Genomic DNA, 106,999 nt, shown 5'->3' with positions numbered 1-106,999 from the left:
GGTGGCAGATGGAAGAAATTTTTTTCTTTTTTTCTTTTTAATGCTGACACTGGAAACTGGCACATCTCAGCCTCTAACTTTGAATACTACAGTACCAGATACACTGGGGTTTTTTATCCTTCAGACACGTTATTTCTGAAGCTCTGCCATTTTAAAAAGGTTTTCCAGATTTTATGAGCAGACTAAAAGAAAGGCTCCCTATGAAAAATCTCAGCTTCAAGTGTCAGACACTACACCAACACTTGAAAACTAGCATCAGGAGCTGTCTGTAATCCATAGGAAACTCTCCAACAAGTTCCTAGAAAACAGAAGGGGAGTGGAAAAATGTGATGTTGCTGACAGTGATCTCCTCCTGCTCTTTAGTAAGTGGAGACACAGAGTGTCAGAAGCAACACTATAAACCCTTAGCTGGCAGCAAGCACCCTTCTCTGAAGAAAATAGGGACTTTAAGGACTCCAGGACTACTTCTGCTCGTGCTTTACTAGTGCTTTGCAAGGGTAGAGAAAAAGCAGGCATTGCACCAGAGAGGAACAGCTGAAAGAACAACTCCAGGGGAAGTAGGGCAGTCAACAGGACAAAAACTGAGCAAAGACAACAGAAAAACAGGTGGAACTCAAAATCCAAAAGATGTACAGGAGTTTCAAATTTAATAGCAAACCAATAATTGAAGGAAAAAGTAAGCAACTGCTGTCAGGACACAGGAGATCGGAATTTAATTTTTTTACAAAGAATAGCATTAAAAACAGCCTCACAACAAACAGTATTTAATATAACCAAAAGCACAGAAGTTGTATAAACCAATTTATGAGAAGCAGCTTGCTCCTTTTGTTTAAAATAATCAATGTTAATCACATCCTAAGGTAGAGTCAAAAGTTCTTTTCACAGAGCCAGCAAAAAATAATGCTGATTAGATTTTAAAGGAACATTTGAGACAAACCCTTGCTCTTTTTTCATTAATATTCATGTCAGTGGCAAATCCCCATCAGGAAGATGTTCTCACTTCCATCAAAATCAAGAGGGTAAACAAATTTCCTTCTGAAAGAGTGGCTGCCAAGGTCATTTGAGAGGATATTGGCTTAGAAGATCCAGCTTCACTAATGATCCACACTGTTTGGGGCACCACAATATAAACAAGATATAAAGGTATTAGAGAGCATCCAAAGGAGGCTACAAAGATGAGGAAGGGCCTTGAGGGGAAGCTGAGTGAGGAGGGGCTGAGGCCCTTGGTCTGTTCAGCCTGGAGGAGACTGAGGGGAGACCTCAGTGCAGTCACAGCTTCCTTGTGAGGGGAACAGGAGGGGCAGGCACTGATCTCTGCTCTGTGGGGACACTGACAGGACCCGAGGGAACGGCCTGGAGCTGTGTCAGGGGAGGTTTAGGCTGGATATGAGGAAAAGGTTCTTCCCCCAGAGGGTGGCTGGGCACTGAACAGGCTCCCCAGGCAGTGCTCACAGCACCAGCCTGGCAGAGAACAAGAAGCATTTGAACAATGCTGTCAGGTGTCGTTCTTTGGGCTGCCCAATGCAGAGCAGGAGTTGAACTTTGATGATCCCAGTGGGTCCTTTCCAGTTCAGGATATTCTATGATTATCTATCTATCTATCTAATCTATCTATCTAATCTATCTATCTAATCTATCCACACACGTAGCCATAGTGCCAAAGACAATGCTCAGGAACTGCAAAAGCCCCAAACTAGAAAGTAAATAAATAAAAGAAAATCAAAATAATATTCAGTTTCCTCTGCCTTTGGAACCCTAACTGCTGGTTTAAGGCAAAAGGAGACCAAGCAACACCAATATAATAACTTAAACAAACTTAATGACCTCAACACACTGAGGCCATGTTTCCAGAATTACACCTTGCTTCTTCAGGAGAGGGAAAAGGGCTATGGAAAATCCACTGGCCCCTACCAGAAACAGGAGAGCTGACTGAAGCACCTAAAAAGGAACCCTAAAAGAAACCTGTTTGGAAAGAAGAGGAACATGGACACAGCCAACTTGGTTTTATATAAAAAGGTTTTAAATACAAAAAATACAAAAGATATGGCCAGCACCATGGTCCTCAGCAAGAAGGATGATGATGCCCTGTTTCCTTCAGCTCCTAAAACTGCAGTGGCAGGTGCAGCCCCAGCCTCCTGACACCAGGACAGAGCGTGCTGGGAAGCTGCAGGGCTCAGCAGGGAAATGTGAAGTTTGTGTTTGGTGCAGCTATGATACCTAAGGATGGCCATGCTCAGGGTCCCTTTCATTAAGGGCAGGCTGATACATAGGGATTGATGAACAACATCTGGCAGGAATGGCCAGCTGCAGCAAGCAAAGCTGGCAGACAGCTTCAAATTACCAAGGTCAGGTTCTTAACATAATTAGCGTATTATCCTTTAATAGTCAGCTCTGTGAATTTTAGTTTCCACAAAATCAGTTTAGTAGTGAAAAAATTCTCAAGTTTCATAAGCATCTTTAAGATGACAACTAAAGACTGTCAGAGAAAAAACCCCAAGAACAAAACAAGAGAAACTTGGAGCAGAACAGATATTTTTAAACAACAGATGTACAGACTTGGTGGTATTCTTGTTAAACCAGTTTCTTCTGAGTGTCAAAATATTACAGTAGTCAAAGACACTGAAAACATACACCAAGGATCAGGTGTTTGCCTCAGAATGGCAGGGTTGAGATGCCATTGTATAGAAATACAATGTTTCCTATTTCCTCTCACAGAAGCATCAAAGTCTGAGAAACTGATTTGTGATGTTTCAGGGCTTGCCATTAAAAGCAGACTGGCAATCTGCAAATCTGCCATGTGGACCAGAGATGAATGTAAAAAGGGAGCATGTGAAACACACTGGGGGAAAAATAATCCACAAAAAAGGTACAAAGCTAGAAATAGTTCTCACGAAAAAATGAAACCACTACCTAAATTGTACTGAGAGTTAATACACTGTAAATAATGTGGAATTTTACCCAAACGTGTGAGATGTATCACTGCCCATAATGCTCACAGCAGCTCCAGCCCTGACAGGGGCTTGGCCTCGGGGTGCCCCTGTCCCTGTACCCAGAGCTGATCCCTGTCCCAGCTCTGCTCATGCCTCTGGGCTGCTGGAGATCCCTGTCCCACTACCAGCCCTCACAGAACCAGGACAAACCTCACCCTGAAGTCTTCTGTGAAGAAAAGAGAAATTTGAATCCTCCCCTCTTTTTTTTTTTTTAATAATTGAAAAATATCACTTTTGCAGTTTCCTATGTATCTCAACCAGGTACAACATTTCATAGAAAAATAACCTCTTCAGCTGAGGAACACAGGTTTTGTAAAAAGCCATGATGATTTGGACCACCCAAACATGAAATCAAGTGCTCATATTCCTGGATTTGATGCTCTCACCTTCCTTTTGTAAATCTGAACCCATGTTGTTAAAAATGCTCCAAGATTTGACATGGATTTCCATTGCAGACAGACCAAATAACCAAAGGATACACAGAGTTGTCTATGTAAAAATGCGCTTCTGAGTTGATTCCTTTCCATGATTTAAAGTTTCACCTCTTACAAAATTTTACTATAACACACAAAAAAATGAGAAACATCCCGTACAGTCAATTTCACAGTGTGGTGTGTCTTGTGTGCAAAAGACAATCAGCATCATTCCCTGGCTGCTACTATCACAAGCCTGTACTGCCTCACTGCATGGAGGAAAAGGGGATGTTGTGTTTGGCAGGGAGTCCTGTGCAGTCACAGCCTCTCATTTGTAAGGATTTAACAGCAACCTGACACAAATTCAACATCTGACACTAAGAAAACAGCCAAAGGGCAACCTCCAGCAACACCTGACAGCAACCCAGCTCAGTCTGGGAACAGGAAACATTTTCTGGGAAAAAGCAGATATAGCACAGCTTGTTACAACCATCCCTCGGCAGCCCTGTGCCTTGGCAAGGAGCTGTCAGCAGGAGCAGTCCATCAGGCAGCTGCTGCTGGGAGCTTGCTCCAGCTGTCAGTTTTTCAGGAGCCTGTTGCAGGGCTGGAATCCTCTCATTGCAGGTGGCTGACAAGTAAAAGCCCAGAAGCTGCAGTGCTGTCTGAACTTGTGAGTTGCTGTGCACCATGGTGCCTGCCAAGCTTCCCCCTCCACACACAGAAAGTGCCTCACTGCAGTGGCAGGAATTCCTCACAGCTCTCTGCACATTGGAAATGAGAGGTGACTAGGAATTGAGCAGCATGGTGTTAAAAGTAATGTTTGTAACACAAAACATGAGTTGCTGCATCAGCTCTGAAAAGGGATTGGGAGGAGGCTGAGGAGTTTATTGAATGGAACAGGTGCCCAGGGCTTGCAGGTTGAACTTCATTTAAATTACTCATCTTTGCAGCAATCAGGTCCTACTTTTCTCTTCCCTTTGTGCACTTCTGTAGCCATTTGTCAGCCCCACTTACCATGGTGTCTTCATACAAGAAAGGCCAAGAGGATTTTGGAGAGCATGGCTTCCTGTGAACTGGAACCCTGAACACCACCTACACCACAAAATCCACCATTAATACTTCATTTTATTCTCATGTGTCACATACTACAAGTTTGATCCTCTTCTGTGGCCTGTCCTGCCTTCTCATGGTCTTTGTGCAGTAAGAGAAGCTTTGTTAATGGCAGAAGAATAAACAGAGACCAGGATTGTACTTTAGACACAAAATTCATGCACTGCAAATCAATGTAAGCCCATACTCCTTGTGATGGGTTTACAAATAGGAAAATGTTTTCTACCTCAGATGGAGGACTTACTTTCAATTCCTTTGGACTGACCTGTTTTGCCAAACCAATTTACTCTTCCAATAGGAAAATGAGCTATAAATCAACATTATCTTTTTGCAGAGTTAAAAGTTGCTTTTTATTACACACAAAATAAAAAAATTATGGCTTTTAATGCATATTATTGCTAAAATGTCCAAGTGATTTTAAAAGTATGACACATATTAATGACTTGCCTACAATATGGCAGACAAAAATATTGCAAAAGAATGGGCTTGGATAAGAATGAAACAAAAGTACTTAAAGGGCTGCAGTGCATGTCTCATGCTGCTCCTGGTATCCAAGAGGTCTGAAATGCCTTGGAGACACCTAAAGGTACAGTTTAATATTCTTGGTTTTGACATGCAGTTAGAGAGAGGTACAGAATCCCTAATCAGAAACACTTCTCCTAAAAACAGAGCCAAAACACAATTCAGGTGTTCCAATTTCCAAAAAGATGTCAGACAGTCAAACACTGCAAGCTTCCAGAGCGCTGGTGAAACAGAGGTATCAGTGATATACCAGGAGCACTGCTGGCATTCCTACAAATGCTGCCTTCCCTTATTAAAGAAACACTCAGGATTTGATGTATTTGACTGGAAATTTCCCTAAACTCTACGTCAAAGTAAGTTTCCAGTTATGGCTATCTCCTGTTCCTCCCAGATATGTATTTCCTACCTCATTATAATAAATGTCAAGTACCAACAAGAAACTCAAAATATTGTTCCAGACACTCACCAAAATGGATGCACACCCAGAAGCTTTAACTGAAGCAATAAGGAGAGCAATGGAAAGACAAGCCAGAAGAGCACACAGAAATGCCCAGAGCCACAACCAGGTCCAGGTCACCCTTTTTCAACTCCAAAGAGACACAAAAGCCACCTGTAGCATTTCCATAACTAAATACCCACACATGGTGTTACTTGATATGGTGCAATGGCAATAACTGCAGCTGAATGAATGTTTTCAGTCAAAGCTCTCTGCACAAACCATATTACTAAGGGGGTGCAGACACAGGCCAACCAACTGCTTTAATGTGACTAAAAAGAAATCAGTGCTGCAAAGCTGAAGCAAACTACCAGTCAGATGCCTTCACAAGAAACAAGTCACCTGTTCAGGTGACTTCAGCAAGTCATCCGTTTTTTTTTCTTATTACAGTAATAGGAAAGGTACCTGCTTTCAGCACAGGGCACTCACATCCACTCCTTTCCCAGCAAGTATGGGAAATACCTTTATATTTTTTGTTGGGATGGTTTTCTTATTTACACATTTCACTATGACATATAACTCAGGTGCAATGTTTCTGGTATCTGTCCCTGGGCAGTTTAGAACAGGGAATGCAAGCCAACATGGTTTTAATCTTCAGGAATAGCTGTACAGAGACATGTTAATTTTGGGCCCTTTCACTAACAAATCACACAGTATAACTAGAAAGCCACAATGGATGGACTCAAGACAGGCAGACTCAAACTGAGTAATTATATTTGAGTTGACAACTCCAAAGAAAACTCCAACAGGCACAGGCTCACAGTTTAACTGAGGCAGGAGCTGGAAGCAGCATCTTCCCCCATCTGGCCAGTCAGCATCAGGAAGTCTGACAAAAAACCTCTGAGGGACACCAGGATGGAACACAGACCCTGGCAGGTTAAAACTCTCTTGACACAGCCTAAAAGGAGAGGAGACAGACTTTGCTGAGTGAATCATGTTGCCAGCCCATGCTGGTTAAGTGTAGGCTTTGGGTAAACCAGGCAGCACAACATGGCATGGCTGCCAAAGGCTGACTGCAGCACTGCTTCCAAACTGCAGTGCTATTCTTGTGAATGTGTGTGCAACACATCTAAATCCAGTACCCTAAGTAACAATGGCATTTCCTCAAAAGAACAAGAAGAGGGCAAGACGTAGGGAAGAAAAAAATCAGATGTCTTCATTCATGCTGCTCAAATTATAAGGAGATGTGTCTATTCAGAGTTGTGACAAATTTTAAATTTTACACAATGGGAAAGAAAGAGTTTCCTTCCATATCAACAGCACAGTAGTTTCAGAATCTTCAAAACAAGATTTATTTATAAAACTTCTAAATCATCCAGTCTTCACATGTGCAGTACTCTCACACATGCATTTTTTAATCTACTGCAAGATGTGAAGCAAGTGATAGTACTAACATAAATTTTAATGTTATATATCTTACTGCAAAGCTGCAGAAGTTTCTTCTGTGTCTCCCCGAAGGACACAGCAGCACATCACAAATCAAAGACTATACAAATCAAAGATGTATCCACCCATAAAGAGACACTTACTCACCAGTTTCAAACAAAGGAATGCAATCAAGAATCTTTATGACACACATCCTGTATGTTTGTTGTGGGTCTTCTTTTCTCTCCTCAAAAACAGCTCATAATAACCTTCTAGTGTCCCAGAAGAACAACCCAAAATTTGAAGCATTCTTTATTTTTCAGGTCTATGTATCAGGCAGAAAAACTTGAGTCTTTTCGAGCAGCCCACCTGAACCCCAGACATGTCATCTGTCCTTAGCTGAAGACGTATTTTCACTGAGCAAGCAAAAAAGCATCAAGTTATACAAACTATCTGCTCCAATGGCAAAAACCTTTGCCAAAAATGTCCAGCCAGCCCCAGCTTGAGCTGCACAGGCTGCCAGAAGCTCAGCATTCTGCCACGGCTGGAGGTGTTTCCCTCTCCCAGCCTGTAATTTGCCCTGCATGCTGCCAGGAGGGGTCGGCAGCTCTTCCCAAATACTGAGCCAATGCTCAACAGCCAAAAAGAGGGCAGTGAGGATGTGCAGAAGGCTGGAAGAGACAGCACCATCCAGAGCAGCAAGGTGGGACCCACCCTCAGTGCTTATTTCACATCAAATAGCACAAGAGGGCACAGGAGAACATCCAAGAACAGTTCATGCGAATCTTGTCCTGGTTTGGCTCACTAGCAGGCTCCCCTTCCCCAGAGGCTTGTGATCCCATGGAAACCACCCTGTTAACTCACAGCCAGGGGTGCTCACCCAGGGGAAGGCAGGACATGTACTGATGGCTATCTCAAATGCAAGATTTTACACTGTAGATGTTTGGCAAGCCTTTGTCATGCCAGACTTACTGCCGCAGTGGACCAAGACAAGGGGTACAGCAGCTTACAGACATGAAAAAAATTGTCATTGATGGTTCTATGGCACCTCCAGTGTTTGCCCAGACTTGGCTACCCAGGACATTAAATGCACTTAATTTGTCTGTGCTTTCTGGCAAGGTGTATTTCACTCTGAGAGAAAGAACAGTTCAACAACTCATTGAAATATCCTTTATTTCACTCTCTGTTTATGTGATCTCACCCTGGAAATTTCAGTTGCACTGAAGCCCCCAGGCGCTGCTGAAGAGTGAGCAGGCTGAGCAGAGAGGAGGCAATGACCTGATTATTTAAGGACCACTCAGGAAAAAATGTACTGCTTTGGTAATGCTTATTAATCTGCAAGGAGTTTTCAGTAGGGAACTACTACAGCTCATGAAAACGCTCCATTTCACTCAGGAATATATGAAAGCAATGTCAGGAGATGAGTTAACATTATTGATTGATATTAACATGACATATCTGTCATGCCTGAGGTCACCTGAGAATGCTGCTGGAAGTCTTATTCATATGCAACTGTCCAGGTAACTGGAGCTTGTTTAGACAGAGCCAGCCCATCCAAAGCACAGCTGTGGATGAAGCTGTGCCTTAGAACACCTGCTTGTATTCAGAACATCACAGAATCATAGAATGGCTTGGATTGGAAGGGATCTTAAAGCTGATCAAGCCCCCTGCTGTGGACCAGGACACCTTTCCTTAGAGTATTCATTCCCATGCTGGGTTTGGCCAGCACACAACACCTCCAGGTCTGTGCCCACCACGGTCACGAGCGGCGCCTGCAGCGCCACGCTGGATCCTGTGCATACAAATTGTCACCCAGAACCGCCAAGGCAGGCAGCAAACTGTGTTTAGAAGAAAAATACAACAAAAGAATTCTCAGCTGACACAACAGGCCCCACCCTTGGCACTGCAGAGCACCAGCTGCTCAGGGCCCTGGAGATTGCTTCTGGACCATTCTGCAGCTTGGTCTGATGGAGCAGGAATCGAATCATTGTGATGCCAGGTTTTTTTTAAGCCTGCCGTTTGACTTTAAGCAGTCTTAAATACTCTCTTCCTTCAGTTTTTGTCCTCCTATCCTTTGTCTATTTATAGCATAAAAACTACTGGGTGAGAACTGCCCCTCTCTGAAGGGCTGAGGCACTCAGCAGTCTCACTCACAGATGAACTCTTGACCTAGCACACAGCTTTGAGAGCCACCATTTCCACAACCTGACTTCCATCTACTCACATTTAATCCAGAATATACATAGGTTATAAGCATATGGTGCTTATGTATATATTGTTTTCTTTGAATTAAATCTCATACAGCTTTTGAAAATAGTTCCATAATATTACATGGCTCTCAAGTGATTTTAGTGACATCTCCCTCAAGGTTCATGGCCCTTCACACCAGTATCCTGTTCCAATGCACAGATCCCATTCATTCTATCATAGATAAGCTTTTCTTTTCACCTTCCAAAAGTGTAAGACACAACTACATCATACAGTGCCACTTGATTTCACCTTCACACCCCCCAAATACTGAACAAGTGATCCCCATATATATGTACAGGTGGATAGCTGTACCCTCCCCAACACTACAGAAAGTCACTGAAGAGCTCCAAGGGCACATTTCCCTCTTCAGCCCCTAGGGAATAGGTTTTACTCTTGTTTTAACCAACAAAAGCTGCATCTCTAAACTGTTCTTGAAGAGAAAACAGACTTTCCTCTGAGTAGTGCCACCAGAGAGATTTCATCAGTGCCTTCTTAGCTTTGAACGTATCAATATGATAATCCACAGCATCCTTTCAAAACTTGAAAATATGAAAATAAAGTTCCAGTTAAAACAGCTGCTGCTTCAAAGGTTTTTAAGTATTTTAAGAATTTTAATTATTTGGAAATTTCTCAGTTTTCTTTCTTATGCCACGTAGATAATTAGTTCAATTACAATTTCCCAGGTGGAATACCAGCTTGATTTCTACTTGCCTGCCATCAAAAAATTGATAGCAGAATTCTTAGGGCATGAAAACTACACCTATTTAGTGTGGTGTTTAACATAGTCTTTGGAATTGTGGAACACAACTTTCCTACACCAGAAACTTCAGTGTTATCAAATTATGAGTTCAAGAGCTGATTAGACTATTTCTGATCTTTAAAGAACAATCTACTATTGAATTACAAACATTTTGCATGAATCCAAAACAGGCTGCTTGGCTTTGCCTACAAAGTGTCAACATCTTGATAATGGTTCAATAAGCTTGTGCCTGTATAATCAAGAGGGCCACACACACACGTGCTGTAGAGATTTTATTTTTTTTAAGTCCATTTTAGTTTACTTAATGGCATTCTGTACCTAATGTGCATGGTTATACACCAACACAGTACCATTAGAGAAAAACCCATTAACAGTTTCACTAGATTTCATACTGGGAATAAAGATCTGAAAGAATACCACATTTCTCTACTAAAAATAAACAGAAGAAAAGTAACATGAAACATTCACTTAATATTAGGGTTTACAATTACAGTTGCTGACAATTTAAGCTCTTTGGAGCCTTTGACACTAAGCATAAGGAGGAAATTGGACTTTCAAATGAGTGAAAGATGAAACAAGCAGGCTTTTGTGCAGCCAACTTGAAGATTACATGCAAAACTTAAGACTTTTGAGATTAGAGAGGTTACATTTGTCCTTTTAGGAAAACAGAGGATAGGATATTAGCATCCTCTGTAAACTACTTGAAGACTGACATTCACATGAACCGCAAACTAAAGCATTCACTCATCTTCTTAAGAAAATAAAGAGAATTTGGCAGTACAATAATCCTCAGAGAAATGCCAGGACAGGAACTTCTGTGGTCTTTGTTGATTTAGCAACTGATGTGTCCAATACTTTAGTGTTTGGTAAAGAAAGAGCATAAACGTGTGTTCCAACATCTTCCCCCTTGGAAAAAAGCCACTATTAACCTGCCAATGAAAATAAGGAAAGCTAAACCTCAACTCACAAATACCACCCCTATGCCACTTTACACCCCTCCATGGACAGAACTACATATTAGGCAGGGATAGCTCCAGGAAACAAAATATGGATATCACCAACATGCAGCTGTATTAAGACACCTTTCTCCCGTGTTCACTGCTGCCCTTCCCCTTCATGCCAGTAACACACATCAGTTTGAATCCATACCCACTGACATGAAAGGCTCTGTTCTGACCACAAATTCTCACTGACTACACCTGTTAAACCACAACCAGGGCACGGCAGTTTACACTGGCTTTGTTTGCCATGCTACCAAATCAGAAGTGTCTAATCTGACAAAATGCATCTGCTTTAGAACAGGCAGAAACCACATACCCCTTTCCTTTTGCATGGAAATGGAACCTAAATTTGAGCTCATTTCAAATTTTGCTACAGGAAATACAAACACTTAGAAGTGAAATAGCATCAGCGTGCATTTTTTAATTTTCAAGGTGCCTAAGAAACCAGGCAGACTCACCCATTCATTTTTCACATTAAAAAGAGAGATTACCTTGCTGCATGCAGTCTCACCCGGGCACCAAAAACTGCTGAGGCAGGGCTGGCCCATCGGACTTACACTTTTCACTTAGGGACAACACAGAGCCTCTCTTGTTCAGCAGCTTTGAGCGGGTGTCACCTCCTCTCTCCGAGTGCCAAGGCGGCGGCACGGAGGTGCAGATGTGAGAGGGAGCTGCCACCAGCCCGCCCCGGCAGCGCTCAAACCCGGCACGGCGGGAAGCTTTCCTGGCACCCACTCCAGTAACAACCCGGTTCTCCACACCCAGGACGCGGCTCCATCCACGCTGACCGGACACAGAGCGAGACACAAAGCGCTGCGGGTCGGCAGCGAGTGAGCAAGACGGGCCCCGGCCCCTCAGGCTGCCGCGGACACCCCGGCGCTCCCGCCGCCCCCGGCCCGGCCCCGCTCCCGGCCCGGCCCCACCGCCCCTTCCTCACCCTCGTACTCCAGGCTGGCCCGGGGGCCCAGGGCGAGCAGCGCGGCGAGGCACAGCCAGCAGCTCCCCATGCTCCTCACGGCGGCTCTGCCCGGCGCGGGGCTCCAGCAGCAGCCAGCAGCAGGAGGAGGAGGAGGAGAAGGAATGGAACAGGGCCATTCACCGAGCGGCTCCCGGGCGCCGAGGAAGACTCCTCCCGCTGCCCGGCCCCGCCTCCCGGGCCGGGATTGGGATCCGCCGGGACTCCGGTGTGCCGTGTGTTGTCCCCCCCGAGGGGCTCCTGCTGCCCGGTGGCCCGGGGGTGCCCTGGCTCGGACAGGGGTCACAGAATCACAGGATAAGAATGGTTTGTGCTGGAAGGGACCGTAAAGATCACTTCGTTCCAGTCCCGCCGCCTCGGGGCTCACTGCGGCCGGTTCACGGCCTGCCCGTGCGGGGGTTCTCAGCTGGATGCACCATCCAGGCTGGGGGCTGAGCAGAGCAGAGGGGCACAATCCCCTCCCTGCCCCTGCTGCCCACGCTGCTGTTCAGGCAGCCCGGGAGTGGGGTCCCTGCTCGGTGCCATGAGCCAGGACAGCGTGTCTGTCCCGATGTCCTCCCGTCTGTCCTTCCAAGGCAGGAAGCAAGGCAAATAGGCTCCCAGTGAACAAGGGCAGGATGGAGAGGATGAACCCCTCCTGCACCCTCCGGTAACATTTCTGGCATAGTAGGACCTCCCTGGGGAGTTTTCATGCTGCCGGCCCCCATCCGATCCCATCCCATCCCGGTGGCAGTGCCCTAACCACGCATGCCTGGGATTTTGCAGGCAACAGTGCAAGGAAATAGAGTGTATTTCTCAAGATGAACTGCTCTGGTTGCTCAGCAGTTTGCAGATGGCCAGCTTTAAATGTTAAAAAAAAAATCCCCAAGTCATGAGAGTAAGAAAAGAAAGTTTGGTGTCATCACATTTCTCATTAGGTTTTTGAGCTGCCAGGGTGATGCGGAGTTACATTTTCAGGCTTTGTTCCATAACCACAAAGACTAGAGGCTTTTCTTACTGCCTTTCACATGAAAGCAAATTCCCCAGACACTCCAAGCCCACGGAGGTGGAGGCTTCAGGCAGAGAATCATATGCTCCAACGCTTTTGATTTGACATCTGTCAACCCTGCAGCTTGACTAAAGGTAGATATGGGGTTTCTTTCTTTTTGCACTCCTACCATGAGCATTTAATGTGTAATCTAAACTGGCAAAGATGTGGGAAAAGCCCATAAAGGTGTGTGAAAGCAGCTTCAGCCAGAGTTTGCGTGCTGGGGTGGTACAGAGGAGTGAGCCCAGGGAGTTCTGAGGGTCCCTTCCACATTCTGTGCTGTTTCCTGGACAAATAGTGAAATACCATCTAGTCAGGAAAGGAATACTTCTTTAAAAATAAGAACAGAATTGCAGAGGAAGGAGAGTCACCTCAAAGGGAAATGTTAGTCTGGAAACAAAAGAAGGTGACAATTCTGCCACACTTTGAGGCTGGTTATACCACAATGACCTAAGAAAAATGTCGTCTTGCTGGTAATTAAAATAAAAATCTGTGTGAGTGCTGTGTTTGGCAGCTTTCTCCAAGCATTTTTTTTTCATCTGACTTTTCCTTTGGATCAGGAGTGCCCCTGGATACCTCCCCACTTGGGTCCCCCAATTTGCTGTGTGAGACTGAGGTGTGCACAGGAATGCACCTCCTGCACCCCAGGGCCAAGCTAGAGCTCCTCTGGGGTGAAATTCCTGGTGGGGTTGGGTGGGCACTGGGGCCTCAGCACAAACTGTTCTCCAAGTTCTCTGCCCAGTCCTGGTGGAGTCTGAGTGTGCTTGGGCTCAATAATCCGTTTTGAACTTGTTTGCCAAAAAAATGAAAGATGTTAACAAAACCAATATCAGTGTCATCAGAGTAACTGCAATTTAACAGCCTAAGGAATTCTTAGATTACCACATGTGAAGAGTTAAAATACTAACATTACTCTGTTTAAAGAACAACATCAGGAAAAGAGGTGCTTTGATCAGTTTATCTGTGCTGCAAGGCTTTGCTGAGAGTTCAATGTTCTGATATAATTGAATAATAAAGGTACCTGAAGCAGATCTTAATGGGTCAGGTATCTCTTGCTTTCCCTTTGTGTATTGTCCTTGTGGCTGCCCATTTCCAAAACACTGGCCTTCATTTAGGTATTTCTGTGAGCACAAGGTCTGTACTGGTATTAGAGCATTGTTCAAGTGTGAAGTGTGAATGCAGCTGCAGCTTCTCCACCAGCTGTCCCAGCACCACCCTGCCCAGAGGTCACAGCCTCTCTCCTGGGCAGCCTTGTTGAGCCTTTTCAGGGTGCAGAAATGTGGTGATTGTGGTGGCAAACCCTCCTTGCTGGGCTGTCTCCTCAGCGTGAGAGAGAGAGGTCTCAGTAGTAGATGCCATCAGTGACTGCAGCCGTGGAGTCTGAATTAGTACAGGCAAGAATCCTGTTTGATTCCCTGGAGTCAGTGGGACCTCACACTGCTCTCCTGTTGTTCCTGGTTGTGCATGTGCAATTCCATCTGCTCAAACAACACGACCACTGGTGTTTGCAGAATTGTTTCTTTGTCTTGCCTGTCCTGTGAACAGGGCTCTTGCAGTGGGCACTGTGAGCGGGCGTGCCTGCAATGCTGCTTTTCCTCTGACATCCAGCTCCTGGAGGGTCCCAAGTGCCCTGAGAAAGGCAAGAGATTTAAGAGCTAACACAGTCTGCAACTTACAGCTCAAAATTAGACACAAGTTAGACAAAATTAGACATAAGTAGCAGTGGGAATTTATCATTCATGGCCTGTTCGAAATGAGCCTTGGAAAAACACCAGTGTCAAGATGTGCCTTCGTCCAGACTCCAGTTTGCTCTGAGCAATGTAACACTCATTCTTCATGATTGATAAAATGAAAACAATGTGAAATCACCCAAAAGACTGGGGCTTGAAAGGCAAATTCAAGGCAACTTTAAAAAAAGTGTTGAATTCCTAATAACAAATTAGATTTTTGTAGTTTTCTTAAGGGACCTTTTAATAGGAGGAAGTGTATGGAATTATGAATGAATTAAACAAATGTCACATATATTGAATTTGAAGGCACAGTCCATTTTTTTCTCCCAGTTCAGCTTTTAATTTTTATAGAAAAAAATTCTAACTATTTAAGCTTGTGGTGAGTTGGAGTTCCTGGCACTCCTGGTATTACACAAGAATTAACCAGTCTGCTTTTCATGGAAAATTCTGGTTTTCACTGTTCAGAGGTGAAAGAAAATTTTCAAGACTGAAATCAAGCAACACTAGAGGACTGAAATGTGTGAAAATGTCTTGGTTGAATAGAAAAATAAATCCCAAAGCAAAGTTACATGCTCTTGGAGGCTTAAAGAATTATTCTTGTTATGTCAAAGAGTTAATATAATTACACAATTTTTCTTTTCTGCTTTTTTTAAATAGCATTTCAGAAGTATAATTTTATTACTCTGCACCAAAATAGCTGTAACAGCTGTAGTTACAGTGATAATAAAAATACAACTTTTGACATGGAGGAGAAATTAATTAAAATAAAATTTTAATAATATTTAACAATCTAATATTTTTTCTCCAAATAGTAAAAGAATGATAAGGAAATAAAAACAATACCCAAACAACCCACATGTGTGTAATGAAGCTTTTGTTGAGTAAGCTCTAATTCATCATAAGAGGATGACAAATAGGGCCCCAATCCAAACCACACAGTTTTAGTCCAGTGAATTGCCTGCCTGAATGCAAATGCTCTGATACTTAGAATTACTCTTGTAAATATCTGCAGAAATAGACAGTCTTAAAAAAAAATTATAATCATAATAATGCTTTTCTTCTGTACAATTCCTAGAATTCTTGGAGCTTATCATTACTTTGTCATCATTTTTAGTGGCAGTGACACTTACAAATACTAAACATTTTGATTTGTAACTCAACATTTACTGTTACCAGACCCTCCTTCTAGCTGGTGGTCACTGCCAGCTCTTGTGGCCAAATTTTTCCCTCTGGATGTCAGCCTGCTGCACATGGGCTGTGCTCAGACACTCATCCCTTTGGGATCCCACTCAGAGCCATTCTGTGGGGTGCACTCCAGTGTTGGAAATGTGGGAATTGGAAAAACAGAAACTTCCACAGACACTGAAGAGTTTGATCTGCAGACTTAGAAGGAGCTTGGATTGATGTAAAAATTCAACGCACAGACATTAAGTAGGAAAACATTAAACTTATGTTTCTATAGTTGTGAGAATATACCTTAAGTAAGTAAGTAAGGAAGTGTATTGGGTAAGATGGTGAAGGGTCTATAGCATAGTAATGTCACTGTATAAAATAAGTTTAGAATTTAAAAGTTATAATAGAAGCGTATGTGCATACATGTGATGATAACCTATTGGGTCAAAATATCCACAGTGCAGTAGAAGTGAGTAAAGGTGATAGGTTAGAAAAGCAAAATCAACCTTGTAGTGACTGTCCATTGGATTAGAAAGTTCAATATTGTCTTGTAACAAAGAACTTGTGACTGCTCTTGAGCTATGGCTGGTTACTTGCTCCTTTAAAATCTCAGAGACTGAGGTTTATCTGAGCAATAAATGGTTCTTAGCCTGAAAATTGTCCCATCCTTTCATTACTAGCAATGATAATGACACAGAAACTCCGACAGAATCTGGGAGAGGGAGGCTGAAAAGGAAGCAAAGATTGGGGTTGACCTGTGGAGACAGCAGGCAGGAAGAACAGACCTTCCATAGGTGCTGCTGTTGTGAAGGCATGAAGAGGAAAAAAGGCAAAATTATTCAGAGGAAGGCATGGGCAGAAAGAGGCAGGTGGGTGAGTGTCATGTAGGGTGCTCTCTGAGGAATGATGGACAAAATTCCTCACACACTGTGCTGCTGCTGTCAGCTCATGACAGGAACCCCAGTGCTAGCCAAGAAAGACCACTGCTAGCCCAAGATCATCCCTCCATGCAGAGCTGGCTCTTCACTCAGTGCAGTTTTCAGAAGGCCTCTCCCCTGCTCATGGGCATGCCTGTACAGGGCTCTTGGCTACCTTTGCATTTTAAGTGACATATTCACATTTGTTAATAGGAAGCTGCTTTTCCTGAAGTGACAGACAGGAAAGAAACACTAGAGGCCAGCCTAGGAGAGGACAGCATTGGCTAAAAATGTCAGGAAGATGTACACCAATGGAAATTCTTGTTCTGGGAGCTTAAATAACAGAGATGATGATCACATAGTTTCTTGTGTGAAATAATAAACTTAAAATTAATATATCCTAATAACTTTCTTTCCTAGGTACACTTAAACCTCAATTGCACACTCCTTGTCAAAAATATAAAAGAAGATACTGCCCTGACTGTAAAAATAGCATATTTTAGGGAAGTGAAATTTTCTTCAGGGCAGCAGTCTCTGTGTGTCCCATCCCTGAGCACTTTCCTGCTCCCTACGTCGGTGATCTGAAGAAATCTCCTTGGCTCTTCCCAGTTAAAGGTGGCCTCCTAAAAATGGCACAAAGCAGATGTCAAGAGTAACTTTTCCACTGCCAAAACCCTTGCTGTGGAAAATTTTAATATGAAGGTCTGGGTCAGGCACACAGAAAGCATGTAGATGGAGTACACATGTAGCAAATCTTGGAGAACACCAGTTCCCTTTTTCCATTCCATCTGGAAGGATTGGTATGTATATTTAGTCAGCCAGAAAAACAGAAAATTTTGAGGGGAATACAATATTTCATTCCCAGTTAGACACTGATGCATCAATATGTGGTAAATCAGCATGGTAAATGCTAAATCATGGTCTCATGTATAATAAATGTACTGAAGAACAAAATCTCTGTATTTTTTATTTTCTTGATGCTGTTAACATGTCTTAAAATTCTAACTTAATATCTCTTCAGCTTTTGATGAGGGTGATTGGAAACAGCTGTGTCTAAACTGTTCCGACATTAAATGAGAATGGTCTCAAGAATAAAAACTTCTTTGTGTACAAATCAAAGAACTACAATTTATCCAGATTTAGATTTTGCAAGGCTTTTGCTGAGTCATTACAATCTGGTCCTGAAAAAAAAAAAAGTGGTAATTACATAGCATGAATAAAATGTAATTCCAGAACAGTCTTGAAGGGCAGATAGGTGTGAACCTTAGAGCTCATCACTATGAGATACTGAGCACTGATGGTGGTCTCATTACACTTAATCAAAACATTATTTAGGCCCTTAAAGGAATTTAGACATAACACAGTGTGCAAATGTTGTAAACTCCCCTAAGTAGTGAGTTGTATATTATAGTTTCTAAAAGCACTGTGAGGGAATTAAGAAATATTATATTTATGGTTATGTTTATATTTATATTTCTAGTTTAAAGAGCTAAAGTAGCTTGAGTACATGAGTATGTTTTAAGAACCCATACTTAGTCTCTCTACAGTCATGCAAGATTAGCTTCTGTATTCTTGATTATCAGGACTTAGAGTGGTTTACCATCATGTTAGGGATTCAGTTCACTTCAACTAACCTAATGTCAAAACATGACATATAACATTCTCCAAGGACAAAGACTGGATGTATTTTGCATATTGTACAAGCAAGATGTGGAATAAAAAGGAAGAAGTTGCACAAAATTATATATGATTATTAACTTTGGGCATATAAAATAGTGTCTAAATAAGCTTTCTTTCATGTTCTCTCCTTTTTTAATTTCAATTACCACAAACTTGCATAGGAACAGCAGCTGCATAAATGAATCCTATGCTTCTGGAAATCAGTAAATGCGCATATGTAAATATATGGATTAAATGGAAGTTTCAGGAGGTCAGGCACACATTTGATCATCCATGTGCACACACACACATGCACACATATATCTATCTGTCTCTGTCTATAAATATACACATATATGTCTCAGTGCACATGCATGTGTATCTGTGTATGCAAGGTGCTCTAATTCCACTTCAATTTAAATAAAACATGTATACCTAGACTTACATTTATCAGAAGTTGACCACTGTCCATCTATGTATACTTAGAAATAAATGAGTAATTGTATTTTTTAATCTTTATATTTTTACAAAGACACACAGTTGAAAACGTTCAAAATGCACTATATAAATACATTGAGGTAGCAGAGTACTTTAATGCCAAAAGCAATGTGCCAGAAAACATAAAGTTTTCTGAGAATTTGGAAACAAAATATGATACAGAATGAGTATCTTTAACTTCTTTCAGGGGCCATGAGAAGGAGAATTTCTGGCTCCAGGGGCTGGTTACACCTTCGAAGAGCACAAACTCCACCTAGTGATAGGTTTAGGGGTGAAATTTGAGAAACCCAACAATTCTAAAGCTCAATCTCAGTTGTATGGCAGGACTATAAAAATGAGAAATAAAGACTTAAGTTGACACACTTGATCTCTGGAAAAGTAAGAAGAAAACAGAGAAAGATGTATTAGAAATGTTTATAGAATTTTTTGCTACTCATCTGTTTATGAAAACATTTCAGTAATAAAAAATCTTCACGTTTTTATCATAAATATTTGAACTTGTCAAAAAGCCCTATAAGTTAATACACATGCACATGTAATTTGTTTAATCTTTTTTATTAAAAATGAAGACATGTAGAAAAGACATTGGAATGGGTTAATATGTTCCTGTTTCTTGTTGAGCAAAGTATGTAGACAAGATAAATGTACCAATCCCTGAAACTGCTCAGACATACAGCAGCTTAGAGTCCATTGCATAAACTTCTGTAGTGTTAGATTTGAGGGTAATTCCCATTTTAAAGTAATATTTCTCACTAAATTATTTCACCTTTAAAAAAGAAATTGTTTTACAGTAACAATTTCTGCGACTGATCTCCCCTTAAAAAAATAATTAAAGTTTATTTAAATTAATGAGGGCACCATTTACTTTATTTCTCCTTTTCCACTTTACTCTTCTCAACAGTATCCAAGTAGAACAGAAACCACATGTGCATTCAGAAAAATAAGAAAATATGTAAATATAATGGAGGAAAACCCCCTCATGTAAGGTTCACTACAGAACCCAGGAGTAGCCCAAAGTAAAATAAAAGACCCCAAAAGGATCCTAATTAACTCTGGCAAAGGATGAGCCAAGCATCCAGGTTTTAGTATGATGATTGTGGAAACACAGAGGAAGCCCTGTGAAAGAATCTGGGCCCTTGCCATACTTAAAAGGACAAAGCATGCAGGTGAGCCAACTCCTAGGATTAAATCAATTCTGGACACTTCTGACCTATTGTATAAAATTTAAGCAACTCTGAAACTAGGGAAATTGAAGGAGGAACTGGAAAGCAACCAGCCCAGCTGTTCCACCTTTCACCAGTTCACTGTGTGGTCAGGGATCACTGGGGGTCACTGACCACCAGTGACCAGCAAAGGGACCTCCAGGACAGAACGTGTGTAAATGGGAGGGAAAATATATTCTTGATTTCAGGGAAATTATTTGTCATGTGTATGTTTCTTCTGGGAAAATCAATGATTATGTATGAAAAATACAGTATCTGAACAGGAGCCTTTTCTGTACTCAGCCTGCACAATATTTTAGAGGAAATATCCCCTTGAGCATCAGGCTGAATAAAGAACTCCTGCTTCTTAATGCTACAGTGGTGTTAAGCAGTTTTTATTTGCACTGACTTTTGGCTCCTCCTGTTTCCTTCTGAAGAAAAGCCAGTCTGCCTGAGAAAAAAATGAATATTTACCCCATAATGATCAGCCTGTCATACTGATGCCACAGTACCTCTGGTTGCATTATTTTCCTGTGAGAAAAGCTTCACATTAAGGTGTGGATATTTAGAGGATACAGGATTAGAATCCAAGTGAAACAAGAGTGAGGGTTTCCAGTTTTCCCTGGGCCTGATCCCGTAGAAGAGAGGCCCATCAGCTTATGCCAATTTCAGCAGGAGCAAAGGTTTTCAGCACTTCTCAGAAATAAAAGCTTTCTCCCTGTCCCAGTTTGGCAGGATACTTCCATCCTTGCACTGTTTCCACTGGGATTGCTGCCATGAGTGAAATTAGGCACATACTCAAGTAACTTCTTCCACAATGGCCTACAAGTTAACTTGAAAGTTTTACAATTTTTTCTATGTCAAAACAGAAACACATATATTTCTGAGTACCTTAAATATTTTTAACTAGGTTGTTAAACCAAGTAATATATCAAATATTATAATTTTGCAAGAGTGTCATGCTGAGTGGTACTCTGTAGACTGAAACAGAAGAAAATTATTTAGCAAAAACCATAAAATGCCTGTATTCAACTCTTCACATTAAAAACCCCCATATTTTGCTTTAGAACATCAACAGGTAAGGCCACAGAACTCCAGCAAGGTGCTGATAAGTATATAATTTTGACCTATTAAAATTACCAATAAATACCAAGAAAATCATCTGCCTATTTAAAATTACAGCAATCCAATCAATTAAAAAAAGCAGCTATCAACATCTCGAGTCATACCTGTTTTAAAGTAAAAATTGCACTGTATGCTTTAAGACTGTCACATTCTCATAACAGTTTTACAGCAATATACATGTATTAACTTTCATCCTTCTGTCCTGGTTAGTCACAGTTTCACTGGAATTCTCCAGTGTATGATTCTGATTTTCATCCTTATTGCTTTCACCAGTTAAATCTTCCTTTTCCTTTTCTTCACTCTGCAGTGGCTTTTCAGAGCTGTCTTCCTTTCTGCTACATACATTCTTCTGGCTTGTCAGTGGCTTTCGCTTAAACAGGGAAAACTGGAGTGAAAAAAACAGGTAAAGGATATGTCTGAAACAGTTAGCAGTGAAATTCAAGATTAAAAAAAAAAAAACACAAATCCCTTTGTATATACCAAAGTTAAATGAGGTTGGCAGATTCTCCTTGGTAAAATATATTTTTTTTTCAAAGCAAAATCACTAAAAAATGTTGAGAAACATTTGCAATATTTAAAATGTGTTAAAATAGCACACGGCAATCAGAAAAGTTCAAGTGATTGCAATTTGTCAAATTACACATTGTACAGTTTGTACAAAATGCTGTGAGTGGTGCATTTATTTGGGTTTCTTCCAAAGAAGAGCCTGAGGCAAGGTCCAAACATGAAGTCCCAGGAAGTGCTCACTGTGCCTGCTGATAAATGTGTGTACTGCCATAAATGACAGTGCTTGTGCTCAGTGAGACCACACTGGTGTCAAAGTTAAAGTAAAATGAAAGTTAAGTACTGCTTAGGGCCTTTGGTCAACAGGAAACTCAGCAGCCTCTGCAGGAGCCTCTGAATCCTAAAACCTGTAAGAAATTCTACTCCTCAACATGCTCATGCACCTATATAGAGAGATATATTTGATGATAAAATCAGTGTATGTTGCAAATAGATGCAGGGTAATGAGCTCAGCTGCTGCTTTCAGAGACAAATAGGAGGGGAAATCTTTTCAGATAATGTCCCATAGGAATCAAGTCATAAGTTTTCACCTCACCAGTTCATGATGTGATGAACAATCTCTCTCTCAGGGACATGCCTCTATTAAGAGGTCATAATGGGCTTTAACTAATTTCTATTATTTGGACATTTTAAAATTATTTTCTCAAAAAATAAAATCAAGTCTTAAACAGAAGGAACAGGTTGCTCAGCAGTTTAATTATCTTTGCACATCATATGAGTTGAGGTATTTGCTTTGGTAACTGCCCACTGGCTTCTTGGTCACTGGCAAAGCTAGAAAGAATCATCAGGCCACAAACCTTTTTTCTCCCCACTCCAGTTTTTTGGTCATCAGTGTTCTCTGAAGAACTGTTCACAGCATGATTGTCAGTGCTTTCCTTCTCTACAATAATATAAATGTTTATATTAAATTTCTTCTGATTCATGGAAATCAAAAAAAATCACAGAAAAGCAGAAACAATTACTCTTCAGATTATTTTTGAAGTAGAGCTAAATAAAACTGAAAAAACAATCAGAATATTCAGTAAAACTTGATGCCCAGCCTGAAAAGACGATTTTTATTTTTTAATCTCTCTATATATTGTCCTGACATTACTCTCCAGATGCTCAATTTTTAAGAATAGAACACTTACAGCAGTGACAATATAGAAAATATTTTTACTTGACACTCACAGTTTCCTCTTGCTGACAGGAGACAATGTCTTGCACACTTATTTGCCAGTATATTCTAATTTGGCAAAGCTGATTTTAGGGCAGGAGTTACAGTTCAGCATGAATTTTATTCCATAGAAACAATTCTGGGAAAAGGAAAACTTTCCATCTCAGTTGATGCGTCTGTGCTTAAATTTTCCTATATTCCCTGTATGAATCATATACATTTCAAACTTAATACCAAAACTTCCAGATCACTGAATAATGGAAAAATATTTAGCATCCCTTCTGTACAAGCTATTTCCATTATAATATTGAAAATAAATGGCATAGCTTCTTAATTATAAGGGCTGTGGTCTGTTTTATACACTTTTTATTTTCTTTCAAGAGAACTATTCTAGATTATTCCAAATTTCTAAAATAAAAAAAGTCCTATACATACAGGGCACCCAATTACATGTTCCCCAGCTTTTATAAAGGAATATTCAGTTCCCATAAACTGCCATGAAAACTGCAAGGAGCTTCTAGATTTACATATTCAGCATCCTGAATAGTGTTCAGCAATTATCACATCTCACCTAAAATAATCTCTCTGTGAATAGAATGAGGAAATGTCAGCTGAAAAAGATGGGGAAGAATTCTGAGCATCTTCTTGATTGAATTGAGGTACAGGGCACCTAAAGAAGTTGCCTGAGAGACAATAAAATTACCATGACTTTGGCACTGCACAGGATTCAGTCCTGCTAAGAGAAAGTCCTCGTGGACTTCCTGCACATGACTGGGAAAAGTATTCATTTCTTTCAAATCATTAACAGTTAATAATGGGGGTTTGCCCCTCAAATTTCATTACCTCTCAAGAACTGCTTTGCCAACTATGAACAAGGACAGTGTTGTCCAGTATTTTTATAATATCGTTTAGAAAACTTTTATCTGTCTTTAGAATGTACAATTCTTGGGAATTGTATTCTTACCCTGCTGAACGATGGTCTCTTTCTGAGTAGTCTTCTCTGTCTATAGACCAAAAAAAAAAAAACCAAACAACTCTTTCAAAACTGTTAAAAAGAAAAAAAAGTTTAACTATTAACACCTATATGTGTTTCTTCCTCTACCAAAACCACCCCAAACAACAACTTTGCATTTACAGGATAGGTACACATGTATCAAACTCAAGTTAGTTACAGAACCAAATTCTTTCAGAGACCTGTAACTTAATAGGAGTAAATAACTTTACCTCTCCAGTTTCCACAGTGCTACTAGAACTGTTTGTCTCTCCCTCAGGTGATTTACGATCCTTTTCTTTTTCATTTTTTTCCTCTTTTTCCTCTTTTTTCTCTGTGCTTTCTTTTGTTTCATCTCCTTCTTTTTCTTCTTTTCCTTCTGCTTCTTCTACTCCCTCTACTTCCTCTACTTCTTCCACTTCTTCTACTTCTTCTATTTCTTCTTCTTCCTCATCATCATCTATTTCTTCATCTCCATAGAAGTTTTGTTCCTTGGACAAAATTGCCAAAACATAATTTTGAAACTCAAGGTGTAGAATGATCATGATCCTCATCCCACACCAGTTCATCACACATCAGAATTTGACTAACAAGAAAACTCAAAAGGGAATGTTCTAAGGAGATAGAATAAGAACAGGCACAGGAGATCTCAATCAAAGTTTGCTAATTTTAATCTGTTTTTAAAAAACTGACCTCCAGGGAACATTAGGAGTGCAGCTAACTTATGTTTTGCCAATATGTGCCTCCTTAAAGAAAAAGCAATGAAAATAAATTATTTTTGGAAATAAAGTATTTCTTTTAAATGTTTTAAATGAACATAATTGACACAAGCAGTAATAATTCCAACATTGGAAAAAAATTCAAATCTTTTTCTCAAGAAAATTAATGAAGAAATGCCAGATACAAAGCTTTGATTCATGTGATTCAGTACAGACATTGTAATTTGAATTTAAATTATTTTCAGCCTAAGATAAACTTCAATATAATAAAAATAAAATGGCCAAGGGCGTTATAAAATAAATATTTAAAAGCACAAATGCTATTTCTGTAAAATGTGTGGAAAAATGAATCAATTATATCCTTCTTACTCCCTTCAATCAGACTGTCATTATTATGCCAGTATGTACTTATAACAGCATAAAATGCAATATTTAAATAAGCATTCCTTGCAGAAATATAAGGGCCTAAACCAAGGGCTTCCAAGGTAATCTCAAGTGAAGGCACAGCAGTGCCCAGAGGAGAACATTTGTGTTCCACTGCAGCCAAGGTCACTGTGGAAAGTGGTGGGAAGTATCTGCACACCCTTTTGGAAGTGTGGTAAGGAGTCTTACATTGAACTCCTTCCTATACCTGGCTCCAAATGTTGTCTCCCATCTGTTGTTAATGTTTTCCCTATTCTCTCTTACTTCTTTGGATTTTTGCCTGTTGTCTCCCCAGCTGCTCTCATGGTCATTAGAAGGTAACTTGCTGGTGAGGAGGAGACTACCAGTGAAGTTTGAACACAGAGACCTTTGGTGGAACTCCTTTGCTAAGCCCAACTCACATATCCCAGGAATCTGAGACATCCTTGCAGGGGACTTATGGAGACCTGCATCATTCTGGAGCCCAGATCACAGCCTACAGCACTTAAATCACACTAGATTAATTTATTTGAGCCATGCTCTTCATCCAAAATACAAAAAATGGAGGAGAGAGACACTCCTTTTACTCCAAGGAAGCCACCTGTTTAACTGAACAGCTTCCCAGAGTGACCCCATTTCCATTTACTGCAGCTTTTCACGGTGTCTCTGGCTGTCACCTCATCTGGTACTCCTAAAATAGCAAATTTGGCATCATAACTCTGATAGCACAGTTCTGTTACTGTTGTTTCTGCTTGCCCATTTACAGGCATGGTTTAGAGATTTTACCAATGGCAGGGAAGGATCTGAGATTGTTATACTACAGATATGCTTTTACCTTAAAGGATGCATCATCTGGCCATTCAAACTTATACCTGAAGAATTTAATAATCTAATAACCTAGGCTACTAATTAAAGTACATATATATGTATACTTATATGCATATATATACCTATAATCTCTTCATTATTCTCTTTCATCGTGCTTCAGGGGGTTTATTTTCTTATTTCACTCTAAATTCCTTTTCATAAAAAGGTAATGCTGAAAGAATACCTTCAATACCTCTAAAGTTGAGACAGAGAGAAGCTGTCTGTGCCAAGGGCATGCATACAAAGTCAAAAGTAATAGAGAGCATACAAGTGAAATATTTCAAACTGGTTTCATTTAAGCTTGAGGTTCCAGTTTCTTCAAGGACAAAACTGTGGTTGTTACTATGAAACAGCCTTAAACATTTTGTACCTATAGTATAATAAATCAGTACAGCAGAACAGCAATCTAGAAAATACAGCCTTGCAGATTTAACACAATACACATATTTTTGAAGAGTTGTCTTTGCTGATTTATTTTCATGCATTTATTCTGGTTTTCCTGTAAATCCAGACCTTCATAACTACACATTCTTAAATATAAATTTGCTGTTTCCAAGCTTATGGGGACAAATGACTTTACTTGCACTGGTTTTGGCAAAAATATTGCTTTAGTGGGTATAACTCAGGGTGTATAACCGTCTTCTGCAAAAATGGCTGCTGCTGGCTTTTCTTTGGGCAGGTTAATACAGAATAAAGACATTTCTTTTCAAATTGCTCTACAAAAATATGCTCCTATGTCCACAGGAGAGAGGGGAAAAAACTTCTCTCTGTTCTATACTGTTGTCTCACCTGATGCCATGCTCTGGCTAAAAGTCTCACTGAAGACTGAGACACATCTCATGGCAGATCTTGCTCAAACAACAGCTGCCAACTAGGCTTCTCTGTATTTCTGTAATTGTTTCATTGTAGACCCCTCCTGCTTAGTTTATGGAAACAGCTCTGCCAGATGGGCTGCTCATAATTAGCATTTCAGAAGGGAAGGCTTATGGTATCTTTCCACATCTCCTCAAGAAGTCAAAATAATGTTTGCCATGATCATTTTATATTTCTAGAGAAGAAAATCTCAAAATGTCCCACTGATGGGACAAATTTAGTTGCAGATCTTTTTAAAATCTGGTGAAAACTCAGTGATGAAGAGAAAGCTGTAATTACTATGTGTAACATTTGAAGTGGAGAGTTCTAGGAAGCTCTGCTTTACAGAGATGTTTTTGTTTCCAGTTGCCTTGGAAACTGTTAAAAATCCACACAGAAGGTTATTAAAGAGAGTTGAGAATGAGGTAGGTAGCTACATGTCTGTTGCTGTGTGGTGCTCTGCCAAGCAGCCATAAACCAGCAATGGCTTAGCAGAGTTTTTAATCATTTAAGGAAGAGATTTCTCTATTACCTGCCCAGCTCATTAGCTTGAGATGCTCAAAAGCATTCCCATGTCCCTTTTACATGTCTACAGGATAAATGAATGGCATAAATACCAAACAGGATTTTCCCTATGAAGCAGAAGACTCTGAGTAAGTGGGTGTTAGTCCAAGGAGGTTGGGCAATGGTCATAATGCTTCATATGGGCCTGAACTTTCTGGAGCACTGATAAAGGCAATACAAAACACATTCTAAAGACTATCTTCTTGCTTTGATGCAGGATTGAAGAGGAATAGATAGAGGAATCATGCCCTATGGTAGCTGTCATTCTGCTCTCCAAAAAACCTAGTGCACATCCACGTCACTCCTGAACTGTCCATGCTGGGAAAATGCACTGGGTTAACCTTTTACTAAAACAGCATTGAAAGTAACACCAACCCTGATCTTATGTAGAGATGAGTGAAAAAAACCCAAAACCAAAAAGCTCAGTTTACCATTTGTAGGTTAGAAGTACATGGTTGGGTAGCCATGTAACATTTTCTTGATACTGATCAGGGTGTCAAGGCATCTGATGTGAAGTGACTGGAAATACTGCCTGACAGAACTGCTGGAAAAGCTAAGCTTCATTCTGTATTGTTTCTTACTAAACAGTTCCAGAGACAGCTTAAAACCTTAAAGTCCACACAGTGTTAGCCACTTGTCATGAGGTATTTGAACTGGCTGTCATTTTGTAGCTATTAATATAGAGGAGTTATTAGCTCAGCCACTCTAAGCCTTAGAGAAATATCCCTTACTTTAATGATTAAAGAAAGCTGTCAAGTTTAAAAAGACTGACAAAATTCAAAGACATGAGTACTCCAATGAGAGATTTAGCAGCTTATCCTTCCACTTACAAGCAATAAGGAGCCAAACTAAGCTTTCCTTCTATATTGTCACAGAGACAAACAGAAAGGCTCAGCTAAACACACTTAGAAGAGTTTCCTGCAAAAAACTGAGCCTGAGTCTGCCACCATAACTTGTCTAAAGCTAACACCTAGGTTTCTACTAGGTTATATTGGTTTCCTAATTACACAATTTTATGTTAAGAGCACTTAACATGGATTACCTGATGCTTCTAACACTCCCTTAATGCTGCTGCTGTTGTGTGAGTGTCCTGGAAAATGAAGGCAATGCTGCACTTGTAATTCCAGGCACTCTGTGCAGTGAAACCACTGGAAACCAGTTTTATGTCAGATGGGAGTTTCCACTGTTAAATGTCAAAAACTGAACTATAAAATTAGTTATGCCTTAAATATGATGGAAGAAAACATATTGAAGTAGCAGTTGCCCTGTAGTGATACACTGATTACCCTGGACATGTGGTGGCTAATTGCCACAACAGTGCCCTCCAACAGGATGGCATCACCCTGGGATAAAACAGTGAATACACAGCTGAAAATGATGTTGGTAGAAACTGACTGAAAGATTCATTTTCCATTAAGTTTTTTTCAGTCCACACTTTGCTACCCAACATATTTTATTTACTAAAAGCTGAACACAACAACCTACAGGTCTCCACAGACCTGTGCACTTCTGTCACAGGTTGGCAGTGCACATACTTTGCATTAAGAGGATTAATCAGATTACATTCACTAACCAAGGTGTCATCCTGAGACAGCACACTGGCATTGATTACACAGAGTAGCCAGTAATTTTTGAGGGCATTCTCTTAAGGATTATTTCAGTTGGCTTTGGTGTTGTTATTCTGTGGTTTGCCGGCTTGCTGCTGTAGGTGCTGCTGTAGGAGAAAGATGTATCTCTGCATTCTTCTGTGAATAAAAATAACTACTTACCAATGCATAAAATTCTAATTTAAAACTACATTCTGAAGAAGTATTTGTACTTTCAGTTTTTCACTAGATATTTAAATAGAGTCATCTAAAGTTTTATCTCCCAGCAACTCAAAAGATATTTTTTATTTATTCTCCAAGATAAATCAACATCTGAAATAGCTCAGATGTACTACAACTTTCACATACAGAACTGTCACCTTCTCATAAAAGTTTTCTTTCTCTGGATAACAAACAGAAAATAGAAATTTCCAAGCAAAAAGGGGGAAAAAAACTTCTCTAGAACTAGAAAGAATTTTTAAGGTGTTTTGTGAAAACCATAAAAGAAGTCAGAGACTGTTTACATCAAGTATAATCTCTTATGAAGTGTTTTACACAGTAACATAAATACCCTGTAATATTCACTCGGAAATACCACACCAAAATAACTCCTGGGTACTTGAGCAAATCAGGAGAAATATAATGAGCAACTCCAGAATATGTTGGTGTTATCTGAAAAACTCACTGTGTCTCTGGAAGATATTATGCTGTATAAAATGAATTCTTAATGCTAACAGACACAGAGAAAAAAAAATTACTTGGGAATATTGGCCCATACTTGGATGCAGATTGTGCATATTTTCCAAATCCTTATAGAAAAAATTGTAGTGTCTGGAGTTTGTCATGCAGCTCTCACATATTTGCAAGTGAATGAGGACAGTCACTCTTTCTGCTTTTATTGTGCACATAGCTCAGATACTCCATGTCTTTCCCAAATCCTGTACTTTTCATTAAAATCCTGCTGTAATAATTCTGCTTTTTATTCAGTGCTTTGATAAAAATACTGGTAAAGGCAAATTTTTGCCAAAGAAGGTTTGCAGGAAGATTTTTGACATTCTCTGACTTGGTACATTCCTCAAAGAACTGGTCCATGAGTCACTGCTAAAACCTCCACAGACTGCAAGACTGGGTCTCAGGGAAGAGCCCCCACTTCAAAATTATCTGATGTAAATTGGTAATTTTTACACAACCATCACTAATCTTTAAGCCCATTCTCATTTCATAGATTTTTCAAGGCACACCCAGCTCAGCAATGCAAGTGCCATCAGTTTCCCCATGGAATTGTTCTCCACACCCTGCCAGCACTTGTGGAAGCTCTCCCTCAGCCACTGCAAGGCTGGCTGTACAGCACAGCTTGATTTCATTCTGTACCCTTGATACAGGACAGTTCAGGTTTGCTTTGTCCTTTTTCTCCACACTGATGATAATGAAGTGACTTGTAAAAGAGGTTAAATTTTGCAGCAGTTCTGCTGCTGTGTTTCTAATTATGAAAGTAGTTTTGTGCCTTGGATAGAGGCTGGATTGAATGAAAGCGAAGTATTTTATACTTCCTGTAAGACAGCCAGGCTCTGCCAGGCTGGCTCACAAGCTCCTTTTAGGTTGGTATTTATTGCTCACTTTCCAGTCAAACAGCACAGGCTCTTGAACTAACAATAGTACACAGGGGGGATTGAACATTACTCTTCAATATTATTGTGATCTACAGCCTTACAAAAGAGATAAAGGCTTTGTTTAATATAAAATTCTTCTTAGAGCCACCTTTGTTTCTCTCTCACACACTCTCCATATGACAGCACAAATATGTCAAATTTCACACAAACCACAAATGAGACTCTGTGTGAAAGGTGTGCCAGTCAAATTATAAGGCTCTAAATCCACTGAACCTGGGACACTCCAGCAGACAGCCCTGCAACCCATCACAGATGTAAAGAGTCATTTCTGATTTTTCAATGCTGGAGAAGTAAGAAAACCAGAATGGTAAATATTTTTAAACCAGACATTTCAGGGCCCTGGTAAAAATTATTTTCATAACTAAGCATGGGGGTTTGAGATAGCAGTATTAATATTTGTTTAAATTATTATAGCACAGGTTGACAGGCAAAAAAGCAATGAGCACTATCATAAATACTTAAAAAAGAGAGCGATTAAGTGTACTTGCTTCTTCTTTTGGCAATAGAAAAATAAAACTTCTGTTGCTGTCTGCAATGCAATTTTCTGATGCCAAAGCTGTGTCTCCAAAATCCTTTCAATATCCTTTCAATCCTCTTCTGTCTCCATTAAAACATAAATAAGTGTATAAGAATGTTACAGCTCAGTGAGTGACTTTGGATCCCAAACATGCCCAGAACTTTACTGAGCACAATACCATGGGTTTGCTGTTTCTGCAAGCAAAGAATTTGCTCATTTGTTCATAGAATGCCACAGTACTAAACACTGTCACTTCCACAATTAGATGAAAAATTACCCTTTCACATTTACTTTGCCCTTTTTTGGCCTTTTTACAGATCCTTAATGTTATATGACAGATAGGATCTAAAAGGTAGTGTCATCTTGGGAGAAAATAAGCTAAAATTTATATTAAAAGATAGCAAATGGTAAGGAAAAACTAGGAGGGAAAAAATCCTAAGAGCACTGAAAATAAAAACTAGATGTCCTTTCAGCAAAATTCTGAAAGGCCCTGTTCTAAAGAATCTCCATGTGGTCATCCAGATAAGAAGCTGGAACAAAAATTAATGAGTGAAACCTAGACAATTTTTGTAACTTGGAGAAGGACATTTTTGTTATTCAGCATCAATTATGCACAGAGATCTACTATCTGAACAAATGCTTTGATATGTTCAGCTATAATGGAAAAACTTATCTGCTGAAATTTTGCAGGCACAAGAGAAGAGCTGTGCTACAGAATATTCCAAGGTCACCCAGAGCATCCTCCCCTCTAAGCAGAGCTGTGAGACAGCAGGAGACCTGCACCCCACCCTCTGAAAATGCCAGAGGTGTTTGTATTGCACACCCACTGTAAAAAGCAGCATCTGTAATTCTGGGAATCTCTGTGAGACTGTGCAGGGGATTAAAACCTCTGAGATGAGCTGCAGGGGATGCCTAGAAATTTGCATGTGCTTATTAACACTGAAGATGTCCAGTGTTGCTGCTCTTGAATTAAACATGTAGGTGATTGATTGATGGTTAACTTTAATTAATAAATCAATAAACCACTTATTCTTGACTTAAAGCACAGAACTGAACACTTTTTCCACATGATGGTCATTAGGGAATAAATAATGAAGAGGGAATAAGTGCTCTTTTTTCTAGTACAGGAATACAAAGACATCAAATGATGCAAATTAAAAAGAGGAGTTACTTCTCCAAACAATGTATAAAGAAATCTAAGAATTATTTTCCAAAACATGCTAAACAGGCTAAAAATTGATTGAAAGAAATTCGTGTGAAGAAAATGGATGTTAAAAGTAATACATGTATCTGCTAAACTACAAATTATTGAAAATGCTGAATATATTCATTATACTGAATGATTACAGGGGTGAAGTAACACTACATGTTTGTGCTACCCAATATTCAAATTGATTTTTTTTCCCAGGTACTCACCAGCAGCCACTGGTAGAAAAGAGATGGATAGTTCTTTGGTCTGGGCAATTGTCTGTTGTTTTCTCTCTCTAATGGAGGATTTCTTTTCTCTATTAAAAACTAATCAGAACTATTTCTGCCATGTTACTTCAGTACTGCATATAAATCTCTTTGTATGCCATAATAAATACCAAGGATATAATGAATTTTCAGGAAACCACAAGTAGCAAACTTCATAAACCAGAATGAGTCAAACTAAATGAAATTCCACTCATTATGCTAATGGAGTTTCAAAGTCCCTTGAAAGCCCAGAAATGCTGGCAGAGAGCCCAATTTATGTAATGAGCCTGTGGAAAACCCTTAGAAGTGCTGGAGTAAAGCTCTGCTCTTCCCCCACCACAGGAATGATCCACAAAACTACATAAAAACAGTTCTCAAATCAGTGAATTTTAATCTAGACAAAACAAAGAAGAGGAGATGACCATAAGCTGCCTTCCTTCACTTTCTTGGAAAGCTTTCTGCTATCAGCATATGCTAAGAGAGAAAAAACAAATAGTCCTCATTTTCCTAAGAATTTACATTAAATGCTGCAACCAAACAGTAAATGAAGGGCCATTCCTATGTGGAATTGGAAATCACTTGCTTTAAAATGCTCTCTTTTTTTTTCTCTCTTTCTCTCTAGGAAATATTTTTTACTAGAAAAAACAGTGTTGTTTTGTTTTTCACAGCCCAGTTTTCCTCCAATGATGAATTCTAGAACCATAAAGAAGTAGATGCCATATCCAAGAAACCCAGTTTTAGGCCTATAAAAATACTTTTCAATACTACTAAACTTACTAAGTTTAATCACAGTAACATCCGAATCTTTCTAAGAAAGATAAAATAACACATCACAGCTCCACTTAGTTTCAAGGGGAAGAGTTTTCAGAGGAGTTCAGTGATAGCACACTGGCAAAATATCCAATGACTCCATTGTTAGAGAGAGCTTGGGAAGGGCACTAAACTGATTAAATATTCTCTAACAGAATATGAGGATACTTACCCTGCTCCAAAGACACACGCTGATGTCAAGACAATGTGCTCCAGAGAATTCCAAAGTTTGAAACAAATTTCACAGGGACAAAATACAGCCACTGGGGTAACATTTTGCTGTAGTTAGGCACAGCACACCTGAAGTGATCTTACCTTCAAATGCAGCATGTGGAAGGGGTGAGTGAGGCAGGAAGGTTGGACCTAGACTAGGATTTACTGGCAAACTACTGATCTACTACAGGCTTTGTAGAAAATAAATTCTGGAGACATCATGTCAAAGATTGTTTAATGCCAGCATCTTACAAAACAATAATAAAATGTTTCAGGATATCAACGTAAGTATTGATTCCATCCATGTTTTTATTGAATGACATTTACTCATTTTGATTCCCTTCTTCTTCTCTCCTCATTTACAAGTAGGGCTTAAACAACTGTTTTTCTAGAAAATGTCAATATTGAGATCTGTTTGCAAAAATTTCCCAGACCCCCCACTGGCGTAACATTCAAGTAACAATTCTGCATGATGAGTCCCTATCTCTTCATTTGCCAGTTCAGTCTCTAATGGTTGAAAGAGTGATGCATTATCTTACAAAAATAATTTGCAAGATTTGTTTGTGTATTTTAAGGAAATTCTAAAATATTAACTTTGTCTTTAAAAAAATCAGACTTTCTTACCACTTTTGTTACTATTCCATCTGGCTTGTTGGTTTGCCTCTTTTTGGAGATTACAGATAGGGTTTTTAAAAACCATAAATATTCTCCAATGAGGAGAAGTTTTGGCTCCGATCCTGGAAACATATCTGTTTCACACAGCAACAACATATATTCCCCCTCCTGGAATACCTCAGAGTTAGAGGACTTATGTAATGTAGTCTTTTGTAGGCAGATATAGAATCTTTTGTGTATTGCACAGTATAAACACATAAAAAATGTTTTAGGAGTGTTTATTTCAAATTCTTAGTTCTATCCAATCACCAAGTGTGATACTCAAAAAATTATCCCTGAACTCTAAAGTAATCTAGGCCAGATTCTGAGATCTGTGTGTGTCTTTTTGCACAGAATTATGTGCTGACAGCAAATAAGAAGTCAGCCTTAAGGCTTTTGGAAAGTCCCAGGCCATCACTTACCCAGGCCTGCATTTCCATTTACCTTCCATCCACTGACCCACATAAATTTGGCAACTTGTCCTTTCTTTAATTTAGGTCCTTGAACATTTTACCAATGTATGAACAGAATAAAAGTGGGGGGAATAAATTATGGAGTGATGTGGAAGAGGTTTTACAGAGAGCCAGAGAGAAGTTTGATAAGAGGATCCATGTTTACCCCGAAAGAATTTCCTACCAAGGTTGTTGACATAGAAACCAAGAAAGAAAGAAGGATAAATAAGAGAAACCTGCAACTGCCTATTCCAATAAGCACTTTGTTTGTCTTTCATGACCAATGAGTAAAGTGTAAACTTAGGAGTTTTGTAAGAATGTATAAAAAGCATGCATGCTATAATAAAAACAGCTTTGAAGCCTTCTGAAAATGGAGTGTGTTGCTTTGTATTGTCACTCAATTACAACAGAGTGATACCAAAATTTTAAAATATGTACCTTTGCTAATTTACAGAAACTCCCTTCAAGTAAGGCACATTATCAGTAAACTGCCCTGCTACTAAAATTGGTGTGTTGCTGATTCAAAGGCAAAGATTACACTGTTACAATTTATAACTGATTTGTCAGCATATTACACTTTGATTAAGAGGCGAACGCAATTTACCTCCTCAGCAATTAATGTTTCATATATCATACATGATAAACATGATTGTGAAAATGATTGTATCAATAAAGTATGATTTCTCTCATAAAAGTATCCTGAATCCAAACATTTTCTTCAGTCTTTTTCAAGACATTGGCACTTAAATTATATGCATAACAGTTTGCTTTGATTTCATGAAAAGATTCCTTCAAGTAATAAAAATTGATCTGTTTCCTGAATAGGCTTAAAATTCATCTACAGTAGTCTATGCTACTTTAGTGTTAAATAATGAGGTAGCACATTGTTCCAAAATTGTTCTGGATTATGTAAACCATTTGCTACATGACGTTTGGATTTCACGTTTTGTTTAGAGCTGTTTGGTAAAGCAGCACTTTCTGTCTTTTGTGGCTTCCTGGGTTTGCTTTTCTTTTCTGGAAGTTTACTACTATAATTTTTCCTTTTATCTTTTGCTTTTTCCTCTTCTTCTTCCTCCTCATCCTCATCTTCTCCCTCATCCTCTTCTTCCTCCTCTCCTAAATCCCCTTCCTCCTCATCTCCTTCTTCCCCCTCTTCCTCTTCATCTTCTCCCTCCTCTCCCCCTTCCCCTTCTTCTTCCTCCTCACCCTCTTCCCCTTTTTCTTCTTCTCCCTCTTCTTCTTCTTCCTCCTCACCCTCTTCCCCCTCTTCCTCTTCTTCTTCTTCCTCTTCACCCTCTTCCTCTTCTTCCTCTTCCTCTTCCTCCTCACCCTCTTCCTCTTTTTCCTCTTCCTCCTCACCCTCTTCCTCTTTTTCCTCTTCCTCTTCCTCCTCACCCTCTTCCTCTTTTTCCTCTTCCTCCTCTTCCCCTTCTCCTTCTCCTTCTTCCTGTCCTGCCTCTTCCCCCTCCTCTACCTCTTCTTCTTCCTCTCTTGTTTCCTCATCTCCCCCTTCTTCCACTCCTTTTTCTTCCTCCTCATCTTCCTCTTCTTCATCATCCACTCCCTCTTTTCCCTCATCTTCCCCAACACTCTCTTCTTCCTCTCCTACTCCCTCATCTTCTTCCACTCCTTCTCCCTCTTTATCTTCCCCTTTCTCTTCATTTTTCCCCTCCTCCTCTTCCTTTTCATCTTCTTCCCCCTTGTCCGCTTCTGCTTCTGCCTCTGCTCCTTCCTCTTTCTCATCTCCTCTTTCCTCTTCCACTTCATCCTCCCCATCTTTTTCTTCTTCCATTCCATCCTCACCCACTTCCTTAGGTTTTGTATTTGCATCTTCCTCAGCCTGCTCTTCTTCAGATACCTCTTCTTCCCTCCCTGCCAATGATTCTCCCAACTCCTCCTCTTCACCCTCTTTGTCTTTTCCATTTTCCCTTTCTTTTTCTTCTTCATCTTCCTTTTCATCTTCTCCTTCCTCTTCTGCCTCTACCTCTTTTTCTTCCCCTTCCTCTGTATCTTCCTCTCCTTCCTCACTCTCATCTCTTCCCTCACTTTTAACCTGCTCTTTGTCTTTTTCAGTGCCTTCCTCTTTCTCATACTTCTCCTCCATATCCTCCCTTTCTCCCTCGCTCACCATTTCTTCTTCCTCCACCAACCTGCCTTGCTCATCTCTTTGCTCTTTGCCATCTTGCTGGCTGAGCTCCTCATTCTCCTCTGCACCCTCATTCCCACTTTCTCTTTCAGCCTGTGATTCTTCTTGCTCATTTTCTTCCTCATTATCTTTTCCCTCTTCATCTTTTTCCACTGAAACTTCATCTCCGTCTTTGTTAACCTCACTCTCTTCTTCCTCCCCTAGTTTACCTTCACTGTCAATTGTTTCATCCAGTTTTTCTTTCTCACTTTCATCCTTTTCACTGCTTTCATTCTCCTGCTCCTGATTGGATTCCTCCTCATTCTTAATTTCTACTATCCTGTCTTCATCAGGTTTATCATCAGAGCTTGTTTCTTCCTCATTCAGGCTTTTTAAATCAGTCTGTTCTACACGTTCTTTCTCATTGTTTGTAGCTTGCATCTCCTCAATCTCACTGCCTTTTTCTGAGTCCAGATGTGTCACTCTCCTCCTTGCCCTGTGGACAACTCTGTGTTCATAGAAGGCCTCTTCCTTAAGTATATATTTTTGGAGGTCATTAGTACTTTCCTCAGTTGATGATGATGAAGTTACAGATACTTGTTTCAAAAACTGATGCTTTTTCTTAAGCTCCTTCTGTTCTGCACTACTTTCTTCTCCTGTGACATTTATGCTTTCACACTTGTCAGATTTTTCAACACCATCCTTTAGTTTGTTTTGACTATCTGCTGGTTTTTGACTCCCTTGCTTTTTAACAGGGCTGTATTCTTGTACAATTAATGAATCAGCCTGGGGCTGATCCCTGGGAGCAGAAGGAAGTACCTCTATTTTAAGGGACTGCTTAGATTTAATAGCTTTTGGCTTTTTATTGGAAGAATTTATTTTTTCAGTCAGAATTTGATTTTCAGTGGGAAGATTATATCTTGCATCCTCTCTGAAAAATTCAGGATTTTCCACACACTCTTTTTCCCTTTTCACTAATATGCTTTTATCCTCAGTAATTTCTTGAGCACCACTTTTCAAAGTACTATCACTTTGTGCATGCTCAGATATACCTTTCTTTATACTTTTTCTGGCCACAGGTTTCCCTACAAAGGCACTACTCTTTTCTAAATCTTGTCCAGTTGACTCTGAAAGTGAAGACTGCTTTTGTAAAGAGCCAGACTCTAATTTTGAGCCCTCCTTTGTGAAATCAGAATCCTTGTTCTTCAGCCCACCCTTACCATCTCTTTTCAGTTTCACATTTTTATTGTTCTTCTATTCCACATGAGAAGCAGAAAATTAAAAAGAAAGAAAAAAAGCATTAAAGACAAATGGCAGCAAAAGAAAAAGTTTACAAAAGCATCTGAACAAGAAAAGAAACAATTTGTGAGAGGGGATTAAAAGACAGCATAAAAGGCAGAGTATCTCACATGAAATGAATTTACAAGTGCACATATTAGAAGAATGCAACATCCTGGTAATGATCAGTGTAGTGCTACACCTTTCCCACTACCCAAGGAAATGCAGCAGGAACTGTGCAGCCAGTGCCACATGCCATAAACCAGAGCAGGGGCAATGCATGAGGCTATGCAAGCAGAAGGAAATTCATAGTTCTCTTACACCTTCCTCCTTTGGAAACCTTCTAATGCACTCACTGTTATGCCCTTTCTAAGAAGTTTTAAAATATGTTGTATTCTGCTTTAAATTTTACACTTATTTAACAAATTATGAATTTAAAAATCTAAAATAAAATTGTAATGAAATATAACAAAGTGCTGAAAAGATGGGATCACTTTAGGAATGAAATAGAAAGCACTATAAAGTACTTTAATTTCATAATTAAGACCAGCATTATTGCTCCTTTAAATATACTTCATGAATATCTGTAAATAAAATCTTTATTTACACTGTGTCCCAAAATATTTTCTTAGCAACAAACCAGTAGAAATTTATGTTATCACATGAAGTTACAAGGTGTATATAATAGCCTCTTGCTTCTTAAATTGGTGAAATATTACACACTCATCTCAAACTGCACTGGATATGTGGAGTTCTAGGTGCCTGCCAAATTCTCTCTGCCTTCATGCAGCTTCTTAGAATTTTAGGTCATGGATATTCAGAAAATTAGCAAGAGGAGGTCTATAAAATCTGCCTGACTTTTTAAAAAATTCAAAGCAAAATAATGAAGTACTAGGACAATACAAGAATTGCAGATTTTTAAACATCAGTATCAATATAAAATATGTAATTAGTTACAGTACCTTCTGTTTTTGGAGCGGTGATAATTTTAAGGACCAGTCACCAGGATTCAGCTTCATTGCATGTGTCTGCAAAAAATAGGATCTCTATTAAAAAAATAAATATATTTAATACAGAAAGCAGCATCAAAGCCCAGTTTCACTAAACAGAGCTAGTTTATGAATATTTTAATATTATGCACAGTCAGGGTGAGACAAACCTGTATGATCATTCAACTCAGCTATTTCACTTCCACTCCATCATTTACTGCTTATAAAGAGTGTGGTGAACAAATGTTAACACCTAAACTGCCTGTAGAGACTGAACACTACAGACATGTTTGAGATCCACCTTCCAGCCCATATAACCTCACCTTCCCTGTGAGGTTACAAATAGAACCTTACTTCATTATCATCACAAACTTAAACTCCACATCCAGTTTGGCACCACAGCCTTGAAAGAACATCTTCAAAGAAACGTTGCACAGCAGAATTTTTCCTTGGAACCTAATGCTTTTATCTCTTCCACATAAAGCAAGAAATCAAAAGGCAACAAAAAATACTACTGAGTGGGAATATATAATGAAATTTTGCTCATCACTTGCCATATATTCCAAATCACAGTATAATAATATTGTTTGCTGTTGATTATTAACTGCTCATGGTTTAACTATATTCTTTTTCAACACAGTGAGCATGAAGAGTTCTGGTTTCAGACTCTCAATAATTTGTATCATCAATATAACATTAAAGGTTTTTCCTCCTCTTGTCACATGTGTCAATAAGATGTATGTTGCCACAGTCTAGGAAAATTGAAAAAAACTATGCTGTAGCAGATTGTTTTCATTCAGATCCAAGAAGAGGAACCATTTATCTTGTATTTTGGCAAGTTTTCCTGATAGGCTTTTTTACAAATTTATGTTTAAAATTTTTTACATGTTTTAAAATTGATTCAGGACAGGTATAAAACTGAAAAAGAGAAGGAAGTCTAGCACATAAAGTGTGCAACATGCAAATAATGCTTCAGTAAATTAATGGAGGCCATGCTGTGCATTGGATCTGATCACATTTTTTTCTTGTAAATCAAAATGAAGTTTTATAATGTTAAATAAATGGCATGGACAAACAAACTGTTAAATTACTAAGTACTTTTAAATGCAAACAAACAATAATTCCTGTAGATGTTCAATCCCTCCAGCATAACTGTGGCTGCATTAAGGCCAGGACATGTTCCTTCTGCTGAGAGAACAAAATGTTTTGGAAAGTTGTACAAGTGATAAGGTGAACATGTTTTTTAAATAAAAGAAATATGTAGGAACAAGCTGGGGGATCACCAAATAATAAAAATGTCTGGATTTTGACCTTCTCTTTAATATGATCCACCTGTATTAAAAAACCTTTTCTCAAACAGGAAAAGATGCTCTTCTGCTTCATTTCCTGCATTTCTCTGTTGGAAATCATCAAGAAAAGCAAGGTCAGAGATAGAGATCACCATGTGGCCTCCAGCATCCTTTTCCTTTCCTTTCTGATTTCCAGAGCTAAAGCATGGGGAGGCACTGCATTACTTGGACTGCTTCATATCACAACACTACCTTGATAATTAAAACATATTTTAGCATTGGGTGATGATGATACAAAATGCATGCTCGTCTAACAGTATATCAGTATGATGTGTGTCACATATGATCTTCTGGTAGTCAGGAATTCTGCATTAGAACCTGGAACACAATTCAGTTTCTTTGTCTTCCCCTGCAAAAAATTACTGAATTATAGATCCATTACTGGAATGTATTACCATATTTAGGATGTCAGTTGTATCCCCAAGGTTTCTGTCGATATTTTCATTATCTGAATCTTGTTCTGAAGAGTCTTCACTAGGTTTATCTTTTTGATGATTATTTTCTACAAGGTAAAACAGGGGTAAATAAACAAATGTCACAGGAACAAGCACTGTATAGCAAACAGAACACCCCAATCTTATAAAATAGAGATTATTCCTATTTTAGTAACATAGAACTGAATTCCTCAGATTCTTCACTCCCCCAGCCCAAGACACAGCAAAACCACTTCCATCTCCTTTCATCATTAACAACAGAGGGAGCTCAGCAATCTGGTGAGTTGCACAGTGGTACAGTGCACTGTAGATCTCTGACCATTTCTGCAGGCTTTAAAAGCCTAAATATTACCTGGGAGAGAGATTCTTTTGGATAATCTTTTTAATAATAGTGTAGCAATTAGACCAAAGTAGCTGCAGTTGTGTTATATCCATTGCACCTTATCTGTGTTATAGATGGAGAGACAGTGAGTTTCATGCAGCATTATAAAAATGTCCCTACATCATTAAGCTCATCAGGTCTATGACCATTTTGTACAGCACAAAACCTGAGGTTTTAGGTCTAAGAAAACTCTAAAGGAAATTCAAATTTCACTGGATTGCTTTCCTGGAACCAGAAATGCTACTGGACATGCTGGCAGATTTAAAAATAACCACCTTCACTCTATGAATGAATTACTTTCAAACTAGATTTGGCTGTCCAGTAAATCTGAACTAACAGTTACACAGAAGCTTTGCATCCTGCACTCTTCAGCATTGTTCTTTCTAGGAAATCACACAGACCCAGGATGCCAGACAAGTCCAGAACTGCTCTAGAGAATCTGTGCCAAAATCCAGTGCTCTATTATGGTTATCCAGACTTTTCCATCAGCTGGAATATTACAAATCCTTATTATCTTAGATAACAAAGAGTGAAGAGTACTTCTGCATTTCCAAGTGAAGAAGAAAGGTCCTGTAAGAATTAGTAGACCTCTTTTCTTATGTTTTCTTATCCAAGTTCCTTGTAGGCTTACCTGTGTCTTTAACATTGTTCCTAACTTCTTTTTTTCTGTAATTCCTTTTTTTGTGTGTGTGTGAAAACAAAATAAGTAGTTAATGTTCTTACAGTATTTTTGTGAATCTTATTTCTGAAGGCTTAAGGAACCACAGGTACAATCAACAAATTGTTTTTCTTTCACTCAAGCCTCCTCTTAATCTTTAAACTTGTTTTGCAAACATGAACAGTGTGAGGCAATTTTTGTCTGCATTTCTCTGCTTTCATGCCTGTATGCTGCCAGACTGTCCTGAGGTAAGACTGAATCTAAACCTTCTTTCAGGTTCAAACTGCAACATTTGTTTATGAATTTTGAGTCAAGCCATTCTTATCAGAAAACAGCAGCAAGATGTGGGGACACTTCACCTTTCTCATGGTCTCCATCCCTCCCAGATTCAGCTTTAGGACGACTTGCAGAAAACCAGAATGGGCTGGTGTTGCTTGCCACAGGCAATGAAGATTTCAAGAAGCTTTTCCCCATTGCAGGCAGAGTTTGTGCCATTCGAGCAAACTGCTCTGGTGACCTTTCCTTTAGGAGATTGAAAAACAATAAATTGAGAAAAAAGCTAGAAGAACAAAATGTAAGCAATCTCTCAGACTAATCAGTGGTATTTGCTGTTAGCTTGGGATACAGTGTTGCAGCTTAATAAGCAGAAACAAATATCTTTTAAAATTTTAATTATTTATAGTCCTAAAAAGTGGACAGGTACATAAGGAGATTTTTAAGATCATCTCTATGGAATGATTTCAAGTAATCCTAAAATATAAACAAAGGAGAAAAAGAAGTTTTTCTTTCTATCTAAAATGAAAATCTAATCTCTCAAATAACATCAAGGTATTTAATCCACAACATCAATGCATTTTTATGGAATTAATTCAGGTTTTGGTACAGTTACTTCTCAGACAGGTAAGTGAAATGATCCAATTCATTGTGATATTTAAGAAAATCACATGAAATGTGTAGTGGAGATAAAAGAGCAGAAAGTAATACTTTAAGTAGCTACATCTAATATTCTCCTTTGATATTTTATAAACTATGAAATTGTTTAATATATTCAAGGGTTCAGAGGGAACAGCAAAAGAGTCAGGTTCTTGATATTTTTAAAAAAAATATTTCTAAGATAATTTAAAAAAATGCAAAGGAACAGGTTCTACATTTTAGACCCAAAAAAATTACAAACCCAACTTGAATCTCTTTCACAGAAATAATCAAGCAAAATCTGACCAATACCTACTTTTTTTCCTCCCACATCAATTTCTGGGACTAGGGTAAATCGTTTTTTTTCATGTTATACATTAAAATTAGACCCTTAGTTTAAGAAGGTAGATTCAATTGCTTGGCATATGCTGTGATTTAGCTTTTAAAGTGGTTTTGATTCCTGAAAGAAGTATTGCAACTCTGAATACCTCTGAGCTTACCCTTTCTCGACGCCGCATTCGTGCTGCTGACAACTGCAAAGTGTTTGCCAGCACAAAGTCCCCTCTGCTTTGAGAGGCAGCAGCAGTCAAACGAGGCTCATACAAATCTTCCAAGGGTATTTCAGATCCTTTAGGCCTTGGAGCAGCAAAAACCAGCATGTGACAGCCCCCACAAGAAACCTACAGCTCAAAAAAAGGTCTGATTAGTTCATTTGCAAGTATCAAGGATGCACTTTTCTTACAGTCATGTCTAGGGACTTAGATGATAAGAAAGAAATGTAGTAGAAGTAGGACATAGCAAATGGCTTCAAATTTAGTTCCCAATTACACCAAGATAAAAGTACTTAATTACATTTATTAATGACTAGTGATCTAGGTTCACTTCTTAGTTAAACACAATGTATTTGTACTGAACAGAAGACAGGACAATCAAATTTTTATATAAAATATAGCAAAGATGTTTCCACTGATTTTCAAGAGACATTAGCTGTTTATGTTGATAAAAGTCACTTGAAAGCAATATTGATAGTTTCAAACCTACATGTTTTATTTTTTTACAAAATCAGCAAAATGCAAAATAAATTCATCATCCTCCAGTAGACACAATATTATTATATAAAGGTGAGAGTTTTCACTTTTTAGAAAGTTTAAAACACTCACTGCTTCCAATAAAACTTCCTTCACCTCTAATTCCAGTAAACAAATAGAAGTGATCAATAAACTTCTGTTGCAAATTTTGTTCAATCTTGAGTCATGTTAACATTTTTGATGCTGACAATTCTCTGACATTTCCTCCACACCTCAAGAAGCAGATGAAAACAACTTCCCTTACACAATTCTCAAAAAAACTACTATTCTTGCTTTCCTGTCCAGTTTGGATTAAAAAAAAAAAACAAACTCAAATTTTCTTGAGGTTTAAAAATATCCCACTGCACAAAAAATTGTCAAAATTTAAAAGATTACTCTCTGGTGTTTACAGAAAATATATAAATTTCCCCATACTTTCAACTATCCAGGAGTAATAAATAATTCAGTTTATGAGCTACCACAGCTCTGAAGACCAAAACACCATAGCACAAGGGTACTGAATAAAACCCTGAAGAGGAATCTGCATGTCAAGCCCAAGCCAAAGACATTCCAAACTAAATGAACACTGTGCTTAGCATAGATAGTTTCCTCTTTCCTTCAGTCTGTGTTGGCCATTAATTAAATGTTACAGAAAGAAATAATTCTATAATGATATTTCAGCTCTCATTAATAATGGGTTTCATAAAAAGATAAATATTATGATTTCTGAGAGAAATTAACAAATGTTTTACCAAAAGGACTGTGAACTTCAAGAAATTGTAACACAGAGTGGGATCAAACAGATTTGTAAAACTCTCTTCTCCAAAGCCTAACTTGCCATGTCGTCCATCTCCAAAAGTAAACATCAGGCCATTCTCTGCATATGGGAATAAAAAGGATGTTAAAACAAAGATTCAATAGAAAACCATGACAGAACCATCATAAAGTAACAGGCTATGAAAATAAGAAATATTTCCGTTCCAAAAGCAAAATCTGAACAATTATTTTTAGAACTTCAACAGAAGAATATTATTAAAAAAATATGAATGTTTTCAGACAAAGTGCTGCCGGAGATGTTGGTCTACACAATTTGTAAAAAAACCCACCCCAACAAAATAACAAAATTTAAACTATACAGAAAAACAATGGCTTCTAAACAAGAATATTTGTTAGCAAGGCATAATTAGGAGGTTATAATTGCACAAGAGATCCAGAGTTATGCATGGCATGGCTGTGAGTCAGAAATTCCTGTTGAATTCACCTTTCTCACTGGCTCATTTCACCCTTAGAACCAGTAATGGATATGTCTGCTCCTGCTCATTGTATAAGGAAAGCTTTTACAGCACAATAGAGAGTTCTAGAAGTGGTTCCAGAATTTTGCACTCCCATACCTGCTATCACAGCAGTGTGGTTTTCCCCACATGCAATGTTACAAATTTTATGCCTCTTCAAGCGTTTCACAGGCTTTGGTACTGAACTTTCAAACACAAAAGTTCCATGTCCCAGCTGCCCATACTGTCCAAGCCCAAAAGTGTAAACATCTGTCTCTGAAAATAAACAGACAAAGTTAACAACAAATATGCTGATACATATATTATTTATACATATATTTATTCTATTATGTATTGTATATATAAACAATTAAATACATAATACACAATACATAATATAATATATAATAGATAATAGATAATAGATATATAATAGTTATATATTATTATATATATATCTATTATATTATCTATTATCACACTGCTTATAAAAATATATTTATTATATTACTTATATTTTTATTTATCAATATAATAGCCTACATTCTATTCTCCAAATGGAAGGTCACTGACATAAACATCATAAAAAATTAATTAATTAATCAATTAATAAATGTGCCAACTAATCAATAAATTTATCAATTATTAATATACAACAAAATTAAAGAACAGGAATTGAAACACTGAAATACACACAGAGAAGAATTTTTAATGGTTCAATGTGTGATATATTTTCCAACATAAATGCAAAATAATCCACTGATCACATGTAAACAAAGCAAAGTTAAAAAAAACGTATGGGAATTTACAGACTGCAATCAATTCAAGACTATAATGTTTGTACATTTATATGCATTTTCACAATAGCCTCATCTTAATTACTCATTAGCTCCATGAACACTGTATGGCCCTAAATATAATAGACAAGACCTCATAATTTGTATGTAAGAAGAGACTGGAACAGTAACAGAATTGGTTTCAGTATTCTGCTCAGCTACCAAATCAGGCCTGCAATAAATACAGAGAACACTATAATTGTGTTATCTTGTGACAGAATAATCATCTTTCCACATTTATATTTTGTCTGTTTAATGGACTGTGTGTGCCAGGAAAAAGAATGAGAGCTTCTCCAAAGCAATAAAGATTCCTGGTGTGTCCATCCCTGGCACTCCATCACTACAGGGGAAGATTGTGAAGCTTGGAAATCTTGATGAGGTCATGCTTGAACTGAGAAGTTCTTTGGGAAAAAAAGAGAAGTTTTCCTAGAATTTCATTTCCTGCCTCTTTTTCTTTTGCATGTAGGCAACAAAGGAAAAGTGAGAGAATTCCTACTCAAAGCACTTGAAAAATTATTATGAAAAAACGAAAAAGATTATGAATTGACAAAAAATATTCTATGTTAAATTAAAAGAACTTTCCAACTTCAAAGGAACTGTGATGAAATAGTACCTCTACATATGGAAATGTTCTTTCTAGGAAAGTCTTTTCATTTCTGTTCCTTATAAATTGTTCCATAATAAGATGTCATGAATTCACACCATAAACAAAAAAGCACAATGGTCTCAAATTTTTTATAAATTGTAGACAAAAAGTATTGAGCAAACCTGGCTTATTTTACTAAATGTAATGGTAAAGCTCCCTCTGCTGGAAATTTTAGTGCAAGACAGTAAAACCTTCTTGGGAGCTTCATAAAGTAAAAGAAGTAGCAAGAATTTTCCTATAATATTTAGACTTCCTGCATAAAAATCAAGAAACTACATCTGAAAGCTCCTGAAAGACAGGAGCTTTCTCTAAGCAAACAAAAGTCTCATCTTTATTTTAGTAAACTGTTTTCTCAGGATGACTGATTCAAAAAATTCTGTTTAGAAGTGCTTAATTTCTTTAAACAATTTTTGTAAACTGGCAGATTTTTTAACTATATGGCTTTATGTGATTAACATAATTACTTTGAATGAACTACAAGTTTTTTCTTTAATCCTAGCATCAAACATGCAAAGTCTTCTGCATTTTTGTTGAGAGTGAGATGTTTTCAAATGTCAACTTTAAAAGTGCAGGGAATTTTTTCTTTCTTGTGTTTCTACTGAAAATGAGGGAAAAGGCCAATCCCAAGCCAGGTTAGAGTGCCTTTATATGATGAAGAATTTCTTCTGCTGCCTTTATAGACCAGTGGCACCTAAATGTGCTCATTCTAAATTTGCTTCTTAGTGAATTATCAGGGTAGAGGAAGAAAAAAACCTTGCACCTTTCTTAAATGATTCACCACTCTGGTGCAGAAGTGAGGTCACACCTCACTAATAACCCCCTTCAGTAGAAATGAGTTATTTCCTCCCATCTTGTCTTTATAAATGCATGGAAAGAGGAGAGTATGGAAAAGCAACCTCACACACTTGATAAAATGGCAGGGGTGAATTTCATCATTCTGAGCACAGCAGCAGCCCAGGAGAGGGCCCTTGAAGGATAAAGAGAAATGGTTGCAGAGGATGCACAGAAGACAATGGCTTTGCTGTTCCAAGTGACCTGCAGCACCTGAGTGCTGGAAGAGCTGCTTCTTTACTTCCTAGTCCTCTTTTTGGAAGAAAGGGGATATTTCCCTGTAGCTGTGCTATCTTCCATCTTTGCAGGCATCTTTTGTAATCTCTGTGATCATTTGCACTATCAATAAAACACTCCTAGGCAAAAAGCTTTATAGCTTCCATATTATTTTTTACAACATGCCATTTGCTGACAGAACTGTATGGGCTCAAAGAATGTTTTTCAGAATCATGCATTCCCTGCTATGCATCTAAGGCTACAGATGAAGCTAAAAATCCACAGAACTAAAAGGGAAGCAGACAGGTAAGCTTATATCATAGTAACATAGAATGGTTTGGGTTAGAAGAGACCTTAAAGATCATCTGGCTCCAACATCATGCAATGGGCAGGGATACTTTCCATTAGACCAGGTTGCTGTCATCCAGCCTGGCCTTGAACACAGGGATGGGACATCCACAACTTCTCTGGGCAACCTGTGCCAGGGCCTCAACACTCTCACAGTAAAGAATTTATTCCTAATAACCAACCTAAACCTGCTCTGTGTCAATTTGAAGCCATTCCCCCTTGTCCTATCAGTCCAGGCTCTTGTAAATAATCCCTCTCTATTATTTATTGTAGGCTCTCTTCAAGTACTGGAAGGCTGGAAGCCATTAGATCAGCCCAGAACCTTCTCTTTTCCAGGTAAAATAACCTCAATTCTCTCAGCCTTTCCTCATAGGGGAGATGCTGCATCCCTCTAATCATCCTGATGGCCTGTCCAAATTCATTCCCCTTGAACATCACCATTATTATTATTATTATTATTATTATTACTACTACTACTATGACTATTATTCCAATGAACTATTCACTCTCACAATAGCTTTATTTTTAAACAGTTTATGCTGAAAAATGTTACTGTAAAAAATAACTGTCAACACAATGTTCATTAATTCAGAATTAGTAGCTGGATTTGGGGATTTCAGTATAAATAGTATACAGACTTAAGAACGGTTTGAAAAATCTAATAACCCTATATGGTCTGAATTGTGAGTTCTGACAGGAAAAGGTAGAATTTTTATATCCTTTTTGTCCTCTTTCAAAAGGGTGCCTTGGCTTTCTTTTCTTTTTAAAAGACCTTGAAACAGAAGATGAAAAATCCAACATTTTACATACTAATGCACTAATGTTCTTATGTCAAACATTCTATTCTCAAAGGTCTGCTTCACTTTTTCCTTTGAAGAGCTATCTTTGCTTTCCTTCCTTTCAGAGAATGAAAGGAAGTAATATATCCTCCTATAGAAAAAATTATTCCCAGAGGATCTGTCCTCATCTGAAAAAAAACTGCAAGAGATTAAGGCCACTCCAAATAATCCGTTTCCTCTTTTCCAATTTCTAGATTCAGATTCATTATTTTTCTACCTTTTAAAACACCTTATTGAAAAAAGCACACAAATTAGGATTGCTGCTCACCCATATTTAATTTGAAAGTGATGACACCAACAGCTTTCATTTGCAGCAGGAAGTACCTGCAGGCATTGGGGGAACTTGGTGCAATTCTCAGTCTCTGAGTGAATGAATCTGAGATGAGGACAGGATTCTCTCAGACTGGCTGACTGACTGCCATGAAATTAAAAGCTTTGTGCTATCAAGATTTTGCATGATAGAATTTTTAAATGCAATTCTGCTTATTGTCTACAACAATTGCAAATATTAAAGGCAGAGGTAACAATAGAGCTTGTAAAGATGATGGTTTCCAATACCACACTTAACATTTCTGAAACCAATATTTTAAAAATTGGGCTTTTTCCTAAATTATTGCTGTCAACAATTTAATTCTTGTTCTCTGAGAAAAATAATTGAGTTTGTCATTTTAGAATTTCATAGGAAAAAACCCAAAGAATTATTTTAATATATACTTTCTACCTTTTACTCTGATACTTGTAGAGATTGCAAGTAGTACCTCGATTTAATAGCCCAGATAACAGTGGTTCTCACCACACAAAACTGCCAATAGTATAGACAACAGTCATGAAAAAGAAATCATATTAATTGCTTTGGAATAGACTAATTACACATGAGAGTCAGGAGGAAACTTGCCTTATACTCTGTAAGATAACTGAATTATGCTTTCTTCTAATTTGATAAACTCTAAGTAGAGATGATGTCGAGAAATGAGCCAAGATGAGCAACAGTTTCTCCATGTGACATTTTCTCTTGTGCTTTTGCTATGTCAAATGAGATAGATGAAGCAAGGGAATATTCAATAGTCACACATTCAATTCTCATTTTCTGAGACTGAAATGTCATATCCTTAAAAGCTGGAAAGACCCTGAAAGGATGAGAACCACAACAGTACATATTCTGTTACTAAAGGCAAGCAGCATCCATTTTCATGGAGGATGACACTTGAAATTCAGAGTTTCTTCAAAATTGTATTACTTTCTTAATTTATGAAAATGAGCTTAAAAGAGGTGTAAATGTTTCTGCCCCTCTTTAAAGATATCTCATCAGAATTCTCAGTTTCTGGTCACACCGTAAGATGTAATTTAGGACCAATTTCAAGTGAAGTTTCTGGTGAAAAGCCATTAATGTACGTATGTCACAGTCCCTTAAATTTTTTAGTAATGGTATCTATCTCTCTTCACAACTCTTTTCTCAAATTTTGCTTTGAGTCAGAAAATGTTCTCTGTGTTAACACTTCTGACTAAGTATCTCTCATTTGATACAAAAATGCCAATATTCTCTACTGTTTCACTCAAAGTGTCTTAGTCAGAAGTTCACATTTGTCACTTTTTTAATAACAGCTGAATCACATTAAAAAACATCTATTTGATTTTTCACTCTTATCACAACTAATAATCTTCAGGAAATGTATTTTGTTGGAGGATATAGTTTTCCTCTTTTTTATGACTCAACTAGGTCCTCTGGCACTCAACACTTTGATCATAAACTGCCAGCTCAGCCAGCACTGAATTTCTTACTTACTTCTACTAAAGAATTTATTTCCATAAGCAAGCAAATCTTACATATATGTATACTTATTACAGTATTTTCTTCACTGCATTTTTCTATGGCATTTTTATCTTCCTCTTTGTTCTAGATTGTACAGATTTCACTATAATGATGATGGCATCCAGGTCTGTATCTTTCTTCTAAATCTCTATAAAGGTTGTTGGTTATAATGATTATTTTTATCATATGAAACACCATTAAATCAAAATATCTACTGGTTGAATTCAGATTTATGGTTAAAAAAATAATCAATGACGATAATCAAATTCTTTCTACAAAACTTCACTTTATAACTCATAAAATAATGCTATGATTTATGCATTTGTTGGTCCCAAATGACCATTTATGGCCATTTTTATTTATGGCCATTTTTTCACTAATAATGGTAATCTGATTTCACATAAATAAATTTATTTTGTGACATAGAATACTGTCAGGGTAAGACTGTATCTTGGTGGAAGAAGGGAGACAAAGGCAGTGAAATGTAGACAAATGTTTACATTACTTCCTGGATTAGCTACTGCTATTTCCTCTTTGCAGTTTTCCCAAAGGAATTTTAACCTAGCCAGAATCTTGCAGCTTGACTCACCACACATAATCTTTCCCAGCATTTCACTTCCACCTTTACTCTTTCCAATGCCTTGCAGCATAACACCACTCAAAGTCTCCCTCAGTTAGATTTTCAGCTTATATTTTAGAAAGTTTGGCTACATAACTTGGAATGCACACCACAAGATTGTCAAGAGACAACCACAGAGAATACAGATTAGAATAGAGATTTAAGGACTGATATCTATACGTCCAGTATATATATATCTTGGTTATATATCTATATATATCTTGGTTTTACAGCTTTTTTATTTTGGCAGAAGAAAAATCGCAAGCTATTCAGTTTTACACATATTATATCCATTACAAGCTAAAGCTGATATTTTTTGAACTATCTTCAGGCAAAGTCAAACTTACCTTTCCTGCTTCTACACCACTCTAGGTCAGGATAGGATTTGTGGAAAGAAATGGCTGGCACTGCTTTGCATGTATGCCTTGGAAAAGCTCAGTCACCACTGGCAGACAACCATTTAACAGTTCAGTAACACACAGCATTTTCCAAGTACTATATATGTGGCCCTGTGAATTAATATGTAACATTTGTATTTGCTGATTTTCATAACCTGCACAATATGTCAAATGTCTGTACTGGTTTCATATTTATGCTAAAGATTCTGCTCAAAGGCACAAGCAAATTCTGTATCACAATAAGAGATATTTAATCCATTCAGGCATGCAGTAGATAGTGAAGCTACTCAAAAAGTGACTTCCTACATACCTTCCTAAATATTCAAGAGCATTTAAATTTACTACAGAATGGAAGCTTTCCTTTAGAATTTCCCTCTCACTGCAATAACAATTTCAAGCTCCTTAGAGGAAAAAAACATCAATCATCTGTGTTGCACCAGGTGGTGCTGCCTTATTACAATTCCAGTAAGAAAGGCACTCAGTCTATGTAAAGTTCTCTTAAAATGTTATTTATTGGAGGTAAGACTATAAAGAAAAAGAAGACAGGATCAATAACCTTCTGTCCCTTCAGAGGCTGAGAGTCCTGGGCTGTGCAGAATTGAAAAGGACCCCAGCACACTCTGCAGATCCCATCCATGGAAGGTTACCTCAGTTTGAGCTCTTACAGGATTTTCTTATACCCAAAACCACTCTACACATCATTTATACTGATAACTTCAGCATTTTATACTGAATAAAAAGAACATTCACATTGGAACTTGCTGCTGAAGTTCCAGATAAAGCAAGGACAGGCAAGTAGTGTCAACCAGGAGCTGTCTGGAAGCTCCTCTGTTAAAATCATCTGACCAAGTTCATCCTGTAGCCAAGGGACATGGGCAGTGCAGCACAGGAATGGGTGAATGGAGTTTAAATTACAGGGCTGTAAGAAGAGCCAGTTAAATTGCATACCTGTCAGCACCACAGTGTGTTCTCCACCACAAGCAACCTTATTAACCTTTTCCATAATTCCCAGTACAGGCTGTGGGACTCTATTGTTCTTCAACTGTTCAGGGAATAATCCCAGTTTCCCATTCACAGCTTCTCCAAAAGTATAGAGCTCACCATCTCCTGTGAAAATACAGAACGAATTATGGTTTCTAGCACACACTCAGGAGCAAGAATGGGTTGTCAAGACTGCTGCAAACAGAAATTATAAAGACAAAAAAGAGTATGAACATTACAGGATAGCTGAACATATTTGTATAATGCCCAAACAGCTGTGAAAAGCACAGATTTCACAGAATTGACCAGGTTGGAAGAGACCTTCAAGATCATTGAGCCCAACCCAGCCCTAACACCGCAACTAAACCATGGCACCAAGTGCCACATCCAGTCTTTGTTAAACACATCCAGGGATGGTGACTCCACCACCTCCCCAGGCAGGCCATCCCAGTGCTTTATCACTCTTCCTGTAAAAAACTTTTTCCTAATATCCAACCTATATTTCCCTTGGCACAGCTCAAGACTGTGCCCTCTGGTTCTGTCAGTGCTGCCTGGAGAAAGAGACCACCCCCACCTGAGCACAGGCACCTTGCAGGGAGTTGTGGAGAGTGACAAGGTCACCCCTGAGTCTTCTTTTCTCCAGGTTAAACATCCCCAGCTCCCTCAGCCGTTCCTCACAGGGCTTCTTCTCCAAGCTCCTCACCCTCACTCCACTTTGATGGGACACAAAGGTGCTAGATCTGAGTGCCTTGCAAATTCCAAATCACAATATTCAGCCTGCAAGGAATGTAGTCACAGGAAAAACAAAACCACGTGCATCCTGCTTCTGAGAGGTGGTAATTCCCTCTGTAATCAGTATTTAAGTCAAATGAAGAATTGCTTGTAAGAACCTGAACTGAAACAGAAAATAATTTTGTGTGGAATTTTGATGGAAAAATCAACCTGTTCAAGCACATGGCCCAGGATTGTGCCCAGACATTTCTGGAATATCTCCAGTGAGGGAGGCTCCACATTCATCTCTGGGTGTCTGTCCCAGTGCTTGGTCACTGCACAGTGAAGGAATTCTTCCTCATGTTCAGATGGAACTTCCTGACCATCAGTTCCTGTCCCACTGCTGGGCATCACAGAGCAGAGCCTGGTCCATGCCCTGACCCTCCCTGCAGACAGGGATGAGATTCCCCCCTCAGCCTCATCTTCTCAAGGCTCTCTTACATTCTTCTACACCTCTTTTCTACGAATTTTTGCAGTCATTTCAATCTGTCTGTGCTTCTTAAGAACCAACAAATTACCTCAACTGCAAAAAAGTAAATTTCATTACATTTTAAACCTATGAACTTAAGCGTCTCTGTTGAGTTTTATTTCCTGTTTTAATTCTGATTTTGTTCCTATATCTATATGCAGAAATACTTTGCTGTTATTTGCATCAGCACCAATTTTCTGTTCTAAAACAGTAGCCCAATTAAAAAGATAAAAATCAACTGCAATGTGAGGTTTTCTGTAACCAAAACAATCTGCTGACAAAAAGAGATTTTAAGCATCCTAAGTGGAAAGGAAAAAAAAAGGCAACAAAAAGAACCCTGTATTTTTTGGAAGGTAAGTATTTTTTCAGTATTCTTAGATCAGCCATAATTTCTAAAAACAAGTTTAAAAAAAAAAAACAAACCAAAAGCACTTGGGAGATAACTACTTATGCAGTTCTCTTTGAAGAGACCAGCAGTTCTTTTTAAACACTATTGCACTGAAAAAATTAATCCAATCATTATCTAATTAAGAGGATTAGAGATTCAAATGGCCAAGCCTCCCAAACTCATCAAGTTTATTACATTTTTTCCACTTAATAATCCAGCTAACAAAGATAAAACCATTTACCAAAGTAATTTTTGAATACATTACACATCTCTTTTAGGCAAATAGTGGTCTAAAAACTATGAAAAATAGCAATCAAGCATGAACAGAACCCACTCAAACCCAGATAAATTTTGAGTGCATCTGCATGCTGAGGACATGATGTACTGTGTGGAGTACACCTGAATTTTAAGGACACTCTGTTCACAACAAAACCTGGTTATTTAATTTGTTCCTCTCATATGAGTCACACTCTCACATGTTGAACTTTCCCTAATGTGATTTTCTGTATCACTAAACTTAAAATCACAGGAGCACATCAAGAAAATGGACAAATGAATGGAAATTGTCCCTCAAAAGGAAATGTGCATTTGAGTGCATAGATAAGAGATCTGGCTGGTGGCAAATGAAGGACAAAAATGAGTGGACAAAAGACTTGGATAATTCTAACGTTTCTTGAATAAATGAAGAAGAAAAAGAAAAGACATATTTATTAAGACCAAATTGGTTAAAACTGTCTCAAACACTGAAATTCAGAGCACGGAAGTGTTTGTGGGATGAATGATTCTTAAACCAGTCCTTAAAAATAATGACAAAATATATTTTAAAAAAGAATTCAAGGAACCTGCAAATCTCTATGAAAACAGATCTTCTCAGTAAGAATCTATCTTGACCTTGATTACAGTTACAATTCAGGCAGGGGAAACACCAGAAGGGGTCTAATATATTCAGTTCCTTTCTGTCTCCACACATCTAATTCTGCTGTAGAAGCCAAGCAGTGGTGAGATACATCAGCTTTTCCTGCTCTCCATCTCCTGCAGTGGACAAATGAGCTGTACATGCTTGCCAAGCTTAATGCTTCCTGAAAAATTGTCCCCTCCTGAGTGTGTGGTCAAAGGAGAGTCAAGGAAAGATCTGTATAAGTGCTCAAAATTGTTGCTACACTCTCCCAGCACTCCCAGCAGTTTATTTCCCTGTTGATTTGCTTGAGGCAAAACCCTGATACTGGGACACAATGTCCAAAGCCTGCAAAAAGGAAGGAAAGAAAACACACTGAAAAAATCCTGAAGAGAGCTGGAAGCTACAGACTAAGAACTTCTTTTCAGTGGAACTCTTTGACAAATGCAAAGGAGAGGAAAACAATTATCTTTCAAATATGAACTGATTAATCAGACTAGTTCTTAATTTGCATATGGAATTGAGTTAGCCATTGCCTGTGCATGTAGGCACAGGTCTATATGCCTAGTCTAAATTTCAGAAGTGGGTTTTTTATTTAAAATATTCAGGATTTATGCTGTTCTTCTATTCTACAACCCCTTTGGCATCAATGGAGTCCAGGTGTACATGGCAGAATACAGGTGACACATGTTCAGCATTTAATTGTCTGCAAACAAAGCCTTTTAAAAGCAGAAGGAAGAAGGGTGTCATCACTTTTTGGAGCTATAAGAGGCATTGCTCTTGTCTTTATAGCAGTTAACCACCTTAAAGTTAAAAGTCTACTAAAAAAAAATCTAAAACCCAGCAATGTCAAAAAAACTAAGAACTTCATTTTAAAAGGAAAAAAAAAGCTGGCATCCATACTTTACCACTTTTTTATTCAATACTCTCTCATTAATGAACATCCTGCCCTGGAGAGGGCACTCTGTGTCCACACTATGTTTCCTAGTGTCCTCATGAGCCACCTTTTAGTTTTAACCCAGATATGTCTGTGTTCCCAACAGGTTTTGCAGCCAGCACACACCTTATGTCAAACATAAACATATTAAGAAAGGGAGCCATATGGTGCCATGCTTATCAGTTCAGTCTGACAGCATCTACCAAGTCTGAAATCCTGCAAGCATGTTACACTGTTAAAGAGAGTGTATTACTTCATGTTTAAAAATCAAAATGTGGTAATTCTACAGTATTCTAATAACTGGTAAGTAATACATCCTGTGACTAGGGTATACTCAGAAAAAATGCATAAAGCTAATTTTTAACACTGTGTAGATACACACTGACAGCAGTGCAACAGAAAATTGATTCTGCAAAAGTACTTGGATGCCAGATATTAAATTTTTATGGCAGCTGAAGTATCAGTCAAATAAAACTGATGACAAGGGGCCCAGAGAAAGTAATAAAAAAATTTATGCTTTCACCACAAAGAATCCATGTGTGCATCAGTAGCGTCAGTGACATAGACTGAATTCATGCAGGACTTGCAGATATTAAGGCTAAAAATTAAGATTCTCCACCTCATACTCAGGCCTGTTTAAGTAGTAATAGGTTCACCAACTCCTCATTTTCACAGGTGCTAACCAGTTCACTCTTCCTATCAATATTTTAATAAGCTCCATTTTTTTTAGCCAGGTACAAGACTAAGCCTTTTTTCTTATCCCCTTCCATCAAAAGCATCCACTACCTTAGGGCACTTGGCACACACTGTTCTCTCTTTACTCTCAGATGTTTGTCCTCAACCCTTCTACTAATAAGAACTTTTGTGACATCCTGCTGCACTCTTGGACCTTCAGCTCTTGGCTCAAAGGCAGAGATGCACACATTACTACTACATCCTTGAAGCAAGCATCTTTTTTTCCCCCATTTATTCTGAGTCCAGGAAGCTGTGTTTTTCCTAACAGATGCTGAGGTCCTGATCAGTCCCAGACACTTAATTCATTTACTGTAATAAAGCATTTGTAATAAAAAGTTGCACACCACCAGCCTAACACCTAATTAATATTTGTCCACGGTAGCAAGCTCTCATTCTGTTAACAGCATGTTCTCAGAGAGCAATAAAGATATTGTATGTGGAAAAGTAACATTTATCAAGTAATCTGGGAAAGGTATCTGATGGAATAGCTCCTGGTTACCCATTAAAAGCTTTACAATCAAAACTATCGATCCTTTGAAATCTTTAATTACTCTAAGGAGACCAAACAGTAAAGTTTGATAATGTAAATCTATATGGCTGAGAGGAATTCATAGCTGCTCATACATAATGCCATCAATAATGGCTGATCATTCATCCATACTGGCATTATTAAAAGGTGAGTGGAATCTTCACTTTGGAAAGCAATGGAGAGTTGGGAAGAGAGAGGTGGAAAGCAATAGGGAGGTGGTTTGGTTTGGAGAGCAGACAACAGCTCACTGCAGCATTGCTTCTCCTCTATCACATACTGCCAGTTTAAATTATTTCAAAACTTACATTTAAGACCAAAAAACAAACTTGGACAACAATCTTTTACTTCTAACAAGATTAATTTTTCCTCTTAAAATAGCATCTCAGTTCAATATTGGTATTTCTAGAGAAGATAAAGTTTATTATTTGAGCACCAAAACAAGAAAAAACTCAAAAAAGATGGATTTTTGAAACCATAGTTTTAATCCACAATATATGAAATAACCTTTATGAAAACAAATTGTAATAAGACATTTCATTCTTTCTAATACACTTTTACACAACAATGTGCAAATGCAGAAAATTATCTGCAAGTTTTTTCTCTACATAGGAGGCTTATAGTTTTTAACAACTATAGGGTATCAAGTTTCAAACAACTATTTGAAAACCACTGTCTTGTCTCCACTAACCTCTATTCCCATTCTCTTACCTGTAATCAAGGCAGAATGATAATATCCACAGGATACAAAGGAAACAGGTTTTCCAATATCCACTTTGCAGGGGACACTGACAGAGGCTTCACTGGCCAGGCCAATCTGCCCCTCTGAATTATCACCCCACACAAAGAGCTGCCCATCCTCTACAATGAAGACACAGATAGTTAATAGATTTAAAATAAAAACTAATAAAAGTTAATCTATTTATTGAAAAGTACTTCAGAAACTATATGATACTACTGAATGTCATGATCTCAAGGATATAAATGATAATTTAGCTCAATGCAAAAAGGAGTTGGAAATAAGAGAGTTTTCCTTAAGCTTTTCAAAAGTGACCCAGAACACTTAGACACAACCAACATTAGGCCATAAATACCAACAGAAAAAATACTGTGTAAAAAAAACATTCCTTCAGATAGAGGAACACTGAGTGAGACAATTCAGTTACCAGAGGTCAGTATGAAAATATTACAGTGAATTTAAGGCATCTTCTCATTCCTAGGTGTAAGTCACCCCTTTCTCATTCTTCTAAACTTATTCTCTGTTCTGACTTTGGTAGGCATCCCAATTATTCATGCTTTATCTTTCAGTTCCCCTCACAGGTGGTTATATTGACCAGTTTCATTCTCCTCTCCTTAAACTACAACAGTAGATGTTCCAGGTTTACTAAGACCAGCTTCTATTGAAACAAAGACCAATGGCAATAGTAAAAAAAAAAAAAAAAAAAGGCAGTGAACAACATGAAAAGTCTGTAGATTCTTCTAGAAGAGATAAAATCTTATAAAGTCTTCTCTATGTATGTATGTGTATTTCTTATTGGTGGTAAATAAGTTGTGATTAAAAAAGTACCACCTATAGTGCTACTGAGGTGGTGTTAGGAGTTAAAATAATTCAAAATTGTCCCAAAAATCAAAAAAACTTAGGAGAATATCAGCAATTGGCATAAAAAACCCCCAAAACCAAACAAGCAGGATAGCATCTCTCTCAAGTTCTGAAATTAAAGCCTCAATAACTTACCCTGATCAGGTTCAGAAAAAACTGCTTTACAGCAAGACATGAAAAATTGCATTATAGGGTAATAAAGGACCACCCATCCAGTGACTGGAAGTATTGTAACTGTGTGGATTTCAGCATGTTGTGATATATAATTGGTATAATTCTGCCACCTGAGAAACAGGTGAGAGGCTCAGCCTCTCCCAGAATTAGTAAGGAATGACACAGCAGTGCAGCCTGAACCAATGGACTGCAATAGCTGCAGTAACAAGTGGAATTAAAGATACTTATTTTTCATAGGACTATTGTTTTGTAGCTGCTTTCCCTGGAAATAAACTGAAGATATTTTTTTCCATTTTGAGGGTATCCATACCATTCCTCCTCTGTAAGTATTTCTACTAAATCTTCACAAAAACTCTAAGAAGTTATTGAGACACACACCCTTCACCAGACTGTTAAAATAGGAAATTGGCTGTCAAAAAATGACTGTGGCTACCAAGGAAAGAAGACAGCGAGGATAGAAAATGCACCCACATATACAGACAGAAAGCTGGATTAAGTGTCTTCCTGGAATCAGGTTAGAAACACATAAATAGATTTTATTAGCATTGGTTCTCACCAGTTACTGCTGCTGAGGTGTATGACCCAGCTGATAGTTGCTTGATCTTGTGCTGGTTGGTGAAAAATCTAATTAAATGGAATGTGGTCCTTTCCTCTGTGTCACCTAACCCCAACTGGCCTTCACTGTTACCTCCAGCAGCATAGACATTTCCTTTTTCTGCATACAGAAAAGCACAGGTAACACAGAGAAAGAAGAAAGTAGAACAAGTGATTTAATTTTCAATGGAAAAAACATCACAAAAACATTAGGCTCTATTGCCCTGAAACACCCTCCAGCTGAAATTAGCAGTTTCTGTTGCAGCTAGCGATGTTTTCCTGCACACACTTGGAGCAGAACTTCCTAAAGACCTTGCTGCATTTCTCACTATTCTGGAGACTGATGTAAAAATAAATGTGATTGGAAGTTCTGCAAGAGCTCTGAGAAAATGACTACCAGTAGCCCTGGCAACCAGAAGCAGCTCCTTCCACAAACAATGTATATTTTGAGATAAAGTAGGAGGAAAGGGGTGCATGATGTCACACAAAATAAAAAGCTGTATTAGTACATAAATTAAAGAAATTAGTAACTTGATAGTTTTGAGCATTGTGAATGAAATATAGTTCTACTTAGTTTTTTTATTAGAAATATTTTACTTATTTTAATATTTAAATAACTTCCAATTTAATTTAACCAGGTGGTTTTTCTAGAATCTTGAATTTAACACTGATGACAGATATCTTCAACTTTAGAGAACTTTGAGATTTATACTTTTAATTTTAGTATGTTTCACATCTAAAGTGCTCATCTGTAAAGAAACAGATATATCCTATTATTAACAGAAACTCAGACAGAAATGTGATAAATAATCTGACATATAATGGCCACAAATTACCTAGCCAGTGTGTACACCAAATGTGACTAATGTTTTCCCTTTGCAAACTTGCATACTCAATTGTTATTAATATGTTCTATTTTATTCTAACAATCTTATTTACAGTGTTCAGGGTCTCCATGTATATAAACCTCCTAATAATCAAACAATCCTCTTTACAACATTACTGAAAGCTAAAGAATTGCAATCACAGAGATGGCTATTCCATTACATAAATCATAGAAGCATGACAAGAGCCTTCATAAATTCTCTGTATACTGTGTCTCCACAAATTTATTTTTAAGTTCATATTTACAGTTTATTTATTTATAGCTTAATAAAGCAACTTGTCTTGAAAAAGCAGACTATATTGTGTAACCAAAAATGCAGGAAAATATGAAGACTTGAAAACATGCAGTTCTATTATATTTATTCAAATATGTAACTTCAAACTGATAAAGACTATTTATCAAAGGTAAATTTGAGTACAGATGTATATAAAAATAACAACATATTATTACAGGGCTTAAAGAAAATATTCATAATTGTTAACCACACCTCATATGCCAGCAAGAAATTTTTCCATATGTCTATTACTAGGAAACTACTATCTAACATTAGTTAATGGATGCATTTGCTCAGAATAAATTTCAAAATTCTAAAAAATTCTGAATTCTAAGAATTGGATGTCAAACCCCTGAGTTCTAGAAGACCCTTTTTTTTTTTTACTTTCTTCAACACTTCTGGGGTTCCTAATGTAGATTTGCATGAAAGCAAAGGAAGAAATGCATCTTGAATATGTACAAAATAGAGGTTACATACCTGTGTAAACTAAAGTGTGGTTTCTTCCACAAACAGCAAGTTTTGGTTTTTCTGGTTTTAAAGCTAAGAATTAAAACCAAAGAGGAGGGGATGTTATAAACAAACTGATAGCTGGTTCAACAACATGTTCTGTGCTCTAGAGGGAGCTCTGATTTCTTCTTTTCACATTTTTACAAACAGAATTATTACAAAATTCATTGCCCATTTGAATCTAGCACATGACTTATCAAATCAGTATTCCCCCGAGATAAGAAAATAGGTCAAACCTTAAAAACTTAAAGCACTCAAGTTAACTTGATGATGGTTACTTCACCCCAGTGCCACAGTCCCTGCAATTTGCCATTCATGGGATATGCCTCAAAGAATATATTAAGTAGCAGGATGAAATTAATGATATAAGCTGTCTTCAGTTTTCATTAACAGGGCCATTGTTAGTTCCCCCCTAGACTTTTCCCAGCATTGTAAATCTTTGAAACCATCCTGTTCCTTTGTCTCACCATTCCTACCTCCCTTTGTTGTGCTCCCATCCCTTTTCTGCTGTGCTCTGATCCCTTCCTGATCCCTGATCTCAATTGCCAGGGGCAGCCCTACCTGGCCCAGTGCCTGCATTTTTTGCCTGTGCCACCCTGTCTCCATTTCAGCTGAGTTAGCACCAATGAGAGAGCCATGGCATGCACTTCTCTGCAGTCTGGTCACTTTGAAAGACTGGGAATGGATGTGAGGGGAGTCAGGAGTTATTTTGGTGGGAAAGAGAGAATACAGAGGTTCCTTTTCTCCTATGAAAAGTGTCCTCCATTTCAGAAATAGAGAGGAAAAACGTCTCCCTGAATTTTCCATCTTTGCTCCAGTTACTGTTCATTGTCAACAAATTATCTTTTCTCAATCATGTCCATGTCCCCTATACAATGCTCTAAACCAGGATTATTTTTACATAATAAATATTTAATTGCCTTTCCATTGCACTAGTCCATAACAAAGCCAACAACAATCATCCCTTTCACAAACCCTTTTTCAGCCCTTCCAGATCAGCTTTCATCAGCTCTTTAACATCCAGATTAAGGTGCCTTCTACCAAGTCACCAAACAAATCTATCAACTTAAGCATGAACTGCCCCTGCTCTGTCAAGACACAAACTTAATTTGTCCAAATTCAGGTTCCTGCTTCTGTCCAACACCTACCACTACCATCAGGGTGGAACCATAACATTCCCAATGGTGGTTTCTTCCTACAGTCTTTATGTCCCAACACTCTTCAACTTCAGAGATGGTCTTAATCAGCTCTTCAGAAGCCTGTGAAACCTAAAATTCCTCCCACTTAGGCTAACCAATTGTATATTAGGAGACATGCTATATTTACAATGTTGCTGGTGATTTTTCATAACCAATGTCATTAATCTCTAACCAAGTCCCAGAAATTTTTTTTAGAAACATGCAGACATGAGCATTTGGCTCCAAGCAGAAAATTTAAAGTGTCCTTATAACCCCATTCCCAAAGCCAAGTGATGACCAAAGGCTAATGAGAAAAATCTCCAGGAATTCCTCCTGCTGTCTACTGCCAAGAGAAAAAAGACACCCCTCTTGTGACTTTTTTCAGTGGATGCCAGGTCTGGTTTGAATTGCTGTCATCTTCTCTTCATCTTTTATTCTCCATTGCAATTCAACAGCAAACCCAAAACTTGAAACCAAATCTATTTAAGCCAAGGTAGGAATCAATCTCTCACATGGCTGACAGAAGATGTGTACCTGATAGTAGCTGCATTCTCAATCTGAAGAGAGATGGAGGCAGGAGCAAATAAAGGACAGTAGAATAAACTAAATCAGGAAGAACAGAGTTTGAACAAGCAGGATAATTTGTTTTTAACAATAAGCTAACAGATCGATCCGCTGGCAGAAAGAGTGAAGATAAACATTTAATAGTGAAAAGAAATGTGCTAATGGGATAGATCTGACTTGACATAAGTAAAGGGATAAGGAAAAGTATTGACTCGGCTTTGTTTGACAAGATAAAAACAGCTAGGAAAGATCAAAAAGATCACAGTGCAATGAAAACATATTTTTCAACATGTGAAAGGATACAGGAATTTATTTTACTGCCTCATAAAAATGTATTAACATTTATGTCCCTGGGGCATTTCTCATACTTGTTAAAAATGTAACAGTACTTGTGAAAAGTTTCTGATAGATTTTTTTTAATTTACAAAGTTGCTAAGAAAATAGTGACACAGAGGTTACACAATGCTGCTGGAACTATGGCTTCAAACACATCGACCATGCAGAGACCAAGCATCTGATTATTGTCTGCAGTAAAAAATGAAGATGTGGTTTGAGAGAATAGGCAAGTACTACATAAAGTCAGAGCCCTCAAAAATGACAGGATTCTATGTATCTGAAGTAATCCTCAGATGCAAAAGGACTCAGAATCTGAAGTAATGGAAAATCAATAAGGGATCCTTTAGAGCTGCATTCATGATCATGTGCACATGTGATGAAGAATAATAAAGAATCAGTTATTTTGGAATCGCATCCTATGAAGTACCTTTTCACAAGGGTCTCCTTTTCAAAAAAAAAAAAAAAAAAGAAAAAAGAAAATTCCCACAAACCTTTCACACAGGTTGGTTTGCTGACAGTGCTCTTTGATCCCAGTCCTAACTGGCCCCAGTCGTTACTGCCGAACATGTAGAGTTTGCCTTTCCCTGAAAAAAAATCACAGACAGAATCCATATAAGGGTTTGAACACCTCATCCCAGCCAAGATGGTCATTCACTCACAAAGAACTTATTACTTCCTTTCTAATGTAAGGTTTAAGTTTAGGCAATTCAGTACATAAGTGTAAACAATAATAAATATCTTTGTGATTTTACAGTTCAAAAATAGTAATTGCATTGTTTAAGTAAGAAATCCCCAGCCAGAAGAAGAAACACCCTCATCTTTAATTACAGCACAGATGAAGTGCTCTTCAGAAAACAAGATGTACTTTTGGGCAGACCCTGCAGTCCAGAAACCCCAGTATCTATAAAATAATATATAATACCTTATAAAATAACAACGCATCTAACTGAGCACCCACATCTTTTACTCCAAAGACATGAATGAATAATGCAGCTATTTAATAAATACAAGTAGAGATTTGTAACATTTGACTTCTTTGATTGTTTAGGGTGGGATATTTCTTTTACTGCTAAATGTCTTAAAATTATTTACAAATATGCATTTCTATCAAATGTAGTTTCTGATAAATTTTCACAAACTATATTTATTTTTATTTTGCATATAAAGACAGAATGTATAAAGCCACCACACAGAGAGTTTTGTAAACCTAAATGCAGACATTAGTTACAAATGTTCAACAGGGACAATGCTAGAATCACCTTTCAGAAATTCCTATGATGTGTCATTGGACTTGCATGTTTGACCATTGCAAACAACAAACTCTTACAATTCTGAACAACCAGTGTTTTTTTCTGAGGATGGTATATGAAAGATGAGAATTTTGTCATCTGGGATGAAAATTAGCCAAAACTGACTACTGACAATATCTTAAAGTGAACTCATTTAATTTCATTTTTTTAAATTATCACACCTTGTAAAGCTGTAAAGTTCCCACTGGAAAATAAAACCCTTGTCCCAACAGAAATCTTTGCAAAACAATAGAAACTGATATAGCAAAAAACTCCACAACAAAACAACATCCTCTTCTCAAACTCCCACCCTTTCACAACAATTAATAGGACTTTGTTTACTTCTGAAGGTCTGCAGATCTTTGTGCATTAGACTCCATCATAATTTCTGTCACCCTAGACAGAAATTTGGTCATAGAGCTCAACACCCTCATCATCTACAATTAACACATCCACAATCCATAATTGCAATTCCATATAATAATGCCAAAATAATATGGCTGTTCCCAGTGAAGGTTCTGATTGTGATTTAGAGAGACTTTGAAGTATGACATTACAATATTTAAAATATTACCCAAAAATCATATTCTAATAAAAATATCCATTCATTTTCTTAAATATAAACACACAGTTAAAAAGAAAAAAAAAACCAAAACCACACCAGTGCTTAACTGTAACTAGTATCTAAAATCCTGATTGTTAGATTTTACAATTCTTGGCACGTGGGACTATGTGTCAATATTATGTCTTTCCAAGAAAGCTGGAAGGGAAGAAAGACAGAGGTCAAATTCATGCTCACAGTGTTCTACTAACAGGATTTATATCTCCATCCTAATTTTGATAATGCAATCATGTCAAACACATGCAGAGCTGTCCCTGACAGCAAACACACCTTAAACAGAAAGGATTTTTATCAGCAAATGACATCTATCCTATATTGGCATGGCTTCCTTGTATCCTTGCTTTACACTTTCCAACTGCTTTTCTAAGACAGCAGTACTTTTGTGAGAGTATGATGCCAAGCTGCCCTAATTCAATTTAAGCACATTCTCTTTTATCCATGCAAAATTCAAACAAGGTCATGCTTTTCATCCTATAATCTGCAGGGTTTTATATCAGTCTTTAAATTCTTAGGCATTGCTTTGTAAGTCAAGGAGCTTAATAGATGAGAGGAATTTTTCCATTCTTTTACAACTGACTGACAGCCTTTTGTAATTTCAGGTTTCCTAGGAGTATAACAGAAAATAAGAAATCTGGGAAGCAGTTAATTTAGAAAGAGAATGGGAATTAATAGGCACTACAGAGGAACCTAAACAAATGCTCATAATGAACCAACGTTTCAAAGTCTGTACAACAAATCAAGTTTCAGAAGAGACATGACTCAATCTAAGCTGGCCAAGAAATCCAACATAATTTTGCAAGCAAAAGGCACAATTATCATAACTGCATACTGAGATATCCCAGCCATCACACAGATGCACTGAATCCAACAGCAGGCAAATAGGCAAGGATCAAATTTCAAAATTTTGTAAACTCAGATTACTCTTGGGTTTTTTGCTTCCATTTTGGTGCCACCATCCAGACTGTGGCCACCTGCCAGGTGGAATGGCTGGCACAAAATAGAGTAAGACTATGACTCTGGGCAGGAGGGAAACAACAGGATACAGTGAAAAGTCCTACTCAGACTGTTTTGGTGATAAAAAACAATTCCAACAGCAGTCTCCACCTTTATCCTGATGCAAAACTGAAGTATTTCTCCCAAGCATGTGCTCCCTGGCAGGTACACCAGCAGATGTTTCACCAGCAGCAATTCAGGGCTACCAGGGAAGCCACAAGATGCTTGCATGTGTAGCAACAGAGGTTTTGGGGACACTGCAGTAAGAGATTGTCTCCCCCCTCATTTCTCATGAACAGTTGCTATCACAACTGTAATTCCTGCAAGCCCATCAGTCATGTGCACTTGGTTCATGAAGTGCTTTTAAAGGCAATCATTGGGCAGCTGGGAAATTTCAGCTGAAATCCCATGTGCTTTGTCATAGCAAGCAGCCAAGTACTCTAATCACCTATGTTGAAAGGTATGTTTTACATATTGCTCCCTCTTCTTTTTAAATGATATGAGTGTGGGAGAGAAATAAGATGGGGAGGCAATGTACAGGCCTTGAATATTTACTACAAGATCCTTCTGAGAAACTGTATCTGAATAAAACATAAAAGGCAGTATTTTGTACAGAGTAGCAAATGCCAAGGAACCACGATTATTTTTAAAATTATCTTTATTTGAGCTATTTAGTGAATAAATTATGTTAACAGTTGATTTAAAACTCCTACAGAAGTCAAATAAATCCCAGGAAAATAAGAGTGGCATCAGTTTCTTTAGACAAGTCATAATATTTTCAGAAACTTTATTGAGCAACGAGCACAGTCATGCTTAGGACATTTGGCATCACACAAGCAAAACCAGCACAGAACATTGCTTGCTCACATACATCAACACAAATGTGTACTAATCTTTCTCATCCTCCCCTTGCAGCTGATGCAAAAGGTATTGTGCCATGTTCTGATGACCTACTGGTAAGCAGAAAGAATAGAAGAAAACTGGTGACAAAACACCTGGAGAGTTTCCAAGATCTCTGTTGAGTGCTTAATGCCTTACAAAACCTGAAATTATGAGTATAGTATCTTGTGGTTCCATATGCACCTTTCACTCCCACTTTTACAACTGCTACTTCTTTCTTTCCTTCTGCTTTCTTGTGTTGGGGGCTTCAATTCTCTCCAGGGCACTCAGTTCAGAAAAGGCATCTTCATTCACCATCACTTTCCCCTTTGTGAACAGGATCAGTCTCTGATCAAATGTGATTAAGCTGCCTAGGATACTCTAATCAAGGCAAATAAACAATAAGGTAGCTGTTAAGTTTGAGGGTTTTGTAGGAAATAAAATTTAATACACAGGCATTGGAATGAGGTCTTAAAAGTATGCATATTCATACTTCTTCACACCAGCTCCCATGAGGATGAATTAATTGCTTTCCAAAGCCTGCAGTTATAGAAGATGCAGGGAATGGACTAACAGTATTCTTGGGCCAAAAAATACAGAAATGAGGCAAGAACCATTATGAAACATGTTACAAGTGATGGTGGAATATATATTGCTCATCACTGCATTGAAGACCTAAGGAAGACCACTGCTTAAAAAAACTCCTGCTTGGACATTTTAATCAAGCTTATGCCAATGATATGCAAAAGAATAAAAAACCATAAATTTCAATCCTAAACTTCCTTCCTGAAGAAGAAAATATTTCAACTAGCTCAGCAAGCCAACTCAAAGTCAGCAAGCAACTATCACTGGTCCCTTCAATTCCAACATGCAGCTACAGCATGTAAATAAAATTTTGGACTCTTAACTCCTGACCTAGAAATGCAAAGGATGGAGTGTTTTATATTTATTTTACACTTGTTTTTATAAAAGTCATGTGGGAATATTCATGCTGGAATAGATGAAAGAAGTATTTGAAAGCTTCTGAATATTTTGTTTGAAAGCTAAATATCAGTTCTTGTACATTTTCTTCATTAGTATTCAGTCAAGATTTGATGCTAGCTGTAGCCATCTCTCCTCCCCAAGTCCAGCATTAAGGAATGATTTGTATCAGTCTGGGTGATTGTTTTATTTAGGATTGTTGAGCCATGTTAACTGTAAATTTGGTGTATTTCTCAATTTTAACCTACCTCATATTCCTACTGTCCCCTACAAATTTACCTCCCACTCCCTCTTTAAAGGTGTGGGAAAAAAAGGAGGGGGGAAATTTAGTGACCTGCAACTAAAGACTGAAGGTAAAATGAAGCATGCATTAACACACACCTGCTTGAGGTATTTTCCTTCCTTGGTGATGTTTGCCTTTTATCTCTTCCAGGTCAGGTTCAGCTGAAGAAGCTCCTGGTCTCCCTTCTCAGTAAACTCATTATCAGCATGAGCTTCTGGACCATTTATTCCAGCTGTTACTGCAGCTCAGGGTCATTCCCAAGGGCTGTATCATCCAATTCCATCTAACTGCAGAAATGTGAGGTGCACATGGGCATGCACTGGTATGAAGAACAAACGAGGGAGAAGAGCTTTTTCCTTCCTTCTTCACTTTTTTTGTGTGACTCTTGCAGTTTCTCTACCTTTGCTTGTTGTTGATCCACACTTTACTCTCACTTTTGCCTTTACTTTACAATGACCCAGAAAACCTTTTGCTACCAAAAATGTCTTTTTCTCATGCTTCTACAGTTCCTTGAGGGCAAAAGCTTTGAGGAAATAAAGATCTGATCATCTAGAAGCCTCCCTGGTGATGTACCTGCCCACTACAACAGCTAGGGCAAGCTACAGAGACACTTTTGAAAAAAGCTGCATATACTAAAGTAATGGAGAGAAGGAGAAATTATACAGAAATGGTGCTGCATGAAAATCTCTGCAAGATGACCTCCTCAAAAGCTTTATCTAAGTGGTAACTATTACAGTGATGTGGGAATTAGGGGATTGTTGCTGACTGGGGTTAACAGTGCTGGCCCAGGCATTTAAATTTACTGGTTTAAATTTAAATTTACTGGTTTAAACACAGAACTATACCTGTGTTATTTCAAACTGGGTGTGGGCACATAAAAGTATATGTAAAAAGGAAATGCAAAAGGAAAATGCCACAGTGCCCCAGGTAACATCCAGATTAATTCAATGCAACAGGTAATTTAATATTATTGGTTCAATCCAAGAAGAAGTGCCAAGCTTTGTTCAAAATAAACTATTAATGTATAATTCATCTGCCATGAAGTTAGGCTTGAAAAATTCATCATGTAATTTCACCTCAGGGTGTTCTGCAGCCCAAGAAATCTATAGTCTTTTTTATCTTGCCTGGAATAGTTCTTTCTAAAAATTCAGCATCTTCAATGTTGCTTGTGAACATTGCAAGAAACCCTCAGGAAATTATTTCATACGCAACAACCAATTGGAAATTGATGAGCAATAACTACATTCCAATTTTAAAAGTCCTGAAAAGACACATACATTTTTTTCAACAACAAAGTCTTATTATCTGTCAGCAGTTGATTGTCAATACAACCATCACACATGCTCATCCACAGAAGAGTAGTTCCTTCCATGGAAAATAAAATGAACAAATTATTTAATGAGTATTGTTTCCATCATTTCAAAGAAAAGAAAAACCATTAATGATGCTCCCTCTATTACACCAGAGTTTCTTTGAATGCTTTTTCCATTTATTTCTGATTTTTGTAGGATTTTCTGAAATCCTTTATTGAGTTGCTCTTTCAAGGCTATTTTCATCTGACAGGTAACAGTAATTCCAAGCTTAATTTGAGAGATACAATTATTGTTTCAAGGAGATTTCTAGTGAACTTGTGGTGTTCAGCAGTTACTGTTACTTCCATCATACAATATATGTAACATAGTAAACATTGTCAGACTCACCAGAAACATTCAGCCTGAATTAAGTTGTGTTTAGTTTAAATCCTGCCATACACTCAGTTACAAACTTCCTCCAGACAGCTCTTGGGCAAGTCCTGTGAAAACCTTGCTTTTCACCAAGGTTTAGACCAAAGATTGGGAAAAATTTCTCCATGGAACAGGATGCCCAGGGAAGTGGCTGAGTCCCCATCCCTGGAGGTGTTTATAGATGTATAGATGTGTTTATCTACAGATGTATAGATGTGGCCCTTGGGGACATGGTTTGGTGGTGAACTTGGCAGTGCTGGGTTAATAGTTGGACTTGGTAATTTAAAGGTCTCTTCCAACATAAACTATTCTGATTCTATATCCTCCATTTCCAATACTGACCTGTAATAATAGCTGTATGTTCATCTCCACAGGATATAAGTACAGGCTTGTCATTTTTGAACCAGAACTTGCTAGGAATATCTTCTGCAAATTTGCTTTTCCCAAATGTGAAAACAGCACCTGACTCTGAAACACAAAAAGATGCCAATTTTAGTGAAAGCAAATTTTACCTCACATATTTTGAAGTAGTTATGCTCTAGCAACTCAGTGGCACACTTTATTTTCTTATCTTTCTCTTCTTCCTTCTCTCAGCCTTCAAAACATGGGTTGGCAAAACTCTCATTTCACCCAAACAGGAGGAGGAACTTTCCTGTGTGAGTGGCAGAGCACTGGAGCAGGCTGCCCAGAGAAGCTGTGGAGTTTCCAGCTCTGGAGATACTCAAAACCTGACTGGAGGTGATCCTGTGCAACCTCCTCTGAGTGAACCTGCCTTAGCAAGGGAGTTGGACCAGGTGGTCTCCAGAGATTTCTTCCAATGCCCAACCTTTCTGTGATTCACTGGTAAGACCATGATCTAAAAAATCCAAACAAAGCCACCCCAAAATAAAGTCCAAGCAGCTCTTCAGGGTTTGTAGTTTGCCTGGTTTCTCAATTCTTCACACTCTCAAATGTGTTAGCAACATAGTTGCTAAAGCACAGAATGTTAACTGTTTGTTCAGCATGTAGTTTGACAGAAAGTACCAATTCTACAGAAAAATACATGAACTTACAAGTTAAATAATTTGTCAAAATCCTTGCAGACAATGTCAGCTCAGATATAAAAGCTCAATTAGACTTCCTATTTTAAAATGTCAAAGCCTGTGCTATAAAATAGAGATGTTTTTAAAAACAAAACCAAGAATAAACCAAACCTTTTCCTTGTAAATTTTGTTAGCATGTAACACATTAGGAAGTACACACAATAACAGTAGACTGTTTCTGAAAATGACATTGAGACAACATAGTGCTTTAACTTTCAATGAAAACAATCTCATCAACAATATGCACCCCAGCTTCAAAACCTAAAAGTTCTTTCTTAAACTGTATATTTGATTTGCATTTAAAAAAAAATTATTTAATGCAAAAGCTTTCCCTATTTCCAAAGATGTTATTTTATGTATCAGATGGGGTAGACATGTATAAATTGCGCTTATTGCCTCACTAGATGTGGTTTTCACTTTCACTTGCTCAACAAGCTTTGTGCAGACAAACTCAAGCCTTTTTAAAGAAGAAGTTGAGCTTTTTCCTTATTTTACCTAGACACACCTGCAACTACAGACAAGCTAAACAGCATCTGAAAACTCTGTTTGAAGTTTTCATGTCCAGCCAGACAGCCATGAACTTCTGAACTTTCTTAGCAATCTCTTCAGCAGGTAGAGAGCTCTCTGGTTCATTTCTTTCCCCTTCAGAAGGGTTAACATGAAAGCATTTTATATTCTTTATTCAACGCATACAAAAAGCTGATACATTTTCCAATGCCTTTTGTATCTCATTCATTTGACTAAGCCACAATATTTCACAACTGGACAAAACTACTGTGCCCTGTTCTGGGCTCCTCAGTACAAGTGAGACATGGAGCTCACAAAGTGGGTCCAGGGAGGGGCAATAAGGATGTTTGGGGGACTGGAGCATCTCTCTTACAAGGAAAGGCTGAGGGATTTGGGCCTGTTCAGCCTCGAGAAGAGATTGTTTACAGGGAACCTTAATGTGTATTTATACACACCTAATGTGTATAAATATCTGAGCCCAAGGGGTGCCAAGAAGATGCAGCCAGGCTCTGTTCGGTGATGCTGAGCAATAGGCCAAGAGGCAGTGGGCAGAAACTGACGCTCGGGAAGTTCCATGTGAACAAGAGAAAGAAATTCTTTCCTGTGCAGTGACTGTGCGTGGTGAGGAGTCTTCCTCACTGGATATACCCCAGAAGGGTCTGGACACAATCCTGTGCCATGAGCTGTGGGATGACCCTGCTGGAGCAGGGAGCTGGGACCAGACAAGCCGCGGCGGTCCCTTCCAGCCTGGCCCATTCTGCGCTTCAGCGCTGCCACTGAACCCCATTAACTCGGTAACTTTGGAAACTGAACCCCACCAACTCGGTAAATTAAATCACACAGGATATACACGAGGCGTTTGTTATCCCAGCAACGAGGCGACATTTGAACATTACTCTGGGCCAAACCGCGACACAAACCAACCATTAATGCTCCGAATTACCCGCGCACCCCCGAGTGCGGCGCTGCCCCCCGGCCCTGCCGCTGACGGGGCTGCCCCGTTCGAGCTCTGCCGGCAGCGAACGCGTTTCTCCCCGGACACCGTGAGGCACCAGCCCGGCGCGGGGCCCGGAGCCGGGGGAGCCCTGCAGGGAAGAGACGGGCAGGGCGGGCACAGGCAGACGCGCTGTCCCCCCGGTGCCTCCAGGAGCGGCCGCACTCACCGGGCACGGGCAGCTCTGTCCCCGCGGCGGGCGCGGCCATGGCGGCCGGGAGGAAGCCCCGCCGGGCCGGGGGCGCCGGGCCGCGGGCAGCGCCGCCTGGCGGCCGGCGGGGGCGGCACAGGGCCCGGCCGGGCCCTGAGGGCGGGCGCGGGGAAAGGCCCGGCACAAGGCTCTGGGCATGGCATCGCCACAGGATGGGCTGTGCTGGGCCTGGCACAGGGCTGTGGGCACGGCATTGCAGGATGGGCTGTGCTGGGAATAGGGAAAGGCCTGGCACCGGGCTCTGGGCATGGCATCGCCACAGGATGGGCTGTGCTGGGAATAGAGAAAGGCTTGGCACAGGGCTGTGGGAACGGCATCACCACAGGATGGGCTGTGCTGGGCCTGGCACAGGGCTGTGGGCATGGCATTGCAGGATGGGCTGTGCTGGGTGGAGGGAAAGGCCTGGCACAGGGCTGTGGGTACGGCATTGCCATAGGATGGGCTGTGCTGGGAATAGGGAAAGGCAGGGCACAGGGCTGTGGGCACAGCATAACAGGATCAGCTGTGCTGGAAACAACCTCTGGGATCACCAGCCACCTTGGCACCTTGGCACTCAGTGCCACACCCAGTCTTTCCATAAACACCTTTAGGGATGGTGGCTCCAGCACCTCTCTGAGCAGCCGGCAGTGGGATGGCATCAGGCCCAGCACAGGGCTCTGAGCTCCCAGGGAAAGCTTCTCCATGAAATTGACCCCCACAGTGCCCAGGCAGTGCCCTGAGGACCCTGGACCTCTTGTTGGCCAGATGGATACCTGTATCAATACCGATGATCTCCCTTTCTCTCTTACCACTTTTTTTTAAAATTATTCTTTTATTTCTCTTGCTGCTAGGAGATAAGGAGCTAACTTATACCAATTAACATGTATAATTTAGTAATAAAAGTTTTTAAGTTGTTTTGGACCCTCTGGCATTTGCTGTTCCTTTTCAACTGCAGGCATCTGTAAATCTTGGTTGTCCCCTTCCTCTTAGGTGACACTCATTCACAGGAGCTTCCTATGAAATTGGTCCATGTGGGAATTGGGGTCAGGCAGCCTCTGTACAGGGGTGTGGTGGATTGGCCTTCACTGGACACCAGGTGCCCACCAAGACACTTCATCTCTACCCCTTCTCAGCTGGACAGAGGAGAGAAGACAGGAAGCATAGGTTGAGAGAAGGCAGTTTCCTAAAGCAAAAATGAAATGTTACATGCACAAAAGCAAAATAAAAAAAAACAAAGAATTTTTTCTCTTCTTCCCATCAGCAAGTTATGTCCAGACAATTACCAGGAAGCAGGACTTAAGCACCTCATCTTTGCTCCAGAAGGCACATATTGAAAAATAAGGAATGTTCCCCCTTCTGCCTCCCTTCTTTAGCTTTTCCATCTGAGCTGGCATTACATGATATAAAATATCCCTTTGATTAATTTGGGTCAGCTGTCCTAGCTGTGTCCCCTCCCAAGAGCTTGTCCACCCCCAACCTACAGACAGATGAGAATTTGGAGGGACAGCATTGGTGCTGTGGCAGCGCTGTTCAGCAGTCCCCAAAACTCTTGGGGTGGCATCAGCACCTTTCCAGCTGCCAGTGCAGAGCCCAGCATTGGCAGGGCTGCTGTGGGAAAACGAGCCCAGCTCAGCCAGACCCAGTCCAAGGTGTGACCTGACAGGCATCAGCACTGTCCCCTCCCTGGGAGACTGCAGGGTGGCATTGGAGCCCTGGGTACCTTGGCCACATTTGCTTTGTCTGCTGTCTTTTCTCCTGGGCATCACTAATGGCACAAGCTCAGTCCCAGGGGCTGGGCTTGAAAGTCAAGGGAGTCATTTGCCAGAGGACAACCAAGAGGGAAACTGGCCTGACATTTTTCTCTTTCTTCCCTTTCTTCTCTTTCTTCCCTTTCTTCCCTCACTACTCATTTCTCTAGGATTTTACTTCTGTTTGACATTTCCCCTGGCAACTGCTGCATTTCCCAAATATCTCAGGGTTGGTTCAGCATGAGCAAATCCCACCAGGAGCTATCACCCTGCGTGATGTTTTCACAGCTGTCTGTCTTTCCAGAAGTCAAACTTCTCTCTTGTATGTTTTAATTATAAGTTCCTTGCATTGTAATTTCAAGGTATCACCCTCTCTGACAGATATGCCATCACCTTGATTTACCCTAGTGAGTCTCTCTTTACAGGGAGGAAGAAATGAGAAAGTAATGGTCATATTTCAAAACCACCTACAGTGCAGGTGACATAAAATCTTATCTGACAATTATATTTGAAGGTAGAAACTTAAATTAAATCACTTTAGTATTTAGCAACTGACCTACTTCAGATTATACAGCAAGCAGTTTAGCCTAAGGAGGTAGGCAGGCTGCAGAATTACACTTTCTGGGCCCACACTGTTGAACACTACCACAGCATAATTGAAAACTTGGTCCAAAATAAAAATGAAACAACAACAGAAAACAAACAAACAAACAAACAAACAAAAAACAAAGAGAAAAAAACCCAAAAAACAGAACCCCAAAAAACAGGGAAAAAACCCAAGGAAAAAAAAAGCCAACAAAACCTCCAGGAAAATGTAGATTTCTTTAACGCAGACTACTTCATTATTGTCAGGGCCCCAAAAGCATGAATAAGTCTTTATGTCCTGCCCAGTTCCTCAGCCAAGGACTCAGAACCCTCATTTAGGCTCAGCTCGGGGCCAGCAGTCCCTGCCTGGGCTGTGCTAAAGCCCCAATGGCCACAGTCCCATCCCCTGCTCATGCTGATCCTGCAAGTCTTCTTTTGCCTTTTTCCATCAGCACATGCTCCTGTACAAATATTTAACCCCAAATAGCTATGAAATAGTATTGACACAAGTGTGATATGACATGATGAGCTCACAGAGAAGAACACAAACTGCAAGTGGTGCAATGGGCCCTGGGAGAAATCTCTGTACCTGTAGGGTTTGACCAAAGAAAAGGTTCAGGGTCAGCCCCAGCCTGGCCCAGCCCTGGCTGAGACAGCCAAAACAAGGACCTTGGTTCTTGGTTTTCCCTCATTTGCACAGCAGCACAGCTCACTCTCTGCTTCCTACACCTTCCTTTCTCATAACTTTATTTGTGGGTTAGGAGAAGTCTTAATGCAGACAGAAGATGCTGTTTAACAGGAGGAATTTCATCAGTATTGCAAAAGTAGCAGGGACCAGCAAGCAGCTGCTGCGACAGTTTTGGTGAGCTTATCCTTTAATTTTATCTGGTGTGTGGAGTTTGGCCAGAAACCTGGAGTCAAAAGCAGCAGAATCCTGTGAAGGAGTGAGTGTTTTAGAGAAAGGCTCTAGGGGGCTTTTCCCTGCAATTTTAGTGTCCTTTCACCTCACCAGCCTGCAAGCTCTGTGACTTCAGGAGACTGGGGTATCATCTGTTTTTAGTGTTTGTGAAGTACCATTCATTTGCTCTGTGGGATTTAGCTGCCAAGTCAGGAAGGAATGTTTATTCTTGAGGTCAGTGTGTGCTGCAGCTATGGTAACCAGTATATAACCAGTAAATAATATGAATAAAGGTGATCTATCTGCATTCAGACATATATTGTAGCCAGTTTGGGTGGGGAATTCTCTCCTTGAAGCTGCAAGGTGAATGTCTGCCTAATTATTTTGTGTCTGTATATACCCTAGAGGCATGCAGCAAAAGCATGATGTCATGGGATATTCAAAGTCAGGCAGGCAGACCTGCCTTTGTGACCTGGCTTTGGGTTCTTTCTGCACCCACATAGCTGTGCCTGTCCCCCTAGTTTCAGGAAAGTTCCTATATGACAGCATTTCACTAAGCTGCTTCTCAGGTTTGTCACATCTCCAAAGTCAGGTTAAAATTGTAGATCTGAAAGTCAATTCCATGTTTTCTCATGGTTTTAGGTCAGCTTCCATAAGAACAGAATTAACGCTTGTTACATAACAAGTGATTAGTTCTAGAAAACAATATGCATAAATTTCACATTCACAGGAATCCTAATATGCAGTAAGTAATTTTTGTTTATAATTTCTACATTGCATCATATGAAAACCAAATGTTTTCCAAATTCTATAATTTATTTGCTACAGATTTAGAGCTGTCCTAAAGGCTGGATGTTAATTTTCTTATGAATTTTGGAATTTTACTGCAGCCAGTTGGGAAATTTCTGCAGCTCACAGAGGTGATGGAAAAGCAAGTTTGGAAAACAAGTGTGGTAAAGCTCGTTTCCCAAGGAAGTAATCCGATTTGTTAAGTTCCACGCACATCATTGTTATTTTTGTTGGGTTTTTTAACATTATAGCATAATATTGGCATAAACTATCACCACTGTCTGTGGGTATTCCCAGCTAATAGCACTGTGTTTAATATTGCAAAATAACCTAATGTGTGTCAGTCTGTGCTAAGAGTCCAAAGTTATGTGTCCCTGCTCAGAAAGGAAGAAGCCAAAACTGCTTGACCTTGCAATTCTGCCCGTTACATTTTAACTTTGGTATGTTGTCTCATGCTCCTTCTCTGGAATTAATTTTTCCACTTCTGCCCCTCTTTCACATATGGATAACAGGGAAGGGAGCAAATTTCTTGGAGGTCATAGCAATAAAACAGAATCTTCAAGAGGTCAAGAGCAGATCTGTAGTCCAACTTTCTGCTTGCAGCCTGTCAAACACCATATGGGAGCAGCTATGCCTTTGCTTAGGCACCTCTTGAAAATACTTAAGGATGGTAATTCCAAATCCTCTCCAGCAACAAATTTAGGCGCTTCACTATCTGCCAGTGGAGAAAATAGTGATGAATATTTCTCAGTCCACTTCTCAATCATGCCAGATGGTGAAACAAGAGCAATGAACAGAAGTTGTTGTTTGGCAAGTTGAGATTAGATAATCTCTAAGTCCCTGGAAGGAATTGCAGGCTGAAATGAGAAAAACAAGGAGCAGCCCCAAAGCTGTTCTTGAAATAAGGAGAGTAGGAAGCAGCAAGAAATTGCATAGATTTTAATGCAGAATAAGTTTGGTTTTTCCCCCACAAACAAGTTAAAAAAGCAAATCCCTGTTCTGAAAATTTAAAGTAATTAAAGAAGTCCCAGTTATAAAACTATTTTGCTTTAGAATATGCACAATGAAAATTAAAGCAAATCCTGTGATTATGAACTGTTGGTATTTAAACTCTTGATATATAAGAGTGGATTTCAGTAGCTTATCTTGGTGGGCTGTTTTTCATGGTGTGGTAGAAACTACCTGACCCATGAAAGACCCTACACTTGCTCCCATTTTCTTCCTCCCTCTGTTTTGAGCTGTGAGTGTGATTGAAAATGTCCAGCAGACAAACATTTCCCATCTGCTCTGAGAGCCCACACGGCTTTAGGACTTTGTCACCTTGTCACCTGCACCCTTGGGAGGCACAGCAGAAACAGCATCCCAGGAACCTCAGTAATTCCCCTCTGTGATCCATGGCACACCCTGCAATGGTCTGGAATTCCAGTTTCCAGCAAGGAAAAGATGTTCCTGTCCTCTAAGGCAAAGCTCTGAAAGGGCTGAAACCCAAGTGGTGCAAGATCTTACCATGACATTTCACTGCCTGCCTTCATGGCTTAACCCAGGGCTGCTTTAGCACAAGGACTGGGGAGAAAAATCAGGAGAGGGTTTTTGGCTGGAGCTGCCAAGGGTAAAGACAGATAATGTGAAAGAAACAGCAGGCAGTGAAAGGCAGAAGAGAATGGAGGACACAAAGAGCACTAAGCTGAGAAGGTGCCACTCTGAAAACCAAATCAGAACCTACTGAAAAGGAATGGGGCAGAAATAAAGAATTTGGAAAGCTCTGAAATGGCTTAAACCCAAGTGGAACAAGAGCCCTGAGGGACAGCCCTCTTCCCTGGCCTGCAGTGCACATGGAGCCCCTGCCCACAAGCCCCTGGCTGTGTCCCTCTGGCCAATGCTTTGTGCCCTGCTTAGCCCACCCTCCAAAGCCAGGGCTCTGCACTGTGGGGCTCAGGCTGGTGTGTGGGATTGTGTCCAAAGCCTCATGGGGGTATTACTGGGCATATTTTCCTAGCTGTGGACTTCAGGGCTTGGCAATTAGCAGGTGCTCCATCTGAGCCTAGTCTCAATGGTGAGCTAAAGGGAAATATAAAACACAAACACAATTGGAAATAGAAAAGTATTAACTGCACTCAGTCCACTTCTTTGCACTGCTTTGGTCTCCATTTCATTAGATCAGTCTAAAAATTTTGACTTTAAATAAATGTTTAGCTCATACCCATCAAAACCTTAGCAAGAGCACAGTGTGGGCTGTGTAGTGATAAGGAGGGCTGTAAGTACAGGGCCAAAAAGGGCTGAACTGCCACACCTCCCTGTTAACCTTTAGCCTGTGAAACAGGGGCTGGACAAGACTTTCATTAAGATGCATCATCTAATCTAGAGGAAATTTGATCATGTAACTTCTGTGGGTGATTATCAGCATCCAATTTCACGTGATTCTGAAGTCCTAAATCTGGATGGAGGCCAGAATATGCTGAATAAACACCACATGTCCAGAATGTCTCTTGTGTGGTACAGTAAGGCTGTTTAATTGGGCTTTTTACCCTTTTCCCCAGTGTAATGAAGAGATTTCATACACACTTATAGAAATGCCACCTTTTGTGAGAGTGGGATTGGAATGTGACAAGTGTCTACTCATGCACACAGCAAAAAGGGGGAGAAACAGCACCAAGATCCATTTCTGTTGTTCTGTTCCCAGCTTTGGGGCCTACACATAAGTAATTTTCCAGGTTCTGAACGGCTTTATTTGACAGGCAGCATGCAGTTGCCATATGCATCTCAGAAGACAGAAGAAATTACATCTAAAATACATTTTATAACACAGTTTGAAACATTGTTACAGTGGCCATCGATGCAGTGCATAGTGGCATGTGGGGCCTATCTGACAGGAGTTATTAAAACTAATTAACAAAGTCTGCCAAGATGATCCAGCTGGGTCATGTGAGGGGAGTGGGAGAGATTTCAGGTACCTGCTCACTGGCTTTAACATATACATAATTTAGCATTGAATGGCAAAAAATTACACATTTTCTGCTCTTTTGACACAGGTATGGGACACCAGCTCAAATGAATGTTGATCTGAAAGGTCGGGACCTCCTTACTCTACAGAACTACACAGCTGATGAACTGAAGTATCTGCTGTGGATGGCATCAGATTTGAAACAAAGGATAAAGCACGAAGGAGAGGTAAAATGATTTATCTGTCATTTAAGTCCCTCAGATGTTGAAATAAATACTGTTCTGAAGGGTATTGTGAAAAAGCCTTTCAGCGGTCATGTTCTAATCAAAATCTCCTGCGGTCTTAAATACTGTAAATCATGTGCTGCAAATCAAAGAACCTTCCTGCAAAGTGTCCAGAGATATTCTTTAAACACTTCAGAGGACTTTGTGAGTGGAAAGGTTAAACAGGTTATCTGTTGTCAGATAACCCCATCCATCCACACATGCAGCACTAAATGTAGAAAACAAAGACACTTCCCTGCATGGGATTAAGTTAGTATCTGAGTTCTCCTTAATGCTGGCTCAAATTGAGTGCCAAAATGCAGTTGCTTTTGGCCTAGAATTACTTCTTTGCCTTTAACCTTTCCACTGCTAGTAAATTTATTGAAGGGCAGGAGAATAAAACCACAGGTAAGAAACCCCACTTTTGCAGCTTTTCTAATGATGAATTAAAATGTGCAACAAGTATTTCATACTTTAAAGAGTATAACAATTATAAAATTGAAATAAGTTCATTTTTCATGTTTCAGTATTTGCCTTTGATGCAAGGCAAATCTTTGGCCATGATTTTTGAGAAGAGAAGCACAAGAACAAGATTATCTGCAGAAACAGGTAGGTCTGAGCAATGGCACAGTGAGACTTTATATGAAACTATATGCATTGAGTATGTACTGAAAAACACTGCATAATTTTGCATTTAGCAATTTCTACTCAGGAGAAACGTAAACTTTGAAAGCAAAAATAAGAAAAGAATGGTGGCTGTTTGTGTTTCACCTTGCATAATAATTTCACAAGCATATGGCTTTGGTCGCTGAAATTTTGTCAAAATCAGAAATAATGTAATAGGCAGAAATAAGCATTTCTGGTGTAAGCTCCCAGCTGTACTGGCAAGATGTACATTTCCTAACATCTACTTCAGTAAGCATCACAAATTTAATTTTTTGCAAGCTCTAATAAATATTTTTCTGATGTAATATGCATTACCATTGTTACATTTCAAAATATGTGCTTAGGCTGGGAATACAGTAATGCCTTGATATAAATTCAGGGGAAAAATTAACATGATTACCTACAGGGGAAGATAACTTGATGGAGACTCAAGGATATTAGCCTAATCATATCAGGCACTGGAACATTTTTCTTTTGGGTTACAGTCCTGAAACACCGAAACATGTACCTATGGTATCTTTATTTACATGGTAGTTGTTCTGAATTCAATGATACTGCTGAAATAAATCACTCATCAATCAATCATAACAAGAAATAACTCTGAACTGGTGATGCATAAAGGAAGAACTTGCTCTTCTCTCATTTAAGTTGACCCAGCATCCCTCACATCTCCCTAGGAGGAAGAACAGAAAACCTGTTGAGTATTCACATTTCTTCACAAGTTGTAAGAGAGAAGGTAAAAATAATGGAAGGAAGAAGCAGATACATTAATTCCAAGCATTTTTGAATTTGCCTTTGTATTGTCTGGCACAGCCATTTGCCTGCTGATCCTTCTCTTTAAGAAGACATGTTGTTGCTTTCTGTTTTCTCCTGATAATGAGGACTTACTAATGCGCATTCCCTCTCTGTGAAGACCACCCACCTTTTAATTCCTGAGTTTTTAGACCAGTTTCTTGTTTCCTGCCATCCTGGTGTATGGCCAGGTAATGAATTCTCTGGATCTGTTTATCCTTCATTCTTCTGTATTCTGAGGGAAACACTGCTTAGTCCTTGGCTTTCGAAGGCTTATGGAAGGGGGAAGCTCAGGAAAGTTCAAATGAATTAACTTAAGGATGGGAGTTAATGCACATAAATTCATCCAAGGGAGAATTAAGCTCCAGTGAAATTTATTTCTGAGTGAGAACTTCCACAAGAGAGTTTAATGCAGTTTAGCTTCTGTGCATTAACTTCACACCTTCAGTTAATTGGTCTTAAGTCTGTTAAGCCTAAGACTTTGCTTCAAAGGCAGACTCAAGTTTTTTTCTTTCCACAAAAACTCTATACATTTCAGCTGCTTTTTTAACATAAATGATTCCCTCCTTGGAATTTCTAACTCAAAACGAATGTGGAGCCACATGTGTTCCTTTTAGCTAAACAAGATAATTTAATACCCATTTTCTAATGTCTAGTGAAAGTGGACAATTGCAGTGGATTGAAGTGTTTATTTATAAAGTTCCTGAGTCATCTCAAATAGCTCTTCCCAAGAGTTGCCCCTTCAATAACTTGAGAGAGGTCACTTGTAGGGCAAGGTCCTGGGGATGAGATTAATCTAAACAAACCTTGCAACTCTCAGGAACAGCTAAATCAATGCATTTCATTACAGAGTAGAGACTTGGAAAGGACTGATTACAAAATCTTCCTTGTGCTATGTCTAGGACATGCTAACATCATGGAAGGGACATGCTAACCTGTCATGCTAATCTTCCTTGTGCTATGTCTAGGACATGCTAACATCATGGAAGTCTTTTCAGGATTCCTGCTGTCCCTATGCCTATAAAGAATGGCATTATTGAAAAAGAAATAAACAGAATGGTTGAAGTTGGAAGTAATCTCTGAAGGTCGTCTGGTCCAATCCCCAGCTCAAGGAGGGTCTTCTAGAGCCAGTTGTCCAGACCATGTCCAGAAGCCTTTTGAATATCTCCAAGGATGAAGATGCCACAGTCTTCTGTGGCAACCTATGCCATTGCCCAATCAGCTTTTCAGTAAATAGGATTTGCTATTCAGAGGGATCTGCCCAGTTTGTGCCCATTGCACTATAGAAAAACACCTGGCTCTGTCTTCTTTGCCCCCTCCCTTCAGGTATGCATTAGCAATATTCCCCCTGAACCTTCTGTTCTCTAGGCTGTGCTGTCCCAGCTCTCTCAGCTTGTCTTCTCATGTAAAATATGCTTCAGTCCCTCAGCCATCTCTGCTAGCCTTTGTTAGCATGGACATCCCATATAACAACATTTCGCACACTGAGGACCCCAAATCCAGACTCTTGAGGTCACCAGTGCTGTATAAAGAGGAAAGATCACCTTCCTCCACCTCCTGGCAGTATTTGTCTGGTGCAGTCCAGGACACTGTTCACCACCCTTGCTGGAAAGGTACACACATGGCTGGATCATGTTCAATTTGCTTTCCACCAGGACCCCCAAGTCCTTTTCTGCCAGGCTGCTCCCCGGATGGGAGGCCCCCATCACATCCTGGTGCAGGGGCTGTTCTTCCTCAGGTGCAGGACTTTGCATCTCTTCTTGCTGAACTTCATGGGGTTCCTGTCAGACCATTTTTCCAGCCTGTCAAGATCCCTCTGGACAGCAGCATGACCCTATGATGTACCAGCCACTTCTCACAGTTTTGTGTCATCAGCAGACTTGATGAAACCCCACTGGGTCATCGAGACCCTTAACACAGGTGTTAAACAGAACTGGACACAAATGGACCCTGAGGGTACTGCTGGTCACTGGCCCCCAACTGGACTTTGTGCTGGTGGCCACCACTCTCAGGCCTGGTCATTGGACAGTTCTGAACCCATCCCACGCTCTGCTCACCCAGCCAGGCATCCTCCGCTTGCCTAGGAGGATCTCATGGGATTCACTGTCAATGGACACCATGAAGTGCAGGCAGACAAAACCCACTGCCCTGCCCTCATGCACCAGGCCAGTCATGGAATCACAGAGGTTGATCAAGCTGCTCAAGCATGACTTCCTCTTGCCGAAGTCATGCTGACTATTCCTGACAATTTTCTTGTCCTTAATGTGCCTAGAAATGGTTCCCAGGATTAGCTGCTTCATCACTTTCCCATGGATTGAGGTGAGGCAGCTTAGCCTGAATTCTCTGGGTTCTCCTTGCCCTTCAGCTTAGGAGTGACCTTTTTGCATTTCTCCCAGTTGTTCAGATCAATTGAAGATTATCAAAACATTAATTTATGATGCATTGTAATAGATTAGTTGATATTTAAAGTTTTCCAACATCCTGTTTCTCTAAACTGTTTTATTCTAATGACATTGCAATTGTACTGAATAATAAACCTCTCCTTGGGGTATAATTAATTGCCTCTTTAATCTTGTCCTAATGTATATTTCTGAAACCCACATAATTTTACCATTTCTAAGATAAGTAGTGATGTTGTACGTTTAATTCAGAACTAGAAGTAACTTCCATAGAGTAGTGGCAAAGTAAATCCAGTTCTGTAAGCCTAGGAGATTTATTTCTATCAGTGGCTATTTTATTGGAAAATGTGACATATCTGCTATTACACTGGAAAATGTCAGCTCTTCACAGCCAGAATCCCATACCCATTCTGCATAAAATTTTGTGTACTTTTTGAAAACAGAACTATTCACATGCTCATATATTACTTGTAAAATAAACATCCTCAGGCATGGCACAAGTTGAATGCCCTGTTTTTGTTATAGCTTTGGTGTAAAATAATCTGATTGTCACTGTTGCTCTTAAAATATACAGCTGCAGTTATGTTTTAGTGAATAAGTCATAAATAAATCCAAGCATTTCCCAGACACTGAATGCAGACAATATTTCACAGGGCAGGAATGGAGAGGAAACAGGGCAGGTAGGAAAGCTCAGCCTACCTTCTCTTGTTGTGCACTGGAATATACAAGATCTTAACAGCCTTAGGGGGGTTCAGTGCCACTGGCTTTAGTGGAATTACTCCCAATTCACTCCTCCTACACAGTGTGGGGAGAGGAACATGATGGCCATGCTTAAAGACTGCTACACAGAATCACAGAAGTAATTGCATTGTAGCATATGAACTAAAGTGGGGATGATAATACATGGTACAGGGCTTGTTTTCTGTTGGAGTGGCTAAGTATTATTTAGCTTGGCCTCATTACAGAAGGTCCAAATGCACCTTAGTTTACTCTTCACTTAAAAGAGTAGATTAAAAATAACTTTTAAAAACTGCTTATCAGTTTTTAGCTTCTGCTTTAAGAATGTTCTGCAATTTCTGCCTAGGAGAGTTCTTTGTTATCAGTCTAAATGGAAAAATACTTTCTATTTTGTAAGTCCAGGCAGGCAATGAGGAAATTAATAAATGCAAATCCATATGTCTTGAAATTCTGAAAAGATCCTTCCTTTGAGTCTGAGAAGATGACTGTGTGTGTCTCCTGGTGACAGTCCCAGAACTGTGTAGCCAACCTGGGAAATACAGGATTCATTTTGTCCCTCTTGGCCCATGCAGCAGGGACAGCCTGGGATGAAGATTTCACTCATGTCCTGTCTGAAAGAGTCTGCATAAGTGGGGTCAATAATGTGCCACAGCCTGAGGAGTGAAACTGTGTATTTTGAAAACTAACAGTAGTGAGAATTGTGGACAAGAGGTAATAATCTATTCTGGATTTGCTGTATGAACATGTAGTAGTTGATTGAAGATATCACAATTCATATAAATATTTAGCATGTGACCTTGGATATGACCAGGTTGTGACAACAAAGGATTAGATCTCCCAGTTTAACACACCACTCCAATGTTTATTTGCTGAATTGGTGCCTGCATACCTTCAAAAGTCATCATTTTTTTTCACTTTCTACTGGCACTCTGGATGAAAGAATCTGAAAAAGATTCTGTCACTGCAACGATATACAAAGCTAGAGCACAGAGCTCCTGTATTTCCAGATGGAAAGTTTTGTATGGAAATATGTTGCCAGGCCCTGCACAGATGGCCAGTTCATGAGCAGAAAGCCCAACACATCAGGGCTCTGCTACGTACACAGACTCCAGGTGGCAGCTCTGACTGGGCTGCCTGACGTCTGGCAATTCTGAATGAATGTTCAGATTCCAGTTTTTTACCTGGGCATCATTTCTAGAAAACAGAACATGTCCATTGGAGCATGCCTGGACTGCAAATCATCTACCAAGGTGTATGCATTTAGAATCCTAAAATGCAGAGCTGCTGTATTGTGTGGAACTTGCAGGAATAAATACCTGACATAATTGTATATGACTCCAAAAAATTCACAAGAATTTGGGAAGGAAAAGTCACTGCCAATGACAATTCATCCTTGAGGTCTTGACTTAAAAATTTGCACTGGATAAACAGGCTGTAATGTGTAGTTTGTATATACTGTCCTTTAAATACAGTGTTTGTGTCTGGGCTGCAGAGGGGAGGTGAAAAAAGTAACAGTGGAATAAATGGTTCTTCATTCTTAAAAGTTTGCTCTGTGTGACTTGCAATATTGTTGAGATTTGGAGCAATCCTTAATGAAAACAACAAGCAATTTAAGAGGGCCCTTTCAATAAAATGAGTGTACACTGGTAAGGGGAGCAGAAATTTGCCCTTTAGGTGGGACCTGGAGCATCATTAATTTTCATCTGACATTTAAGGAAATTGAGGCAGTCCAACGACAATGTTTTGCTGGTATTTTTTTTTATCTATTGTATTTTAAACTCCAGAGGCTGGCTGAACTGATGCAAAGCAGAAGACCTCTCCTCAACCCTGCTGCTGGCAGGAGATGGAAGTTAATAAGGGTTGCTCTGTGTAAGGAGCCCAGCTGTGGCGCCCACACCTGCTGCCTGTACCTGCTGGTTTTATCTGGGAAAGGTTTCAGTGTTCAGTCCTGGATTAATCCTCTTTTAAAGAATAGCTGTGGGATGAAGTTTTTAATCCATGGCAGACCTGTGCAACCACCGTGCTGAAGCTGCAGTGCTGAGTCTGTCAGCAGTGCCATCTAATGGATACAGCGAGCTTGAGCAGCTTTTGACCTTTTCTTCTAGTTTTTTCTTCCTTTTCCACTCTCTTTTTTTTTTCTCTTTTTAATTTTTTTTTTCTAACAGCACGAAATTTATCAGCATCTCCACAACATCACAGTTTGGTAAACAAAGTGAGGGTCTCTACTTTTCTGTGCTGTATGCATCCTTTCTCTTCCTGGCAATATAAATATAAAAATGAGTTTCTTTCTAGATTTTTGTCACAATAAGAGACTCACACCCCCACAGTGTTGTCTCAACAAGGCTGGTTTGTCCATGCTAAGATTCTCTGGCAATTTCCTCCCTCAGAAATGCCAGTGACAGGGCAGGATTTGCCTGCAGAAAATCTCTGTACAGGAAGAGAGTTGTTCTTATCACGCAGAAAATGCCTTACAGAGCTACATACAGCCCAGTTCATATTCTACACTTTGTACATCCCCAGCTGTGGGATCCTGTTCCCCATGCTAGGATTATGCTAAACCATCTGTGACAGCTCATAAAACAGCCCCATCAAGCCCCATCCTCCCAATGTGTGGCCATGAGGGACTTTATACTCAGATTCAGTGGAAAAAGGCTTCAGACCTAAACCAGGCAAAGACAAAGAGACTCAGATGTTGGTGAAAAGAAGATATTTTCTTCCCTGTCTGTGTCGGATGGTTGCTTTTTATAACTTTCTACTGGTGGTGCCATTAAAGTAAAACAGCAGAGAACCAGAGATTTGCCTTTAACATGTAATTTTTCTTCATCCAAAACACTGTTCAGACACCTCTGAAGTTCCCCAAAGTGTTTTCTTCTCTTAAATGATGCTCAAATTTCCATGGTTTCCTGCTCAGGAGCGGATTTTACTCTTCATACCTAATTCATCCAGTTCTTTGGACCTTTGTGAAAATTCCTAATTATTGCAAGGTAGAGGGATGCTGGCAGGGCCTGAGACCTTTCCTCTTCTCTCACACACATTATCATTTTTAAGGCCCTTAGTCATTTGAGACCAAATTCGTTACAGTGTGTGAGGAGGGTTTTCTTTACATGGAAGACAATGTTGATCCTTGCAAGGATGTGGAAATGCACCAGGTGACTCTGATGGTCCCTCTAGGATGCAAAGTCCCGTGAAGCAGAAATGCAGCGTGATGAATGGATTACCTGGCTCTGAACAGGGAGCAACAGTGATGCTTCTGGCAATGTGTAGCCCTGGAGCTGGGATCACTGTTCCTGTGATCACAGATAGGAACTCATGGCTAAGGATTTCAGTAACAAATACATTTGAGTGGGTTCATTCCACAGCACATGTATTTGACATTTTGTGTGTCAAATGCTAATCATTTTAACATTTTGATGTCCTGCTGAGTTCTACCTCTATTTTTGAAAATGTATTTTCTATCAAGAAGATTTTGAATCTTGGCTGTAAATATGAGGTGCTGGTGTTTAATTTCTTTTTTCTTTTTAAATTTTTCCTCATTGTAGGATTTGCTCTCCTTGGAGGGCATGCTTCCTTCCTTACAACACAAGATATACATCTGGGCACTAATGAGAGTCTCACAGATACAACAAGGTTGGTAGAATGTCACTTGATTGATCACTTCATTTGCTGACACCTATCTTACAGAATTTTGGAAGCTGATATTTTCTTTCTGGAAAATGTCAGAAGCTAGTCCAAATTTCTTAAATATTTACAAATCAGTTCACAGAATCTGTAGCTCAGTAAAACTTTATTCCATCCTCTCAAGCTGTGGCGTTTGTGGTGTTTGTGAGGTCCCCAGGACAAGGTGAGAGATGAGAATCTGACTCCATGTTCTCAGTAGGCTGATTTGATATATATTGTTATGTTATGTTATGTTATGTTATATTGTTATAGTATGTTATGTTATGTTATACTAAAACTATACTAAAGAATAGAAAGGATACAGACAGAAGGCTTAACAAGAATGATAATGAAAGCTTGTGACTGATGCCTCAGAGTCCAACACAGAGGATGGTGATTGGTCATTAATTAAAAAACAATTCACATGAAAACAATCAATATGCACCTGTTGGTAAACAATGTCCAGACCATATTCCAAAGCAGCAAACACAGGAGAGGTGAATCAGATAATTATTATTTACATTTTTCTCTGAGGCTTCTCAACTTTCCAGGAGAAGAAATCCTGGTGAACGGATTTTTCAGAAAATATCACAGTGACATCACACTGAGAATTATTTTGGCATATAGAGTGTTAATTAGAGCTGCATTTACAAATGGAACAATTTTATGAACCTCAGTAGTCATGCAATTCCACTGATGACAGCACATATATTCTAACAAGACTCAAACCTTGTGTTTCTGCTGCCCTTGGAGCAAAATCAAAAAGCAAAGACACAATTTATGTTTGTTAGGCCAGCTGCTGGTGGGCCTTAGCCTGCTGAAGTAGGATCCCTGCAGTGGCAGGGCAGCACTCAGGGCCTTTCTGATCCCCCCATTTCAGCACCATGAAACTGGACCAACACTTTGTAGCCAGTTTCAGATTTCCTGCACCCTCCTTCCCAGCTGTACCCACTGCCAGGACTGCTGTGGAGGCTGGGCTGTGGCTCCCTTCCCTCACTGGCATCCCTGGAAGATGCCAGTCATGCCCAGTCCCACATGCAGGGGTGGGGAGCAGCCTGTCTCCATTGCTGTGCAGGGAGGACCTGAGCTCAGAGGTTTTCTGCAGCCTCTGATGGTGCAGAAAGCTGGCAGAACATGAGGTCCTGTGTTGCAGGTGCTCCTGCTGTTTTCCATGGCACTCCAGCTATTAAAGCTTCATCCAGCCTTGGCATTATCCTGCTTTCCAGGCAGCTCTTTTGCAGCCTAAGGTGGATTCAGACAGGCCCAGCTGTTGGAAGGTTAGCAGTGTCTGAGTGGTCCTTTTTGTTCTGGTGAAAGATATGCAGTGTCAAGGTCATCAGGCTTGATTCAAAATGTGCAAATCAGGCAGATGAGTTCCATTGCCTTTGCTGAATACCACAGTTCTCTTGCTGAACAACACTGTTTGAGAACTGTGTTGCTGTTCTCTGTGGTGAAATCCAACAAAAATTAAAGAAAAAAGATCAAACGTTTGGACATTTTAAATTTTCCGTCGTTGTTTTTTTTACTACTGAAACGGAAGACATATGGTGTTGATAGTAGAAAGTAAAAATCTCAGTCCCTTGAGGCCTGGAAGTACTTTACTCTCACTCTCTGCTAGATACATAAATCTGCCAGAATCAAAGTGAGCTGCAACAACAGAATCATAGAATATTTTGAGTTGGAAGAGACTTTAAGTATCATCTTGTTCCAACCCTCCTGTCATGGACAAGGACACTTTTCACTAGCCCAGGTTGCTCAGAGTCCCATCCAGCCTGGCCTTGAACACAGCCAGGGATGGGGCATCCACAGCTTCTCTGGGCAACCTGTGCCAGGCCCTCACCATCCTCACAGTCAAGAATTTTTTCCTAAAAATCATCTAAACCTACTTTCTGTCAGTTTGAAGCCCATAAATAGTCCCTCTCCATATTTTGTGTGGGCTCTGTTCAGGTATTGGAAGGCCGCAGTTAGGTCAGTCTGGAGCCTTCTCTTTTCCAGGCTGAATAATTCCAGTCCTCTCAGCCTTTCCTTGGCGGCAAGGTGCTCCCTCTCTGATCACCTTGCAGCTCTCATCTGCACTACTGCAAAGCTGGCTGTAAACTCCAGCAGCCAAACCTGCAGGAAGGGCAAGGATGAAGTCAGGGCCCTTCCAAAGCATTTTTCTGTAATAACCTCTGCAAGCACTGTCCCACCAGCCATGCAGGACTGTCACCTGCAGCCTCTCTGCCAGTCAGGTGCCCACCCTACAGCAAATCTGACACAAAACTAGATATGCTTAACATAGGCTAGCTTTCATTTCTTCTTCTTCCTGAATGTGCAGTAAAGGGACATTAAATATTTTGTTTACATTAAATATTTTGTTTACATTAAATATTATTTTGTCCTGAATGGCCTTTGTTTGCACAAGCAAAAAAGGAAAAAGGCAGACAATAAACTACAAGAAACAAGGCAATAAATAGAAGCAAGTAAACCTTCCAGCCATTCTGAAGGCATCCCCATTCTGTGGATGAAGTTCCTACAATATCCACTTCCCAAATAAACCTCCAGCCCCCTTTTCTCTGTCACTGCTTGCTCTTTCAGGACAAGTTCCTATTTATGACTCTTACCTGGGGATTTTGCTCCTCTGGTCAGTCACAGCTCTCACTTGCTAGAGTGAACAAGGGCTTTTCCCAAATCCTTACAGTCCCAGTGCTCTGCTCCACTCCTGCTGTCATTAGCAGAAATACTACTGACTGCCTGATCAAGGCTGAGTAGTTTACCCAAAAGAACAACTGGAGGGTTAATTCCTTGGTGCTTCTTGTGAATGAAAGATGACATCCCAACCTCATTCAGATAGTGTAAGAACAGAAAAAGAATGCCTGTAGTAGACCCAGAGGGTGTTTCAAATATTTACAGGCATGTGTCTGGGGCTCTGAAGGCCTTTGAAGTATTTGAGATTGAGACTTAAAGCAAAAGGGGCACAGTTCCATAAAAGTCACAGGTTTTATTAGAACTGCTGCAGGTGAGGGTTGAAAGCATTGCTGCTGTGAACATATTTTTAGTGACTTATTACCTGCTCATAAATCAGTTTCTCCATGCTTCACAAGACATTTACATTTATGCTGACACTGTGGCAAAAAGTTTCTGCCCATTAAGGAGCTGTGAGCCTTTCAGTGCTGTTTAACATGTCTGATCTATCACCTGAAATGAAATACAAGTACCGTGTCTGGATTTCCCACTGCAGAGCAGTTCCACTGGGCACCACTAAAGCTCAGTGGCCATCAGATTCAGTGGAGCTCTGAAGAGCTCATAGGATGATTTAACCACTGGAATTATTAGGGCATTAATCTCTGCATTTATGGGGAACGGGTTTATTTTGCTGAGAACACACCCATTGTCTGTCCCTGTGAGACTATGAGTGAAAGTGGTTTTGTGAGAAGTTTAAAGCTTTTGAATGGATATAAACTGTCAAAACAAAAGCAAAACTACCTTGCATAGCAGTATTCTATACAAAACATATGCAAATGCCCTATGTTCAAATTCAAAAGTCTGCCATACCAAAAAGGCATACTCTGTGTTTCATTTTGGATTCCTCAGAGGATACAGTTGAAGCAAAAAAAATTCAGGTTTTCTCCATAGAAATAAAAATTACTTTGAAAAGAGACATATGCAGCATTTCAATGTACTCAGTATTCCAATATAACATATTCCCAGGCTCTGGGATTTTGAAGGTGATAGTCTCATGGTTTTGAAAAGGAATGAAAAGAGAGAAAGACCTAGTAGGTGATAAAATAAGAACATTAAATGTAGTCACCTGATGAACTTGTGCTTACAGCCCTCAGCTTCCAAAACTTCACCTTTGATAAGACTCTTTCATATATTCAGAAATTTTTTTTTCCCTATGCAATTCCAGCCTTACATAATTTCCTTTAAACTGATTAAATTACTGGAGACCTAATCATTCCCCTGTAATCACAGACCTCCACATGAGGGTTATTTGTGGGTTTTCCCCCCAAGTTCAGTTTTATTTTGGTTTCACAAAGAATAAAGCCAGTTTACAGCTGATTTTCCTACTGTAAAACACAACATCTAGAAATGCTGGCAGAAAGACTGTCTGATGTCCTGCTGGTAGGTGTCTAATAGATCTGATATCTACTTCCAACAGACTAAAGATGAAAATCCAGCAGTTTTCACTAGCTGGTGATTATGACTGAATTTTCCCTAATGGCATACCCCATGAAGGAACCATCTTTAATTTCTTGATCAGCTGTGTCAAATAGAAATCAGCTGAGCTGACATCCTAAAAGAAAAAAAAGCTATAAGGAAAATGAGCAATTTCCCAATGTGATTGTCCCTTTCCTTGACTGGTGGGGTCTGGCTGTGTCTTGTTTAGGGTGTCCACCAGTGAGAGGGCTAACAAAAGGAACCATGCATCACATCCCTGATGACCAGCTCAGAACAAAACAGGTTTCCCCCTGAGAAAGGAACTGGGGAGCTGAGAAGAAATAATGGCACCAACAGCAACTGTTCCAGTACTTTGTAATCAGTAAATTCCTTGTTCAGTCCCTCCTTTTCATTTGTAGCTTCTATTGACAGTCTTTTCTTCAGAGAGAGCTCTACAGGCAATCTTGTAGTTTTATAAGAGCTTTGCTTGTGTGAGGAATGTCTGGTGTCAGTAGAAAATACTTATAACTGACTTCATCAGGAGCCCTTGATGATGATGGTACTAACAGCCTTGTTTCCACAAGAGGAGATGCAAGAATTTGTCATGGCTAATCAGGAAGGCAGATACTGCAAGGATTTTTTCCACACATTTCTAATTCAGTCCTCCCTTGTTTTGTTTCAAGGTCTTATTTCAGATAATATGAAAACACACAAAATGCTACTTCAAAGTCAAGCTTCAGGGCCTGATTAAAACACAGAAATGCAGAGAAATTAAGAGCTCCAATCCATACTTAATTTATCTAAAAAACTCAGAGTATACTATGCTAATCCCTGTGTCTTTCACACTTCAGCAAATGAAGTTAATGCCAGAATGGTACAGGGGTTTCTGCAACCCCTTCCCTTGTTCTGAGTCTGAAATTTGGGCATTGCTTGAATGCTGATACCCTGTGAGTCAATACACAGGTGTGTAGGTAGGAGAAAGCAGACCAACAATCCCAGCCTGTTGTGTTTCTGTGTTTATTAAGATCAGTAAACAATTGTGGTAATCTAAGATCTGTATTGCTGATCCTCACAAAGTCAGGCTACCATACAGAGTCTATAATATTCAGTCAATGCTAAATTTGTTCTTTGCTAAAAGACTGAAAAAAATCATATACCTTATATCTTCTGAGGTTATCCAATTCTTTAACTGTCACACTATCACACAATCTCTTATCTTATTCAGAGAGATTAACATGTATCAATGTTCCATCTACAATGAAATGCTAAAGAGAAAAGAATATAAAATAGAGCAGCAGTTTTCATTTACTTACTATAGTAGTGTTAGGAAGTGAAACTTCTTACTTATTAGCAGCTTGTTAAATGACTACATTTGAGTCTGTTCTGCAGGCATGATAAATTATTCAGATAGCTGAAAAATATTGATTCATTACCATTTCTCATTAATATTTATGTGTTGCATGTTGAAGAGTGCAATAGTGGTATATTTATTATGTTTGACTTGAGTATTTTCTGCCATCTCTAGGGTGCTGTCCAGCATGACAAATGCAATCTTGGCTCGAGTTTATAACCATAATGATCTGGACCTAATGGCAAAAGAAGCCACAGTCCCAATAATCAATGGGTTGTCTGATTTATACCATCCTCTTCAGATTTTGGCTGATTATCTAACTCTTCAGGTAAAAATATAAACAATTTTTTTTTTTTTGCTAATTCTTAGTAAGTATTTTGGGAAGTCATCTTCAAATCCATTTATCCCTAGGTTTTTCAAAGTAGCAATTATATGGCACTTGTTGTCCAAAGAGATCTTCATCCAGCAATATAATTAAGGACCTGTTTAATTAAAAAAATTACATAGTCCTATCAGCTGTAGTGGGATTGAAGTTAAGCATAAAATTAAGTATTTTATTGGAATTAGTCTGCAATTCAAAGAATGTACAGAAGGCTGCACATATTAAGATGGAGATGAGAATCTGGCTCAGGCAAAGCCAGCAGATTTTTTCATTGGCTTAAAAACACTTAGTAGTTTGCCCTTGATTCCTCCCTAATCTGTGGACATTTTAAAAGGAATCACCATTTATGTATTAGGAAATGGTTGAACAAACTTGTTTTGAAAAGCCAGTTAATGTTACCAGTACCAACGCTTAGTGTTCAGGCACTTTAACCAGTTTAAACTTTTCTCACATCAATGACAATTATAAGAGATTGTATTTTTTATTTTTCATCTAATGTAACAGTGGATCTGACAACAGGATAATATTTTACACAGACAGAATACCAGATGTTTATCTGTGAACAGAAGGACTATATGGTTTTACAATCAGTTGAGGATCTGGCTTATAAAAAAGATTATTATACTGCAGGGCTGGTTGACAACTATGATGAACTCCTCTGACCTTGTTTACTTTCTGAATGAATAAAAACCACACTGCTTGAAAATGGTAGGGCAGAATAATTTTCTCATTTATTCAGCTATGTTTCTCAGTTGTTGGGGACTTTGCTGTGGGACATTCAGTGTGTGGAAAAGATCAAGTGTGAGTAATATTAAATTATTCGTGCTTTAGACCTTAAATACTGGAAGACTTGTGTTTGGTGAAAATCACTTCTTTATTTTAAGTAATTTTTTGTAAATTTTTTATATTCATGGTGAAGAGACCAGGAAAAATTGGTGAACTGGAGACTAAAATGCTTACAAACCTCAGGATAAAGGAGACTTGTGAGATCACATTGAGCCAGCCTCAATGTTCAAATTGCATAAGAGACAGTAGGCTGTAATGAGAATTTCATAATTTTGCTGAAAACACTGTGTGCAAACAAAAGCCAGGAGAATCTTCTGGTTGTGTTTTGTGGGGTGTTCTCTTTTGGAAACACCTTATTGATCAGCATTTTATCACTTGTGAGTAACACTCTTCAGAGCAATCTGTAACTCCCAGCCCACACAGCCATGGATATCTCTGCCCATGGATGTGGTTTTATCTCAGCCACTGACTCCAGCACCCAGGCTCACAGTGCTGTTCCCCTCTACTCCACCTCAGCTAATGAAGAGAGTCCAATGAGCATCCCAGTCACCTTCTGGAGATGCATCTCCTTCTGCACTGATCTTAGGGGGAAGCCTGTGGAAAGCAGCAGGATGGGAACATGCCCTGTTGATCACCCTCTGCTCCTCCATTGCATCCTTGCACAGGGCAGCTGTGGCAGAAGCTCCAGGTGAACATGAGCCCGGGCTGCACTCTTCCCTGGCTTGAATTCCAGGGGCAGCACCAACAGCTGTGGGCGTCCTTGCTGCACCAAACACCAGGGAGGATGAATTTGGTGATGAAGAAACAAATCAATAGCAGTTGGTGCTCAAACAAAAGACATGGAGAGGTGTCATGACAAAATGAGCGCTTACAGTGATCATAAAGAATGGCTCAGCTTTTATACAGATGTGGAAATATTTTTTAAATTTGCAGCACTTTCACACTCAGCCCAATAAGCAGAGCACCATTTCCTCCATGTGCCCATCTCTCCCTGATCCTTTCCAGCATGTTCCTCAGCCCAAAATTTGTCAGGAGATCTTTATAGGGCAGCTGGGTGGCCACCCTGCTGTGCCAAGGGCATGTTGCACTGCTGGCTGCAGACTTACTTTCCATTCCTGCTTTCTCATCCAGGAGAGAGGGGCAGGCAGGGGAGAGCTCTCAGCCGCTCCCTGTTGGTGATGGCACTGCCTGAACTCTCCCTTTCTGTCCCTCTGCTCCCTTTTTTTCCTCTTTGCACTGTACAGTGAGTTGGAGAAGACTGGGGTGGCATGTAATGAAACAACATTTTAATCATAAAATGAACTTTGCCAGGCCACAGAAGTGAGATTAACTCTTGAAGAGGTGTGAGCCACAGGGTCTGGTTTCTACTTACCCCAGTCAAGTTTCTTATGGGATTTTCAGCAAGATGTCATCCAAGTCCTGCCTGCAAGAAGATTAATACAGGAAGCATGTGGAATAGTGCCACTGATTCTTTAAATGAGGTGAAAGACCATACATAACATTTAGACTGCTTCTGTGCAATACAAAGGCAATTTATTTGATTTATACATATATGCAAACTACACTAGTGGCACAGACTGCTAATATTTAAATGTAACTACAGATTTTGTGCAACTTATTTCTCCTTTAAAAATGTCTCTTCGCTATCCCTGTAAATATTTTCCTGCCTGTATCTGTTCCTCCCTGCTGTCAGTACATACCCAAGACGTACTTTTTTTATTTTCTTTTTTTTTTCTTCTCTGTTTTTCAGTGCAGCTCTGTATGCACTGTGGTCCTCTCATCCTTAGCACATTTTTCTTCTTCCATTTTCTATATCCTATTAATTTTGTTGCATGCCTTCTTGAACCCTCCTCAAGAACTTTCTCTTTGGTCTGAAACTACATAATTGTGTGGTTTGTTTTGAAAAAAATGTTTTCTTGCTTATAGCTTCTATTCCCTTTTCACGGGTTCATTTTGGTATCATTATTTTAGTATAGTCCATTGCATCCCCTAAACAATGCAGCTGGTTTATTTTCAGGGCTGTCAATTCTCATTCTGTATTCAGAGCAAATTGTCATCCTGGAAATGCTCTTTTCAGATCATGCAGTGTGTTCCTGTTATGGATATTGGGGGGAGATTCATCAGGTTCAGCATCTTCCTGCCCAGTGCCTTCTTCCTGAGCAACCTGGATCCCCTCATGTGTTTGAAGTCTAAGCTGGCTCTGACCTTTAATATTGTGCTCAGGGTTACTGCCCTCTATTAAGCCAAGAAAAATGTTTTTCTTAACCTGTATATACACTATCTTCCTTCTTAAAGGTTGTGTTGAATTGAGTGTGCTTGAGTTATAACCCACTTGAAATGGTTGCAAACATGTAAAGAACCAGTTTTGAGGATTTGGGGATTTATCGTTTAAAGACTGTGAGTTTGTGAGCACACACTGAGCCCCTGAACTGCCCTGCTTGTTCTGAAACAGCCACAAGCTGAGTTCACCCAGTGCCTCTCAGTGTTCTGGGCAGGAGCTGTGGCTCAGCGTGGCTGGAGGGCAGCATCACACAATCTGTATTCCAGAGACAGCCTGGCTATTGACATTGATTCAATTGATATTAATGTCACTGGCCAAATCAGCTCACTTGGAGCTGGCCAGACTGGTAATTAGAGTGGATCCATATGCCACTAGCTTTTTAAGTCACTGGTCTGGGGGGAATTTTCTTTTTCAGAAAGCAACGGTTGGCATAAGAAATACATTGGTGATTTCTTTTTAAACAGCATAACAAATAATGCTGCCCAGCTAGAAAAGGGCTGCAATATATTCTCAAATTCTCCTTGCTGTGTGATCCCAAGACCTCAAATTATTACAATTTTCAAATTCATCACCATCATCATCCTTATTATTCTAACAGTTAGAAATCCCAACTAAAATCTGTCCTGATCTTCTAAAATATACTGCATCAATAACCAGGACAAAAACCAGTGTGGGAATAAGAAAGAACTGGCCCAGCATCTGCCTTAAGCCCAGTTTGAGAAGCAGAAGATCCAAGTTTGCCCAGTTTCTCATTTACTGGATTGCACTGTCTCCCGAAGGGCTAAAGCTTTGATTAGTCCCCGGCATTCCATTTTAAAATTTGACAGATTATTGATTCATTATTCAAAAGCTTGTTTTAATTGAGGGCTGTTATGACAGTTGTGGTCAAACATTTCAGAATTAATCTACAATGGTGTCAGAGTTTCAGTCTCGCTGGAAGCAAGTCCAGGCAGAGGCTGACACAAATGTCCCCAATTAGTTAACCCAGGCTTCTCCACACATACAGCAGGGTCAAATCACTGAGCAGACTGATTTTCTCCCAGAGTTGCCTACACTGATACACTGCAGCCATGGATAAGAACAGAATGAAACATTATAAAAGCAACACGAGGGTGAGAAAATTGAATGTAAAATTGGTTTTACTTATTTAGCTGGGATTTTTCATGAAAATAACACAGGCAAGATTTATGGCACTACAGAAGCAATAACTACTTTGTCAAAGAGCCTTCATAAGGGAGAAGGGCTCTAGACTTTCTAAATGTGTTATTTTTTGTGTGGATTTACTAGGAGTCATGTTCCAAATGTAGAGTGAAACTGCAGAGCACCCATGCAGGAGTAAAGCCTACATGAAAATTTGGCATAATTTGTAAAAACTGGGGAGGGATACAAAGGGGAAATTTCTTCAGAGGTTCTGGTGATCAGCAAGTATTGATTGTAAAGGCTCTCATTTAATTTAGAGTGTTACTATCATGGCAAAACACTTTTAGCAGGATTTCACCTGTGTGATTATGTAAGCACATACTATAAGAGGGAGAGGGTGGGAGGAGAAGTGTGTCTTATTTACTGTAGCTTTTGTTTTGCCTCCAAGCTTTCTGGTTCTGACCAACAGAGTCACCTCATCTTTGCTGGAAGCTGAGGGGGTGTGTTTGCTTATAAGCAGTACAGTCACAGTCACAGTGATCTGGCTTTAGATGAAGAGGTTTGAATTACAGCAGCAGTGCACCAGCGGCAGCATAAAGCCTAGCACAGGATACAAAACAGGCTTCACTGGCACACACGCAGCTTGATTCTGCCTTGCTATGACTCCTTCCATTAGCAAAACATCTTCATTAAAATCAGTTCAGCTATGTCCACTCTACACAGTAGTCACTGCAGATGTGGTTTGCAATTTGCACTGTGTATCAGGGATCATTATACAGACACGTCCAGTACTCCATATTTTATCTGTAACAGCCAGCAGCTTGGGAAAACAGAGGAGAGCACTTAGTATGCACTGGGCTTCTTTAAATGCAGAGTAGCAGCTGGCAGTAAGGTGAAGTTGTTTAACATAGCAGTGTATTTGTGACTCTAGTCAATGCTTTGAGTATTAAGGCTGAGATGTCTATTTTTAAACAGTGAGATGAAAAGAACTCAGGACTGTGTCACTTGCTTCTGGTCTCAGCTATCACTAAGCTCTAAATGGAAACAACACCTTAAATAAATGTTTCAGTTTGGCCTTCTCCTAGCAGCACCATTGCTAGGAGATGTGGAAGGACTTTGAAAGATCCTTGGAGACCTGCAGAATGGTTATACTGAAATAACTTCCATATCCACACAGTCCTGATTTGTTCTCCTGTAAATGCCCTTGCATCCAACCTCTGCCAATGAGCCTGCTATTAACAAACTTATCTGAAAAAGCAATATTTTTGCAATACCATAGTTTTAGCCCTTAAACCTGAACAGTCTAGGACTCTATCCAGTCTAGGTATTTACAGCACTTTAATGTCATTCAATTTTCAAGTACTACTATTTTTGACTCAAAATTGTGGTCACTGAAAGAAATGCCAATAACTTTGTTCCAGAACAACCTCACAAACTATTTGTTTAGGAGAAGCTGCAGCCAGGAGAGGAGGGGGTGGTCCCAGCCCTTTTCCTGTTCAGTCTTTTGGCATCTTTTCTGCAACTGCCTGCAAGGTTGCCACTGAGTACAACGTGGATGCTTATCCTCTCTGACAAGCATTGAATCATGTCACACAAAGTGTTGAAACACTGTCTGGCTTCCAGCTACTACAATGCAATTGTAGCATGGCCCAGATTTGAACTAAGAATAAAAGGCTCTCCAGAAATTGTTTCAAGTCATGAGATAGAGCTTTACAGGGCAGGCTTACCGGAGAATTTGGTTATGTCTTTGTAAAAAAAATTGGTTATCAGCTTAAGTGCCTATAAACATGGATATTTAAAACAAGGCTCATTTAGGAGCCTCAAATTGTCCTGCTCTGGGGGTAACTCCTGTTACTCTTGTTCCTCCTTAGGCCTGATCTGCTTGGGGTGGAGGGACAGAGTAACTGCACATGGCCAGGCTCTAAGTGCTGCCAGGCAAAGCCACAGTTAACTCTGTAATGCTGTTTCAAGTTTGGGTAATCCACATTTTTTTTAAAAATTCCCTGCACTCTTTGGCTGAAGAGTGGAGAACAAATGCTGCAGGCCATGAGTGGCACAGCTGCTTTCAGAGTGCTGCTTTTGCTGTCCTGTGCAGCTGGGGGTGGAGATGCACCCCCAGGACCTGGCACTGCCATGGCCACAGGGAACAGCATGCAGAGCCAACCAAGCCAGAGCAAACCTCAATTGGGATATTTTCACAATTTGGGGAAAAGCTGGAAGGAGTTCTACTCCAGGCGTTTAGACTGTCTCTACAGTAATAATTTCCAACACTCACTGATGTTTATGAGGCCCAAAGAACAGCTGTTCATCAGCGATGCTAAAATCACTTTGTGTCTGCTGCTGAATCTCTCAGCCTGAGCCTCACCATGTGGCACATGTGCCAGTGTTTCCTTCTCACATGTGCCAATGTGTCCTCACATGTGCCAATGTGTCATCCTCACATATGCCAAAGTGTCCTGTGACCGTGTTCACAGGGGTCCAAGGAAGAGGGAAGAGATGAGGATCTGACTCCATGTTTCAGAAGGCTTGATTTATTATTTTATGATATATGTTATATTAAAACTATACTAAAAGAATAGAAGAAAGGATTTCATCAGAAGGCCAGATAAGAATAGAAAAGAAAGAATGATAACAAAAAGCTTGGGTCTTGGACAGAGTCTGAGCCAGCTGACTGCGATTGGCCATTAATTAGAAACAACCACATGAGACCAATCACAGATCCACCTGTTGCATTCCACAGCAGCAGATAATCCTTGTTTACATTATGTTTCTGAGGCTTCTCAGCTCTCAGGAGAAAAAATCCTAAGGAAAGGATTTTTTCATAAAATGTGTCTGTGACAGTGTCCTTCTCCAGGGGAAGCAGCAGCACTTGGCCCTTCTTGTATGACACGAGGGGCTTCCCTTCCATGACCATCCTGTCATGGATGCAGCAATTCCAGGTGTGCTCTATGCAGGCAGCACTTGAAGGCAGCCAGCTGCCTTTGCACAGACCCTTCTGATCATTCCCTCCTGTCCATCTGCCTGCCCAGCTCCTCTGGAGTGTAACCCCAGGGTTTGTGGTTGCTTTGGCAGGAGCACTATGGAGGGCTGCAGGGGCTCACCATGGCCTGGATCGGGGACGGCAACAACGTCCTGCACTCCTTCATGGTGAGCGCTGCAAAGCTGGGAATGCACCTGAGGATTGCCACTCCCAGGGTAAGGAAAAGCAAACCCGAGCAGAAAGGAAGGCAAACTGCATCCAGGCTTGTTTCAAACACTCAGGCATTGCCCAAGGGCCCAGCTGGGGGTGCCTGCATCTATCCCGAGTGCCTGTTTTCAGAACCAAGGTACAAAATCCAGTTATTTGGATGCAAAGCAGGAGTGATTCCACTGAGTCCAACATCAGAAATGGGAATACATGACAGGAGTATAAATAACGGAGGATCACAGTTCCATCTGATAAAGCCTTACAAAGACAGCCAATGCACTCTCCCCATAAAAAATTAAGCCTGTTTCAGATGGATGGAAGTGTTGCATCTCATTTCATGTAAATTGGTGGTGCAGCATTTGAGAATGTTGCATTGTAATACAATATAAAATATTTTTTAAATCAGTTTAGAACAAAAAAATTAAATGTATGTGCATTTAATTCTGTAATTGTCAAAATATGTTTTTCTTATATTCTTAGAACAATTTTCACCACTGTATCTCCAAAATAAACTTTCAACAAAATCAACATAGTTTCCTCAAGTTTTACAGTTCTGAAAGGTATTCTTCCATGGTCAATGGTTCACAATGGTTCAATAAGTATTTTTCTAACTGTGCTCATTAATTAGTGAAGATCTAACACATGTCTAATGATGTCTTAACCATCACCTCTTTTGTCAGGGCTTTGAACCAGACCTCCGGATAACTAAAATAACTGAACAGAACTCCAAAGAGGTAGGAGCCTAAGAAACAGCCCAGTAGAATAGTTTGAATAGAGTTTATTATCATTATAAATGAAGTACCTTGTCTTAGAGATTTTCCTTATTTTATTCACTCTAGTATGGTACCAAGTTACTTCTCACAACAGACCCTTTGGAAGCTGCAGACAGTGCCAATGTCTTAGTCACAGACACTTGGATAAGCATGGGACAAGAGGAGGAGAAAATAGAAAGACTAAAGGCCTTTCAAGGTTATCAGATTACAATGCAGGTAAAAACTGAGATTTTGGGTTTTATTTATGTTTTTACATTTTCCATGTCACTATAGGACACAGAACAACACGATGCACACACCGCTGTTCTCAAGGTAAAAAAGGGGAAGTTTATTTTCTGACTCTAACATTTATAGATTTTTAAAAGTGACAGCAGATTGGAGGTGACAGTGCCACCTCTCCAATGACACTGGACAAACCAACAGTCCATCAAATTTCTCTTCTTCCATAAAGGAATGCAAAACAATAAGTTATTTACATAAAGTGAGTGACAAAGTTTGTTACAAGAATGTAAACATCAGAAGGCTTAAAAAATCTTAAAAAACCAGAGCAACACTTTGCATTTATAAGAATCAACATCAACCAAGCATGAGTTTGGGGGTTTTTGAGTGGGGCCATGGAAAACCACATGTAAATCTCCCTCCAGCTGAGAAAACTCACAAAGATAACAAAGTTTTAATTACGTCACACACTCCACATGGCTTGGCCTCTTTCAGAGCTTCCCAATGGGATCCAGCTCCAGAACATGCGCCGCAGAGGGGTTTTCTAAACTCAGAGAAATTGGAGTGACTTTTTGACTTTTGTGAAGTCAGCATTGAACTCTTACAGATTTGCATGGAGATATTCCCATCCTTTTCACAGATGAGGAATTCTTTTGAAGTCTGTGGAATTCTTCTGAGTTCATCATCCAAGTAACCAGAGTGGGAGTTAATATAAAATTTTTTAACTTTTTTACTAGTTAAGGATTTTACTAATGTCCTCACATATGTCTGTATTTTATATGCTTTTAATCTACAGACTGCAAAATCTGCTGCTTCCAACTGGACTTTTTTACACTGTTTACCCAGAAAGCCTGAAGAAGTTGATGATGAAGTATTTTATTCTCCACAGTCATTGGTTTTCCAGGAGGCTGAAAACAGAAAATGGACAATTATGGTAAGAAAAAAAAAAAAAAAAAGAAAAGAAGATAACATTATTTGAAGGTTAGGGTCAATTCTGTTCTGCCTTACATAACAAGGTTGAATTCAACCTGGTTCCACAATAAATAGTGAATGTTAAAACATGTGTTTCAAATTTACCCCAGAGCACATCACAATTTTGACTATAGAAAACATTAGTAGCACAAATATTTCTGGGCACAAATGTGATCTATTTTGCTGATATTCTGCTGTTGCTTGACCCAGGTTTTATCACTAAGTGAAATCTACAATATAAACTGTCACTTGTTTTGGTAATTAACTCACTGGATTTACTCTAATGATTAACTTAACTTCTCAATTAAAACATGTTAAATGCTGAGGTCCCAGGGTCTGGTTTTAGAAACTGCAGTTTCCCAAACACTTAAAGCCAGTTATTTTCTCTCATGAAAAGCTGCTGCTGACACCAATGGGAACTTTTCCTGAGAAAATGCTGGAAGAGCAATGGTTTGAAAAATCCTGAAAAGTTATGGTGTGGGTGATGCTGTGTGATCATGGGAGCCATGAGGGGACACTTGGCATTTAACATAAACCATAACTCCCCTCTCAGCATTCCTAGAATTTCAGAAAATTACTACCAGATCTCACTAGCCTATTATTTACTTTTGGCTTTAGATCCACCAAGCTGACAAAAGCTAGAGAAAACTTTCAGAGGTAAAAAAAAAACAGAGATGGCATTGTCAGAGTTCTGAGATGAAGTCTAGTACTCCAAATGAATAAATAAGGGGTTTAGTGCTGTGTTTGCTAAAACCTCAGACATTGGACACAGTCAAAATTACTAACAAATTTGTGTTAAATTCATAGTTTTGTCCTTAAAATTCAACAAAATGCTTGGATTTTTAAATTTTGCAATGTTTCCAATTGACCTAAATATTATTTTTTAAAAAAGAAAAGAAGCCCTTTACTTTGGGTTCAAGATGCATATTTTTTGGGGGAGCTGGGGGGATGAAAGGAAAATGTCATCTTTGTATTTTTTCAACCTATAAAAATAATGAATGTGTGGGTCGTGTTTATATAGTATTTTCTACCGCTTGTAGCACAGAGAGCAAAGTGAAGAATAGATTATTTGCTCAGCTGGAGATGCAAGCAGGGCTGAAACCAGCCACTAATGGGCAGCTCTGAGGGGCTGCACAGCTGTAATTCAGGCACCTCTGTGTGCCTGGCTGGCCCTGGCTATCAGTTTCTGTGGGTCTGGATTGAAGGCACTTGAGACAGTAATTCATGTTCAGACTCAGGCGTTTATTATTTCTTATCAGTAAAACAGTCTCACTGCTGTGAGTCCTGCAGCATTTCATTAGAAGGCACAAAATGGCAACAATCTCTTGTTATAAGGTCTTTTAAGACTAAAATATCCAATTAAAAGAGCACACCTAGATTATTTTCCCTTTTAACCCAATAACTGATCCCAATGCAGACTTTTCTGCCCAATTACAAAACACCACCCAAACCCATAAAGACGAAGGAAGAAGAAGGTAAAGAAAAACAACCTGCCTTCACCCTGTGCCCTCCATCTTGCTTCCATCCACAACATACTAAAAATCCCAAAACCTCAATTTCTCACCAAGTGATACACCTACACTGCTCTCTATAATCTATTTCACACTTTTGTGGATTCCAGTCTATCTTGAAGTCTGGGAAACTTTCTCCATGAATGAGGGTCAAAATCAGTGTTCCCCTGGGGGTCAGGGCACCCCAGAGCACACAGAGAAATATTCTCAGTGCCCTGGGTTTCCACACCTGGCAGTGATGAGGGCAAAGAAAGGACAGGCAGCAAGACCACAGCCCCCAGAGAACCCTCACAAACCCAGTGCTGGGCCAGAATAACAATGTGCAGTCAGAAATCACAGCACCAGGTAAAGCACCAGGTAAAGCCTTGCCAAGGCCAGGCAAGCCTGGGGTTTGTTGTGAGCACAGGCGTGGGAGGGGCGGCAGAGCTGCTGCAACACCACATTTCATCTGCCTGACTAAATCACTGCCATTTCACAGCTGTGCCAAAGGCTGGCCAGGCAGGGCAGCAGGGCTGGATGGCACACTCTTAACCTCAGTGAGGATTTTCCATGTTTCCTACAGAAAGTACAGCTAAACTGGGATAAATTTCAGAGTCCGTGTTCTGGTGTGGCTCTCACTGATGCTAATGGAAAGTGTTGGAATCCACAAGCCAGCCCATGTGATGTCTGGGTACCCACAGCATCTCCTAGAAGTAGCAGAGAATACATCACAACATGCCAAAAAGGCCTCAGCATTTGATCTAAATGCTTGTGTGAATTGCTCCTAAGCTGTCCATTAATATTTTTTGTCCACACTGAGAAAATCTATCAGCTGCAATACAGAACATCCTAACTGATTTTCAGCTCTTGCCTGATTCATCATAAGAAATTCTAGCAAATAAATCTGAGTGTACCATTTTTGTCAGGATAATAACTTTCAACACAAGGCTTCAGAGCTGGAAAATATTTCCCCCTTATTTATTTTTATGGAGTATCTGTTTCCAATGTGATTGGATTTTTTTCTTCTCTTCCTCCTCTAGGCTGTCATGGTTTCCCTGCTGACAGATTACTCACCACAGCTACAAAAACCCACATTTTGATGCTTGGATTCCTGCCAGGAGAAAAATATTCCTCATCAGCAGAATATTCTGGTCTGCAAACACATAGATCTTCTTCATAAAGGACCAAGGCAATGAGTGATTTTTTTAAATAAAACCATATATTTAGCTGTATAATATTGCATTACAGTTCTGAAAATGTTCAAGACAACAAACACCATTGCAGAAGCTGCTTTTCATCTGGATGCTCCCAGCTGGCCCTCCTTTTTGGGGATCAGCATCATGGAAAACATTCCAAGGTTGTACCTTAATGGTTGGGTCTACCAGCAGCATAGGCATGGTGTAGGCGTGGTGGGCTTGCACTGTGTGATATTGATTTTTATAAAGATTTTTAGCTTTTTTCATATATTTTAGCTTTGTAGATTTTTAATATATAGTTGTCTAGTTTCTAGTGCTTTTCCTGCCCTCTCTCACATTTTAGAACAATAAGCTAACCCTTTCTAACACATTCTTGAAATTCTGTTTAGTCTTATTCTCAAGAAGGGAATTTCTAACAAGGACATCTTGTTTTCCACCACAATTTGAGAGACATAACAACATATAGGACAAAAACACCCCTGGACCAGCTCCAGAGGGGCAGAGCCAAGGGTGGGTTACTGGGGCAACTGATCTCTGATTGGATGTACTGGCC

General features: G+C 39.4%; 3 protein-coding genes across 3 annotated transcripts; 1 reads left to right on the top strand and 2 right to left on the bottom strand.

Annotated features, from left to right (window-relative positions):
• Positions 1-19,466: 19,466 nt before the first annotated feature.
• On the bottom strand, positions 19,467-25,080 carry LOC128947147 (cilia- and flagella-associated protein 251-like). Its single transcript, XM_054291308.1, has 4 exons — positions 24,159-25,080; positions 23,899-23,938; positions 22,576-22,658; positions 19,467-21,599 (listed from the first exon to the last, which is right to left on the bottom strand). Exons 1-4 carry the CDS (start codon positions 24,492-24,494, stop codon positions 21,378-21,380), a joined length of 681 nt encoding a protein of 226 aa, XP_054147283.1. The 5' UTR covers positions 24,495-25,080; the 3' UTR covers positions 19,467-21,377.
• A 9,647-nt stretch (positions 25,081-34,727) lies between these two features.
• RPGR (retinitis pigmentosa GTPase regulator) lies at positions 34,728-73,089 on the bottom strand. Its single transcript, XM_054291309.1, has 15 exons — positions 73,033-73,089; positions 70,623-70,748; positions 64,001-64,093; positions 61,402-61,464; positions 59,727-59,885; positions 58,108-58,257; positions 52,643-52,801; positions 45,272-45,427; positions 44,633-44,757; positions 43,314-43,493; positions 42,261-42,423; positions 40,823-40,929; positions 39,052-39,117; positions 36,296-38,065; positions 34,728-36,103 (listed from the first exon to the last, which is right to left on the bottom strand). The coding sequence occupies exons 1-15, from the start codon at positions 73,070-73,072 to the stop codon at positions 35,540-35,542; spliced, it is 3,921 nt and encodes a 1,306-aa protein (XP_054147284.1). The 5' UTR covers positions 73,073-73,089; the 3' UTR covers positions 34,728-35,539.
• A 7,018-nt stretch (positions 73,090-80,107) lies between these two features.
• On the top strand, positions 80,108-106,648 carry OTC (ornithine transcarbamylase). Its single transcript, XM_054291305.1, has 9 exons — positions 80,108-80,241; positions 80,805-80,886; positions 88,412-88,499; positions 94,195-94,348; positions 101,682-101,804; positions 102,477-102,530; positions 102,636-102,785; positions 103,585-103,722; positions 106,291-106,648. Exons 1-9 carry the CDS (start codon positions 80,122-80,124, stop codon positions 106,348-106,350), a joined length of 969 nt encoding a protein of 322 aa, XP_054147280.1. The 5' UTR covers positions 80,108-80,121; the 3' UTR covers positions 106,351-106,648.
• The last annotated feature ends 351 nt before the right edge of the window (positions 106,649-106,999 follow it).

This window comes from Melozone crissalis, unplaced genomic scaffold (genome assembly GCF_028551555.1).
Source record: "Melozone crissalis strain CALT ecotype California unplaced genomic scaffold, PUWL_Pcris_2 ptg000090l_1, whole genome shotgun sequence".
NCBI lineage: Eukaryota > Metazoa > Chordata > Aves > Passeriformes > Passerellidae > Melozone > Melozone crissalis.
Note: the sequence above shows the minus strand (reverse complement) of the source record. Positions and strands in the feature narration are given on the sequence as shown.

Coding starts and splice junctions, on each gene's coding strand:
- LOC128947147 (XM_054291308.1), bottom strand. CDS start 24,494: ATGAACTGGTGTGGGATGAGGATCATGATCATTCTACACCTTGAGTTT. Junction 22,659..23,898: donor AGAGACCATCGTTCAGCAGG/GTAAGAATACAA, acceptor ATATTATTGTAG/AGAAGGAAAGCACTGACAAT. Junction 21,600..22,575: donor CTGGAGTGGGGAGAAAAAAG/GTTTGTGGCCTG, acceptor TTTTCACTCCAG/TTTTCCCTGTTTAAGCGAAA.
- RPGR (XM_054291309.1), bottom strand. CDS start 73,072: ATGGCCGCGCCCGCCGCGGGGACAGAGCTGCCCGTGCCCG. Junction 43,494..44,632: donor TGAAGTTCACAGTCCTTTTG/GTAAAACATTTG, acceptor TTTGAGCTGTAG/GTTTCTTGTGGGGGCTGTCA. Junction 39,118..40,822: donor CAACTGACATCCTAAATATG/GTAATACATTCC, acceptor TATTTTTTGCAG/ACACATGCAATGAAGCTGAA.
- OTC (XM_054291305.1), top strand. CDS start 80,122: ATGAATGTTGATCTGAAAGGTCGGGACCTCCTTACTCTACAGAACTAC. Junction 80,887..88,411: donor AAGATTATCTGCAGAAACAG/GTAGGTCTGAGC, acceptor TCCTCATTGTAG/GATTTGCTCTCCTTGGAGGG. Junction 101,805..102,476: donor TGAGGATTGCCACTCCCAGG/GTAAGGAAAAGC, acceptor CTCTTTTGTCAG/GGCTTTGAACCAGACCTCCG.